The 144179-nt window shown below is 40.8% G+C and overlaps 2 protein-coding genes, 1 non-coding gene and 4 pseudogenes across 8 annotated transcripts in view; 5 read left to right on the top strand and 2 right to left on the bottom strand.

Annotated features, from left to right (window-relative positions):
* LOC148878121 (phosphoenolpyruvate carboxykinase (ATP) 1-like) overlaps window positions 1–8405 on the bottom strand; it is a 23161-nt gene extending 14756 nt beyond the window's left edge. For 2 of the 6 annotated variants that reach the window (XR_016100603.1, XR_016100600.1), the window contains exons 1-3: window positions 8105–8399; window positions 7902–7969; window positions 5333–6567 (exon numbers count right to left, since the gene is read on the bottom strand). The gene's annotated coding sequence lies outside the window, so the exon portion shown is untranslated. Of the gene's footprint in view, window positions 1–5294; window positions 6568–7901; window positions 7970–8104 lie in introns of those variants that run through there. The other 4 variants (XR_016100604.1, XR_016100601.1, XR_016100599.1 and 1 more) reach the window with 4 other exon arrangements.
* A 16824-nt stretch (window positions 8406–25229) lies between these two features.
* Window positions 25230–28109, top strand: LOC148878122 (cysteine-rich receptor-like protein kinase 25). The gene is made up of 5 exons (XM_088971757.1): window positions 25230–25734; window positions 25889–26023; window positions 26368–26489; window positions 27502–27651; window positions 27828–28109. The coding sequence occupies exons 1-5, from the start codon at window positions 25230–25232 to the stop codon at window positions 28107–28109; spliced, it is 1194 nt and encodes a 397-aa protein (XP_088827883.1).
* Window positions 28110–42140: 14031 nt separating this feature from the next.
* LOC148878123 (pentatricopeptide repeat-containing protein At2g03880, mitochondrial-like) lies at window positions 42141–43393 on the top strand (annotated as a pseudogene).
* LOC148878124 (pentatricopeptide repeat-containing protein At5g39350-like) lies at window positions 43256–44365 on the top strand (annotated as a pseudogene).
* Window positions 44366–50501: 6136 nt separating this feature from the next.
* TRNAN-GUU (transfer RNA asparagine (anticodon GUU)) lies at window positions 50502–50575 on the bottom strand. Its single transcript has one exon. It is a non-coding gene; the product is annotated as a tRNA-Asn (tRNA).
* Window positions 50576–54198: 3623 nt separating this feature from the next.
* Window positions 54199–87179, top strand: LOC148878126 (cysteine-rich receptor-like protein kinase 25; annotated as a pseudogene).
* Window positions 87180–91760: 4581 nt separating this feature from the next.
* Window positions 91761–104329, top strand: LOC148878127 (xyloglucan endotransglucosylase protein 1-like; annotated as a pseudogene).
* The last annotated feature ends 39850 nt before the right edge of the window (window positions 104330–144179 follow it).

Genomic DNA, 144179 nt, shown 5'->3' on the forward strand with positions numbered 1-144179 from the left:
AACTTAACAGTGTTTCAGAGAGGAGGAATAGGACCTTATTGGATATGGTCCGGTCACTTCTCATACACTCAGAGTTACCCACATCCTTTTGGGGTTATGCATTAGAGACTGTGATCTACGTGCTGAATCGAGTTCCAACCAAATCGGTTCCGAACACTCCATATGAACTTTGGACCAGAAAGAAACCAAGTTTCAGACACTTGAAGATTTGGGGTTGTCCAGCACACGTTAAAAGAACGAGTGCAGACAAGTTGGAATCCAAGACTAGTCGTTGCCTGTTTGTAGGCTACCCAAAAGACTCTGTAGGTTACCTTTTCTATGACCCAAGTGAGCAGAAAGTGTTGTGCAGTCGAAATGCCCAGTTCTTGGAGACCAATTATATCATGGACACCCATCGTCAGAAAATTGTTCTTGATGAGGAGAGCTCAGGAGCAGTGGGAGATGTCCCACAAGTTCCAGGTAGTGACCAACCTAGAAGATCCACTCGGGTATCCAGACCACCAGTTCGTTATTGTTATGACCAGGATAGTTACCTGGTGGAAACCTTGACTAGTGAGGAGGATCCTGTGACTTATGCGGAAGCTATGTTGGACATAGATTCTCAAAAGTGGGTGGAGGCCATGAGAGCAGAGATGGACTCAATGGAGACCAATGGAGTCTGGACTCTAGTAGATCCGCCCTCTGGGGTAAAAGCAATCGGTTGCAAATGGATTTACAAGAGGAAGAAGGGCCCCGATGGTAAGGTTGAGACCTTCAAAGCTCGTCTGGTGGCGAAAGGGTACACTCAGAAAGAGGGCATCGATTATGAGGAAACCTTTTCGCCTGTGGCCATGCTTAAATCCATTAGGATCCTGCTAGCTGTAGCAGCATACCATGATTATGAGATTTGGCAAATGGATGCCAAAACTGCATTCCTGAATGGAGATCTTACTGAAGATATCTATATGCAGCAGCCGCAAGGCTTCATAACTGCGGGTCAGGAAAACATGGTATGTAAACTTAATAGATCCATTTATGGACTTAAGCGAGCTTCTAGAAGTTGGAACATCCATTTTGACTCTGCTGTCAAATCGTTTGACTTCGAGCAGAATCCGGATGAACCCTGTGTTTACAGGAAGTACAGTGGAGATAAGGTTACCTTCTTGGTTCTGTATGTAAATGACATTCTACTCATTGGGAATGATGTAGGAATGTTGACTACAGTAAAAGTATGGCTTTCACAACAATTCTCCATGAAAGATCTTGGAGAGGCCTCCTATATACTGGGTCTTTGAATCTATAGAGATAGATCGAAGCGGATAATAGGATTATCCCAATCTGCCTACATTGACAAAATAGTCAAAAGATACAACATGGAAAACTCCAAGAAAGGAAATGTTCCTTTTAGGCACGGAGTCACTCTCTCCCAGAAGATGTCTTCCAAGACTTCTGAGGAGATTGATGGCATGAAGGACGTTCCCTATGCCTCTGCCGTAAGGAGCATCATGTATGCAATGTTGTGCACTTGCCCTTACATTGCTCAAGCAGTGAGTGTAGTAAGCAGATTTCAGGCCAACCCAGGGCAGGAGCATTGGACTGCTGTGAAAAACATACTTAAGTACCTTCGAAGGACAAAAGAGTTTTGTCTAGTATTCGATGGTAGCTCACTATAGATCCAAGGGTATACAGATGCCGATTTCCAATCGGATCCAGATGATAGAAAGTCTACATCTAGGCATGTTTTCACGATAGGATCGTGTGCTGTTTGCTGGAAAAGTAGCAAACAGGGGTCCACTACAGACTCCACGACCGAGGCCGAGTACATTACCGCAAGTGAGGCTGCCAAAGAAGCCGTGTGGATGAAGAAGTTCGTTCACGAGTTGGGAGTAGTTCCATCCAGCACATCACCCATCCCATTGTTGTGTGACAACAATGGAGCTATTGCTCAGGCAAAGGAGCCACGAGCCCACTCGAAGTCGAAGCACATCGAGAGGAAGTACCATGTACTAAGGGAGATTGTTGGTAGAGGGGACGTCTTGATTCAGAAGGTAGCATCAGCAGAAAATGTAGCAGACCCATTGACAAAGCCACTATCACAGAAAGTGCTTGAGAAACACGTGGAAAGCATGTGACTCCGGCTAGTACCTGATTGGACCTAAGTGCAAGTGGGAGCTGTTAGACAGTTTTGTATGCCCTTAGCTTCAATCAAATTGATGTACTTTATAAGTTTATTGTAAATGAATAAAAGTGCATATTTGATTCATGTTCCCTTGGTATGTTTCTGTGTAATACCCTTAAACTGGACACTTAATGAGACTCATGTTAGTTTAGAATGTTCACAGCCAGTGGGTCGATCTGGGGAGACCTATCCTGACAATGCTGATACTGTGGTGCCACCAAGTCGGTTGGGGTGGCTTGTCTCAACTACCGGGGTGAGACCCTAGGCACATACAATGTGGGATTAATTGAATCTTTGAACTGGACCAGATTTCTAGTATTGCCCTGGACCTTGGAGATTGATGGGCAAAACTGGAAAATTACACCTGACCCCTAAACTCGATTATGATACTGCGCTAGGTGTCGGATTGGGCTGTCTTTGATGTACCAATCAGTGAGATCCTTAGCGGGGGTCAAAACCTGGGTATGTTGGGACAGTCTGAGAATTCATCTGAGTGGGTGATCATAGTGACAGGATCAGCCCCTTTGTCGGACAAAGGTAATGATCGGGGATGCACTTTCACTGATGGAAACCAAGACTGCCGGCAGCCGATTTCAATCGTTGAGATTTGTTTTTGCAAAATATATTTTATATGAGATATAAGAGTATATATATTATGCTTTCGAAATGTTTGCAAAATGTTTTAATTCCCAGGATCCATACTTGAGAGAGTGCAACACTGTTCCTTGCAGCCGAGGGAGAGGTCCTCTCTTGTCGAGCAGTGTATGATCATTATGGGTTGAGAGGTTAAGTGTAAGGCCATTGAGGATAATACCTGATGGGCTAATCTTGCATCTGCCCACAGTCCTTGGGTGTTACAAGGTGGCTTGGCTCAGGGACCACTTAGGGTAAGTGTTGGGCCCATAGAGCCCATCTGATGGGTTTCAGGGGGTGCACTGTTCATAACAGTGTATTCGGCCAGGCCTTGTAACAAAGGCTGGGCTGAACCCATGTGGCTGATGTGTAGATCAATGTTTGGGTCCTACGCCATACAAGGAAGCCCAATTGGGCAGCAGTTTGGAAGGCTTAATGAATACATAACCCTAAATGGGCCTTAAGCCCATTTCGAACTAGGCTAATTTGGTTGGTCTTTAAGGGGCGAATTCTGAGATAAGATCAGCTGATAGGATTGGGCCCACACCCTATCCACTCAGAGAGTCTAAGATCTAAATGAGATTTAGATTTGGAAACTTCCTAATTAGATTAGGAACTGGCTGATCTAATCTGTAGATAAGATAAGGATTATCCCTTATCTTAAAGGGACTTCTAATCCAGATATGATTTGGGTTAGCAACTCCTAATGGGATTAGGAGCTGATCCCTTTAAGTCTATAAAAGGAAGAGGGGTCGGCAGCTTTTAGACACACAACAACCAACAGACTCAAGTCTTGTCTTCAGAGCTAAGATCACAGAGGAGAGAATTCTGCACCCTGCAAATTCTCTCTAGCCGCCTCCTTCTGTAGCCGCCTATAGCAGTTCGATCTCCATTGCTTGGGAGAAATCAAGATCGGATCTTGATTCCTATCTTTTGGAGAAAAGATTGGCATTAGTTGTATTCACTAGCCGCCCAGGTGATTCTTTGGAAGAATCAAGTTCTTAGGAAGGACACTGTTGATTCTGCTCCACCCTACACTGTACCATCTTCAGTGGGAGCAGTTTTTGGTTTCTACCTTGGACGTGAACACCTCCATTGAGAGATATTATTTCTCTATATCAGGTATTATTTCTCTCTCATTCTTTTGGTTCAGATCTGATTCAGTTTATGGTTCAAGAATGATCATTGAAAATATGATTTTCTAAATAGAGAATTTGATTCCTAGTTGAAGAGAAAGAAAACTTTTTTGAAATTCGCTCCCATTTATTCCGCAATCTTGGGCGTCCATATGATGGATTTCCTATCCCTTCACTATCTAGCTAGACTTTTATATGATTCCCTTGATCCCTTTTATTTGTCCACGTATACTTAGTCCAAAACTAGGTATTTCTTCCAAGCCCCACCCTCATAGGAAACCCATATTTTTCCTTATATGACCCATATTTACCTCCCTGCCTCCCACTTTATCATCCACATTAAAAATCATATTAAATTCTCCAATATAGCATGAAACTCCTAGAGAAATGTTGGCTACTTAATTCTTCTTACTAACAAAGGAATTTCTTCTATTTTTCTCCGGTTTCCCATAGACAAAGGAACACCACCACGGATTATCATTATTATCATCCAAAATTTTGGTGTGAACTATATTCTTATCAGTCACGGTCACTTTGAGGTTTACTTCTTTCCCATAGAAAAGAGATAAGCCTCCTGATAAGCCTGTAGAGTCAACACCCCAAAAGTTCCTGTCCCAAAGGCACCGGAATTTCCTTCTACACCTTAAAACACTCTCTTTGTTTCACTAAAGAAAATCACCTCAACTTTTGTTCTCCTAAGGGCCTCTTTTATGCACAAACTATCAAGGGGGAGCCTAACCCTTGGCAGTTCCAATAGAGAACTCTTATTGCCACACTGGGAGTTGTGTAGGGACAACTCCCGCAAGCCCTTTTATTTGACTTTGAGGTTTTCTATTGTTAAAGTTTCTGTCTAACATCCCCCCTTATGGATTCCACTACCATTGTAATTAACCGAACTAGGTCTTAAGCCCCACCTTAGACACAATGACTTTCTGCTAAATTTCCTTTCCCTCTTGAAATCCTTTGTTTTCACACCCCAAGTCCTAGATTTATTCTATTTTTTAACATTAGACTGCCCCTTTTCATTAAGGTTGGTCTCCAACCTGGATGCTTATCTTTTGGGAGATACATAGAGTTATGCTTCAAATATCTTTCCTGTTTATTTTTATTTTTAGTTTTCTCCTTTTCTTTTTATTACACTCACCCTAGATTAATTTCCAAAAGTATATCTTCATATTTTTAACACCACGAATATCCATAGACATTTTTACTGTCACTTTTAACATCTCAATGAGGCATTCATTATTTGAGTCTTTAAATTCCTCACCATTTGGTATTCTAATATTTCTTTTAACATATAAGCAGCTATTTGTATTTCTTAAGTAGTAACGCATGCTTAAAACACAACAATTAGGGTTAAGGCTTACCTGGTTTGAAATTGGTGATCTCAACTGAAGTATCTTACCTGGTTTGAAATTGGTGATCTCAATTGAAGAACTTGAGAACTTCCCTTTCTATTCCGTCATTTTCTTCTTCAGCCTCAATCCTAAGTCTTTTTCCTTTCTGGGATTCAAAGATTTATTGCATCTCTCCTACTAATTCTCTTGCCCTTTTCATCATCACAACAGAACTGATCTCTAATTTTTGTAGAGGCTAGTTATGAATTATCCAATTTGGCTCAGCATTAAATTCAGCGTTCAATATTGCTTGACCCGGATCCAAACCCATAATAATACCCTCTTCTTCCCCTTGATCTGCACCTTGCAAAATTTCTGTTGAAGCTTCTGATTCATCATCAGAGTAGTTTCCCGATTTCAAGGACTGACCTACCTCTGGAACCCTGGGGCTATCGAAGCTGTTTCTCGAATCTAGTAATGCTTGCCTTGCAAGTTTAGAGTTTCCACATCCATGATTTATTGAAAGGAGCTTTGATATCATACCCCTGGCACTATTGTCTAGAAAGGTAAAACCATGTTGACTGTTGTCGTTTTCATTTTCATTCCATCTATTTCCGATTGGAACAATGAATCTTCACTGGAAAAGTTTCTCCGGTGACAAGATGACTTTGAAGCTTTGATTGAAACCTCCCGGACATGCTGGGTTTGTGATTCCTTGATTTTCTTCTTCGAAGAGCCTATGCTTGACTAGAGTTTTGGATATGACAAGTTCCAAACCACCCTGTTGCTCTTGTTCATCGTCCTTGTTTCGAATAATCTCTTCCAGTGATTGGGGTTCGTGTCTATCCTTCCTTTTTGAGGTTGTTTTTTTGGGTATTGACTTCGGCCTTACATTGTGAATTTTCCCAAACCCTTCAATCTTTTGAGATATTGCCTGAATCTACATTAAGGAATCTGTCGTTTTGATTTCCAACTTCAGCCTTTAACCAAGGTCCGTGTCGTTTTGTCTTCACTACAAGTATTTTCAATGTGTCCCAGTACTCCACATTTAAAGAAAAACAGAGGGAGGTTCTCATTTTGAAAGGAGAACCACTCTTCACGTCCATCTTCCAGAACACCCTTGGAACCAATTGCCAAGGGTCTGGTAATGTCTATTCTCATTCTGACCCTCAGACCTTTATTTTATTCTCCCTTTTTCTTCCTTAACTTATCCTCTTCTAGGTTCACATCCAGAACCTCCCCCGCCTCTTTTGCTAGTAGTTCTCCTATTTCCTTAGTGCTACAAGCCATTGGAACATTCAAACTACACATCCATGAGTGGTTATTCATTAAAATTTTTACACTGTTGTTACATCACGGAAAATATATTATGTAATTCTTAAGAACAATGATTGAAATTTTGATTTAAAAAAAGCAAAGAAAATGTAAACCAAAAATGGCCAAATGGCAGATATAAAATGTTCTTACTAAAGTTCCACTTCTAAATTAAAAGGGTCATCAACAAAACCATTGGGCCCAATCCAAATGGGAGGTTGGTCTAACATCCAAAAATTGATAAGAATATATTTTTACCAAGTTTCCATGGACAGGAGTTATTTTGAAAAATATAACTAGCAGTATGAATTATTAAATATGAATCACTCTTCTAAAAGTTGTTTCTAGGAATGCATCAATGCTTTTGTGTGTTGGGATTTTCTTCTTTTTATTAATTCTGAAACTTAGGGTTTGAAAAATAAACTCGAGCTATTGTTTTTAGCATTTGATAAGAGTTCTTTTTATAGAATAAAAGAGTTAAATATATCCTAAAATGTTCAAATAGACTTAAATATGCCTTATATATATTAAATTTGATGGAATGAATTAAAAGACTCTTTCACCCTTCATTATTCTTTAAATTTTTAACCAAAATCCAAAATAACTGAAATAAGAAAGAGGAAGAAATAAAAAATCTTGCATATTCATTTTCATATTTTGTACAAATGTTACTATAGGCCTATTTTTATCTTACACAAGGATGGAATGACTTAAACGTCCACCACTCCTATTTCTTGATCATCAGCATGAATTTCGTGAATTGATTGGTAGTTTTGACCATATTTGGCAATGCTCCCACATGTTTCTATTCTTGAGGAATGTTTCTTTCTCTTCAAGAATAATAGAGGTGTTTGGCAATTTGTTCCTTAGGAACAAATTGTTGTTCTATAGAAACAGAAACAACATTTGGATAGTACAAGTATTTCTTAATATTAATTATGCAAATCTATCAACATATTTTGCATTGTTTAGAGTCACATGAATCATAAGGGTTCATTTTTCAATTATATTTGACTTGAGCTATAAAACAATGAACAATTATGGATATTCAATAGGAACATTGAACTACAAGATCAATTCTAGGGGGAACCCAGGTTGGGAGTTAGGAAAAAGAGTAGATGGAAGCTCAGATTGTTAGGAATTTCAAGGTAGATAGAATTTCATATCATTAAGAAGTAGTTAGAGTTACGAAAACCAACTTGGTTTCATTTCACACAACCCAGGTTGGAGTTAAGAAAAGGAGCAGATGGAAGCTCATATCATTAGGAATTTCATGGTAGATGGAAGCTCAAATCGTTAGGAAGTTGGGAAAATAAACCATACCTATGTAAATAATAGTTGTCGGTAAGCAGATATTGAAGAGTTATTGCAACGTTCACCTTGAAATAATACTGGTAGAGAGGAAAATTGAATGAGAGGCAAAATAGGGTATCTAATAACAAAGAAAAAATGATGATAAGGAAGACAAGAAAAGCAGCATTTACTGTTGACAATAAGCAAAAACGGTGCAAAACAAGAGTGTTCACCTTCTTTGTTCACTATCGACAATGAGCAAAACCAAGTGCTCACCGAAGTCCCTGATCGTTTGCCAAAAATCCAACGCCCACTACTCTTTTGTTGTGCGACAATAGAGAGAGGTCAAAGGAAGAGGAAAGCCATTAGGGTGGAGTTTATTAGGTTAGAAAAATGTCTAAAATGCCCTTCCTCTCATGTGGGAAGCAAGGCATACATGTTTGTAAATTTGAAGGACAATGTGAGAACGGCGTATTCTCTAAGAACATGTTTTTTGAGAGTGTCGATTTGTCTTTGGGTGTTGTTCTCATGCATGAGCGTGAATGGTTCATTTCTCTCATTTTTATTTTGCCAAATGCGTTTCTGTTCCACGAGAATGTCGGGAATAGGAAAAACACTCTCGCGGAACGTTGCCAAAAGGGGCCTTTCATTACTTACAATTTACTCTGGAGTCATTCAATCCTCGAGCTCCATTTGTTCTTGCTGGAGTGAACACGTTTAACCCAAGATGTGTTTCAAGGTATTGTTTACCCTTACTTATAAAAAATCTAAAACACTTTTAATCCCTAAACTAAAGTCTGAATTGAAACTTTGTACTTTTGGGCTTTGATAGTAAAAAATTTGAAGCTTACCAAACATAAACAAATCCTGGCTTTGTGATTCTAGTGCCTTGAAAGTGGAAATACACATTCTTGTCCAAATACAACCAACTCTTGTGTCCTAAGCTACGAGCTTGAATCCAATGAACCCATCGATTCACAGGGAGCATGCACCCTCCAATGGGAGGCATACACGTAATAGAGATATTGTACATATTTAGATAGATTTTGTGTGTATTTTTAGGAGAGTTTTAGGAAGTTAGATTATTTGCTACATATTTTCCTCCATTGATTAGGATGTTGCTATTTTTAGCCTTGATGTAATCGTGTATATATTCGCTGTCTCCGTTGATGAAGGGTCAATTTTTTGGGCATCGATCTTTGCAATTGTTCATTATGGTATCAGAGCCTCGACAGTGCAGTTTATGGCACTATTAGATCAAATATTCTGAGTACAAATCCTTTACCTTCATTGAACCGAATACATGCAATGATTGTGTAAGAAGAACGACACAAAACAGTGGCTCGAGCATGTGAAGAACAAGCGGAGGCTGTGGGATTTGCTGTGTAAACTGGAAATAGAGCCAAAGCACCGAACAAGGGTGAGAAGATGTGCTCTCATTGTGGAAAAACTAGACATGAGGTGGTCGAATGCTTTCAACTTGTGGGCTACCCAGATTGGTGGTTTGCAGGCAAAGGAGGTCGCTCTGGTGATCGTAGGAGATGAGGAGGTCGAGGCGTAGGAACAGGAAGGGGTCGAGGAGGGTCTGGTACAGCGGCTACCAATGCTGTCCAGACACTTGGAAGTTGCGGCACCTGCGTCACTGTTGCTGCTGTCTGGACTAGCGATAAAGCTGGTTTAATGACGAACAGTGGGCAATGCTAATGGTGGTGATCAATTTCCACAAGGAATCCACTTTAGAGAAATTAACGAGTAAGAAAATGTGGTTGATATATTCGGGATGTTCTCACAACATGACCGGAAACTTGGAGTTATTAAAGAATGTGCGTGAAATCCCTCATTGTGCCATTGGACTCCCTGACGGAAAGACTATGATGGTGTTGCAAGAAGGAGAAGTGTAACTTGGAAAATGATTGATCTTAAAACATGTTTTATATGTTCCCAACTTGAATTGCAATTTGATATCTGTGTCTCAATTTATAGATGAATTAAAATGTATAGTCACATTTTCTGACGAAATGTGTGTAATGTAGGACCCCATTTCGAGGACAGTGATTGGTGTGGGTGAGAAGCGTGAAGGAGTCTATCTTTGGTGCTGTATGGAAAGGGCTATTGCATGTAGATTGGCAAAGGTGGACTCATATGAGCTATAGCACAGGCGAATGGGACACCCCTCAAAACGAGTTGTTAGTTTTCTTCCTAATGTTAAAAATAAAATTGATAGTCAAGAAACACACAGTGAGTTATGTGATGTTTGTTTAAGAGCTAAACAAACCCGTGATGTGTTTCCTTTAAGCAATAATAAAGTTTCTACACCTTTTGCCTTGATTCATTGTGATGTTTGGGAACCATATCGTACTCCTGCTTCATGTGGTGCTGTATATTTTTTTACCATTGTTGATGATTACTCACGGGCAGTGTGGATTTATTTTATGGCAGAAAGGAGTGAAGTTAGTGATAACATTGTGAAATTTTGTGCAATGGTGATTACTCAATTTGACAGTAAGGTACGTGTGATATGGAGTGATAATGGGTTAGAATTTGTAGCCTTGAGAATGGTGCTTTTTGTGCATACCTCTCATTTTAATTTTAGGGTAAAATACAAAATCTTCTCTTGAAGTTTCTGACAATTATAAAAACCTCCTTTAGAGTTTTATTTTAATAAATACCTCCCTTAAATTTTTAAAAAATTTGACAAAATCCTCCCTTCTATTACTGTCCAAAAGGAAAAAGTATAAATTTACAAAGTTACCCCTAATTAATGATTAGAGGGTGTCATTTTATATTTGTTAAAGTGAAGCAAAATTTCGTCCGAATGAAGAACATTAACGAGAGGTCCTGCACTAGTTCCACATTGAGATCACCTCCTCCCAAGCTTATCAAGTACATCTCTTTATTAAGTTTTCGTAGTACTCTAACAACTGAAGATGAAGCGAGAGCTTCTGCTATGGATCCCTTACGCTCTTTGTGTTCTTTCCCCTCTCTGTCATTTCCTCCTACCACCATTCACGTTCAAAGAATAAAATGGTGTGTTGTGGTATCTGCAAATCTCGAGTTCAGTAAAGGATGGCAGTTAATAACAAGAGAGAGGAGGCAGTTGAGGAACAAGAAGAGACAAAGCAAGTCCACCAACTGGAGAGAAGAGGTTGAGGAGAGGCTGTTGAAGAAGCCCAATAAGAGGTACCTGATGAAGGGTGTTTTGGTAGCTCTGTTGTTTTGATTATTTCTTGGTGTTTGATGACTCAAAGGTCGAGCTAGAATATTTCTGTTGAATAAAGGCTTGGATGCTGACTAGATTGAATTAAGCGGCTGCTCGAGTGCCAAGCTAGGTAGCTCTTCGAAGAGACCTGCAAGGACATAATGTCAGAGGACCAGGGGTGGCTAATCCTGCGAGGTCGTTCCGATGTTTAAGTTGGTACTCTTGTAGTAAATCGCGAGTTAAAAAATTAGAAAGTATGAGAGGTAGAATGTGCTTACTCGCCTCCTCCTTGTGTCATTGGGGTTGGTGCCTTTATATAGGCATTATTTGGTGTGGGCCTCACGCACCGCATTCAAGATTTTTGGAAGGTCGTGCCTAATCGGTCCAAAATCCTTGGAGGTAACCGCCATGCACGTTGACCATCCTCTAGAATATTCGGTACGTGGGCCAACTTCCAAGAAACCTGGGAGCATCGTGATATGCATGCCGAATTTGTCAGCGAGCACATCTCGTGGGTCACCGCCTGGTCTTCAGTCAGGTCGGCAAGCCCTCGAGGGAGATTGCTCCTTGCGTCGAGGTCACTTCGGACGGTGACGAGGTGCTACAGGTTGACCCTAGACGAAGTGCTGCAAGATGACCTAAGTCATGGTCGAGGTTGCCAGGTCGGCATAAAGGCAGGTCGCCAAGTCGGTCGCCAAGTCGGCGATGAAGATAGGTCACCAGGTTGGGGTAAAGATGAGCTGTGATCTAGGACTCCAAATCATAACTTAGGTGGTGTAGGTGTCATCTCGCTGTTATGAGATGCCATGTGTCACAACCTCGCTCTCTTGGGTCCTCAATGGTGGGTTGTTTGGGTTTCCAGGGTTACTAGGCCAAGAGGTTGTGGAAAGACTAGCTTGCTCCCTTGCAAGAAATTTTATGGACATTGATTTCAAGGTATATGTTCTTTTAGTCAATGTCAATGTTTTTGAACCGTTGTTGACCCAGACGGTTGAACCGTTCAGCCTGGGAACCATCCAGAAACCGGTTCCATTTCACCCCTAACCCGTTATTGGGTCAAAACCCTTTGACTTCGTTAGAAACCGCTGACCTGGGTGGTCAAACCATCGACTCGTTCAACCCGGTCAGCGGTTCACAATATAAAGTTAGAGAGAGAACTCGATGATTCAGATCTGAGATCAGACACAAACTCAGATCTGGGATCTAGCACAAAAAAGAAGAAGAAGAAGACATAAACTCAGATCTTCCCAGATCTTAGATTTGAGATCCAAGAAGAAGACACGAGCTCATATCTTCCCAGATCTCAGATTTGAGATCCAAGAAGAAGAAGAAGGCACCAACTCAGATCTCAAATCTGAGATCTAAGATCCAGAACTCAGATCTCAGATTTGTATTTGTTGTTGCCGCTTCGCGGTCGTCGGTGAGCATCCAATCATCCTCATCCTCTTCCTTCTTCTTCCCTCCTCTCCTTCCTTTTTCTTCTTTCTTTTTTTCTATCTCAGACAACAGTTCTCTTTCTGCTCTTAGCTGACATCTCTTATGATTTTTGCATATTAGGGCAAATCTCAAATAAACATTTGCCCTAATATTCAAACCATCCGAACCGTTCGATCTGGACGGTTGAACCGCTGACCCAAAAATCGGTAGCTAGAATGGTTCAGTTTCTGGGTCAGTTTTTAAAACCTTCGTCAAGGTGAAAAGGAATTTAAAGAATGGCTCTTACTCGATCAAGCCAAAGCCCCTCTTTCCTGATTGTTTCTTAAGATGAGTACTAAACAAGGAGATACACTATTTCATAAAAAAATATGATGGAGTTGGTGGCTTTGTTGGATAAATAAATCCTAACTATAATCAACAAACAACGCCATTTTACCAGAAAAGCTATTGAAATTCATTGCAGAAATTAAAAAACAATCACTTCACCTATCTTCGAACATTCAATCGAGAAATTAGACTTAGAAATTGTTGCACTTTTGAAGGTACCTCTGCACACCATTAAACCAACTGTTGACATAAAACCACTACTCAACCAATCAATCAGATCTAAGCTAAAAGGTTGCTTTACGGTATGAAAATCTATCCCATCTATATATACAAGATCGAGCAACAATATTTTACACCAAAGAATCACGGACTCTTGGTTGTGAAGTTCCCCCGATCAAGAGTAACAACAACCGGGATCCAGACCAATAAATCTGCTCCTGTGGTTATAAAATTGCTTATCTGTTTGCGTTTTTCTTGCCCAAAGAAATACCGTTGTATGAAACCACCTTCGCTCTAAAGAATTAGAAAACAGCTTTTTGCTGCTTCAACGGACCTCTTTAAGCGAGCTTCTATACTATCTCTCATTACTTTTCGTCCCCTTCTGCCAATGCATGTTCCTCCAAACACTCCTGCGAGATCACCAGAGAAGTTCTCGGGTCGTCTCTTTCGTTGTCCACTTTGTAGCAGGTAGACCTGTTGGTTCGAGTAAACCTGGTAGAAATTTTTGCTTCCTTTTTTGTTTTCCTCTCCCTTGTGTGACGCATATAGGTGAAGGTGGAGCCGGGAATTTAATCAAAACATGGTTATTTCAATTGTTTTGAATGTAAAATAATTTAAGAAGGGTAGAATGGGTATTTAAAAAAAAACTGATGCATCAATCTAATCTTTTCTGTCTGAGTCAGTGACGGAAGTAATGCTTTTGTTAGACTTTTTAAAAGTTGAGGAGAGGTATTCCTTAAAATGAAATTATAGAGGAAGATTTTATGATTGTCTGGAGATTTTTGTATTTTACCCCTAATTTTAAAATAAATAATAAGAAATATCCAAATGAATTAAAATTTGATAAAGAAAAGGTCTGCGATTTGGCAAATAAATTGGTAGAGAACCGACTATATAATTGATTTGGGTGAATCGGATTGGCGTTGACTTGCTTTCTCGTAAATATCAGAATTCTCGCCTATATTTGGGCTTAAGGCCAAGTATAGATTGCCACGTCAATACAACATGTCGCCTATTCGATGGATAACCAAGAAAAATGAGGAATTGGAAATTCACTTTTCCACCCTTCTTATGGATTTCTGGAATCACAAATGACTATTGACTGACTGGAAGATATAGAGGGTGATGAAGGAAGATTTGGCCCGACCTCTCTATTACGTGATACATGGCAGAAACAACAGCTCGGCAAAAGGGGCCAAGCCTAGGTGGGAACAAGGGGACACGAGCGGACTGAACTCCCTACCGGGGGCTCGAACTCACCCCTTGTAACAGCTCGGGATACACTTCGCCGAACTGACCTTGTAACAGCTCGGGATACAGTTCGCCGAACTGACCTTGTAACAGCTCGGGATACACTTCGCCGAACTGACCCACCTTGTAACAGCTCGGGATACACTTCGCCGAACTGACCTACCCTATAGATACCTCCGAGCTCAAGACCGCCTCGCTCAGCACTTTGCATCACTTGGCACCAAAACCAAACAAGTCGTACCACGCCTGACACTAAGGAAGTTCGTGCCCAAGGGCGCCGCGCCTGACTGACTTGGGATCTGACGTTTGGCGGCAGCACCCTAAACGGCCACCTGCCACCGCCACTGACACCGCCATCTCTAGTTAGATGACGGTTAGGCAGTGACGGTTCTGTATCAGCAGAAAGGACGACGGCCGAATTGACAAGCACAAGGGTAATCATACTTGACCTGACAAGGGCCCCAGGACGAGTGCACGAAGTGACTATAAGAGCCCCCTGGCCCCCGACAACAGAGGTATGCAAAAACTTTGCGCTATCTGGTATTACCTTGCTTTTGAAGGATTCTAACTTGAGCTTCGGAGCCTCTACACCGGGTTCCCCCCGGAGCTTCTCCATCTCCGTTTCAGGTTCCCTGCTACCCCGTTCGGAAGCAAGGCAGCGGACAGCTAAGACCGGCCGGATCGCGCTCCATCAATTGGCGTCGTCTGTGGGAAAACGCTTCAAAAAGCCCCCCTCCAAACTTCTATAACCCCTTTTCTTCAAAAAAAAAAAAAAACCCAACACTCATGGCCTCCTCTAGCAACACCGGACGTGGCACGGAGACAAACGCCACCGGGGAACAACTTCAAGTCCCCGTGGTGTGCATTGGACAGTTCACCATCCCCCTTTCGGCGGATGGGATCCCCAGCTTGAACGCGCCACAAGCAGTGGCACCTGTAAACCCTCCTACCACAAACATCCCCTTTCCTCCCCCCATTGAGACAACCTTCACTGAACCGACTGCCGTCCCCCTGGCAGCCAGCCAAAACCGGTTGGAGGACTTGATGCAGTGCATGCGGGCAATGCAAGCCCAAATGCAACAGTTCCAGCAGCACCAGCTTCACCAGCACCAAGTGCTGCACAACATCTCCCAGTATCACTATCAACATCAGTTCCCCCAACTGCCACTGAACCAACCACTACTTCCACTTCGCCACCCCGTAGGATGGACGCCCCCACCAGGCGAAGGTCTCTCGGCCCCAGAACCACCCTAACAGCCAGGCCTCGTCCCCAGGCCGAAGAGAGAAAAGTGTCATCCCCGCCTCGCAACCCGCAGGCGGGTCGGGAACCTCACCCGCGAGGTCGGCACCCCGGCGGTCCAAGCCCGAGCTCCCGCTCACCGAAAACCGATTCAGCGCCCTGGAGGTGAACTACCAGCATTCCGGGCCCATCGAGCTCGGTAACACGGAGGCCAGCAGCGCCAGTACAAGGCCCGCTCAACGGCGAAGGCGCCGGCGAAGTCGCCGAACCGCCACCCGTGCCTTGTCGGAATCCAGAGGCAAAGACACGAGCTCGGACGAGGTAGGGGCTGCCCCGATTCTCTCGGTTCCTTCCCCCCTCGCATCGGAACTCCTGGCAGTCCCCTTACCCAGAGACTTCAAACTCCCACCTCTGAACAAGTACGACGGGTCCTTCGACCCCAACGACCACGTTGACGCCTTTTCAGTCCCAAATGCACCTCTCTAGGGCCAGCGAATCGTGCATGTGCGTGGCCTTTACCACCACCCTTAGGGGGGATAGCCCGCACTTGGTACAGGAACCTGGCCCCTGGGTCGATAAAGTGCTGGGCCCAGTTCGTGCAGGTCTTCACCGCACACTTCGTCACCAGCCAACGGTGCCCCAGAACAGAAGAGAGCATCTTCGGAGTAGTCCAAAGAGAAGGAGAATCCATTCGGGGCTACATCAAACGATTCAACGAAGCATGCTTGCAGATACCGCGGTTGGACCCCGCAGTGCAGCTCGCGGCGGCCAAAAGAGGGGTGACGCACAAAGAATTCAAATGGCACATGGTGGCCAACCAGCCCGCAACCGTGGCCGAATTCCTCAAACTCACGGATAAGTTCATGAGGACAAAGGAAGAAATCAGCCAACGAACCGAAGGCGGGAACGAGAAAAGAAAGAGAGAAGGCGAGCTCTCCAACCTGGTGAATAGAAAAAACCTGACCCGGGAGCCGAAGCCGAACCAGTCATTCCGGGCCTCCCTAGCAGTTCGGATGGACTACACGCCGTTAAACACGAGGCAGACAGAGATCTTAATGACGATCAGAGACGCCCCATACGTTAAGTGGCCACCTCGCCTAAAGGGAAATCCGAACGAGAGAAATAAGAATTTGTATTGTAGTTTCCATAGAGGCCATGGTCATAGCACTGAACAGTGTAATAACCTCCGGGACGAGATAGAGGGGCTCATCCATCGCGGATACTTGAGAAACTTTGTACAGCACAACAATAATAACAATAAGGCAGGTCGGCAAGGGGAGCACGAAAAGGATGCCCCCGATTCTAGCAACAAACCTGCTGAACCGTTGCAGAAGCAGCCTCCGGAAGAGAGGCCAGTTCGGGGAACCATCCATGTAATAGTGGGAGGTTCGGTGGTAGCGGGGTGTACCTCGGCAGCAGCCCAGACTTCAGTTCACGAAACGGCCCTCGAAGAACGGAACCCCCCAAAGAGACCAAAGACCGAAGAACCAATCTTCTTCACGGAGGACGACGCGCGAGGAGTCCACTACCCCCATGATGACGCGCTTGTCATTAAACTAAGGATCAGCGACTTCGAGGTCAGACGTGTACTCGTAGATTCGGGCAGCTCAACGGACATCCTCTTCAAATCAGCATTTGACCAACTGCAGTTACAGAGGAGCGAGCTGAAGCCCGCAAACACTCCCCTGGTGGGTTTCAGCGGAGAGGAAGTCAGGCCCCTCGGAAAAGTAACTGTCCCTGTGGAAGTCGGCACATGGCCTTGTGCAGTCAGACTCAACCATGATTTCCTGGTAGTCGCGACCCCCTCCCCATACAATGCCATAATAGGGCGGCCGATCACGCATATCCTACGGGCGGTGGTCTCCACCTACTATTTGGCCATGAAGTTCCCTACGGACTTCGGTGTAGGGGTAGCGCGGGGCGACCAGCTCGAGTCCCGCAAGTGCTATGTTGCCGCCCTGAAGGGAAAAACCAAGGCGGCCGATGACCTCGAGCTGGAGCGGCCTACGGGGCAAAGTGAGGAACGAGCTTCGCCCATGGAGGAAACTGTCGCAATCCCGACTTTGGCTACGGACCCAGCTCGCACACTTCAGATCGGAGCTTCCATCGAGGATCCCCTACGAACCGAACTGGTGAGTTTTTTAAATCAAAATTTAGATATTTTTGCCTAGTCCGCGGCCAACATGCCCGGCATTAGCCCCGGACTGATAACTCACAAACTTAATACTGACCCTGTAGTCAAACCCGTTAGACAGAAGAAACTCAACTTAGCCCCAGAACGCTGGAGAGCGGTCGACGAGGAGGTCGAGAAGCTCATCGCAGCAAACTTCATGAGGGAAGTCCATTACCCGAGCTGGGTGGCCAACCCGGTGTTGGTAAAAAAGGCAAGCGGCAAGTGGCGCATGTGCGTCGACTATACCGACCTGAACTGAGCTTGCCCGAAAGATTGCTTCCCCCTCTCCAGAATTGACCGCCTAGTGGACGCGACCTCGGGAAACGAGTTGCTAAGCTTCCTGGACGCCTACTCGGGCTACAACCAAGTTAGGATGGACCCATTCGATGAGGAAAAAACCAGCTTCATAACTGAGTTCGGCCTGTATTGCTACAAAGTCATGCCCTTCGGACTAAAAAATACCGGAGCGACTTTCCAAAGACTTGTAAATAAGCTATTTCGGCCCCTGATTGGTACGAAGATAGAGTGCTATGTAGACGACATGGTCGTCAAGACTCAGTTTTCACAAGAATTAATACAAGACTTAGATTCTGTTTTCCAAATCCTGCGTCAGTTTAGCATGAAGTTGAACCCCAACAAATGTGTCTTTGGCGTCACCTCGGGCAAGTTCCTAAGCTACATTGTCAATCGACGCGGTATTGAGGCCAACCCGGACAAAATAAAAGCCATTCTAGATATGAGACCACCTCGGAAAGTAAAAGAGGTTCAGAGGCTAAACAGCTGCATAGCCGCTCTAAGCCGCTTCTTGTCCAAATCAGCAGACCGCTGCCTACCCTTCTTCAAGGCGATCAAAGGCAACGGGTTCGAGTGGACCCAGGACTGCCAGTTCACGTTTGACGAACTAAAAAGTTACCTCGCTAGTGTGCCAACCTTAGCCCGGCCCGAAGTGGGCGAGGTCTTAGAACTGTACCTCTCGGCAAGCGACGAGGCGGTCAGTTCAGTACTAATAAAAGAAACAGACCGGGTCCAGCGACCCATCTATTATGTTAGTAAAATTTTGCAAGGAGCAGAGACAAAGTAACCGGAGATAGAAAAACTAGCATACGCCCTAGTAATAGCAGCTCGGAAACTCCGCCCATACTTCCAGGCTCACACCGTCATCGTCCTGACTGACAAACCTCTTAGACAAGTTTTACTCAAACCCGAGGTTTCCGGTCGATTGACGAAATGGGCCATCGAACTCAGCGAGTATGACCTCCAGTACAAACCGAGAACCACTATCAAGGCCCAAGCTTTGGCAGATTTTATCGCCGAGTGCACTTTCAGCCACGAAGCCCCACAGGTCAAGCCCGAGGTCCCCAGTTCGAGCGAACCCGGAGCTCATGAGCCCATAGAGTCCGAACCCCGTGAAGTAGCAGCCAGTGTGGCATCTCTCCTGGTCAAGCGAAGCGCGAACTAGGATGAGGAGCCCTGGATCCTTCACGTGGATGGTTCCTCGAACCGGCAAGGCAGCGGAGCTGGAATAGTCTTGTGCGGCCCGAGCGGCACAAAATTAGAATACGCACTACGCTTTGAGTTCACGGAATCCAACAATGAGGCAGAGTACGAAGCACTGATCGCCGGTTGGACCTAGCGCGAAAGGTAAAGGCAAAACACTTGGTCATCTGCAGCGATTCTCAGCTCGTGGTGAACCAAGTTACCGGCGAGTACGAAGCACACGATCTCTCCATGATCGCATATTTGGCCAAAGTAAAAGAAGCCCTGCTCAACTTCCAGTCACACATCATCAGGCAAATCCCAAGGTCAGAAAACACTGAGGCCGACGCCCTGTCTCGGTTAGCCAGTACAAGTCACAACAATATGAGAACTGTGTACATAGAGGACTTAACTCAGCCTAGTATTCTCGGGGGGACAGAGGAGGTCGCTCCCATCTTGGAGGCAGAGCCGAGCTGGATCGATCCACTCGCGAGCTTCTTGATAGACGAAACCCTCCCTACAGAACGCAATGCGGCCAAGAGGGTGCAGCGCCAGACAGCCAAATACGTCATAATAGACGAACGGTTGTACCGACGGTCGTACACGCTCCCCTATTTGCGTTGCTTGCGACCTGTCGAAGCCGAGTACTCGCCTATGCGGTGGACACTTGGGGGGCAGAGCACTCGCCCAAAAGGCACTTCGACAAGGATACTACTGGCCAATGATGAAGGCAAAAGCTGTCGAGCTCGTCAGAAAATGCGACAAGTGTCAGAAGCACGCTAATATCCACCATCAACCTGCCTCCGACCTCAAATACCTCGCCAGCCCGTGGCCCTTTGCACAATGGGGCATCGACCTCCTAGGGCCATTCCCACCAGCAACAGGTGGAAGAAAATTCTTAGTTGTTGCAGTAGATTACTTTACGAAGTGGATAGAAGCCGAACCTCTAGCAACTGTTACGGCTCGAAACATAAAGAACTTCTTTTGGAAGAACATAGTATGTCGGTTCGGGTTACCTCGGGTATTAATCTCCGACAATGGCAAACAGTTCGAGGATATCAAGTTCCAAGAATGGTGCCAGAACATGGGGATTCGGCAAAAATTCACGTCAGTCGCGCACCCGCAGGCAAACGGTCAGACGGAAGTAATGAACAGAGCCATCTTGCACGGACTGAAAGCACGTCTGGATCGAGCTAAGGGATTGTGGGCCGAAGAGCTACCAAGTGTCTTATGGGCTCACCGAACTACCGAAAAAGCAGCCACGGGAGAAACCCCCTTCAACCTCACCTACGACACTGAAGCAGTGATCCCAACGGAAATCGAAATACCAACATTGCGATTAGAAACATACGACGATCGGACGAACGGAGATGAGTTACGTACCAACCTTGACCTACTGGACGAGGTAAGGGACCTCGCGCACATCCGAACAGCGGCATACCAGCAGCAGGTAGCTCGCTACTACAATAGCAAAGTAAAGCAACGAAGCTTTCGAGTCGGCGACCTGGTCCTTCGTAAGATTATGGTGCCCGAACCCGGTATGGGCAAGCTTGGACCTAATTGGGAAGGGCCCTATAAAGTAAAAAGAACGCTCAGGGGCGCATACGAACTCGAAACCTTGGAAGGCAAACGAGTACCTCGAGCGTGGAACGTTGTGAACTTAAGGCGATACTACCTATAAACCACCAAGCGAAGTGGACAAAATCAGGTCCTAGGTGCCATGAGGCAAGCCAAGAGGAACTTCGGCGTAGACAAACAAAGAGCATATTATCAGCTCGGCAAAAAACCAGTTCGCGGCATAAAAGACCGCGGAAATTTAATAACCCGGACAGTGGCAGACAAAGAAACAGTTCGGGGAAGATGAGCAAGGGGAAAAAGACATTCCATTGCAAGAAACAGTACATTGACAAAAAAAAAAATTTACATGCCCGGAGCCACTTCGCCATCGGAAGGCACTTCAACAACACCCGAAGGCCCTGCCTCTCCTTCAGAGTCCGGCTCGCTATCGGCAGCATTGGCCATCTCCTGAGTTATACGCGAAGTGGTTATGGCACTTACATCGAGGTCGGGGTACGTATTCCGGATCATCCACCGGCTCAACTTGAACCCCCTCCTGTAAGAGTCCACCATCAGATCGTCAAAACGCAGAGAGGCAATGTAGTCTTCAACTGCCTTCTTCTTGGCGTCTTCAATGCCTTGGGAAAAAACCTGTGTTCTCTCCTTGATGTCCTCTTGAAGATATTCGACTTGATGCTGCAAATCCAACTTCAAGTCCGCCATATGCTTGACAACTACCCCCATGGCCTCGGCGTCACGCTGAGACCTCGCCTGCCTGGCCATCGCGACGCGAGCAACCTCTTTAGCAGCATAAGTAGCCGCCTCAGCAGCCCGGGTATTTGCCTCTGCAGCACGGAAGGCTTCTTCAGCAGCATGAGCAGTAGCCTCAGCAGCTCACGCCTGCCGCGAGTTCCTCTCCACTTGGGCCGCCAAGGCATGAATTGAAGAATTCACCTACCAAAAGAAACAAGTGAGCAAATGACAGCAGAAGCAACAAAATAAAAAAGGAAGACAGAATCTAACTTACCACCATGGCATGTGTTACGGCGCGGCAAGCGACCTGATTCAAGGGAAGATCGGTCCACGCCGCGACCTCCTCAGGGAAAGTAGCATCCCTACTCTTTTGAAGAGCATAGTTCGGCGTCAACACGCTCCTAAACTCCCCTTGACCTCCCGAGCCTGAGGGCCCAGCCCGCGTATGAGCAGACCCGGAGTGAGCAGGAGCACTTGAGTACGTAGGAGCGCCCGTATGGCACCCCGGCAGTTTCGTGCACCGGTGGAGTCACTTCGGGCTCCCTGGGCAGATCCTCCGGCGTATGGTCTGGAACTTGGGGCTCCTCATCCAGGGGCAGCTCGGTACGAGTTCGCTTGGCGACCCGCTTCCTCCTCTTCATAACTTGAAACAAACGCCCCCCACGAGTTCTCTCCGCGTCCATGACACCTGTAGAAATGATTTCGACATCAAAAAAAAAAACGAAAAGAACAGAGCAAGCAAGAACCGCATAGCTAGAAACCTACCGGAACTCAGGCCGACTGCAATAAGCTTGGCCTCCGTTAAGTAATGGTGGCACTTTAAGCCTTGCCGTGCCCATTGCCAGAGGCCCTTCACCGTCTCTTTATCGAGAGTTACGCCTAAATCGGGAGCGGCCTCACCCCACCCGGTCTGAAAGGGCCATCCTTGTGCACGTCGCACGCCGAAGTAGTCCCGCTTCCAAGCCGAGACCTTATTAGGAAGATCGTGCAGAAGCTTAAAACCTTGGCGAGGAGAAAGGTAATACGCCCGTCTCCCCCCAGGAAGAAAACCCGCCTGTCTCTTGAGCATCAAGATAGAGGAGAATATCTCTAAGTCCAAGGGGAAGTTCTGCTCACAAAAAAGGGAAACTGTCCCCACCAGGTTCCGAATAGAGTTCGGATGAAGCTGACCAATGGTGACACTGAAGTGGTTTATGACTTCGACGAGAAGGGGATGGAAAGGAAGTCGCAACCCCGCAGCGAGCTGCTCTCGAAAAATCATGATCTCGTCAGGACCGTGTTCCCAAGGAAAGCTACCCGAAGGAATAAAATATGTGTACCCCCCAGGAAGATTGTAAGACAGAAGTATGGATTGAAGCCCCTCAGGCGTCATGGTCGAAGGACCAAACCTGTCTAGCATCCAACCTCGGCGGGAGGTAGATGCCAAACTGCCCGAAGCGACTCGGCCTACTGGTTCATAGTCCTCAAGCTCCACCTCAGGATCACTGAGGCAGTCTGGGGACACGGCTCGGTTGGTGGAACCTACGTCGACCCTACTCGAAGAATCGTCTGAGCTATCAAAGCTAGACATTGGGGAAAAGATGGATTGAAAAAGTACTCACCGAAAAGTTTGAAGAACAAGCCAAAGAACCGTGAAGACTGTATAACCAGCCTTGACGCGAGCTGGAAAAGACTTGGACGCGAGCTGAAAGGTTGGACGCGAACTCAGTAGACAAACCGCAGAAGTGACAAACCAACTGGGGTCCCCCACTATTTATAGCTACAGTAACCAAGAATCGACCGCACAGACCAAAGACGATCCGACGGCCCACGTTCTTACCGACCGCACAACCCTTAAGGTCGAGACGTGACTAGTGCATGTCTTTCCGAAAAAAGCAAAACGTTAGCGCATGTCTTTTTGAAACCAACGTCGCTTCGACACGCGGCTTTTCCGAAACTGACGCGCCACACGTCTCCCTGACAGTCGCCCGTGCACGTACAGCAGTGGCGCGCCTTTTTGAAATGACCCGCTGTCACGTCCCAGCGGCGCGAATTGGTTTGAAATTTAAAACGCGCGCTGTCACAACCACCAGCATTCTTGAGTAAGCACGTTTCCAGCCTTCTCGGAAATCGAAAGAACCCTAGCAAAAGCATTTCGCGCAGTGAAGGTTCGAAGGACGGGACAAATCCACTTGCTACCTCGCGAAACTCCCCGCACCATGGCAAAACCCCCGGCGCAAGGAGTGGGAGGCAATTGATGAAGGAAGATTTGGCCCGACCTCTCTATTACGTGACACGTGGCAGAAACAACAGCTCGGCAAAAGGGGCCAAGCCTAGGCGGGAACAAGGGGACACGAAAGGACTGAACTCCCTACCGGGGGCCCGAACTCATCCCTTGTAACAGCTCGGGATACACTTCGCCGAACTGACCTTGTAACAGCTCGGGATACACTTTGCCGAACTGACCCACCTTGTAACAGCTCGGGATACACTTTGCCGAACTGACCCACCTTGTAACAGCTCGGGATACACTTCGCCGAACTGACCCACCTTGTAACAGCTCGGGATACACTTCGCCGAACTGACCTGCCCTATAGATACCTCCGAGCTCAAGACCGCCTCGCTCAGCACTTCGCATCACTTGGCACCAAAACCAAACAAGTCGTACCACGCCTGACACTAAGGAAGTTCGTGCCCAAGGGCGCCGCGCCTGACTGACTTGGGATCTGACGTTTGGCGGCAGCACCCTAAACGGCCACCTGCCACTGCCACTGACACCGCCATCTCCAGTTAGATGACGGTTAGGCAGTGACGGTTCTGTCTCAGCAGAAAGGACGACGACCGAATTGACAAGCACAAGGGTAATCATACTTGACCTGACAAGGGCCCCAGGACGAGTGCACGAAGTGACTATAAGAGCCCCCTGCCCCCCGACAACAGAGGTATGCAAAAACTTTGCGCTATCTGGTATTACCTTGCTTTTGAAGGATTCTAACTTGAGCTTCGGAGCCTCTACACCGGGTTCCCCCCGGAGCTTCTCCATCTCCGTTTTAGGTTCCCTGCTACCCCGTTTGGAAGCAAGGCAGCGGACAGCTAAGACCGGCCGGATCGCGCTCCATCAGAGGGTAAGGACAAAATTTTCCCTCTCCGGCCCGTATTTCATATACATGTAGGGGAAGGTCGTCATTGCGTGTCAAATATGGTTAGGCCAATTTATCACTAGCTTTGCTGCAGGATTTAGTGTTTAGGCCCCGCCCACAGGACTATATTATATTAAAATAAAAGGCAACCAATAATTCTCGTCTTCAAAGTTTTCCATACCTATTTAACCCCCTAAGGCCTAAGCCATGATCCATCTTGGCACTGAAAATCGTTCAAGCTCTTCCCATGATTTTCATCAATGAGGCTGGATAATGTGTCTCTTCATCTTCATGCCGCAAGCTACTACCCCTTCACCTTGCTATCTCTCTTGCTCTTTCTGCTGGTTTATCCAAGTTTTGAGCAGACTTTCCTCAATTTCGTTTGTACAAACAACGGCAACTACACTCAGAACAGTGTGTTCCAAATGAACCTCAACTTCCTCCTCTACAATATTTCCTCCAAAGCTTCCCCCACCGGCTTTTATAACGGCACCGCTGGCCTTGGAGTACTGGACAAAGTCTACGCTATCGTTCAGTGTAGAGGCGACGTCACCTCTGACATCTGTCGGGATTGCATCGAGGCTGCAAGTCAAGAAGTAGTAAAACGATGCCCGTGTATAAGGAGGCAATTACGTGGTACGCAGAGTGCATGGTAAGATACGCAAATCGGTATATCTTCTCTACCAGCGAGGATTCTCCATGGGGTTGGGGGTTTAGCGAAGTGAACGTCTCTGATCCAGTTTTATTTAACAAAGTACTATCCGACTTGATAGATGGCCTTGTTATTCAGGCAGCCTACGGTTCTTCTAATCGAAAGTTTGCAACTGGAGATGCCAAATTCACTCCGTTTCAGAATCTATATTGTCTTGTTCAGTGTACTCCAGATTTAACCGGAGGTGACTGCGACAAATGCTTAAGAACTGCCGTCGCTGATTTGCCAAGATGCTGTAAATTGAGTACATGGGCGCGGAATTACAGGCCTAGCTGTTTAGTGTGGTATGATACGATACCTTTCTATTATCTCACACCCCCCGCATCACCGCCCCTGTCTCCAACATCACCACCACCTCCGGTACTTGTAATACCTCACTCTCCTCCATCTTCTCCTCCAGGTATCAATAAGAGATGATAGCAGAGGGTAACGCTAATTAATATGAAGTTTTCTTGATATTCTCGTTTGGTTCCTGATATATTTATGGCTTCCTAATGGGTCTTAATGATATGCATGTTGTTCATCACAAGAAAATAATATTGTTGTTTATGCAGGAAAGGATCATACCTCATCAAAAATCATTATTGTTATTATTATTGCCATCGCTGCAGTAGTAGCAGCAGTTGTATCCGCCTCCATCATTCTGTTCGTCTGTTTGAAAAGAAGGAAGAAAAAGGAAGTGAATGGTGGTAAATAATAATATACTGGTTTATGACATCATAGCCTTTCGCTTGTACTCAATCAAGTTCCCTGTGGAAAATAATTCAAATTCTCTCTCTCTCTCTCTCTCTCTCTACATCACATTAATTAATTATTTCTCTACTATATATATTTGCTCAGCACCTGACCTGTATATGCGCATGCAGTTCAATGCTACGACTCTCAAACTAGCATGAAGAACCGTCATTATCATCCCATGCATATCTGAAACACACGTTTCACCCAGAATTTCTTATATTTGAATTTGTTTTGTTCTTTCACTTATTAATATATAGTTTCTTTTTGCTTGGTCATGTATTTTTTGTGTATGAAGAGATGGTTGAAATTAGAAGTGTAGAATCCTTACAATTTGACTTGGCGACAATCAAAACTGCAACACAGAATTTCTCCACTGCTAATGAGCTTGGTGAAGGTGGATTTGGTGTTGTTTACAAGGTAATTCCTACTAGAGTACAGTGGTAGAATTCTCAACAGAAGATGCTTTAATTTACATGTCAACGTACATATATTTGGTGTTTCTCATACTTATATTAGTTTGTACCAAATATATAATATATATTCAGGGTAGGCTTTCAAGTGGACAAGAAATAGCTGTTAAGAGGCTATCCAAAAGCTCGGGACAAGGTGGGCGGGAGTTTGAGAATGAAGCCACGTTAGTAGCCAGGCTTCAACACAGGAATCTCGTTAAACTTCTAGGATTCTGCTTGGAAGATGAAGAAAAGTTGCTAATTTATGAGTTCGTGCAAAACACAAGCCTTGATCGTTTCTTATTTGGTTAGGCTACTCTCTCTATCTCTGTTGTTCCTTTCATCTTTTGTTTCTTAATTTACTGTCTCGTTTACTTTACCTTTTCTTGGTGAAGTAGCTTTTGAAACTGTACGTAGTTCATTCTGCTTTTGTATCCATGGTTACGTACGTACCCAACATCAAGTAAATTGCATGGCATAATCTAATACTTGAACTTTTGCCGGAATACTTATTCTAGATCCAAAGAAACCGTCGCAGATTTTGGACTAGCAAGGCTGGTTGAAGTGGACCAAACTCAAGCAAGTACAACTAAAATCTTTGGAACGCAGTGAGTTTCTAGACCCTAATTCCATCCAGCCTTTCAACAACACCTTACATGCATTGCATGCGCACATCAGGAACATCTAGATGTCATCAGCAGATCCAAATTCAATTCAAAATTCTCCATTTTTTGTTAGAACTTAAAATAAGAATAAGTATATATATATTCTAAAAATGAACCCCACTAGAATATTGAAAAAAAAAAAAACTTATAACCAATCATATATAATTAATCACTAGCTAGGTATTTATCAAAATTCAACCTCACCTTGGGGGTTGATTGGTCAAAGCTCTACTACAGTGGTGTCTTTCCAGAAAATACAAAATTAAGTTTAGAGTGCATCCTCTATTAGCTGATTTATCTTCTAATACAATGCAGTGGATATATGGATCGGAGTATGTAAAGAGTGGAGTGTTCTCCATAAAGTCAGATGTCTTTAGTTTTGGTGTCATTCTTCTCGAGATTGTGAGTGGTCAAAAGAATGGCTCTTTCTATCGGCTAGAACGAATTGAAGACCTTCTCCACTACGTAAGTGTATATTATCTAGCTAGTAGGTATCCCATGATTGCAAGAAATTAACCCTTAATTAACAGCAATGTTATATATCTATGAGAAGAAAAAAAATACAAATTAAATGCTTTTTCTACTTTCATGAAATGTGATTGATGAATGAAACACATTCAATTCACATTGGGGTGGTGCAGGCATGGAAACTTTGGAACGAAGCAAGTCCTTTGGAGTTGATTGATCCAACTTTGAGTAATAGCTATTCCATAGATGAAGTGACAAGGTGCATCCACATTGGGTTGTTATGTGTACAAGAAAATCCTGCTGATTTCTCCAATGGGGCAAGTAGATTCCCAAACAACACCAAAGAGAGCACGAGAGGCAGGCAAGTGATTGGGATACTTCTTCAAGGTCGTCCAGTCCCTGGTCTTCAGATAAACTACAATATAGCGACTTGTACCCTCGCAAGTAGTACGTAGTACCACATGATGAACACTGAATGTGAAGGGAGATATAGTACTTGAGCAGTACTGATGGTGTGAACAGCCAATAATAGAATAGAATAATAATAGAAAGTTTCACATTTTCACTAAGCCTTTCTCGTATCCTATGATATATTATGCATCTAATTTATATACATTGGATCCGAAGGCGACCTGATTACAGTATTTAGATGTAGACCTGACGCCTACCATTGGTTAAAGCCAAACCATCTCTAATTGGTCTCATTATAACCGCCCTATACCCCAGAAGTTGGGCCCGTAAACCCTATTTGCCAAGCTGGGCCAAGTTCTCAGTCGTTATATTTGCTATGTTGCCATAGACATGTATTTCCCGTTGAAGCAGCAATTTAAATAGTAATGAACTAATGATCAACCATGTTATAGTGGTCACATGTATACCTAGCAATTGGGTTGGCTTAAAACATTTCGGGTTGATTTCGGGTTGGGTTGAGTTTTAGGTTGGATTATCAAATGCTAGACCCTAACTTTAAATGTTTAAGTTAGGCTTGACCCATGGGTTAATTCGAGTCATCCCAAAAAATAACTGAAATTAAAAAAAATAAATAAAGAAAAACTACATGAAAAATGTTAAAATTAAAGGATCTAACCTTAAAATTCTAAATATAAAATAAAATAAAAAATTGAGCATTTAACAATTTAAAGAATAAACAATAAAGAGTAAAGACTAAATAGAAAAAAAAAAGAGTGGAAACTTCTAACAATGCATAAATAGTCCCAATTAGACTTGACAATCGGGTCAATAGGTTGACCCATGACCTAACCCAGTTTTTTCCAGGTGGGTCGGATTGGGTCATTCTCACATTCGAGTAGTTAAATGTGAGACCCTGGGTTGGGTTGGGTTGAGTCGGATTCACGGGTTTGGTCAACTTTTTTGCCAGGAATAGTCAAATGCAAAAATCGGAGGCATGTGATCCATTCCTTGGAACCACATATTCTTCGTGATATGGCCAGTGGGTGTATAATTACAAGGAGCTTCTACTTTAATTAGTAAGTGCAGATTTGTTTTATCTACATATGTGATTGGCAAATCATTTAGGCACTGTTTGCTTTTTGTTAAGTTATTTATCCGAGTAAATGCAGTTATCCGGGTAAGTGGTTCCCAGGAAACACGTGTTCGGGTAACAACATTTACCCATGTTCTTTTATTTCCTAAGTAAATAAGCCAATGACCATTTTAACCATAAAAGTCTATTATTGAAAGGGGCAATTTTGTCTCATTCAAGTGTTGGCAACTTTCACCTCAGGTGGGAAAGTTACTTATTCACATGAGAGATATGCGTAAGTGATACCTAGGAAAATTAATTTTCTCAGGTCCGCACATAAATCTGAAAAAAGAACATGGTTTTCTTGGTCAATGGGTACCAAAATCTCATTGACCAACTTTCCCCCCTCTCAAACTCTATTAAACATATGCCCCCTTAGAGTTCTACTCATATCATTTGTTGACAAGCTTTTTGATATATCCTAATCAGAGTTTTCGACATGGTTGCTATGCTTAAGGGCCTATTCTTCTTTTCTTTTGGATTTTGCATGGGGGTATATTGGTCAATAGGATTTTGGTCCCATTGAGCAAGATACCCATATTCTTTTTTCAGATTTATACAAGTTTTATGAAAAATTTATTTTCCCTGAGTAACTTTCCCACTTGAGGGGAAGTTGTCAACACTTGAATGGGACAAAATTGTCCTTTTTAATAATGAATTTTTATGGTTAAAATGATCATTCTCTTATTTACATGAGAAATAAAAGAACATGGGTAAATGCACTTACCTGGGTAAGTATTTCCCGCTTACTCGGGTAAGTGCATTTACCCATATAAATAACTTCCTGAATAGCAAATGGGGCCTAAGATCAAAGCTCAGTGTTTTTTTTTTTTTTTGGTCATTTGGTACATTGGTGGGAATTAGGTCTATTTGATAATGGTTTCTGGTGGTATCATCCACCCCTTTGGCATTCCATATAGACTTTTTTCCTCTTTTTTTTCTTTTTCTTGTTCTTCCTGAGTTTATACAACAGAGTAACCTCCCAACTCTGGTGACAATGGAATTTGACCCCAATGTTCCTTGCAAACAGACAGAGAACGTACCAACTGATGCACCATGAGTTAGTCATTGCAATTTGTCTGGCACTGGTGTATGGGAGTGCAAATAGGCAATGTAAATTATGGTTTATGTTTTTTTTGCTTCAGATTTGACTTTATCTTATTTGCTTTTAAGTAAAATAACAAGCAAATGAAGTGGTGGTTACTTATTTGAAAGAGAATGGAAGTAGGAGGGGCTTATTGTTTGAGAGTGTGAAAGGAAGAAGATGATGTGATCTTCACTTTATATGAGAGATAATTGATGTAAGAGAAAGATGTGCAAATTTTGAATCAGTTTGTAGGATGCAAAATTTGCATTCTCAGTAAATGCAAATGAGACAAAAAAAATATATACAAATTTTATACCAAGGAGGGATGTAAATCATAGCTAGAAATATGTGCAAGACAGAACCGGGTGCAAAATTACTTGAAGTTGCAATCAACAATCTTTTGACATGACAGCCATTCGATTCAAGAAAAAATTCCTTTGAGTCAAAACAGAAACAATTCGAAGTTAATGAAAAAATGGAAAATTCCGGTTTGACTTCTGACCCTTACTATAGGGCCTTATTATTTCTGATTACATCTCCATCAAATATGATTTGAAACAGATCATATATTAAATTTGACTTAGTGCATGTAGGTATAATACCCAGCTTGCTTTTGTTGTCACACCCCTGTTGAATCTCCTAGAGAAAATAGAAAGAGTGCAAGCTAAGGTTGCTTCTTGCTATTATTTTCAAGTTTCTTACGCAGAGAGTGATCAAATATATATATATATATATATATCAACATACGTGCATGTTAAAATTATAATATTAAAACCACGAGCAGGTAGATCTGCTGCTGAATCTTTGCAACTACAACATGGTGCAGATGATTGATGAAAGCTAAGACTGAATAGGAGAGCATATCAGTACGTACGGGGGCATTATAGTCAATACACTTAATTATATGATAATCAAATGCTATATATCGAGAGATTCCATGCTCCTCCTCAAGCCAATCAAAGCATGCACGGATGCACCTATTTAAATCATCAGTAAGCTGTTCCCATGCATCAATCCTTGAAACTCTTCCTATACTGTTTCAATGGCTCAATATATTATTAATGTTCTTCTTCGGTTGATCTTGCTCTTTCTTCTGCTCTCCATGCTCAAAGATAGAACAGCAAGAAAGATAAAAATAATAGCAGTAAAAGAGACAATAGAGAATAAAAAATAATGATTCGGCTAACCTTAATTTTTTTAATTTTTTTTTTTATTTTGGTATGTAAAGAGATAAGATTAAATACAGTTTTACACTTACACAAATTTATCTAGGTTAGATGAGAGTTATCTAGGATAGAAAGTAGGAGAGAGTTATCCTAGATGAGAGAGTTATCTAGGAGAGTCCATAAGATTAGGTCTCTCAAATGGAGTGAGTCTAGAGCCTACATGATTTGGACTCGTGCATGGGCCATGCACAGGTCCATGATTATGTATGCTATCATCCTCCCGCAAGCTGAATGGTGCGATGTGAAGCTTGAATCTGAGATGAAAAAATCTTGAAGATGAGAGTGGCTTAGTGAATACATCAGCTACTTGATCTACTATAGGTATGTACCGAATGTAAAGTTTTTCTGAGTGGTGAGATCATGAAAAAATGGAAGCTAACTTCAACATGTTTGGTGCATGCATGAAAAATAAGATTGGCAACTAGGTGTGTAGCCCCCATGTTGTCACACCAGATGATAGGTGGAGGAGTTGAATAGCTGAGATCCTCGAGTAATTATTGAATCCATAAGAGCTCGGTGATGACATTTGCAAGGGCTCAAAACTCAAAATCGGTACTGGAATGGGCCGACTATCTTTGGTTGCTTCTTAAAGCTCCAAGCAATGAGATTTTAACCAAGATAGACGGTGTAGCTTCTAGTGGACTGCCGGTCATCTGGACAGCTTGCCCAGTCAATATTAGTATAAGTGATTAGTTGGTGTGGTGAAGAAGGCCAGAAAAGAAGACCATGAGAAAGAGTAGCTTTGATATATCTGAGGATCCTTTTTACTGCCTCCCAATGTTCATCAGTTGGAGACTAAAGGAATTGGCAAATTTTATTGACCACAAAAGAAATGTCCGACCGAGTAATGGTTACATACTGGAGAGCTCCTACTATACTCCAATACTTGGTCGGATTAGGTAATGGTGTGCCAGAATCTTTAGACAATCGACTAGAGGTAGCCATGGGTGAAGAGATTGGTTTAGCTCCTTCTAAATTTGTGCGATGCAACAACTCCAGTATATATCACTATGAGAGAGAGAGAGAGAGATAGATCGCTAGGGGAGCGGTTTACTTCGATGCCCAAAAAATTGTGTACTAGACCCAGATCTTTTAGAGGGAACACAACAAATAAGGACTTGAGGAAACTGGCTACAATAGTGGAAGAGTTCCCAGTTAAGATGATATCATCGACATACACAAGTAGAATCATCATTGTGTTACCAGTATTGAAAATGACTAGTGATGGATCGCTGTGGAGTTCCAAAAACCCATTTGTCAAAGAATAGAACTCAAACGAGAGTACCATGCTCAGGGTGCCTATTTGAGACCATAGAGAGCCTTGTGCAGTTTACAGACATGAGTAGGATGTGCTAGATCAACAAACCCTTTGGGTTGATGAACATAAATGTCCTCATCGAGTACTCCATGTAGAAAGGCATTGTTAATGTCCAATAAATGCACCTACCAGTTATGAGAGACTGCAAGAGATAGAATTGTATGGACGATAACTAGTCTGACAATAGGGTTGAAAGTCAAAGTAGTCAACACCTGGAACTTGATGAAAACCTTGGGCAATGAGCTGGGCTTTGTAGCAATCAATAGAGCCATCAACCTTCTTTTTGATTTTGTAGACCCATTTAGCTCCAACAATGTTCATTGATGGATCATACAAAACCAACTACCAAGTGTTGTTATTGGTTAACACCCTATATTCTTTTTGCATTGCCACACACCATTGTTTAGACTTTGTTGCTTGGGAAAAAGATTTTGGTTCCTGTTCTTCATTGGAGAGAAGAGTTAGAAGAGCAGATGGTATGAGGTACCTCGTGGCAGTGTGAGAGTGCAGAAGAGTACCATCCATAGATCTGGTACACATAGAGTGAGATCGAGTAGGTGGTTGTACAACTTTAGTGTGATCTAACAACTCCTAAATACTTTGATATTGTGGTGGTCGGTCAAAAGGGGGTGAGGTACTGGTAATGGAATTAATCGGTGATGGCGAAGAAGACTGTTGAGGAAGTCCAGGAGAGATCGAGACAAAACTGAAACTTTCTGCAGGAGGAGCAGTAGATGAGGGCTGCTGTGAGATTGGTGCAGAGATGTATACATCGGTAGGAGTAGTGGTAGTGATAGATGAGGGGTTGTCAATTCTTGGAAAAATAGTTTCATCGAACACAATACAACGAGCAATGAATGTACGCCTTGTAGGAACATGAAGGCACTTATAGCCTTTGTGAGAAGCACTATAGCCAATGAAAATACATTAGAGAGATCGAAACATAAATTTGTTCCTGTTGTATGTCTGCAAGAAAGGATAACAAGTACACCCAAAACAGCGGAGCATAGAATAATCTAGACTAGTGTGAAAAAGCTTCTCGTAAGGAAATATAATATTGAGAACCATAGTGAGCAGCAGTTTGATCAAGAAGATAGCAGTTTCTATTGTATCAGCCTAGAAGGAGAAGGAGATCTTGGAGGTGGCTAGTAGAGATAAGGCTAATTAGTGTGAGGGCAGACAAGTCGATGAGTGATTCCTTGAGAGTCGAGGCAGCGAGATAAGTGACAATACTTGCCACTCCAATTAGATTGAAACGTTTTGATCTTAGCATCAAAGAGGACTTCAACATGTCTCGTAAACTTAAGAAATATCTCAAATATATCTATCTTTTGAGCCATATGATATATCCAAGAAAATTTTGAAAAATCATCCACAAAAATAACATAATTAGAATATCCACTATTTGACTTAATGGGAGTTGGGCCCCATACATAAAAAAAATAAATAAATCTAAAGGACGCATGGACTGAGAAGTGGAAGAATGTAAAGACTACCTATGACTCTTACCCATTTGACATGATTCACAAATTGATTGACTAGTTCTAGATCTATCAAAAGGAAGACCAAATTTTGAACTGACTTGTCGTACGTGCGTAGAGCTGCATGATCGAGATGAAGATGCCATTCGTGAATAGAAGTCCATTTACCAACAAAAGCCCGTGGTGTTATGGTGGCCAAAGAAGGGGAGTTGTATAAGCCATCTCTACTAACCCCTCGTAGTAGGATTCTCCCCAAATAGTCATTCACATAACAACAATCACGATGAAATTCAAAAAATAAATCATTATCCTCTATAAATTGACTAACAAATAATAAGTTTTGCAGATAGATGGAACATGACAAATATCTTTCAAAGAAAATGCATGTTGATCAAATATCATAGATGAAGATCTAATATGTTGAATGTGCAAACCTTGACCATTCCCAACCTTCACTTGATCGGCCCCAGTATATTCAGTTCGAATTTACAGATTGTCCAAAATTGGGGTCATATGATGTATAGCTCCTAAATCTGGATACCAGTTAGGGTTGAAGCTATTTTCATTATGGGAATTCTGATACTAAAGTATACTTATTCCTCCATGAAACGCAGATAGTTCATTGTATGTGTTATCATTAGCAAAACCAAAAGTACACTTTACTCGTTGACATTGAAGAGCACTATGTCGACCTTTATTACACGTTTGGTAAATTATATTGCTATTACCTCTATGCCCTCAAAAATATTGTTGAGATTGATTTGAAAAACATTGATGATTATATTGGGGAAACCCACGACCTCGTCCTCTTCCTCTTATAGTATTGAATGATGAAGAAAATTGCTGCGAGTTGTTACGTTTATATTTGGAAGTAACCGGCAAGGTTGGAATTATGAGAATCGGAGATGTGGGACTGTTCTCTATAAAAAAATAATAATTTATAGCAGTAGTTTATGAGGGGGCCGAATAGGAGCCGCTGCTAAAAATATTGGTCTTTAGCGGCAGTCATTTAAAACTGCCACTAAAGAAGATACATCAATTGCCGCTGTACAGGATCTGTGCGACTTGCATAGGGTTTCCTCCCATTCCCAGCGCCTCTTCCTCTTCTCATTTCATTCTCCCTCTAAAACATTTCATTCTCTTCCTGCCTCTCTGTATATATCTCCTCTCTCAATCGAATTTCAGACCACCGTCGTCTCCTTCTAAACCGAGCTTAACACCATTGGACGGGATCCGACCATAGGTAAATCTCTCTCTCTCTCCTCTCTATCTCTTTCTATTCGGTCGATCTCACCGTTTGGTTTGGTTCTGTACCAACAAATATGTTCTCTATACAAATCTTTCTCTTGCATCCTTTGGGCTCTCGATCTCAGAGGGTTGCACTATTCACACATTACCCGGTGATCTCTCTGTGTGTGTGTGTGTGTGTGTGTGTTTTGGTGGTTGTTTTTAGTTTATTTAAATCGGTAGATAAAGAATTGTAGGGTGATGTTATGCTTTCAGTTTATTTAAATTGGTAGAAAATGCCAACATCTTTTATTACGGCAGCTGCTAAATTCTTTATGTTTCATCGAATAAGTCCATTATATGCTTCTTCTTTTGCTCCAGTTGAATTTATGCTAGTGAATCCATCTGCCATTTAGATTCTGCATTTGGTTTCTATCAAGAGTTGTAGAAAAACAAACATTCAAGAATCACTTTTAAATAACTTAAGAAAAATTGAGAAAACAGGACTATTTATAGTGTGACAAAGCAGTCAGTCATTCAGTTTTGCCATTTCAACTATTCTCATATGGATTCAATTCACAATATGCATCCTCCTTGTATCCTGCCATCATTCATTTGTATATTTTAGCATTTTGAAGCTAAAATTGGGTGGAGGTAATAAGAAACAATTTAAGAATCCTTATTAATGATGGATATGGTACTAAACAGAACAAAATGGCAAAACTAGACTGCAGGGTTGTTTGGCAAACCATCCTTCTTGGTCAATGAAAGATAGACTTGTCAAAGCTTGCAACTCTAATCTACTGAGTTTCTTTTCCCATGCCACCCCATTAGAAGTGATTGACCCTGATCCTCTGCAATTAGCTTCTGCGTATGTAAACTTGTATCTGAAATTATAGCACGAGAGGATGTTATTGAAGTAGCTAGCTAGTGTTCTGATACAATAGCAGAATATAAAGAAGTGAGATCTGAGATGATATCTTACTCTTGGCTCTTCTAATTCCAGGCATCCCATCCTGTTGGAAGCATAATTACTGAGATATCTACATTGTGAAATATGACTCTGGAATAAGGTCCATGGGCCCCTCCAAGATAGACTTGAGCAGTCCCACTCAAAGCACACATGTTGAACACAAAACCAGTAATACTGACAGCATAACTCGAACCTGACTTGAAATTGGTCAAAACCCAATCGTCAAGTTGGGTTGTCTGATTGACTTCACCTATAGTGTGAGCTTCAGCTTAGCCTGAAACCTTGTCGGTCAGTAAGGAACTAAGGAACCTGTTACTCAGGTGATTATTTAGTTGGAATAAAAGCTTTCAGAACCAATCGGATTTTTGAATCTTTGCCCTGTACATAGGATACCTCCAGGGGGCTTAAAAGCGATTGCTCTGTACATCATATAACTTTCTTAATTTCCTGTTAGTTTGACCAACACTGTGTCATAATGCCTAAGCTGCAATACTTTCTATCTTAATTTCACAGTGAAATTATTTACATATAACTTTCTATAAGTACACCTTTGAGAGTTAATACTTAATTTGGGTTGGACTCAAGTCAGGTTCAAGTTGGCCTAGTTAATTTCTTCACTTCTTACACTGAGAGTTAATACTTAGCAGTTAGCTTAACACTATGTAAATATATAGACAAAGCTATGGTGATTCAAAAGTATTATATTTGTCTCACACCAAAAAACCTAGCCTTTGATTAACTTACAATTGTTGGGTTAAATTGATCAAGGACTCAAGCCTAACCCAACCTGAAGTTAAATTGAACCCATGTTTTCAATCCTGAGCTAACCCTGATAAGACCTCCAATCCAACTCAAATCAACCCTTGTTCTCATTTTTTTTTTGTTTTATATTTAATGAGTTTTTATTGTTTGATTATTTTTGAATAGGTCTGTTATCATATCTAGGCAGCTGCATGTGTTACTTAATTTAAGTGTTCTTATTGTGTCTAGTGTATTTTCGTGATTTATTTGTCTATTTATCAATTTCATGATTTCTAATATTTGAATATATTGGCAAGCGATATATATTATTCATCATTGTTTATCAATTTCATATCTTTAATTAGGATATGTATTTGTTTACCTCAGCTTCATTCATTCACCAGTTGAGATGACAAGCCATACTCCCCAAGGGAATGATGAGTGTTCAAAGAGGATCCGGGCATCACCTAAAAAGAGAAATGTTGCTGTTACATTAAGCTCCCCCAGCATACCCTAGTAAAAATGATTTCTACCAACCCCTTTTTTTCCAGTATGTCAGCCAATCCATTTGTTGATCTGTAAATACATTACCCCAGTAAAAATAATTTCCTACCTTGTGTTTCTATATGGCCATGGAGTCAAATTTTGGTTATTTATTCATTGCACCACTACTTTAGAATCTCCTCCTAGAACTTTCAATGGATTGGGCCTGGTTTGGGACAGGGTGTACCAGTCCCAAACTGGTTGTTAATCAGTTCCATAACTTGGACTCAGAACCAGAACCAATTGTTAATCGGGGATAGTTGGACCAGACCCAATTAAGCTTGACATCTATAATTAATTACGACAATAACAACTTAAGACTTTATTTTGATTATCTAACATTATAAAAATGACAATAAAATAGTACTGCTTAAGTGTTTATATGCTGGTAAAACAATTGTTTTTAACTAAAATGTCTTATGTACTCTCTATGAAATTTACCTTTTCGTACATAAAATATAACAAAAATTACAAGAAACCAGGAGACCTTTATATACTATTAATTATATACTTGGTTCAGGTCTAAATTAGTTTGGAACAACAAGAACTAGACCCAACCCAATTATTAATTGAGACAAAATTACAGAACCAACATAATTGGTTTGGTTGGTTTGCTTCTGTCAGGCAGACCCAAACCATTGACAGCCCTATCCCATTCCAATACTAGATTTTGAAGGTTTCATGTTTTAACCACCCTAAGTCCTAGCACAATTGCTGTAATGTCTACTTGTACGAAGTTTTCATGACCAATAGGCCCTGAAAATAATGCCAAACTATTTCCACTGGAACCTCTAAAAGACATTTGTTTTTTATTTTTTAATTTATTTTGAATGGTTTTAAGTTTTAACAACTATAGAGTAAGTTAAGTTTTACTAAGCAGTTTTCTTCTCCTTGTTTTCAAACCTTGATTCTATTTTCTTTTTTGATGGAGGACAAAAAGGTCACATTAATGCTTCCTACATCTAAGGGACCCAATTTGGTAGCCATCACACATCCAAATTTTGTCAGTTTTGATTTATGTGGATGGTCAAATAATGTTCCTATAAGATGGCATAGGGATCGGGTTAGAAACTGTTTTTTATAGGAAATGGTAACTTTCGTTGATGAATTTAAATAAAGTTAGAAACTTATTGTGATTGTTTCCATTTCATTTGTGGAATTTTGCCTACTACTATACTTTCTTAATATTCATTACAAACTGGTTAGGTATGTAAGTTTATCATTTTCTTATATGTGCTTATTTCTGTTAACTAGAGGCTCGTTCATTTCACTCTTCAGCACCCACTGTGTCCATTCAATTACTTTTTTCCATCATATAATGAGGTCTGCTCCTCTTTACTGATCAATAATCCTTTTCTGCGTTATTATTTTTTAGTTTATTAAGCACATTCTTTTTATGTAAATTCTATTTCTGTATTTTATTTACTTAAACTATTTCTTGTCATTATAAATACTTAAATGGGAAGCCTAGTGCATGAAGCTATAGCCAATGCTGTGTCTCAGGGTCTAGGGAGGGACAGATGTACACAGCCTTACCTCTGCAGATACATAAAGCGGCTGTTTCCAAGATTTGAACCTTGGTCACCTAAGTCATATCTTAAAATAGGATATGTTATCATTTCAGCATCTCTGGATATTACACCTAAATTGGTATATTAGATATCTTTGATTCGTCTCTCTCTCTCTGACTCCATGTCTAGGTAGCAGTCCACTAACAGAGAAGTATGGAGGAAAAAATAAATTGAAATATTTTGGTTAAAACTTAGGCTATGTTTAGTTAAAATTCTACTCTAAAGGAAAAATGAAAATAAAATGATTCTATTTCTATGATTAGGCCAAGTCCCTTTTTTAAAGTGATTCTTACAACTACAAAATTAGAATGGATGGCCCATAAGAGCAGCCCAATATCTTTGCCGTTCTCCAAACATGGGTAACAGAGAAAAGGAAAACAGGGGTAAAATCTGGATTTTGAAATCACTGTTAAAAAATAGGGGATTTCCAAATCATCTGGCCAGCGGGCCAAGCAAAGTAAAATTAAAAAGCTAAACCAGAAATCATCAGTGCGTAGTCTGCTCTTCTTTCCTCATTTGTTTCCATTTGTTTCCTCATTTGTTTCCATGGGTGAAGTGCTAGAAAATTACATTTTCCGATAGCACAGTTGTCGATCTGACATCATACAGGCCTGACCTTTTCCCTTTTTCTTTGTATTTTGAATACTTTCTAGACCAATATGATGTTTCCATACTTTCAGGTCAGCTTTAGGCTAAATCATATCCAGATTCACTTGATCCAACTCATTGTCACCCCGCTCAATTCGCAAGTATTGTTTCTCACTTATCTAAAGAGAAATTTGGCAATGTAAACAATAAGAATGAATTTAATATACTCAGCATTCGGCAGAGTATTGTTTTGCTGAACAAAAGCAGTAGTCATGAGAGTTAGGCTTGTCTCCACAATAATACGATGTCTGCATTCGGCAATACCATTCTGTTGGTGCGTATGAGGACAGGAATGCCGATGAAAGATCCCCATAGAATAAAAAGCATCAGTAAGAGGCTTATACTCTATTCCTTCATCAGTCTGAACAACCTTGATTTTACAATCCAATAAATTTTTAATATGATTTTTGAATGAAATAAATAAGGATGGTGCCTGAGATTTAGCAGTCATAGGAAATATCCAAATAGATTTACTAAAAGCATCCACAAAAGGTAAATAGTATTTAAATCCTTCAACCAAAGTGGTGGGCACAGGACCCCAAACATCAGAAAAAATTAACTCTAATGGTTTCGTAATAACTGAATTATGAGAAGAGAAAGGAAGAGAATAAGCTTTCCCTCTAGGATAGGCCATACAGAAGGAAAAAATTTTATTGGAAACAAGTAAATCGTATTTGGAAATAAAGTGAGAAGTAATCCTATGACTATGATTCCCCAAACGCAAATGCCAAACATCTTGGAGGTGCGTTCTCCAATCAAAATTGCAGGGCTGCTAGAAAAAATGGATTGCACCTTGTATAAGCCATCTTTAATTGGTCCTTTCAAGAGAGTCTTCCCTCTCATCCGATCCTTTACAAGAAAACCACAAGCATCAAATATAAACATTGCATCTTTATCCTTATAGAATTGGTTCACTAGCAATAGATTCTTAGTGATTTGAGGTACATGCAAGATATTTTGTAAATCAAAGGATCTAGAGGAAGTGTGAATAGTGGAAGAACCAATGTGAGAGATAGGTAAATGCATACCATTACCAACAATGGTTTCCTTAGAACCATTGTATGGATTATGTAAGGACAAATTATTGAGATCTACAGTAAGGTAATTAGTGGCACTAGAATCCGGATACCAGACTGAGTCACGAGAAGACCTTGCAGAAGAGGTAGTGCGAGAAGCCACATTGGCGCTCTTGATGGAAAATTTCTTCATCCCTAGAAGCTCCAGATATTTCCTACAAGTGGCAACAGTGTGTCCAACATATCCACAAATCTAACAAACAACAGGAGTATCCTTACCATTGGGTCGTTTAGAACCATTGTTGAGATGTTTCTTGTTGTCCGAAAAAGAGAACAGTCAAGTTTTGTTTGAATAATACTGTTGTGAGTGTCCAGAGGTATTCCCCCCTTACTTGCAACATTAGCATGGCGAGCTAAGCGCTTCTCAAAAATAAGAAGTAAACTCTGCACATCTGGCATGGTCAAATCATCCAAACGAGCAATAATTATGATAACAAAGGTGTCATACTTTGGTGGCAAACCACCGAAAAGATAGTGAATAAGAGCTGAATCTGATATAAAGTAATTAGAAGCAGCAAGAGCATTAGAAATCCCTTTGATTTTCTGAATATAATCTACAATTGACAGATTGCCTTTTTTAATATGTGCTAACTCTAGCTTCAAATCATGGATCATGGATTTGTTAGTGGAGGAAAATAAACGGCTGAGCCTGTCCCATACTTAGAAGTTTTGCATCCTATGACTTGAGCAAGAACATGCTCTGTGAGAGAAGAAAGAAGGCAGCTCAATATGTGCTAATCCTGTTCATATCATGAGGTGAATTCGGGGTTGATCTGTTGATCATTGGTTCCAGGAAGAAATTTTGATGGACATGGTAGTGATCCATCGATATATCCAATGAGTCGGTCGATACCCATTGAATGCAGGGAGAATTTGCATAGACCATAAGAGATAGTTGTATCTATCTATGTGAATTGTGATGACAATTCATGAAACTGGATAGAGTACCCAATCCGTTATTTCTAGAAGAGGACTCACCTTGAGAGTTGATCAAAGAACTTTGAGCAAACATGACGTTAGTCTTCTAGGGCTTTGATACCAAACGAGAGTCAATGAAAGTGGTGAATTCTCATTGAATAAATTGCAAAGATTACATGGGTTTATATAGGTGAAGATATAGAGTTCAAAATTTAAATGTACAGATAAAATGATAAGTACAATAGGATAATGGTTATCATAAGTTGATAACAAGATAATTGTTATATGGGATTGATAAGTCCACAGATAACAAATTATTGTTGTTATCTAACTAATGACGTGGCCAGTGTGGATTTATCTCTAACAGAAGTATAGCTCAAATATTTCACTGAAAAAAAATTAATAATACTTGAGAAGGGTCCAAGTCCAACAAAAGGTTAGGGTGGGGAAGAAAACTGTAGAATCTGAAACAAAACACTGTTAATAGTGTCTTAGACTCTTCAAAGGTGGGGATAGTACAGTAGGGAAAAAGCTAAGAGTAGTTGTCATATGGGACATTTGGGTGTATAGTAATTAATAAAGGATTTACTACCTAAGAGGAATGTTATTGCCTGGAATACCATGATATCTGCATATACACAGAATAAGTGATCCAGTGAAGCCTTTGAACTTTTTTGGTTGATGCTCCAAGGAAATATGCTACCTAATTCAATCACATATATATCTATATTTACCTCCTTAGACTACCTAGGTAGCTTTTGGTATGGAGAATTATTTCATGCCTCTAGAATTAAACATGGTTTGGAGCATCAAATTTCTGTGATCATAGCCCTTATATCATTGTATGCCAAACTTGGAGATATAAATTCTGCTGAACTTCTCTTTGATGATATTCCTAAGAAAAACCTCTTGTCGTGGAATTCAATGATTTCAGGATATGTATGAAATGGGTTTTTGGATTTATGTTTGGCTGCATTTCGCAACGTGCAGATCACAAGCTTGATTCTAGATGCAGTCTCCATAGTTACTATTCTTTCAGCCTACAACAAATTAGATGACATTCATCTGGGAAAATCTGCCCATGCTTTTATCCTTCGAAATGGATTTGAATCAAATATTAATTTATTAAATTCACTATTAGCTTGCTACTCTGATTGTGAACAACTTTCTTCTTCCCTTGAGTTATTCCATAAGATGGCAATGAGGAATGTAGTTTCATGGAATACTTTAATAGCTGGGTGAGTTATTCCATAAGAGCAACATTTCTATGTGGAATACTATGATGGCTTTGCATGTCTAGAGCAAAAATTCCCAAAATGCAGTTGCCACATTCTATGAATTGCTTCAAACAGAAGTTGAACCTGACCATATAACAATCTTGACCTTGATCTCAGCTTGTCTTTAATTAAGAAGTCAGAACCTCTTACAATGCATAATTGCTTACATCATTTGCAAGGATTTTGAGACATACTCATTTACAACACCCTTGTAGATTTATATTCCATATGTGGAAACATTTTTATTGCAAGAAAGTTGTTTTATTTTTTGGCTTTGAAGGATGCCATATCTTGGAGTGTAATGATCAATTCATATGGGATGCATGGTAATGATGAAGCTACACTCTCTTTTCTCATAGATGGAACTCTGGAATTGGAAATGATGACATTACTTTTGTTAGTATTTTGTCAGCTTGCAGCCATGCAGGCTTACTTGACAAAGGCCGGATGCTTTTCAATTATATTGTAGAACATGGCATGCAGCTAGGGGTGGAGCACTACTCTTGCTTGGATGACCTTCTTGGCCGAACAGGTCATTTGCATGAGGCATTTGACCTTGTTAAGAGTCTTCCATTTAAGCCTTTTGCAAGCTTGCTTGAATCTTTATTGGGTGCTTTTACTGCATCCATGGCAACATCAAGCTTGGCCAAGAAATTGGGTAAAGGATTTTTGAAATAGATCCAGAAAATTCCAATTCATATGTGATGCTTTCTAACATCTATGCAGCAACTGGAAGGTGGACAGACGCCTATAGGTTGAGATCTGAAATGGAAGGGAAACAACTGAGAAAACTACCGGGTTTTAGTGTACCCAAGAAATGGGAACTTAATGGTGAGAGATCCTCTATGCTGCTGTTTCCAAAAAGAATACGATTTTCTGTTGAAACCATTGAGTGTTGCTAAAGAAGAATTTGATTTTGGGAGTTCTTGTAAATCAGTGTTCTGAGTTTTGAGAATGGATGATGAAATTTACATTAAAGGATGTATCAATTTGAAATTAAGATGTATTAATTTGTGATTCAAATGTATTGAATTTTCTTTTTGGTAGAAAAGTATTTTGAATGGAGAATAGACTTTTAAATTGCATTTTTATTGACTTTTGTATTTCATTCTAATTTAGATGAATGTAGACAAAATAGGTTATTTGAAGCAAAGCAGGAATAACCTAAAAAGAAATTATAAATCATATGACAAAAATAGATTTAGCAGTAGTTGCATCTGTAATTTGTTTTTTGTATTTTTCTGCTGGTAATGAATCTTTTGTTTTTTGGGCTTGCCCAACCCAAGCTGCATCTTAGTTTTAAGCCTATGAATTTCCAATTAAATAAATGGACCCAATAGGCACATCTCCAACCCATTGGCTGAAATATGCAGCTCAAAAACAAATCTTGTTAAAATAACAAAGTGATGATGAAGATTTTTCATATTCTAACTATAAGAAGAAATGATGATGAAGGAAACCATTGAAGTCCTATCATAGTTATTTAAATATTTAAATAATGAAGTATTTACCATAACTAAATTTTAAATTGTTAAAATAACAAAATTATGTAATAAATTTAAAAACAAATCTTAAAGTAAAAAAATAATGATATTAGATTTCATAATATTTGAATTAATAATAATTTAATATTTGTACTATTAATTACGAAATTATGTCATAATAGTATCAATTATAACTTTACGGATTATTAAATTCAATTTAAAAATTTAAATAATGATATTATTTAAATAACTAAATAATATTCTAAATAAGTAATTTCACTTATATCAATTAATATTCTAGAAAATAAGATTCAAAAAAGTTAAAACTTATTAGTAATAATTTTACAATCTTAATCTATATCTATTATATATTTATATATACTAAAATTAATATTTATTGTATTTTTAATAATTATTTATTATGTTGTTTTGATAAATATATTTTCAATAATTATGTATAAATCTATTTTTGTTATATATTTATATATACTACTATTGTTTAACTTTTTAATTTTAATTTATTGCAGTTATTGTATTTATCAGGGTTTTGAAAACCGGATTGGACCAAATGGTCGTCGATTCGTTGACCTGGACAATGGTTTTTGGCCTTTTATTTTAATTATGTTTCTAACTTTTTAATTTTTTATTTTTTTAATCATAAAGGTTATCTATTTGAGATGAATGATTAGACCATTTGACCCATGAACCAATGGCCACGCACGAACTGGCGGCCTGGCACAGGTGCCGACCCGACGACCTATGAGACGTGCTCGCCGACAAATTCGGCATGCATATCCTAACACTCATATGATCCTTGAAAGTTGGCCCACATGCCGAACAATCCGAAGGGTGGTCAACGTGCATGCGGTTGCCTCTGGGAATCTCAGACCATTTAGGTGACTTCTTGAAAATTTCGGATATGGTGCGTGAAACCCACGCCAAACAATGCCTATATAAAGGCACAACCCCAATGACATGAGGGGGGCAAGTAAGCATATTCTAGCTCTCATACTTTGTGATTTTTAGCTCGCAATCTATTATGAGAGTACTGACTTAAGCATCGGAGCAACCTCGTTGGGTTAGCCACCCCGGGTCCTCTGATAGTGATTCCTTGCAGGTCTCTACAGAACTACGATTCTCAACAATCAATCCAGTTTGCCACCAGGCATCTCGGCCCTCTAGTCAGCTCAGCAACTAATAGGCAGCTCGGCCCTCTGGTCAGCTCAGCAATTAATAGGCAGCTTGGCCCTCTGGTCAACTTGGAACCTAAAAGGCAGCTTGACATTGTGATCAGCTCGTCACCTAACCTGCCTAGCTCGGCCAGTTAGATCGTCACCTAACCTGCCTAGCTCGGTCCAGTCAGTTTGGCACCGGTCTAGTCAGATCATCACCTAACCTACCTAGCTCGGCCCAATCAGTTTGGCACCTAACCTGTCCAGCTCGGCCCAGTTAACTTAGCACCTAATCTGCCCCCAACTCGGCCTGGTCAGCTCGGCATCCAAGTCCTCATCCAGCAAAAGTTCACTTCGGCCTCTAAGTCATCGACCACTTGGAAGCAGACCATATGACGAGGTACTTAGCACAAAAAGTTGATACATGACCACAAATTGGTTCGTCAGGTTCTGTGTCCAATCTGATTTTTTTTAAAACCTTTGTACTCATTGTATTTTTGTTATAAATTTATTTTCAGTAATTGGTATCCTTTTTACAATTCATTGATTAATATTTATTAGAGAGTAAACTATTATTTGAGATTACAATATTTATTGACTAATTTAATATATTTTTAGTGTTTATTGTATATTTGTAATTGTTATATTTATTATTTTTTTTATTAGTCATTTATTGTATTTTCATTATAAATTTATTTTCAATAAGTGTATTTTTGCCATAAATTTTCAATAATTATTGGAGATTAAACTATTGTTATTTATTAGAGATTAGACTATTAGTTTCGCTAAAATTAAAAGTGTTTATAGGTCGGTTTGGTTTGGTTGTAGGTTGTTTGGCCAACCAAATCGACCTAATCAGGTTGGGGAGTTGGTCACCCGAAACCGATTGACCATTAGTGAAAACTAAGCAACTCGGATTGTATCATTTTGGATTGATTAAAAAGATTTAAACTTAAAAAATGAAATTTAAATTTAAGAAATTATAGTGGTATTATTAAAAATAAAATAAAAATTAAATTTATAATATAAAATATTTTAGTGTAGACTAAGAAATATGGGAATTTCACCACTTTCCTATATTTAGAAAGCTGTTTTTAAAATAGAAAATATTAATATATATCTATGGTCAGGTCGATTCGGTTTTGGTTGATTTACAAATGGCCAAACTGAATTTGACCCAACCTGGTCAAGTTGGGAAATTGCTAAACCAAAGATAATTGAAGGTGCTAGAAAACCAACCTACTTGGATTGAATTGTGTTAGATTGGTCGGTTTTATTGATTTGATGAACAACCCAAAGTGAACTAATTATTGTTATTTTTGTATTGTAAAAATATTATGAAAGTAATATATAAAATATAAATAGTTATTAATTATTTCAAAAATTAAAATATAAAATAATTGTATACTCTTATATATTTCTATTATTTTACTTTCACTTAATAAGACCCGTACAAGCCCCGCCAGTATATATATGACATTGAGAAATCAATATGCAACTAAAACATTTGCTCCATAAGTTTGAAGTTTTTCTAATTAATTTGCGTCTCCAACACTCCCCTCCTAGGGAAAAACTTCGGTTGTTTTGGAAAACAGCAAAATTTGCTGTGTCATGCTCAGTTATTTGCTTGTCATATTATTTGCAAATACTAGTAAAAAATATTGGATGCGAATACTACTTTTTCAACGGCCAAAAGTTTTCCGCTCCTAGTTAGGGTGGTTATAAGCCACTTTCAGTGTCAATTATGTATTTATATTCCATTTGATTTCATATATGAAGTTGAGCATTTATTCATTAAAGTTTTTACATGTTATATCATCGGAAACGTACTCTTTGATTTCTAAGTAATGAATGACATTTTGACTTAAAAAAAAAAGAAACAAAGAAAATATAAACCAAGTATGGCCAAGGGCAGATAAAAATGCTCATACTAAAGCTCCTTATCTATATTAAAACGATCACCTATGAAACTTGATAGGGTGCAATTTGGGCGGACCCAACCTGAGTCCAGACCAATTGAACCTATGATTTTGTACAGCTAAGCTTCGATTTTTAGGGCTTCAAGTTAGGTCTGCGTCCAAAAGTTAAAACTTTTAAAATTTTCAGGCCAGGCCTGGGCTTAGTACTTATATAATCCAAACCCACTCTGGGCCTGCGTCATATATATATATGACATATTTTTATAATGTATTATATATATGTATGACTGATTGATCAATTTGAGACTGCACCAAATTTCAGTTTGGATCGTGGCTCAGTTGGTAATTTCTCTGATTCGTGGAGTAGAGACCTGGGATCAAACGCCGCTGCCACCAAGGGTTGGGGGGTTAAGGGAAAGGGGATGGGCTACCCCTCTTGTGTAGCCCCATGAAATTACATTGGAGACAATCATGAAATGCGTAGTCTACTTCCTTTGCATCTATTCTCTTTCCTGGCCGGATGGCTCACAAGAGCTGGTTGATAGGCACTTGATTTTATGTCATCATAGGTTCCGGTTTATCAAGGACTATTGAACAGCCGGTGCGCAAGTCTCCTACCAATGTGGGTCTGACAAGGGACACAGGTTGTTTCTAATATAAATGCAGTTAAAAGTTGAGTTAAAACTCCCATAAATTTTTCTTCAACACCATTCTTTGTTTCTCTAGCCAAGTTTATCATATCAGATGAGATGGACCAATCAATATTAGACTTGTCTATTTCGGGACAGGTAATACGGATTATCACAGTCGACCTATACACTCTAATTTCCTTTTTTTTCATTACTGACTTCATCTTCCGTAGTTGGATGTGAGCTCCGTTTTACATTTTCCTTTATTTCTAACATCACTTTTTAGTTTTTTTTTGGATATTTTAAATTTTAATTGTACTATACCGGTTACTAAAATAAATCCAGTAATTTTTAGGGATTTTCGATATGATATGGTTTTTCATATCATAGTCGAACCCTGAAATTTTATATATCCAGCTACTTACCTTAGATCTGGCATTACATTGCAGAGGACTTTATTGTTTCTAGCATCTCATGCTAGTCTAAATTAAATGGAATTTGAATGAAGCCCAGCTAACACTTGTTTGGCAATTCTTACAGATGGAGTTTGGAGTTACCCAGAAATTGTTCTCAGTGCCTTGATTTAACCTTGGATTGAGGTGTGAACCCAAACTAGATTTCCCTTAGACAAGGTCACTCAAGAAAATGGTAGTCTGTTGTTTCTATCTAGAATATAACTTCTTGATCTCCTTTAAGTATCCTTAATCCCATTTTTGTAGGGACTGCCTTGCGTAGGTCTTTCCACCAAGTACTTCACTCTACCCCAGGTCTTGGGTGAATGGTGTTATCTCCCAAACGAGAGAACCAAATATCAGATAGGGCATATATGGATTTTCTTTTTTTTTCGTTTTATTTATTTCTTGAGAAAACCATGTCTTGCCATCTCAGAAACCCCAGACCACCCTTGACTTCAAGGGGATTGTCTTGCAACTTTTATCCCCCTATACGAATAAAATTCCAGTGGAGATGGATGGATTTACACTGCGTTAATCCCTTGGTTTAGAAATGCCAAATTGCCAATAGAATCTCCAAGCAAACGTAACAGAAGGTATGGTAATGGCAATACAGTAATGAATCGATAGCGTCGGTCGTTTGAGATTCTTTCTAAGGATTTCAACCCAGAAGTTCTAGTTCGAGAATCTCAATGGACACCTACCTGGTTACTAATATTTGTTTTGGGTATCATAGTCTTTATGATGTACTAATATCCTGACACCAAAAGGAAATCACTGCGAATGTGAATAGATAATAAATTGAGTAGACCTGGCAATTGGGTTGGGTTGGTCAGGTTCAGGTTGGGCCAAGACATTTCGGGTTGATTTTGGGTCGGGTTGGGTTATCAAATGCTAGACCCTAATCTTAAATGTTCGGGTTAGTGTTGACCTATGGGTTAATTCGGGTTATTCCAAAAAATAACTGAAATTAAAAAAAAATAAAGAAAGACTACATGAAAAATATCAAAATTAAAGAAATTAATCTTAAAATTCCAAATATAAAACTTTAAAAAGTAAACAATAAAGAGTAAAGATTAAATAAAAAAATTAAAGAGTGTAAACTTATAACAATGCATAAATAATCCAAATTAAATTTGACAATCAGATCAGTGGATTGATCCATTGAGTCAGGCTGGGTCATTCTCACATTCAGATAACTAAATATAAGACCCTAACCCTATTTTTTCGGATTGAGTATGGTCGGATTCGCCGGTTGGAACAACTTTTTTCCAGGTCTAAAATTGAGCATAAACCAGTACATTCAAATTTTATATGAACCAGTACTAATTACCTGTTGATAAGTAGATAACCTACCTAACCCGTCCCGATATTGATCATGCAAAATAAGATCAAGGAAGTCAAGTGCCTGCACTCAGCACTCCTCTGCCCATCATCCAAATTCAAGCATTTTTGCGAAATGGTCTCTGGGCCCATAATCACACCCACTCCAGTTTTTTTTTTTTTAATGAGAAAAAAAGTGAAAAAAAAATCATAGTCAGGGCAATAAGAATACTTGATATCGCTAGAAGAAGGGCTTGAACCTTCGACCTTGTGGTTAACAGCCACACGCTCTAACCAACTGAGCTACTCCAGCACAACAAATATTGGTGTGCAAAACGTATAAAATTGAATTGATGCTGGGGTAAGTTGAGATCAAGCATGAATTAGTTTGAGCTCTTGGTAAATGATGGCCAAGCTACCTATTATCTCTTTTTAAGTTGAGATATAATAGAACAATATTACCATTTTTCTTTTGTTATTTTGTGATGAATATATAGTTTTTGCTTTACATAACAATTTTCTCATAAATACATGCATGCATGTGAACTCATATGGCTCAATGGGCTGGGCCCTTATGTAGCCATCCCACTCTAAATCACTTTTGGTGCTTTAAGTTAAGCAAAGGTCCAAATTTGGGCTTATGAACCTTCTAAGTTCTAACCCAATTTGTCCTGGGCTGGGTGGGCCTGGTTAGGTTTGGGTTGAAGGATCCAAGTTGCTGTCTGCAATTTGGACATTTAGGGCTTTCCATTGCTTTTATTCCTACAGTGCCGAGTTGAAATCTAAGATAAATTATTAGTAAGAAAAATATAAAATGAAATTTGTAAATAGCTAAATTCCTAGTAATTGTGCACAAGCATACAAATAACTTGCTTCGAACATGAACAAAGTATGAACTTCTTTTTCATTTTATTTTTTTTTCCTAGTCAGTCACAATGGAGAAAGACCAGACAAAGAAAGTACATCAATATAGAAGAATAATCTTAACCAAGAATGGGTGATTGGATAAAAAAAGAATAAAATGTCTACGGACGAACTTGAGATAGTGGCTGATAAGTGATAATTAATTTAAAGCAGCGTGGGGATCATCGAGACCAAACAAAGGTTTTCATCCTCATCATTCTTCCTGAGAATCCTTTGTAACCCCAGATATAAATTTGAATCTCTTACTTTGTATAGTTCTATGTCAAAGGGTCAAGTTTAATCTCCTCCACCCCCAAGGGTATTTTCATGATTATTAATAAAGCTTTTTTTTCAAAAGAAAACAAAATAAAGATTTGTTTTGCATTTTTCAGTGACAATATTGTAGTCAAACCATTTTATATTCTCATTTTTATGGGTCCTGCCTGTGAGAAGAAAATCAAGAGTTGCATAAATTCGATATTTAGTAGCAATCCACTAATCTTTATAAGCAAGGTACCAACCATTTGGTTGGTAAGGTCTCTTGTTGGTCAAAGTAGATACTTGAAATCGAATCCCTCCCGCACCTGGGTTTCTCAGCACCATTTTTCCAATTTTCTTTTTTTTTTAATTCTATATGTCAATTAAGGCCCGCTTGAGTCTTGAGAAGGCTTCTGCGTTGATTGAACAGCTTCTGAGAAGCTACCAAAAATAGATTCACAGGAAAGTGTTGAGATTTTTCGGTTTTCCAGGATTTTCATTAAATACGGCTTCCTGACTGCAGAAAAACCCTTCAAAAGGGCACTCTGCAAACAGGTTGGGTCTGGCGTGGTGCAATTCCAACTTGAACATGAACTGAAACTCAAATAAGACTAACCCGAGATCAAGGTGGGTTAAACACTTATCCCCACCAACTTACCCCACATAGCAAACCAGCGAGAGCACTCATGTTGAATGTTGAACAGAAAGAGGTATTTTTCCCACAAGACTAATTTTAATTCTTCATTCTTTGTTCAAATGTTTTCTTACACAGCCAGGATGATCAAATAATACTGATTCACGTCCACATTGATGGTAATATATATATATATATATATATATATATATATAATAATAATAATAATATGTTGAATGGTGTTAGTGGGGAAAGAACCATTCAACCTAAAAGCTTAAACTGTTAAGTGAGGATTCTTGAATAGACTTTATTCTCTAATATGTCCTTTTACACAAAAGCCCATCGGGCTTGAAGTGTAGACAGTACAGGCCTAATCATATTTTGCGCTGAAACTTAATTAATTATAATGGGGTGAAAAAACCATTCAATATAATCTAAAAGCTTAAACTGTTAAGTGAGGTCCTTGAATAGATTTTATTCTATAACAAAGCTATTATTTTTTTTCACAGGATGATTAAATATAGACTCACACCTATCATTTTTTACATTTATTCACATCAATATTAATACTAAAAATATAGAAAAATCTATACTGCCTATAAGATATGATACCAGCAAAAGGGATTTGACCAATTATGATCCTCCCATAATTTTAATAAATACCACCTAATTGGTTATTAATATCTTGTTTTTAGGGCTATAATCGGATTGGATGCAACAAAGTTCACATCCGATCTGATTATTGAGAAATTACATCCGAATCTGATCGGATTTAAAGACTCAGATTTGAATTCGAATCTTAATGGACTTGGATCGAATTTAGATTTTAATCCGACTTTGCTATAAATTTTCTAAAATACCAGAAAAAATAAAAAATTATTTATTTTTCAACTTATATATAATAAATTAAGATAAATATAACAATATATATATATATATATATATATAAATTCATATATAATATAATATATAGAATAGATTTTTATAATTTTAAATATAATTATGTAAAATTTATATATTAAAATTAATAAATAATATATAATCAGATTTAGATTTTAATCTAATCAGATGGGATCAAATACAAATTTGATTTAATTAGTAATTAGGTATAGATTGTAACATCCAAGTCCGACCCAATTATATAAATACATCATCCAAATTCAAAATAATCAAATCAGATGTCGGATCAAGCCTCAGATTTTTTTATACCATTGACAGAGGCCTATTTGTCTTCTTTTATCATAGTCAAACCCTAATTTTTCCTTTTTATTTTTCAAGTTATTTTATTAGACAACCAGGATGATCAAATACTGAATCACATCAATTTCTATGTTAAAAAATATAAATGATACTAATAGTATTTGAATGAAAATAGAAATAATTGCTTGGACGCTTTGTAGGCTTCGAAAAATAGTATTTGAACCTAAGTATATTTCGTGTGACATTAATATATAAGATAAAAATCTACCATATGATTAAATTACTAGAGCACCTGACTATTGTATTTGCCTATCGATGAATTGTTAAGAATACGGTTGACCCAGCAATTAGCGGACCAAGTCTAATGTAGGTCGATTCCTAATCAAAGTATTTCGAATGGTATTGGACCATTGATATCCCTATCTTACTCAATCAAGGCTATATTTACACGATACGATCCGCAGCTCGAATAAGAATGACCCGAGGTCAAGGTGGGTTTACCACCTAACCCGATCCACTGACTTTCTTCCACAGCAACAAGTTGGAGCGCATCCATGTTGAATGTTCTCCGGTCGGTAAGACCGTAAGAGGTAATTTCCCACACGACTAATTCTTTCTGTTTTTTATTTTTTTTTGTTTTGTTTTTTTTTTTGCTGGTAAACAAGACTAATTCTTTTCTTTTTCAAATTATTTTCTTACACAGCCATGATAATCAAATGCTGGTTCACATCAATATCGATGTTAAAACATATACAACTGAACCTACTACGTGAGTGGTTCCATTGAAATTTGAAGGTTTCTACACGCTTGGACATGGCAGGCACCTAATAAATTACATAAGCTGTTTCTGTCTCCAGCATTCAAATCATTTGTAAGGTTGCGACTCTTGATATAGTTTTTCAATGGCGCAATATGTTGTGCTGCTTCTTCTTCTTCTTCTCCATGTTTCAAAATCCTTTCGGTTGATCTTGCTTTTGCTTCTTTTCTCCATTGTGATTGGTCCAAGTACAGAGCAAAGCTACATATACCATTTTTGTATTGAAACAGCAGGTAATTTTACTGACCACAGTACCTATCAAAACAATCTAAATCTTCTCCTCCCTACTCTTTCCTCCAAGGCTTCTTCTCTGGGCTTCTACAACGACACCACCGGCGTTGGTGCGGATCTTCATGTGCAACGGTTATGCCAGTCTTGACACATGCCGGGCTTGCGTCAGTGCTTCAAGCCGAGATATCTTACAGCGATGCCCCAACCAAAAAGAGGCAATAATATGGTATGATGATTGTCTATTTAGATATTCAAACCGATCTATCTTCTCTACCGACGAAGAATATCCATGGGCTTGGTTTCGTGGCGGTTACAATGTCTCTGATTCGTTATTGTTTAACAAAGTATTGTCAGATTTGATGGATGGCCTAGTTATCCGCGCAGCCTACTATTCTCCTCCTCAAAAGTTTGCTACTGGAGATGCCAATTACACTCTGTTTCAGCATTTATACTGTCATGTGCAGTGTACTCCAGATCTATCTGGAATCCAGTGTGAGAAATGCTTAAGAACTGTAATTGCTGATCTTCCAAACTGTTGTGCCCTGAGACAATCAGCCTATGTTCTCCGTCCTAGCTGTTTAGTGCACTATGACATGACCCCTTTCTATCCTCCACCACCATCACCACAACCCCCCGCACCTTCAGGTACCCACAGCTACCAGGGATAGTTTTTACTAGACCCCAAAATTTTCTTGAGGTCTTGGCTCTGTTATTAGGTGAATGTTTTCTGCAAATTCAGCATTCAATAATATTGGCTAAATTTGTTTATGATCCGTAGGAAATCGGAGTACCTCATCATCATCAAAAACTATTGTTATTGTTATCATACCCGTAGCGGCAGTACTGCTGATTCCGTCCATCATTTTCTTCTTCTGTTCACTACGAAGGAAGAAAATGAGAATGGCAAGTATCCTGGCTTATTATTTTATTGTCATCGATTGTAATAAGATTCTATATATACTGTTTAGTTATTAAATGCTCTTCTTATTTCTGTTTCGTTTTTGTTTGTGGGTGTAGAGATAGTTGAGATTACAAGTGTGGAATCCTTGCAGTTTGACTTCGAGACTATAAAAGCAGCAACAGACAACTTCTCTGCTTGGAGAAGGTGGATTTGGTGCTGTTTACAAGGTAATTATTAATAATTATCAACAAATTAAAACACAAATAACAATGATGACTTGATTAAAGATCTCTAATATATAGATGCTTTACTGTATCATGATCAAGGTAGACTTTCAAGTGGGCAAGAAATAGCCGTGAAGAGATCCAGAAATTCTGGATAAGGTGGCCAAGAGTTCAAGAACGAGGTTGTTTCGGTTGCTTGGCTTCAACACAGGAACCTTGTTAAACTCCTAGGGTTTTGCTTGGAAGAAGAAGAGAAGTTGTTGGTCTATGAGTTTGTGCTTAATACGAGCCTAGATCGCTTCCTGTTTGGTACTTAGACTTTTTTCCTTTTTATTTTCTTTCTTTTTGATAAAAAAAAAATGTACTATACACAAAGGGTACCATGTTCTCCAAACCAATGTTAATTTTAGAGGTCAACCTAAAGGACGAACCGCTGCGTTGTGGGTCACTGGTTTGACGTTTCGAGGTGAGATGTTTTAAACCAAATGACAGGTTTCATGCAAACCAGACCCAGAATTTTGACTGGGTAACAGTTCAAACAATTCAACCCGCCGGGTCAACAAATAACTGAAAACACCTCTCCAAACCCCTAGGATTGCAAATAGATCAGATTAAATTGAGATAGGGTACCTCCGAACCCGACCTGATAGTGATAAGAAACAATTAATGGATATGTCAAACATGGTTTCAAATTCAAAACCAGCATGAATCTACAACTTTAACAATATAAGGATAAACTATAGGCAAAAATAGGTTTAATCTAAATCCCAAATACCACTTAATTCTATATTAGAACTTTAAATTAAAATTTTTAAAAAGGGTATATCATATCAGCCAATACAATATATACATACTATATGTATATATAATATACAGTACAAATTTGTATTTATATATTTTTTGAAATAAAATTGGCTTTACTTCATCTCAGCACAAACTTTAGGACAAGACGACCAAGTTTGAACTATATTATAATTTTGGCCATTCATCAAAAACTTAAAATCTCTAATTTTGGCCAAAGGGACAACTAAATGGATGGGTTTAAAGATCTCATGTAAGAGACATGCAGACAGAAAGGTTTGATTTGCGGTGGAGCAAGCAAAAGGAATCTCTGATGAATAGCAAGTAAGTTCCACCCCGCTTCTAGAAAAAGGGTGAGCTAGGAGATATCGCTTCAGTAGTATTGGTTGGAAGAGGAGGCAAGAAACACGCTACAAAATTATACTGGCAGGATGTGGCTTATTTATTAATTTTAATTCAATAAATAAGCGTATTACATTTTCAAATCTGATTTCATCCCATTTGGCCTTCTTTATCTTTTAATTTTCTTCTTCTATTAATTTTTGGAGGAATGTTATCTCCACATCCCACCAAACGTAGACATTTGGACTGGGAAACACGCTACAAAATTATACCGGGAATAGCGCGATCTACATGAAGATTCTCGACTGAAGATTGTTCATCGAGATCGTAAATCCAGTAATATTTTATTAGATGGAGACATGAATCCCAAAATTGCAGATTTCGGCGTGGCAAAACCTGTTGGAGTGGATCAAACTCAACGGAAATACAAGTAGAATTGTTGGAACATTGCAAGTTTATATCCAAATCTTCATCTTATTATTATTTACTAATTAGTCATATAAAAATTAATGAATCTAAATGTTTTAGGAGTAACAGTAATACCTAATTAATACGCTTATTCATACGAACCAAGAAGGATGAATGGAGAAGATATTTCTAGGCTACAACTCTATTTATAATAGAGCTAATTATAATAAGGATACAATAGGGAGACAAGGTCGGTGACCTAAAGAGGATACAATAAGGAAAGAAGAGAAGATAAGATATGTACAGCTATCTCCTAGAAGGAAGGAGATAATGAAACCAATTTTGATAGAATACGCTAACATCCCCTTTCAAACTCAAGATGATAATGTATCAGTCATCTGGAGTTTGTCAATGAGAGCACGAAAGCGAAGAGAAGAGTGAGCTTTGGTAAATATATCTGCAGACTGATCCTGGGAAGGGACAGGAATAAGGCGAACAGTAACCTCGAGCACATGATGATGAATAAAGTGACAATCAATCTCAATATGCTTATTGCGCTCATGAAAGACGTCATTGTGGGCAATCTGTATGGCGCTACGATTGTCACAGTGAAGAGGGGTTGCAGATGAATGAGTAATTCCCATGTCATGGAGTAACCATCGTAACCATAGTAGCTCGGAAGTAGTGTCAGCAAGAGCTTGATATTCAGCTTTAGTACTAGAACGAGAGACAACCGTTTGCTTCTTACTACGCCAAGATATAAGGGAATCTCCAAGAAAGAAGCAATAACCAATAGTGGAGCATCTATCAGTAGGATCACCGACCCAATCAGCATCAGAATATGCGATCAAATGAAGAGAGGAAGAACTGGAGTAGTGAAGTCCATGAAACAAAGTGCCCTTGACATAACGGATGATCCGAAGCACAGCAGCAGAATGAGTAGTGCGAGGGGCTGACATGAACTGGCTCACAATATAGACAACATATGCAATATCAGGACGAGTAAAAGTAAGGTATACAAGATTGCCAACTAGTTGCCGATATAAGGTGCAATCACTAAGAGGAGTACCATCAGTGGCTGCCAAATGGGCATTAGGCTCAATTGAAGTGGTAATAGTCTTAGTATCAGTGAGTCCTGCAGGAGAAACAAGATCAGTGGCATACTTGGCCTGAGACAGATAATATCTCAATTGGTCGGAGGAGACCTCAATGCCTAAGAAATAAGTTAGTCGACCAAGATCTTTCATTTCAAACTATTTGCTAATAATGCCCTGCAAATCATTGCTAGTAATGATCATGTCATCCACATAAAGGAGGAGAAGTACACAACCCTATGAGGTCTTTCGGATGAACAAGGCATGATCATAAGTGCTAGATTGAAAGCCAAACTGACAAACAATAGAGCTGAATTTGGAGAACCATGCTTGAGGCGCCTGCTTAAGTCCATATAGAGACTTACGGAGATGACAAACCTGATTAGGGAGATGATCATAACCAGGAAGGGGCTGCATATAAATCTCTTTAGAAAGATCGCCATTGAGAAAACCATTCTTAACATCCATCTGAAATAACTGCCAGTGCTTAGCTGTAGCAATCGCAATAAGACTGCGAACAGAAGTGAGATGGGCTACTGGAGCAAAAGTCTCATCATAATCAATGCCATACTCCTGTGTGAACCCTTTAGCTACTAATCTAGCTTTATACCTTCAACTAAACCATCTGCTCGAGTCTTGATTTTGTAGACCCATTTGCAACCAATCACGGATTTATCTGGAGGCATGTCAACTAAATCCCAAGTATGAGTGCTTGTAAGAGCTTGAATTTCTTCTTCCATTGCTTTCTGCCATAGAGAGTCAGTACTAGCCTCGCGATAGGTACAAGGCTCATATAAAAATACAATGGTAGAATAACAATGAAAATCATGAAAAAGAATGGAAGGTTTAGTGACCCTACCAGAGCGACGGAGTCAAGCATTAGAATGAGCAGGGTCGAATTCATCAGGAGGAATCAAGGGCTCAGAAAAAGGCAGAGCTGGATGATCCATAGGCAAGGTAGATGCATCAGGAGAGGTTGCAGGTTGTGCAGTACTGTTAGAGCTATCAGATGAAGTAGTCGGACCTGCAGGTAAATCATCAGGAAAAAATGAGATAGTAGGATTAGTAAAGAAATGTGAAGATGTCGTGATAACTCGAAATGGGGAGAGACTGGAAAACATTTTGTGTTCCCAAAAGGTAACATGACGAGATATGCAAATTCGTTGGGAAAGAGGATCCCAACACCAATATTCTTTATGTTCAATACCATACCCGAGAAAACAACATAGACGTGCTTTTGGTTCCAATTTGGTATGTTCATGAGGTTGTAATAGAACAAAACAAGCACAACCAAATACACAAAGAGACTGGTAATCAGGGCAATGGCCATACAATCGTTCATAAGGAGAAATATTACCAATAACAGGAGAAGGAATGCGATTGATGGTATAAACAATAGTGAGGGCTACTTCCCCCCAAAAACATTCAGGACAAGAGTAAGAGATTAAAAAAAGCTCAAACAATATCAAGAATATGCCTATGTTTTCGTTTTGTATGCCCATTTTGTTGAGAGGTACCGGGACAGGATCTATGAATGATAGTTCCATTTTGTGAAAGAAATTGGGTGAGGATAGAATCTCTATATTCCATGGCATTATCAATGCGAAAAATTTTGATGTAGAGGAAAACTGAGTTTTGATCATGGTGGAAAATTGAATATAAATTGCAGATAATTTAGATTTATTACGCATGAGATAAATCCATGTATGTCGAGAGAAATCATCAATGAAGATTACAAAATAACACAAACCACCCATGGTATTATGAGGCGAAGGGCCCCAAATATCAGAATGGATAAGATCAAAAGGTGCAGAAGAAACATAATCACTTATAGTAAAAGGCAAAGCATGATTCTTTGAAAGAGAACATGAAACACAGTCAAAGTCTGTTGTTTTAACAGGACCCAAACATCCATTAGAAATTAAAGATCCTAATTTAAAGGTAGAAATGTGACCAAGATGAGAATGATAGATACTAAAGGTAACAACAACAACAAGAGATGGTAATTGAATAGATGATAGCTCAAATAGTCTCCCAACCTTACGACCTGTCCCAATGATCTTCCCTGTCTATGGATCCTGCACAGTACAACCACGACTTGAGAAATGTAGTTCAAAACTAAGTTCACATAATTGTCCAACAGATATAAGATTTAGAGATAATTTATGTACCAAAAAAGTGTTAGGAAGTGACAAATGAGATGTTAAAACAGTGCCCACACTTTTGACAGTTAAGGTGAAACTATCGGCTGTATGAACAATTGGTGCAATAGAAGAATGTGACTTGAAAATAAATAGTGATGAATTGGATGTCATATGATTGCAGCAGGCAGAATCAAAATACCATGATGAGGTAGTACCTGGAGTGATGGACAAGACTGAATTAGAAGGCATACCAGAATCAGGTTGGAGCTGGTGAAGAAGAGCTTGGAGTTCTCTAAGAGAATTTTGGAGAGGTGTTTTCAGAAGAATTCTCTGTGGCAGCAGCTGCAGTAGAACTCAAAGCCTGAGAACCCATGGATGATGATTTCTATCCAGACGCCTTTTTGGCTTGCAAGCAGCGGCACTTAGAAATAGTGTGAAGAACAACATCAGTAGATAAGAAGGATCGCTCATCTTGGAGTGTTTTTAGACAAGTTTCTTTAGAGAGCAAATCTTTGATCACAACTTCAAGAAAATGCAATGGGCTACGATGAAGTAGAGTACCGCTAATAGATTCATACTCATCCCTGAGAGTCATTAGAACATGCCAAACATGTTAGCGATCATGAAGCTTGGAATAAGTAGTAGCTGCAGAGGTACTATCCCATTCAGGTTCACATTGTGCTAACTGATCCCAAAGAACTTGTAATTCAAAGGCATAGCTGTGAATGGTCTGTTCAGGTTGCTGCTTCATACGGTGAAGACGCCTATAGAGCTGAAATCGATGCACATCATCAGAAATAGAATAACGAACTTGTAAGAAATCCCATACCTCTTTAGGAGAGTCATATCTGCGAAATTCCAACTTGATGCTTGCAATACAAGTATTGCAAAACCATGTCAATATTTGATGATTTTTCCCGTCCCATTTTTCTACTCGTTCAGCAAATTTATTCTTTGTTTCATCAGCAATTTTAGTAGGTTTGGGAATCTCACCTGTCACATATCGCCATAGAAGATGTCCCTTGAGAAAACTGCACATCTCATGGGACCATAAATCATAATTTGAGCCATCGAAGGTAACAATGATGGGATGAGAGATATGTTGAGCAGCTTCAGACGAATCCATGAGGAGAAACACAAAACTCTGGAGCAATGCAAATCACGGGAAAAGAATCAAGGCAGACTCGGGGCTCTTGCTCAGGCTTAGGCTCAGACCCATGTTCCTTTTCTTGCTTTCTTCAGTATATTTTGTTTCTGTCTTCCCCCAACTAAGCCTTAGTGACTAGCTCAAACAACAGCAATGGCGAGTCAAGCGATTGAGAATTGCAGAGAGAAGGCGGAGATGCTCTCTGCAAGAAGAAATTGCTGGAGCTTCTAGAGGAGATGTCGCTGCCTGGGGTCTTACGCTTAATGCCCGGGTCGGTTCAGATCCGACTGTTTTCTGAAACAGAGGCTTACTACGAGACCCACTGATGAGTGACCTCTTGTTCGGGTCGGACTTGTGTTGCAGCCAGCCTGGGGTTGTTACTGCCCCAAAGTCTATTGCCGTTGGATGGCACGGAGAAGGTGGGCTACAACAGGGAAGCCGGGTTCATCTGGCTTAAGGAGAAAGAACGCAACACATTATCACATTCGTGGAGAACCACTAGATGAAGAGGCGTCAAGAGTAAGGAGCTCCTGATTCGGGTTGAGTCACCCTCTGGGATATCTACCTTGATGACCCTGCTTCCGGTAAGATCTCGTTCGCTGGTCGTTGGTCTGGTCGTATAGGATCCATGCTTGCAGCCAACCGGAGCAGAGCAGGGGAATCATTGGTTTGGTCGCAGACTTGGAAGATGGAGGACAGAGGATCCAAGCTTGTTCCGTAGCCAACCGGAGTAGAGGAGTCGTCGGTTCCAAATAGAGCAGAGCAGAGGAATCGTTGGTGTGGTCGCAGACTCGAAAGACGGAGGATCCAAGCTTCACTCGTCGGTTCTGTCGAGTTCTCTGTTTACCTTTGTACCGGGCGGCGGAGCAGGAAGACACAGATGAGAATAACAACAGTGCACTTTTTGTGATTATCCTCGAAGATGGATCGACAAGCTTCCGTGCACCAGATGGTAACCTCCAGATTACCCTGCTTCTGCTTTTGGGCTTGAAGAAGAAGAAGCAAATAAGAATCTCAGTCTTCTGCGTGCACCAGAAGTCGTGTACAGAACGATGATTACAACGGGCGGTTATGCGAGGGAGCTAGCCTTTAACCCGAGGTGCTACGATAACTGGTGCAACGACTGATGGGATAGGATATCCATCACATGGACGCCCAAAGAATGCGGAATGAGGGGGCGAATTTCAAAAATTTTTCTCTCCCTTCAATTGGGAATCGAATTCCCTATTTAGAAAATCATATTTTCATTGATCATTCTTGAACCATAAATTGAACCAGATCTGAACCAAAAGGAGTAGGGAGGGATTATATCGGACATAGAGAAGCAATATCTTCCAATGGAGGTGTTCATGCCCAAGGAAGGATCCAAAATCTGCTCCCACTGAAGATGGCGTAGTGCAGGGTGGAGTAGAATCAGCAGTGTCCTTCCAAAAGAACTTGACCCTTTGCAAGACTCAACTTGTGAACAAAACTCCCACCAATCTTTTCTCCAAAAGATTGGTATCAAGATCAAATCTTGATTTCTCCCAAGAACTGGAGATTGAACTGCTGGAAGCGACGACTGCAGGAAGGAGGCGGCAAGAGAGTATTTGTAGGGTGCAGAGTTCTCTCTTCTAGTAATCTTAGCTCTGAAGACAATGATCTGTGTATTGCATGTCTAAAGGCTGCTGCCCCCTCCTCCTTTTATAATCTCAAAGGGATCAACTCCTAATCCCATTAGGAGTTGCTAACCCAAATCATATTTGGATTAGAAGTCCCCTTAAGTGATAACGGATAACCCTTATCTTATCTGCAAATTAGATCAGCCATCTCCTAATCTAATTAGGAGGCTTTCAGATCTAAATCTTATTCAGATCTTGGACTCTCTAAGTGGATAGGGTCTAGGCCCAATCCTATCAACTGATCCATCTCAGAATTCACCCCTTAAGTGATTAATCAAATTAGCCCAGTTCGAAATGGGCTTAAGGCCCATTTAAGGTTATGTATTCATTTAGCCTTCCAAACTGCTACCTCGTTGGGCTTCCTTGTATGGCGTGGGACCTTAACATTGATCTACACATCAGCCACATGGGTTCGGCCCAGCCTTTGTTACAAGGCCTGGCCGAATACACTGTTAAGTACAGTGCACCCCCTGAAACCCATCTCATGGGTTCTTTGGGCTCAGCACTTACCCTAAGTGGTCCCTGGGCCAAGCCACCTTGTAACACCCAGGGACTATGGACAGATGCAAGATTAGCCCATCAGGTATTATCCTCAATGGTCTTACACTTAACCTCTCAGCCTATAATGATCATACACTGTCTGACAAGAGAGGACCTCTCCCTCGGTTGGAAAGAATGGTGTTGCACTCTCTCTGGTATGGATCCCGGGAATTAAAACCTATTTGCAAACATTTTGAAAACATAATATATATACTTTTATATCTCATGTAAAATATATTTTGCAAAACAAATCTCAACGATTGAAATCTGCTTTCGGCAGTCTTTGTTTCCATTAGTGAGAGTGCATCCCCGATCATTACCTTTGTCTGACAAAGGGGCTGATCTTGTCACTATGATCACCCACTCAGATGAATTCTCAGACTGTCCCAACATACCCAAGTCTTATTCCTCCTCTCTAAAACACCGTTAAGTTGTGGTCTAGCAGGAGGAGCTAATTGTAATACTATCCCATTGTCCTTTAAGTAGTCCCTGAATTCGTTAGAGAGATACTCGCCACCTCAATCTGATCGAAGGGCCTTAATTTCTCTCCCTAACTGTTTCTCGACCTCTTGTCTAAACTCTTTGAACTTTTCAAAGGATTCAGACTTGTGTCTCATTAGGTCACGTAACCATATCGTGATAAATCATCTGTGAAGGTGATGAAATACACGTGTTGATTCCATGTCCTAACACTCAGGGGACCACATACATCAGTATGTATTAGGTCAAGTGTGCCTGTACATCTTTCAGGCTTATCGTTAAATGGCCGTTTCATCATCTTGCCTTGTAGGCAAGGCTCAGAGGTGGAAAGATCTTCTATAGTTAGAAAATCCAAATGACCATCCTTTACCAACCTTGTGATTCGATCAACACTGATGTGGCCAAGTCGGTAATGCCACAGACACGTGGGATTAACTGTATCACAGGCTCTCTTCTTGGGGATTTCAATCAACGTAGTTTTGGTTATATTAGTTTCTAGAGAAGGATGTAGAACATAAAGACCATTCTCTAGTTCCCCGTATGCAATGAATCTGTTATTTCTTTTAATGGTAACCGTATTACTATTTTTCCTTCTCTAAAAATTAACTTCACGGTTCCTATTGCCGCGCCTGCAATGGTTACAGTAGTCCCCAAGTAGAGAGTGGCTTCTCCTTCACTCAACCTTCTGCTTACCTTGAACCCCTGCAGTGAGTTACACGCATGAGTTGAAGCCCTAGAGTCAATACACCAGGACACAAAAGCTACCAATAAATTGGTTTCTATAACACACGATTCAAAATTACCTTTCTTGGATTCCAGGTAGGCAGGACAGTTCCTTTTCCAGTGGCTGGTCTTCTTGCAGAAGTGACAGGCATCCGATGCTTTGTCTTTTTTCTGCTTCTTACCCTTAGTGGCTTTCTTCTGAGGCTTCTTTGCCTTCCTCTTTCTCTTGCCTGTCTTGCTAGCTTCAACAAGCATAGCTACCGGCTCATCCTTTCTAATCAGTTCTTCGGCTCTTTGCAACATGTTGCTGAGCTCTTGCAAGCTGACATTTAGCTTGTTCATGTTATAGTTCATGATGAATGGATTAAAGGAAGGGGGCAAAGAATTAAGGGTAACATCTATCTGGGTCACAAGGTCCAGCCCGAATCCAAGAGCTTCTAGTTCGTTGATGTATCCCATCATCCGAAAACAGTAGTCGTGAACTTGTTGGCCCTTGGTCATTTGTGCGGTTATGAACTGTTTCAAGACCTTTTGTTGAGTAGAATGATTCTGCTCTTCATACATCATCCTGAGACTGTCCAATATGTCCTTGGTAAGTTTGATCTGATCGAACTGCCTCTGTATTGGATTGTCCAAGGAGGCGATGATGTAACACCGGGCAAGGGAGTTTTTCTCCTCCCATTCCTGATAGTCTCTTCTTCAGGCCTCAGAAGCCCTGTTGCCCGAACACTCCGGGGCAGGATTCTTTGCTACTTTGTCTAGCTTTTCAGAAGCTAGTACCAACATAAGGTTCCTGTACCAGTCGGCATAGTTTGGGCCCTTAAGCTTGTTGTCGTCAAGAAGCTTTGCAAAAGATCCATTTTCCATTTTCTGATAAAAGAGCAAACATCAGTCCACAACCTAATTTGATTCATGTTCATTACATAGATATGGATTTTAATCTATGCTCCATTTCCATTTATTCATCTCTGAGAGTTCCCTCATTTCTTAGTGACGGAAATTACGGATTGTCTCTGGAAATGTGGGAAATCACATAGGGTGCATGGAGCCAACTATTTCAGCTGCATAACCCCACCACCTTTCTGTGAAGGATCATATCCACTCATCATATGAGTTTTCCCTTTGGCCTCTGTTAGACAAGGTTCAGAGCCATTTTCAAGTAAACCTTTCTGTCCAGTGAATGCTTACCCATCATATTCGTGAACGCCAAGGTACCGTGAGAGAGTTTCCATTTTCTGATGAAGCCCCTTCCACATCGGTCTATGACACCCCTATCATCTTATGAAACACTTAGACAAGCCCAACAGCAAATGGATAGCCCATTTTTTGGTGTGTTTCCTCATTACTGAAGGACCCATCCTCATGCTAATGATGGAAGGCCTTTAGAGAGTTCATCATATGAATCTCCCTATCACTTGCACTCATATTAGCTGGAGGGAACAAATAATTACGCCCTAGTTCGATTTAGGTCAAACCAAAGTGGCTCCCACTGACTTTTATAAAGCAAGATTTCGGTGGGCCTTAAATCGGCTAGGGTTCCACATCTAACCTCTTGATAAGGTGTGGGGCCCACCACTGAGGGAGGTCATCCAATGACCAAAAGGGACACCATGGTAATGATGTGCATTCAGCCATGGTGTGCGCAAGAGCCACTGTCGAGTAAGCATGGGCCAAGCACTTATGGCCCATGTATGCAGCACATCACACATCCAAACATCTCATGCAGGGATAAATTGATCCAATCAATTAAATATCTATAAGGCCCATTGGAAGCCCATTTTAAATCCATTATATTAACCATTAATATTATCTAGGTATATGGACTGAAATAGGGTTACCCAGTTCGGCCCATATAGCTTTATCCTTTGAAGTGGGCTTTTAGCAGTTTTAACTATTTAAAACTGGGCCTTTACAGGTTTGGCCGAATTAACCATTTAATTAAATATCAATCCTTAGGCCCATTAGTGGGAAAAATTAGGGCTGACTTTAAGCCTTGATTAAACCCTAGGTTTGGTCCAAATAGTTTGAACCAATCTTGGTTTGAATGGGTTTAGGGTTTGATCTTTAATTAAATCTTTAATTCAAGAAAATAATCTGAAATTAAATAACTGATAAAAGAAAATCAAGAATCAGTTAATCAAGGCTATTCACACAATCCATCCTGCAAAACAGAGGTTAGATCAAAGATTGCAGTTTCACAAACTGCAAATCGCAGATTCTATGTCTCCCATCTGCAAAATCTCTACGAAATTTCCCTTTCTACGCCACCATCTTTGATCCAAAAATAAAAATAAATAGAAATCCTATTTCTATTAATAATTACATTAGATTGAATGCCTATACATTGAGTCTAAAAAATAAAAAAAAAATTATTTACAGACCAAATGTAATAAATAAATCAAGAAACTGCAAATCTTGCAGTTCTCCCTGCGCAAACCAAGAATTCAATCTCCTCTTGTACGAACAACCCATAAATCAAGAAAATCATAAAAAACTATTCTAAACAATAATCAAAATTATGTAAAATTAATTTCAAATTATTTTCCCATCAATTTTGGGAACAAATTTCCCAAAACCCATATCTGTGCAAATTGGGTAGAACGCCTTCTACCTATTTGCGCAAGTTCAAATCTGAAACAGAATGGTTCAAGATTTGAACCATGGCTCTGATACCACTGAAGGGATAGGATATCCATCACATGGACGCCCAAAGAATGTGGAATGAGGGGGAAAATTTCAAAAATGTTTCTCTCCCTTCAACTGGGAATCGAATTCCCTATTTAGAAAGTCATATTTTTAAGGATCATTCTTGAACCATAAACTGAACCAGATCTGAACCAAAAGGAGTAGGGAGGGATTATACCTGATACAGAAAAGCAATATCTCCCAATGGAGGTGTTCAGGACCAAGGAAGGATCCAAAATCTACTCCCACTGAAGATGGCGCAGTGCAGGGTGGAGCAGAATCAACAGTGTTCTTTCAAAAGAATTTGACCCTTCGCAAGAATCAACTGGACGGCTTGTGAATACAACTCCCACCAATCTTTTCTCCAAAAGATTGGTATCAAGATCAAATCTTGATTTCTCCCAGGAACTGGAGATCGAACTGCTGGAGGCGGCGGCTGTAGGAAGGAGGTGGCAAGAGAGTATTTGCAGGGTGCTGAGTTCTCTCTTCTAGTAATTTCTACTCTAAAGACAAGGATCTATGTATTGCATGTCTAAAGGCTGCCTCTCCCTCCTCCTTTTATAATCTCAAAGGGATCAGCTCCTAATCCCATTAGGAGTTGCTAACCCAAATCATATTTGGATTAGAAGTCCCCTTAAGTGATAAGGGATAACCCTTATCTTATCTGCAAATTAGATCAACCATCTCCTAATCTAATTAGGAGGCTTTCAGATCTAAATTTTATTCAGATCTTGGACTCTCTAAGTGGATAGGGTCTGGGCCCAATCCTATCAGCTGATCCATCTCAGAATTCGACCCTTAAGTGACTAATCAAATTAGCTCAGTTCGAAATGGGCTTAAGGCCCATTTAAGGTTATGTATTCATTTAGCCTTCCAAACTGCTGCCCGGTTGGGCTTCCTTGTATGGCGTGGAACCCTAACATTGATCTACACATCAACCACATGGGTTCGGCCCAGCCTTTGTTACAAGGCCTGGCCGAATACACTGTTAAGAACAATGCACCCCCTGAAATCCATCTCATGGGTTCTTTGGGCCCAGCACTTACCCTAAGTGGTCTCTGGGCCAAGACACCTTGTAACACCCAGGAACTGTGGGCAGATGCAAGATTAGAACATCAGGTATTATCCTCAATGGTCTTACACTTAACCTCTCAGCCCATAATGATCATACACTGCCTGACAAGAGAGGACCTCTCCCTCGGCTGCAAGGAACAGTGTTGCACTCTTTCTGGTATGGATCCCGGGAATTAAAACCTATTTGCAAACATTTCAAAAACATAATATATATACTTTTATATCTCATATAAAATATATTTTGCAAAACAAATCTCAATGATTGAAATCGGCTGCTGGCAGTCTTGGTTTCCATTAGTGAGAGTGCATCCCCGATCATTACCTTTGTTTGACGAAGGGGATGATTCTGTCACTATGATCACCCACTAAGATGAATTCTTAGACTGTCCCAATGTACCCAAGTTTTGACCCCCGCTAAGTATCTCACCGATTGGTATAACAAAGACAGCCCAATCCGACACCTAGTGCAGTATCATAATCGAGTGTAGGGGTCGGGTGTAACTTTCTAGTTTTGCCCATCAATATCCAAGGTTCAAGGCAATACTGGAAATCTGTCCAGTTCAAAGATTCAATTAATCCTACATTATATGTGCCTAGGGTCTCACCCTGGCAGCTGAGACAGGCCACCCCAACCGACTTGGTGGCACCATAGTGTCAGCCTTGTCAGGATAGGTCTCCCCAGACCAACCCACTGGTTGTGAACAATCTAAACTAACATGAGTCTCATTATGTGTCCAGTTTAAGGGTATTACACAGAAACATATCAAGGGAACATGAATCAAATATGCACTTTTCTTCATTTACAATAAACTCATAAAGTACATCATCTTGATTGAAGCTAAGGGCATACAAAACTGTCTAACAACGACAGTGTGCACTTATGAGAGGGCACCGGCGAAGCTCAAGTGGAGGGACGGATCCAATAAAGTATCACAGACTTTGATACCATGATATAAACCAAGAAGGATGAATGGAGAAGATATTTATCTTTTTATGTCTTTATTCAATAGGCTATAGCTCTATTTATATTAGAGCTAATTATAATAAGGATACAATAGGGAGACAAGGTTGGTGACCTAAAGAGGATACAATAAGGAAAGAAGAGAAGATAAGATATGTACAGCAGGAGATAATAAAACCAATTTTAATAGAATACGCTAACACTTATAGAATAGCAGAAGCTCCTCCTAAGACTGACTGTTGGGACATTAGTATGAATGTGTTATCCTTTAAAATTGTAGATGATCGATCATTCATCTGTTATAACAACGCAGTTGATATATGGCCCCAGAATATGCTATGAATGGATTATTCTCTGCAAAGTCAGACGTGTTTAGTTTTGGTGTCATACTTCTAGAGATTGTGAGTGGTCAGCAGAATAATTGTTTCTATCAATACGAACGCATCGAGGACCTTCTTCGCTATGTAAGTATTACTCTTATCTCTATAGCAGGTTTCTGCTAACACATTAATTAAATGTTTTACACTATCTATATATACATAGGTAACGTAACATTGGATTTAATTATACAGGAATTAAACAATTGCAGTAATGGAAACATTGGAATGAAAGGACACTTAGAGAGTTGATTGATTCATCTCTGAATAATTGTTATCCGGTGAATGAAGTGACAAGATGCATCCACATAGGGTTGTTATGCGTTCAAGATGATCCAGCTAATAGACCTAACATGGCCATCTGTAGTTGTCATGCTTAATAGAAATTCTGTCTCCCTCCCGCTTCCACTACCACCTGGATTTCAAAAATGGTCAGGCAGAGAGAATGCAATTCAAATGCAGGTAGTTTGAATAATTCTACCATGTAACCAATTCTTTGGTCTACGGACAAAGCTCCAGTTTCTGACTTATACCCTCGGTAGAACGTTCAATAAGTAAGAAGAGTAAACGGCTACAATTAACTAGAACTTACATTTCTCAGAGCAGTGAACAATAAAATGAGTTGTGTATTAGATTTAAGTATAATATTGTTTCCATATAATTAAAAGCTTCTATGGATTTTTTTTGATGTTTCATTTGGCTGTCGTTTGGGAAGTGAGTGTATAATCTGGTTGGTTTAGAATTAAAATTCTCATGTATAAACATGAAATTCGACGACCATAGTGTGTGTGTGTGAGATTTAAACTGAATGTGTTATAATTAGGTACCCATGTACTTCAGATACTATGTGAACTGACATAAACTGTGAGTATACTTTTAGTAATCAAAGCCATTCAATTTGTGAGATCCATCATGAATGTTCAACCGTTATCTCATTAAAAAAAATTAATCAAATTACATTTCTCAAGCCAAGTATAGTGTATAGAATTGAATCTACTTCTACGAAACGGTCTATTCATTTGATGATTAGGTGGACCCGATCAAGTATACAGGTCCACTAATTCTGGCTCTAACTCCAACATATTTTCTAGTACTTGCCCCAACTCTGAAAGAATGTAGTTAGTAACATACCAAACACAACAGCAGAAGGAATATTGCTGAATGATTCTCTTAATTTACGTTGTTACTTAAATTGTATATACTTGTGTAAAATTCCACCATCTGAAATCCGAATGAGGTCCCAAAATATTAACTATATCATGATGCCAGATCATAGAAATTTAATCTAAATTCTCAACATATAATCGGAACCAAATGCCTGAAATTCTCAACATATATATATAAAACCAAATTCTAGACAGAACCCCCAACCTGAAAATCCCTGATAAATTGGAAATAGAACTCGTCCCTTGTGAAGCTGAGAGCATCGCTGATGCAAGCCGATCTGATGCTGGAATATCCACACCAACTCAAAAGACACTGCAGCTGTACCTCCGGACATGACCTCTACTTGTATAAATTCGTTGAGAGATGTTATCAAATAGACGACAGTAGTGTCTTGTGGGTAGCAGAGAAAGAGTCTTTTAGATGCTAAAGTTGTACAAAGCACAATTCGAGTTATTTTTTATTTTCTGTGCATCATTTTCTTTTTGTTTTGATTTTGCTCTTTAGATAGCAATTTTTCCTTTTAAAGTTTGTACTTTTGTCTCATTTGCACTCACTGAGAGTGTAAATTTTGCATCCTAAAAACAGTTTCAGTATTTGCATCATCTTCCTTTTACATCAATTCTCTCTCATATATAAAGTATCACATCATCTTGCTTCCTTTCACACTCGCAAACAAATAACTGGCTCCTATCTCCATTCCCTTCATAAAGTGGGTACTATTTAATTTATTTCCAATTTTACTTCTCAAAAATAAATAAGATAAAGTCAAATCTAAAGAAAAAATATGCCATGCATAATTAATTTACATAGCCTAGTTAAATTGCCATGCATTTACACTAGTGTAAAAAAAAAAAAAAAAGCACTAATAGGTTTAGTTGGTGAGGCACTGAGGCTAGGCATAAAATACATAATGGATAAAAAATCAAAATAGTTATATATTTCAACCCAAAATTTGTAGAAAAACACAAAAAATCTTTAATATTTTAGATATACAGAAAATTATAAAACTTTCAAAAAAAAAAAAAAAAAACAGCTGATCTGAGTTTTGGCTTCTCTCAAAATCTACTTAAATTTTCCATGATAAGCAACCACTCTTGTTTGAAATTGTCAACAATAATTCAATCCTCTTTATGCAAACTTCCCTTACGTTTTAGGTGTGTAAATTTTCCTCCATGAATTCTTCACTTTTCATATTCTCTCAGTTGAATTAATTCATGGACCAGTATAATTTAATGTGTCTAGACTATCAAATCTGTTCAAATTGATTTTAATTTAGATTGGTTCCAATCCAGACCTGTTCCATTGATGCCTTTGTGTTCTTATATTCTATCAATGGACCAGATATTGGTTCAATCTGACCCAATCCAATATAAATCTTTTTTGAATTGACTAAGTCCAACCCAATCCAAAAAATACTTTAGACCATTATGTTTGGACTGGTCCAATTCAATATCTTATGGATTCATCCAATCCGTCCAAATTAACTTTGATTTGGATAGGGTCCAACCCAAAACCAGTCCATTGACACCTCTAGTGAGCAATAGCCACCAGTTCACCAACCATTTTCGAATAGCAAAGCTAATCTGGTTAATGGAACAGAAAGTGGGTAATCTCTTGGGTGAACCAACAAATTAAAGAGTATCAAAACTTGTCGATTGTTGATGTTGGGCATTTTCAATACTAGCAGGGACTCGTGTGATGCACAGGTTTTGTTAAACAAAAGTTAAACAATAGAAACACATAGGAGTATACAATGTTTTAGATTTTAACTTTTAAATAATTAATAATTACTTATATTTTATATACTACTTTTAATATTTTTTTACAATACAATAATTTATTTCAGCTAGAGTTGTTCATTAAACCGATGAAACCAACCAAATTAACCAACCCATCCCAACTTAACCCAAGTTGGTCGATTTTCTAATATTTTTGATAGGCTTCAGTTCAATAATTTCCCAATATAACCAGGTTGGGTTAGTTTCGGTTTGGCCATTTGTAAATAGACCAAAATTGAATTGACTTGACCATAGATATATATTAATATTTTCAATATAGGAAAGTGGAAAATTTTTCATATTTCTTAGTCTTAAATATTTTACGTTATAAATTTCATTTTTTAATTTAATTTTTTAATAATACCACTATAATTTTTTAAACCTTTTGAATCACCATCTAAATTGAAAACCGGCTCAAACTGATACAACTCAAGTTGGCTGGTTTTCACTAATGGTTGGTTAGTTTCGGGTGACCAACTCCCAAACTCGACCAGGTCAATTCGATTGGCCAAATAATTTGCAATGGAGTTGAACCAACCTATTAATGCTCCTAATTTCAGCTAAGTTAATAGTCTAATCTCCAAAAAATAATAATAATTTAATCTCCAATAATTATTGATAATTTATAGCAAAAATAAACAATTGTTGAAAATAAATTTATGGCAAAAATACAATAAATAACTAAAAAACATTAAATATAATAATTAAAAAATAAATATAATAAAATGTTTAAAATATTTTATTATTTAAACTTTATTTATTTTAAAGTTATTACATAATATTTAATATTTTAATATATAATTATTTATCTATTTTTAATAGTTTTTATTTAAAATATTTAGTTCTTGAAATATTTATATACTATTTTTTTATTTTTTTATTTTTATTAGTTCAATAAAATTTAAATAAATTTTTATTGAATTTTTTTTTATTTATAAAATGTAATTTACATTGTCATTACATAATTTCATTATGAATTTCATAAAAATATAAAGTTATTAATAATATGAACAATATCAAATCTATTTCAAATTTTTGTATTTTTTATGAGTTTTTTAAATTTATTACATAGTTTTTTTATAATATTTAAATAATTATTAAAAATTTTACTTTAAACTTTTATTAGATAGATATAAATTAAAATTATTAGAGAGGATACATAGGAATTAGTGATAACTTAGGAGAGAAAGCATTTCTTAAATTATAGATAATTTAGGAAATAAATAGGAATTAGAGATAATCAAAGATAATTTAAAAGAAAATAGGGGACAGTGGTGCAAAGTTGTTGGATTGGGCGTGTAAAATAGATTAAGAGGTGTTTAGGAGGAATTTTGAGTGAGAGAAATAGTTTAAGAGAAATTTTAGCAGGGGGTTGGATAAGTGATTAGGAACATGAGAGAGAGAGGGAGTTGGAGTCAGACTCTAGTGAAAAGGAGAGAGCTGCCACGTGACTACATTGAATGGCTGGGAAGAGGTAAGGGAAGAAGGAGATTAAGTCCATGGTTTCTCCTTAGTGCTTTTTTGTATAGATACAAAAAAGTATACTTCATTATATAAAAGTATAGATACAAAAAAGCACTAATAGGTCTGTTGTAGAATGATCGTCACAAAATATCAAACCGTTGCTAAAAGTGTATTTCTCATTTGAGCTTTTGATGAAAGCCATTAGAAAAAATAAATAATTTCACCTATTACTATATGATTAAACCTATACAAACTTATACAAAATATTCATAGTAGTCTTGGTTCAATACACACTTTTAATAAATTTTTTTTCACCACCAAAAAAAACGGAAAAGAGAATTAACACAATTATCCTCATTGCGTCTAGATAGTTGATTATATGCACGTGCATCATACTCACAACCTTCGCTTTGGATCATAATCTTCAGCCTGTCATGCTCAACAAAAATGAATACATAAGGATTGATGCCAATAGTTAGATATATAAATTAAATAATGTAAGAGTTTTATATATATGCATTATACATTACCATTGATTTTACCCATGCAATGTGAGATCTAAGTGCATCTCCAAGAATTACCATATTACAACATTTCCTCAACAAAAATAAGTCATTAATCATTATTGATTTTAAGGATATTTTGTACCATCCATGACCAAGTGCTTCATCACCCATCACCTTTTGAGGATCTTCATTAACAAGTATACCTCTTGCCACCTCTTTCTTCAACTTCCCTATTTAATTGAGAATTTGGGACTTGCTGCACTCGATTTGTTTGAGATTGTTTTCTTTTTGATGCCCTAGAAAAAAAAAATTCAAGGGAATCAAAATCAGATGGTGCAACAAAGAAAGCCCATCTATGGTGTGGCCCTCAATATTCGGTCTTTCTTGAGGTGTGTCCCTCAATGCTAGATTGATAAGAACAAGTAAGTTGAGCACATAGTTCATAGATTATCTAAACCATTCACTCAAATATGAATCATTAAATGAAATGTAATTAAACTATGATTAGACGAATCAAATTCATAACTGAAGCAAATCTTAGCCCAAATCAATGTAATTAAACTATGACAAAGAGAAAATGTATTAAGTGTATATATATATATATATATATATAAGAGAGAGAGAGAGAGAGTGAACAACCCTCAAGCATGCAGAAAAAGTGTGTCTATATACACATGATCATTCAGCTCCTCTACATAAGATCAAAATAAGATGGCTGGCTGATGAACTGAAAAATGATATGAGGTCGGTCAACTCAACTCAACTCAACTAATAACAAAAGGTAAACACTTTTAATGGACCTTCTGCTCTCAGCCATGACTGGTTCAAAGCCATGGCCTAAAGGGTACTACTACCCAACTCAATTCAACAAAGCTTGTTGCAATTATATGAGGTCGGCCAACTGTATCCTGTTCTGTCATTTCATTTCACTCTTTTAAGTTCATCAATAGATAGTAACTGAAAAAGATCAGATCACTAAGTTACTCTTTCATAAAAACCAGAGGTTAATAAAGAAAAAGAACAAGAGCCCAAATATCAGTTACTGAACAAGCTGCTTAACTAAATGCATTCAGAGTTTTGGAATGCCCTAGTCAGGAGAAATTGTTAAGGGTCTTAAATACCAGAATTTTGGCATTTTGTGCAAACAACTTCACCACTGCTTGCAGTACCAGAACCACATCCTCCAACCATAACCATATATACACCTGACCTGAGCCATTCCCAAAAGAAAAACCTACCCTGTGCAAGTGGACACCATGACCCCAAAAGTTGAGGCTACTTGGGCTTCATTGAATAGCGATGGCTGTAGCCTAGTTAGTGTACCAGTCCTGGGCCTATAAGATAAGCTCACTTTAAGTTTCAACAACCAATAGTATGAAGATAGAGAGAGAGAGAGAGAGAGAGAGAGAGGAAGAGGGTTTGAAAAGACCAAAGTAATCACATGCACATCCTACCATGCATTGGGAACATCTCCCGTACTTATAAGTTATTATTCACGGGAGGTGTTCCCAATGCACAGTGGATGTGCCTGTGATGCACACATGTGTGAGGAGCAGATCCCGTTCCACAGTGCACATGCACCAGACTTATTAGAAAAAGAATCCCGATCTACTAGAGATTGAAGTCTTTAGCCCGTTGTACACGTCTTGTTTCTAGTTTCTAAGTAGATGTGGACTTCCAGAGTCTCACCCATATCAGTGGGTCTAGCTTGGGCTTTAGAGTTTAGACTAGTGGGTGATCCTCAAATGGGCCTCCCTGCTTTGTTCTTTTCAGAATGTATGAATTTTGATGTACAAGCCTAGGGGGTCAAGCCCATTTATCTAGAATGGGCCTGTGAGAATGTGGGAGTCCAGATCCAATGGCATTTCGGGCACAATTTGACATTGTTTTAGTAAATCTGAGGGGCTTACTGCCTTTGTTTTAGTTATGATGCTTATGCTTTCAGCACATTTTTACTACATCCGGCAGTACTTTGAGGCCACATTGTTAGACAGTTTTGTATGCCCTTAGCTTCAATCAAAATGATGTACTTTATGAGTTTATTGTAAATGAATAAAAGTGCAAATTTGATTCATGTTCCCTTGGTATGTTTCTGTGTAATACCCTTAAACTGGACACTTAATGAGACTCATGTTAGTTTAGAATGTTCACAGCTAGTGGGTCGGTCTGGGGAGACCTATCTTGACAAGGCTGACATTGTGGTGCCACCAAGTCGGTTGGGGTGGCTTGTCTCAGCTACCGGGGTGAGACCCTAGGCACACACAGTGTAGGATTAATTGAATCTTTGAACTGGACCAGATTTCCAGTATTGCCCTGGACCTTGGAGATTGATGGGCAAAACTGGAAAGTTACACCCGACCCCTAGACTCGATTATGATATTGCACTAGGTGTCGGATTGGGCTGTCTTTGATGTACCAATCAGTGAGATCCTTAGCGGTGGTCAAAACTTGGGTATGTTGGGACAGTCTGAGAATTCATCTGAGTGGGTGATCATAGTGACAGGATCAGCCCCTTTGTCGGACAAAGGTAATGTTCGGGGATGCACTCTCACTGATGGAAACCAAAACTACCGGTATCCAATTTCAATCGTTGAGATTTGTTTCGCAAAACATATTTTATATGAGATATAAAAGTATATATATTATGGTTTCGAAATGTTTGCAAAAAGGTTTTAATTCCCGAGATCCATATTTGAGAGAGTGCAACATTGTTCCTTGCAGCCGAGGGAGAGGTCCTCTCTTGTCAGGCAGTGTATGATCATTATGGGTTGAGAGGTTAAGTGTAAGGCCATTGAGGATAATACCTGATGGGCTAATCTTGCATCTGCCCACAGTCCCTGGGTGTTACAAGGTGGCTTGGCCCAGGGACCACTTAGGGTAAGTGTTGGGCCCATAGAGCCCATCTGATGGGTTTCAGGGGGTGCACTGTCCATAACAATGTATTCGGCCAGGCCTTGTAACAAAGGCTGGGCTGAACCCATGTGCCTGATGTGTAGATCAATGTTTGGGTCCCACGTCATACAAGGAAGCCCAACTATGCAGCAGTTTGGAAGGCTTGATGAATACATAACCTTAAATGGGCCTTAAGCCCATTTCGAACTGCGCTAATTTGATTAGTCTTTAAGGGGCAAATTCTAAGATAAGATCAGCTAATAGGATTGGGCCCACACCCTACCCACTCAGAGAGTTCAAGATCTAAATGATATTTAGATTTGGAAACTTCCTAATTAGATTAGGAGCTGACTGATCTAATCTACAGATAAGATAAGGATTATCCCTTATCTTAAAGGGACTTCTAATTCACATATGATTTGGGTTAGCAACTCCTAATGGGAATAGGAGTTGATCCCTTTGAGTCTATAAAAGGAAGAGGGGGCGGCAGCCTTTAAAAACAACATCCAACATACACAAGTCTAGTCTTTAGAGCTGAGATCATAGAGGAGAGAATTCTGCACCCTGCAAATTTTCTTTAACCGCCTCCTTCCTACAGTCGTCGCCTATAGCAGTTTGATCTCCATTGCTTGGGAGAAATCAAGAGTGGATCTTGATTCCAATCTTTTGGAGAAAAAGATTGGTAGGAGTTGTATTCACTAGCCGTCCAGGTGATTCTTGAGAAGAATCAAGTTCTTAGGAAGGACACTACTGATTCTGCTCCACCTTGCACTGTGCCATCTTCAGTGGGAGCAGATTTTGGTTTCTACCTTGGGCGTGAACACCTCCATTGAGAGATATTATTTCTCTGTATCAGGTATTATCTCTCTCTCTCCTCCTTTTGGTTCAGATCTGGTTCAGTTTGTGGTTCAAGAATGATCATTGAAAATAAGATTTTCTAAATGGGAATTCGATTCCGAGTTGAAGGGAAAGAAAAATTTTTGAAATTTGCCCCCTTTATTCCGCAATCTTTGGTTTTAATTAAATGGTTAATTCGGCCCAGCCTGTAAAGGCCCAGTTTTAAATAGTTAAAACTGCTAAAAGCCCACTTTAAAGGATAAAGCTATATGGGCCGAACTGGGTAACCCTAATTCAGCCTAATTCAGCCCATATACCTAGATAATATTAATGGTTAATATTATGGAATTTTAATGGGCTTCCAATGGGCCTTACAGATAATTAATTGATTGGATCAATTTATCCCTGCATGAGATGTATGAATGTGTGATGTGTTGCGTACATGGGCCATAAGTACTTGGCCCATGCTCATTCGATAGTGGCTCTTGCACACACCATGGCTGAATGCACACCATTGCCATGGTGTCCCTTTTGGTCATTGGATGACCTCCCTTAGTGGTAGGCCCCACACCTCATTGAGAGGTTACGTGCGGAACCCTAGCCAATTTATGGCCCACCGAAATCTGGCATTATGAAAGTCAGTGGGAGCCACTTTGGTTTGACCTAAATCAAACTAAGGGCATAATTATTTGTTCCCTCCAGCTAATATGAGTGCATGTGATAGGGAGATTCATATGATAAACTCTCTAAAGGCCTTTCATCATTAGCATGAGGATGGGTCCTTCAGTAATGAGGAGACGCACCAAATAATGGGCTATCCATTTGCTGTTGGGCTTGTCTGAGTGTTTCATAAGATGATGGGGGCGTCATAGACCGATGTGGGAGGGGCTTCACCAGAAAATGGGAACTCTCTCACGGTACCTTGGCGTTCACGAATATGATGAGAAAGCACTCACTGGACAGAAAGATTTACCTAAAAACGGCTCTGAACCTTGTTTGACTGAGGCCAAAGAGAAAACTCATATGATGAGTGGATATGATCCTTCATAGAAAGGTGGTGGGGTTATGTAGCTGAAACAGTTGGCTCCATGTACCCTATGTGATTTCCCACATTTCCAGAGACAACCCATAGTCTTCATCACTGAGAAAGGAGGGAAATCTCAGAGATGACTAAATGGAAATTGATCGTAGATTAAAAGCCATATCTATGAAATGAACATGAATCAAATTAGGTTGTGGACTGATGTTTGCTCTTTTATCAGAAAATGGAAAACGGATCTTTTGCAAAGCTTCTTGATGACAACAAGCTTAAGGGCCCAAACTACGCCGAATGGTACAGGAACCTTATGCTGGTCCTAGCTTCAGAAAAGCTGGACAAAGTGGCAAAGAATCCTGCCCCGGAGCGTCTGGGAGACAGGGCTTCAGAGGCCCAAAGGAGAGACTATCAAAAATGGGAGGGGAAAAACTCCTTAGCCCGGTGTTACATCATTGCCTCCTTGGACAACCCAATACAGAGGCAGTTCGATCAGATCGAACTTGCCAAGGACATATTGGACAGCCTGAGGACGATGTATGAAGAGCAGAATCGTTCTATTCGGAAAAAGCTCTTGAAGCAGTTCATGACCACTCAAATGTCCAAGGGCCAACAAGTTCACGACCATTGTCTTCGGATGATGGGTTACATCAATGAACTAGAGGCTCTTGGATCCAGGCTGGACCTCGCAACCCAGATAGATGCTATCCTTAATTCTTTGCCTCCTTCCTTTAATCCGTTCATCATGAACTATAACATGAACAAGCTGAATGTCAGCTTACAAGAGCTCAGCAATATGTTGCAAAGAGCTGAAGAACTGATTAAAAAGGATGAGCCTGTAGTTATGCTTGTTGAAGCTAGCAAAATGGGCAAGAGAAAGAGGAAGGCAAAGAAGTCTCAGAAGAAAGTCACTAAGGGCAAAAGGCAAAAGAATGACAAAACATCGGATGCCTATCACTTCTGCAAGAAGACCAGCCACTGGAAACGGAATTGTCCTGCCTACCTGGAATCCAAGAAAGGTAATTTCGAAACTTGTGTTATAGAAACCAACTTATTGGTAGCTTCTGCGTCCTAGTGTATTGACTTCGGGGCTTCAACTCATGCGTGTAACTCACTACAGGGGTTCAAGGTAAGCAGAAGGCTGAGTGAAGGAGAAGGAGAAGTCACTCTCTACTTGGAGACTACTGCAACTGTTGTAGCCGTGGCAATAGGAACCGTGGAGTTAATTTTTAGAGAAGGAAAAGTTGTACTGAAAGATTGTCCTTATGTACAAAACTTAAGAAGAAATTTGATTTCTGTTTCTAAACTATGTGCAGATGGTTATTCTGTCTTCTTTAGTAATATGATTACTATTAAAAGAAACAACATATTCATTGCATATGGGGAACTGGAGAATGGTCTCTATGTTCTACATCCTTCTCTAGAAACTAACATAACCAAAACTACGTCGGCTGAAATCCCCAAGAAGAGAGCCCGTGATACAGTTAATCCCATGTGTCTGTGGCATTACCGACTTGGCCACATCGGTGTTGACCGAATCACAAGGTTGGTATAGGATGGTCCTTTGGATTTTCTAACTATAGAGCATCTTCCCACCTGTGAGCCTTGCCTGCAAGGCAAGATGACGAAATGACCATTTAACGGTAAGCCTAAAAGATGTACAGGCACGCTTGACCTAATACATACTGATGTATGTGGTCCCCTGAGTGTTAGGACACAAAATCAACATGTGTATTTCATCACCTTCACAGATGATTTTTCACGATATGGTTACGTGTACCTAATGAGACACAAGTCTGAATCCTTTGAAAAGTTCAAAGAGTTTAGACAAGAGGTCGAGAAACAGTTGGGGAGAGAAATTAAAGCCCTTCGATCTGATCGAGGTGATGAGTATCTCTCTGATGAGTTCAGGGACTACTTAAAGGACAATGGGATAGTATCACAATTAGCTCCTCCTGCCACACCACAACTTAACGGTGTTTCAGAGAGGAGGAATAGGACCTTATTGGATATGGTCCGGTCACTTCTCATACACTCAGAGTTACCCACATCCTTTTGGGGTTATGCATTAGACACTACGATTTACGTGCTGAATCGGGTTCCAATCAAATTGGTTCCGAACACTCCATTTGAACTTTGGACCGGAAAGAGACCAAGTGTCAGACACTTGAAGATTTGGGGTTGTCCAGCACACGTTAAAAGAACGAGTGCAGACAAGTTGGAATCCAAGACCAGTCGTTGCCTATTTGTAGGCTACCCAAAAGGCTCTGTAGGTTACCTTTTCTATGACCCAAGTGAGTAGAAAGTGTTCTGCAGTCAAAATGTCCAATTCTTGGAGACCGATTATATCTTGGACACCCATCGTCAGGAAATTGTTCTTGATGAGGAGAGCTCAGGAGCAGTGGGAGATGTCTCACAAGTTCCAGGCAGTGACCAACCTAGAAGATCCACTCTTGTATCCATGCCACCAGTCCATTATGATTATGACCAAGATAGTTACCTGGTGGAAACCTTGACTAGTGAGGAGGATCCCATGACTTACGCAGAAGCTATGTTGGACATAGATTCCCAGAAGTGGGTGGAGGCCATGATAGCAGAGATGGACTCAATGGAGACCAATGGAGTTTGGACTCTAGTAGATCCGCCCTTTGGGGTAAAAGCAATCGGTTGCAAATGGATTTACAAGAGGAAGAAGGGCCCCGATTGTAAGGTTGAGACCTTCAAAGCTCGTCTGGTGGCGAAAGGGGTACACTCAGAAAGGGGGCATCGATTATGAGGAAACCTTTTCACGTGTGGCCATGCTTAAATCCATTAGGATCCTGCTAGCTGTAGCAGCATACCATGATTATGAGATTTGGCAAATGGATGCCAAAAATGCATTCCTGAATGGAGATCTTACTGAAGATATCTATATGCAGTAGCCGCAAGGCTTCATAGCTGCGGGTCAGGAAAACCTGGTATGTAAACTTAATAGATCCATTTATGGACTTAAGCGAGCTTCTAGAAGTTGGAACATCCGTTTTGACTCTACCGTCAAATTGTTTGACTTCAAGCAGAATCTGGATGAACCCTGTGTTTACAGGAAGTACAATGGAGATAAGGTTACCTTCTTGGTTCTGTATGTAGATGACATTCTACTCATTGGGAATGATGTAGGAATGTTGTCTACCATGAAAGTATGGTTTTCACAGCAATTCTCCATGAAAGATCTTGGAGAGGCCTCCTATATACTGGGTGTTCGACTCTATAGAGATAGATTGAAGCGGATAATAGGATTATCCCAATCTGCCTACATTGACAAAATAGTCAAAAGATACAGCATGGAAAACTCTAAGAAAGGAAATGTTCCTTTCAGGCACGGAGTCACTCTCCCCAAGAAGATGTCTCCCAAGACTTCTGAGGAGATTGATGGCATGAGAGACGTTCCCTATGCCTTTGCCGTAGGGAGCATCATGTATGCCATGCTGTGCACTCGTCCTGACATTGCTCAGGCAGTGAGTGTAGTAAGCAGATTTCAGGACAACCCAGGGAAGGAGCACTGGACTGCTGTAAAAAACATTCTTAAGTACCTTCGAAGGACAAAAGAGTTTTGTTTAGTATTCGATGGTAGCTCACTACAGATCCAAGGGTATACAAATGCCGATTTCCAGTTGGATCCAGATGATAGAAAGTCTACATCTGGATATGTTTTCACGATAAGATCGTGTGTTGTTTCCTGAGTATCAGCAAACAGGGGTCCTAAGTTGCAAATTAATAGTCCACAACCCAAGCCGAGCGCATTTCCGTAAGTGAGGCCGCCTTATGAATGAAGGTGTTCATTCCTGAATTTGGAATTCAACACATCACCCATTTCACTGTTGTATGACAACACTGGACCTATGGGAGCATGATGTTAAGAGGTAGCATCAGCAGAGAATGTGGTAGACCCATTGGCTAAGCCACTGACACAGAAAGTGTTTATGAAACACGTGGAAAGCATGGGACTCCGGCTAGTACCTGATTGGACCTAAGTGCAAGTGGGAGCTGTTAGACAGTTTTGTATGCCTTAGTTTCAATCAAAATGATGTACTTTATGAGTTTATTGTAAATGAATAAAAGTGCATATTTGATTCATGTTCCCTTGATATGTTTTTGTGTAATACCCTTAAACTGGATACATAATGAGACTCATGTTTGTTTAGATTTTTCACAACCAGTGGGTTGGTCTGGGGAGACCTATCCTGACAAGGCTGACACTATGGTGCCACCAAGTCGATTGGGGTGGCCTGTCTCAGCTGCCAATATGAGACCCTAGGCACATATAATGTAGGATTAATTGAATCTTTGAACTGGACCAGATTTTCAGTATTGCCCTGGACCTTGGAGATTGATGGGCAAAACTGAAAGTTACACCCGACCCCTAGACTCGATTATGATACTGCACTAGGTGTCGGATTGAGCTGTATTTGATGTACCAATCAGTGAGATCCTTAGCGGGGGTTAAAACCTGGGTATGTTGGGACAGTCTGAGAATTCATCTGAGTGGGTGATCATAGTGACAGGATCAGCCCCTTTGTCGGACAAAGGTAATGATTGGTGATATAAAAGTATATATATTATGGTTTCGAAATATTTGCAAAAAGGTTTTAATTCCCGGGATCCATATTTGAGAGAGTGCAACACTGTTCCTTGCAGCCGAGGGAAAGGTCTTCTCTTGTCGGGCAGTGTATGATCATTATGGGCTGAGAGGTTAAGTGTAAGGCCATTGAGGATAATACCTGATGGGCTAATCTTGCATTTGCCCACAGTCCCTGGGTGTTACAAGGTGGCTTGGCCCAAGGACCACTTAGGTTAAGTGTTGGGCCCATAGAGCCCTTCTGATGGGTTTTAGGGGGTGCACTGTCCATAACAGTGTATTCAGCCATGCCTTGTAATAAAGGCTGGGCTGAACCCATGTGGCTGATGTGTAGATCAATGTTTGGGTCCCACGCCATACAAGGAAGCCCAATTGGGCAGCAGTTTGGAAGGCTTGATGAATACATAACCCTAAATGGGCCTTAAGCCCATTTTGAACTGGTCTAATTTGATTAGTCTTTAAGGGGCGAATTCTGAGATAAGATCAGCTGATAGGATTGGGCCCACACCCAACCCACCCAGAGAGTCTAAGATCTAAATGATATTTAGATTTGGAAACTTCCTAATTAGATTAGGAGCTGGTGACGGGTTTGTCGAAGCCCTCAAAATTAGTACTAGTCCCACAATAAAATATTTGCAGTAAAAGTGGTTCTAGGTCGAATCCCACAAGGAGCAAATCAATAATCTCTTAGCCGAATGGGTAAAGTAATTGTGTGGGGAAATTTAATAACTAAAATTAAAAGAATAACAAACTAAACAAACAAGAGAAAATCAGTCTTACCGAATTCTGGTTAAAGGGTTCAGGTTGAATTGATTGACCATCGATCCTAGGTACACTTCAGCATTCTCGCAATTCAAGCATTTAACCTTAGATTTATTAGGATAGCCATAATAAACCTTGTGTTTTCCTAATTTAGTTGACCAAACCCAACATTCGATCAACACTTATCACCACTCAATTGGGTATGATAGCGTTCCATGTTAAACAATGATAGCATTAAGATTTGTAAAAACAGTTAAACCAAAATGACAATAATTAAGATAGCTGCAATTACTGAAATTTGTTCCATCGATTCTTTTAGGTTGAACCATGTTAAAACATTGGTCAAAGGCTATCACGAACAATTGACCCAAAAAGATATCAACCTAATTGCTACTTGTACCATTATTCGTGACAATTACGGATCACTGAAATCATGGATAGCAGTAGGAAATTCAACATTAATTCAGTTTGTCAGACTAATTAACATTAACATCCAATAAAAATGTGCACAAGAACCAATGAATACTTGAATTAAAAAGAAAGAAAATAAAGTAAGTACAGAACCTCACAATGGCACAATCGAACCTCCCCCCTTGAACCAGAAAAAGAAGCTTAGCTGCTCATGACCTGCGCAATCTCCATGCTTTGCTTCTCCATGGCCGAACTGATCTTCTTGAGTTGCTTGATGCTTGATTGCTAGATGATTGAGTGATTGTAGAGCTGGTTTGCCCCCCTCTTTATATAGCCAAAGGAGAGGGCTGTTTTCCAACTCCTTGTAGGACATCATCTTATCTTTAGGGAGTCTTGATCTTATCTTCTTTGAACTAATCCTATCCTATCTCTTATCTAATGCTCTAATATCAATCTTCTTATCTCTCTACGATTACATTAAAGAATTTAGATCTGATAAGACTCTCTCCTTAGAGATTACATTTGAAATTCGGACTCTTAACTCTTGAGTTCGAGTTGGGCTGCTTTAAAACTTGGGCTGCTTCAAGGTACTTCTGCGAGTTGGGCTTAAATTGTGAAATGGGCCTGACTACGAACTTGCTCCGACTTCGGGCTCATTGTCGTACTTGATGCGAGATGAATCTATCAAAACCCAAAACATAAAAGTTGTGGGCCTTCCTTTCATCTTTCTAATGCTTCTTGAATTGTCTAATTCAGTGTCCGGAATTGAGAGTTAGGCCCAGATTACTGACTGTCACCGAAACTGTGCAAAATCACCCGATTTGCCCTGTTTTCTTCCAATTGCCTTCTTTATTGCCCTGAATCGAAATACAAGAGTAATGAGTCCATTTAAGTGCTAAATAAATGTAAAAGAGTGAATATTAGGGGATAAAATTAGGGTTCATTTTGGTCTCATCAGCTGGCTGATCTAATCTACAGATAAGATAAGGATTATCCCTTATCTTAAAGGGACTTCTAATCCAGATATGATTTGGGTTAGTAACTTCTAATGGGATTATGAACTGATTCCTTTAAGTCTATAAAAGGAGAGGGGGTGGCAGCTTTTAAAAACAACATCCAACAAACACAAGTCTAGTCTTCAGAGCTAAGATCACAGAGGAGAGAATTCTGCACCCTGCAAATTCTCTCTAGCCGCCTCCTTCCTACAGCCGCCGCCTATAGCAGTTCGATCTCCATTGCTTGGGAGAAATCAAGATTGGATCTTGATTCCAATCTTTTGGAGAAAAGATTGGTAGGTGTTGTATTCACTAGCTGTCCAGGTGATTCTTGGGAAGAATCAAATTCTTAGGAAAGACACTGCTGATTCTGCTCCACCTTGCACTGCGCCATCTTCAGTGGGAGCAGATTTTGGTTTCTACCTTGGGCATGAATACCTCCATTGAGAGATACTATTTCTCTGTATTAGGTATTATCTCTCTCTCTCTTCCTTTTGGTTCAGATCTGGTTCAGTTTGTGGTTCAAGAATGATCATTGAAAATAAGATTTTCTAAATAGGGAATTCGATTCCCAGTTGAAGGGAAAGAAAAATTTTTGAAATTTGCCCCTTTTATTCCGCAATCTTAAGCGTCCATATGATGGATTTTCTTTCCCTTCACACATGTCATGATTCTACTAGTCCAAACATGAAGGCCTAGCTTAATTGTTGCACAGAATTCTCACAATTTCCTGTATGTTTCTGGGTTACATGTTGATAGGTAGCTGCTGGTCTTTCTCTTCAACTCGAGCAATGGAAGGAACAAATGCCAGTCACAGGAGACCTTATCAGCCTTTGGAACAAGAGCTTGTAGACTGATAAAACCAATTATGGATGTGAAGGGGGCTACATGGATTATGCTTTTGTGTGGGTCATTAACAATGGAAGGATTGATACAGAATCATATTATCCTTACACAGGAGTTGATGGGACCTGTAACACTACTAAGGTCTGCTCTCCTAACCACTTCTTACTCAAAATTTCTAATACCTGTTTTGGTTCTCACCTCCACTGAAATAAGTTGGTCCTAATGGACATGCATCTGCTTAAGGCAGATTCCTGTGATTCTATAGTAGTTCTTTACCACAACACTGCTTCAATAGAATTTGTTCTCTGTCTAATCTATATTTGTTCTGTTGATTAGGAGGAAAGAAAAATAGTAACTATAGATGGCTATGAAGATGTAGCTGAAGAAGAAAGTGCTCTTCTCTGTGCTGTTGTTAACCAGCCTGTTAGTGTGGGGATTGATGGTTCTGCACTGGACATTCAATTGTATACAGGGGTAAGTTCAAAACATAAAGATTTTATAAGTGAACCATTATATTCATATCACCAAAAAACTGAAATTGTATACAGGGGTAACCAGCTCTTCTGTTTTAATGCTTTTCTACAACTAAATATATTAACTAACGTAAAGACCAAAACAATTCAAATAACAAAGCAATTGGGTAGTTATATTAACTCCTGTGAGTAACACGTCTTGGTGGTTTTATAACTAATATTTCTACCTTATTTTGTTGGTTTCGACTATGAGAAAAATAACTGACCAATAAACTGAAATCATAACATTAAGGTGGATACTTCCCTATTCTTTTATTAATTTGGTGGGGCCAGGTAGGGGGTCAAAGTCAAATACAAAGCATACTAAAATTTAATAAAGTCATAAATCATGTAGTAATTAGTTATAGAACCATGGTGACAAATTGACCTAACATGCATCCATAAGAATTTAAGGTAAGACCCACCCATGTCAGTTACAACCCAAAAGGTAAGACAAAGAAAGAATAACACAAAATAGAATATAACAAGTCATACACAGAATTCTGAAACACACCAGATATCATAGCCTACATGAAGAACAACCTAACTCATAAACCAAGTTCTGATACCAAAAATTCGGTCTGCATTGACTGTAATTCCAAGATTTCGATTTTCCATATTATAAAACCAGGATAATTTGTGTATTCAGCAGAGTAATATAAATTAATTGAGACATACATATCCAAAGCACAAAGCAAAACCAAATTATCAAATTAAGGTAGGTAAAACACAAAACCTATGATATACAAGTCTATTTAATTTTTCTACTGCAAATATGATCCAACCTAAGGGACCACAAAGTACAGAAAGTACAGCCCTGAGAGAGAGAGTCCATAAAGTCAACATAACGATTAAAAATAAGGGAAAGAATTAGCTAGATTGGCCCGAATATTACCTGTAAGACCAACCTTTTAAAGTTTTAATGGAGGGTCATCAGTTGTTCACGGCTGCAAACCCACCATTTTGATTAGCTCAACCATGTTACTGGTCTACTCCAACAGTGAGCTAGCTAGCTTAAGTAGTGCTGAAATAAACATAGAAATCAAACAGTTCTCATCTTCCTCATCATCATGTCTCATGGCACACTAGCAGAGAGCAAAACAAGAAAATTTCTCTCTCCTACTCTTCCTCCTCTTCATTCTTTGTTGTGGACTGACCGTTCAAAGAAAAACAGTACTGGGCTGTTACATGACCACTACCCAATTGACCTAATAAAGTCAAAACTTTGAAACCTCTCCAAAGTTCAAACTATTTCTTGTAGCAATGTCAAACAGATAATGTGGGGAAGGTGGATTGTGGCCAAACCCACTCTCCAGTTTTACTTTCCACATATCATCAATTTGTGAGTTCTGGAACGGATGGATAAAATGAAAGCCTTGTTCCTTACTGAACAGTTTATCAAGATTTTAATAAATTAAATTAAATCTGGTTTTCACTTTTTAGCGGTTCTCTCTGCTTTGGATTAGGCATTTGGACCCACTTCCTATTCAGATCCTACAAATAGCCCAAACTGCTGTAACTTCTCCCATCCCATCAATTCCCATTTCTCTCTGGTACAAGCCTCCTCATCTCCATCTCTTTCTATGATAGCCTTTAATTGATTTTACTAGTTCAGTGAGACAGGACTCTAAGAATATGTTTGATTTGAAGGAAAAGGTAGGGAAAGGAAGGGAAACATAGGGAAACCTATGCAAGGTTTGTAAGGGAGGGTTTCCCTACATTTCCCTTCCTTTCCCTACATTGGATTGGGCATTTGGACCCACTTCCTATTCAGATCCTACAAATAGCCCAAACTGCTGTAACTTCTCCCATCCCATCAATTCCCATTTCTCTCTGGTACAAGCCTCCTCATCTCCATCTCTTTCTATGATAACCTTTAATTGATTTTACTAGTTCAGTGAGACAGGACTCTAAGAATATGTTTGATTTGAAGGAAAAGATAGGGAAAGGAAGGGAAACATAGGGAAACCTATGCAAGGTTTGTAAAGGGAGGGTTTCTCTACATTTCCCTTCCTTTCCCTACTTTTTCCTTCAAACCAAGCAAAGCCTAAATGGTTGGAAATAAGGTTGGAAAACTCATGGCTAATGGGAAAGAACAGGGATAACTTAGTAGAGTTACTTATCAGGTCATTTGAGTTTTCCAACTGTAATTAGAAATTCTAGTTATTGGTGAAATGCAACTAATTGGAAAGTGGAACTAATCAGTTTTCTGAGCTGTCAGATTGATGGTAGCCATACTCACAGATTATGACAAATAACAAAATGCAGTGAGATCTTATGTATTATAGACACCCGAATGGGGGTCCTGAAAAGGGTCCCATCCACACACTCTGGGCCTCTGGAATCTGGGCCCCTGAGCAATAGGGCGTAGAAAACTGATAAAATAAAAACCCTTGATAGTTGATATAATTAATGTTCATGGGTTTCCATTTTTATGAACTGAAAAGCACATGTGGGTACCATACCAACCAATATTAATATTATGCCTTGATTGAATAAACTGATAAAGCATTAAGCTATTTCTCTTGTCAGTTCTCAGGAGTTGTTTATTGGTCAGTGTAGAGCCTTTGGGAACTAACTTATCTTTCAAAACTGAAGGTTTTGCAGAAGAAGAGGCCTCAACAGTTCGACTCCTTTGGAACCAGACAGCCATTCTTGTATTTTAGATTACATTAAGAGAATTGTGCCAGTGCTGTGACTGCTGGGGACCTGATCAGCTGTTTGAAGTAGTTGTTAGAAACCATTGGGACATGTTTGGGTTCAGAAGATTGGAGCTCATTCATGATCCATTTTTTGGGCTCTACAGGAGAAAACTAATGTCTTGTGCATTGTCTCTAGGGAGAAATATAATTGGATCAAACACACAATACAGTAGGGCAACTTGATTAATTGGCAATGGTGTATATCCAATATCATATAAAGCATGTCAATAGCACATTCCGTGGCATTCCAATATTAGAAAATACAGCCAAAAGAATAAACAAATTAAACAATGAAGTTATTACCTACATTCTTTTCCAAAGCAACTTAGATGTCTCAAAGCCCAAACAAAATGCATTATGAATATAATCAATCCTATAAAGTCACAACAATCAATATAAGTAAATAATATTAGGGATAGAATAAAAAAATTGTAGTATCAAAAATGAAATCATTTAAAGGAATCTAGGAGTAGATATCTTAATATTTTTAAATACCAATGCGTTCCTGACATTCTAAGTCTGACCTAAATCTGTTGAACCTAGGAGTAGATATCCTAATATCTTAATTTAAATAAAATGAATTTGAACAGATTCGACGGTTCAAACATTGAATTGGAATCATCCAAATTGGTCCCATAAATTTTCTCCCTTTCCCATAAATTTGCATGCAGGCACACATGAGAGATGAGAAAGAAAATTCAATCAATTAAACTAAAGAAAAAAAAAATGAAAACAAGAGAGCAGATGTTAGGTACGATTGGATCGTGGTTTTGAATTAGGGTAAAATTAGGGTAAAATTGAATTTTTCTCAGCACAAAGGTTTAAAGTCTTTTACCCTATTTAATATTAATTTGTATTTATAAAATAATTAACAATGTTTTGGAGATAAGGGATCATCTCCGTATGAAAGATAAGAAGAGAGATATTTCTAATACGCTTTTACGCACCACTACTCTCGTCTGAATGGGGATGAGGATGGGGCCTGGGAGAAGAGTTTTTCTGGTTGGGATATGGGCTAAAAGAAGGGAGCTGTCTGTTTTTATGGTCTGACCAATCAGATCTATTGTTGTTGTCCATGTCCATAGTAAAACGTGGAAAGTGACAAGACATCCAGGCCATTAGGCCATGCATTTACAGCTGCCTGTTTTTAATGGCGGTGACAGATACGTCTTACTTATGTCTGTGACAACTGCACCAAATCTCAAACCGCGTCAGTGCGGGAGAAGGGACAATTCACAATTGTTCATTTGATCTACAGTCAACTACCTAATAAAAGGCCATTAACCATAAATCAATCACACTTCACACAGAACATACAACCAGTTTCTCATTCTTACAGTCCTACTATTCTAATCTCCGCTCAACAATTACCTATGGATTCTTCTTCCTTTTCTTCTCATGGGTTTCTCTTAAAATCTCTGTTTTGTTTTCTGGTTTTGAGCTCTTTAGCTATTGCTACTGTTTCGGCTAGTAATTTCTACCAAGACTTCGACATCACATGGGGCAATGGTCGAGATAAGATACTCAACAATGGGGAGCTTCTCACTCTGTCCATTGACAAGGCCTCTGGCTCTGGCTTGGCTTCCGATCCAAGCACGAGTACCTCTTTAGTAAGATAGACATGCAGCTCAAGCTTGTCCCCAGCAACTCAGCCGGCACGGTCACGGCCTACTACTTATCATCTCAGGGATCGACCTATGATGAGATGGACTTTGAATTTCTCGACAACCTTGAAGGGATGGGATATCCATCATATGGACGCCTAAGTCTTGCGGAATGGACTGGGCGAATTTCAAAAAATTTCTCCAATCTTTGCAGGAATTCCCTATTTAAAAAAAACATATTTTTCAATGATCAATCTTGAACCATGAACCAAACCAGATTTGAATCAAAAGGATCTCACTGATTGGTACCCAAGTTTTGACCCCCGCTAAGGATCTCACTGATTGGTACATCAAAAACAGATCAATCTGACACCTAGTGTAGTATCATAATCGAGTCTAGGGGCCAGGTGCAACTTTCCAATTGTGCCCATCTATCTCCAAGGTTCAGGGCAATACTGAAAATCTGGTCCAGTTCAAAGGTTCTATTAATCCTACATTGCATATGCTTCGGGTCTCACCTTGGTAGCTAAGACAAGTACCCCAACAGTTGGCAACACACCAGTGTCAGCCTTGGCAGAATAAATCTCCCCAGACTTACCCAATGGCTGTGAACATTCTAAAGTAACACAAGTCTCATTAAGTGTCCAGTTTAAGGGTATTACACAGAAACACACCATAGGAACATGAATCAAATGTGTACTTTATTCATTTACAATAAATTCATAATGTACATATTTCTGATTGAAGCTAAGGGCATACAACTGTCTAACAGTTCCCACTTGCACTTAGGTTCAATCTGTATAAGCCGGAGTCTCATGCTTTCCACGTGTTTCTCGAACACTTTCTGTGCCAGTGGCTTAGTCAGTGAGTCTGCTACACTCTTCATTGATGCTACCTTCTAAATCAAGATGTCCCCTCTACCAACAATCTCCCGGAGTACATGGTACTTCCTCTCGATGTGCTTCAACTTTGAGTGGGCTCGTGGCTGCTTAGCATGAGCAATCACTCCATTATTGTCACACAACAATGGGATGGGTGATGTGCTGGATGGAACTACTCCCAATTCGTGAATGAACTTCTTCATCCACATGGCTTCCTTGGTAGCTTCACTTGCAGCAATGTATTCGGCCTCGGTTGTGGAGTCTATTGTGGACCCCTGTTTGTTGCTTTTCCAGCAAACAGCACACGATCCTATTGTGAAAACATATCCAGATGTAGACTTTCTATCATCCGGATCCGACTGGAAATCCGCATCTGTATTTCCTTGGATCTGTAGTGAACTACCATCGAATACCAGACAACTCTTTTTTCCTTTGAAGGTACTTAAGTATGCATTTCATAGTAGTCCAATGCTCCTGCCCTGGGTTGGCCTAGAATCTGCTTACTACACTCACTGCCTGGGCAATGTCAGGACGAATGCATAGCATGGCATACATGATGCTCCCTACGACTGAGGCATAGGGAATGTCTTTCATGCTCTCGATCTCCTCAGAGGTCTTTGGAAACATCTTCTTGGAGAGATTGACTCCATGCCTGAAAGGAACATTTCCTTTCTTGGAGTTTTCCATGCTGTATTTCTTGACTATTTTATCAATATAAGAGATTGGGATAATTCTATTATCCACTTTGATCTATCTCTATAGAGTCGAAGAACCAGTATATAGGAGGCTTCTCCAAGGTTTTTCATGGAGAATTGCTGTGATAGCCATATTTTTATCGTAGTTAACATTCCTACACCATTCCCAATGAGTAGAATGTCATCTACATACAGAACCAAAAATGTAACCTTGTCACCACTGGTCTTCCTATAAACACAGGGTTCATCCGAATTTTGCTCAAAATCAAACTTTTTGACCGTAGAGTCAAATCGGATGTTCCAACTTCTAGAAGCTTGCTTGAGTCCATATATGGATCTATTCAACTTACAGACCATGCGTTCCTGACCCGCAGCTACAAAACCTTGTGGTTGTTGCATATAGATATCTTAGTAAGATCTCAATTCAGGAACGCAATTTTGACATCCATCTGCCAAATCTCATAGTCATAGTAAGCTACTACAACTAGGAGGATCCTAATGGATTTAAGCATGGCCACGGGTGATAATGTTTCCTCATAATCGATGCCTTCTTTCTGAGTGTATCATTTCGCCACCAGACGAGCTTTGTATGTCTCAACCCTTCGGGGCCCTTCTTCCTCTTGTACATCCATTTGCAACCAATTTCTTTTACCTCAGAGGGTAGATCCACCAGAGTCTAGACTCCATTGGTCTCCATTGAGTCCATCTCAGCTCTCATGGCATCTACCCATTCAAGGGAGTCTATGTCCAACATAGCTTCTGTATAAGTCACGGGATCCTCTTCACTAGTCAAGGATTCGACCAGGTAATTATCCTGATCGTAACCAAGACAGACCAGTGGCCTGGACACCCAGGTAGATCTTCTAGGTTGGTCACTACCTGGAACTTGTGGGACACCTCCCACTGCATCTGAGCTCTCCTCATCAAGAACAATTTCCTGATGAAGATTGTCCAAGATGTAGTCATTTTCCAAAAATTGTGCATTCTAACTACAGAGCACCTTCTGCTCACTTGGATCATAAAATAGGTAGACCACTGAGCCCTTTGGGTAGCCTACGAATAAGCAACGACTGGTCTTGGATTCCACTTTGTCTGGATTCATTCTTTTAACGTAAGCCAGACAACCCCAAATCTTCAAGTGCCCTACACTTGGTTTCTTTCCAATTCAAAGCTCATAGGGAGTCTTAGGAACCAATTTGGTTGGAACCCGATTCAGCACGTATATCGCAATCTCTAAGGCGTATCCCCAAAAAGATGTGGGTAACTCTGAATGGATGAAAAGTGACCGAGCCATATCTAATAGGATCATATTCCTCCTCTCTAAAACACCGTTAAGTTGTGGTGTAGTAGGAGGAGCTAACTGTGATACTATCCCATTTACTTTTAAGTAGTCCCTGAATTCGTCGGAGAGATATTCGCCGCCTCGATTTGATCGAAGGGACTTAATTTCTCTCCCTAACTATTTCTCGATCTCTTGTCTGAACTCTTTGAACTTTTCAAAGGATTCAGACTTATGTCTCATTAGGTACACGTAACCATACCGAGAATAGTCATCGGTGAATGTAATGAAATACACGTGTTGGTTATGGGTCCTAACACTCAAGGGACCACATACATCAGTATGTATAAGGTCAAGCGTGCCTGTACATCTTTCAGGCTTACTGTTAAATGGCCTCTTTGTCATCTTATCCTGAAGGCAAGGCTCACAAGTGGGAAGATCTTCCACAGTTAGAAAATCCAAAGGACCATCCTTTACCAGTCTTGTGATTCGGTCAACACCGATATGGCCAAGTCGGTAATGCCACAGGCACGTGGGGTTAGCTGTATCACATGCTCTTTTCTTGGGGATTTTAGCTGACGTGTTAGTTTCTAGAGAATGATGTAGAACATAGAGATCATTCTCCAGTTCCCCATATGCGATGAATTTATTGTTTCTTTTAGTATTCATATTCTAGAAAAAGACAGAATATCCATCCGCACACAGTTTTGAGATAGAAATCAAATTTCTTAGATTTTGCACAAAAAGACAATCTTTAAGTACAATATTTCCTTCTCTAAATTTTAATTCTACGGTGCCTATTTCCGTAGCTACAACACTTGCAGAAGTCCCCAAGTAGAGCATCACTTCTCCATCATTCAGCCTTCTGCTTACCTTGAACCCCTACAGTGAGTTACACGCATGAGTTGAAGCCCCGGAGTCAATACACCAGGATGTAGAAGCCACCAATAAGTTGGTTTCTATGACACAATATTCGAAATTACCTTTCTTGGATTCTAGGTACTGAGGACAGTTCCTCTTCCAGTGGCCGGTTTGTTCTGCTTCTTAGGCTTGGTAGTCTTCTTCTGAGGCTTCTTTGATTTCCTCTTTTTCTTACCCATTTTGTTAGCTTCAACAAGCATCACCATAGGCTCATCCTTCTTAAGTAAGTCCTCGGACCTTTGCAACATATTGCTGAGCTCTTGGGCTTCAGAATGGCATCCACTTAAGTGTCAAGATCTAGCCTGGATCCAAGGGCTTCTAGCTTGTTAATGTATCCCATCAACCGAAGACAATGGTCATGAACTTTCTGCCCCTTGGACATCTGAGCGGTCATGAACATTTTCAAGACCTTCTGCCGAGTAGAACAACTCTGCTCTTCGTACATTGTTTTCAGACTATCCAATATGTCCTTAGCGAGTTCGATCTGATCGAACTGCCTCTGTATTGAGTTGTCCAAAGAAGCAACGACATAGCAGTGGGCTAGGGAGTTTTTATCCTCCCAATCTTGGAATTCTCTCCTACGGGCTTCGGAAGCTCTATCACCCGGACGCTCCGGGGTAGGAGACTTGACTATCTTGTCAAAATTTTCAAATGTTAAAACTAGTATTAGGTTACGGTACTAGTCGGCATAGTTTGGGCCCTTAAGCTTGTTGTCGTCAAGAAGCTTTGCAAATTGTCCGTTTGCCATTTTTTGATAAAATAACAAATATCAGTCCACAACCTTATTTGATTCATGTTCATATCACAAACATGGATTTTAGTCTATGTTCCATCCCATTTGTTCATCTCTGAGTTTTCCCTCCTTCTTAGGGACGGAGATAACGACTTGTCTATGGAAATGTGGAAAACCACATAGGGTGCATGGAGCCAACTGTTTCAGCTGCAAAACCCCACACCTTTTTGTGAAGGATCATATCCACTCATCATATGAGTTTTCCCTTCGGCCTCTGTCAGACAAGGTTCAGAGCCGTTTTTAGGTAAACCTTTCTATCCAATGAGTGCTCACCCATCATATTCGTGAATGCCAAGGTACCGAGAGAGATTTCCCATTTTCTAGTGAAGCCCCTCCCACATCGATCTATGACGCCCCTATCATCTTATGAAAGACTTAGGCAAGCCCAACAGCAAATGGATAGCCCATTTTCTGGTGCGTTTCCTCATTACTGAAGGACCCATCCTCATGCTAAAGATGGAAGGCCTTTAGAGAGTTCATCACATGAATATCCCTATCACATGCACTCATATTTACTAGAGGGAACAAGAATTACGCCCTAATTTATTTTAGGTCAAACCAAAGTGGCTCCCACTGACTTTCATAAAGCCAGATTTCGGTGAGCCTAAATCGGCTAGGGTTCCGCAAGTAACCTCTTCAACAGGTGTGGGGCCCACCATTGAGGGAGGTCATCCAATGACCAGGAGGGACACCATGTCAATGATGTGCATTCAGCCATGGTGTGCGCAAGAGCCACTATCAAATCTGCATGGGTCAAGTTCTTATGGCCCATGAATGTAACACATCTCACATCCACACATCACATGCAGGGAGGAATTGATCCAATCAATTAAATATCTGTAAAAACCCATTTGAAGCCCATTTTAATCCATAATATTAACAATTAATATCATCTAAGTATATGGGCTGAATTAGGGTTACCCAGTTCGGCCCATATAGCTTTATCCTTTGTAGTGGGCTTTTGGCAGTTTTAACAATTTAAAATTGGGCTTTACAGGTTGGGCTGAATTAAAAATCCAATTAATTATCAATCCTTATGCCCATTAAACAAAAAATGGGGCTGATATTCAGCCTTGATCAAACCCTAGATTCGACCTAAACAATTTTGAACCAATCTTGGTTCAAATGGGTCTAGGGTTTGATCTTTAATTAAATCTTTAATTGAAGAAAATAATCTAAAATTAAAGAACTGATAAAACAAAACAAGAATTAGTCAATCCAGGGCTATTCGTACAATCCATCCTATAAAACTAAGGTTAGATCACAAAATGCAGTTTCACAAACTGCAAATCGTAGGTAGCGAATGTCCCATCTGCGAAATCTCCTTCCTTGCGCCTCCATCTTCGATCCCCCAAAAAAAAATAGAAAACCTAATTTTTACTTTAATTACATCAGATCAAATACCTAATACATTGAGTCTAAAAAATAAAAAAAATATTTACAGACCAAATACAATGAATAAATCAAGAAACTGCAAATCTTGTAGGTTCCCTGCGCAAACCAAGAATTCGATCTCCTCTTGTACAATAGCCCATAAATCAAGAAAATCATAAAAAATTATTCTAAACAATAAGCAGATTTATATAAAATTTCATTTCAGATTATTCACCCATACTTTTGGGAGCAAATTCCCAAAACACTTATCTACGCAAATTGGGTAAAACACCTTCTGCCCATTTGCGTAGGTTCAGATCTGGATTAAAAAGATTTCAAGATTTGAATCATGGCTCTGATACCACTAAAGGGATGGGATATCCATCACATGGACGCCCAAGTCTTGCGGAATGGACTGGGCGAATTTCAAAAAATTTCTCCCATCTTTGCAGGGAATTGAATTCCCTATTTTAGAAAAACATATTTTTCAAGGATCAATCTTGAACCATGAACCAAACTAGATCTGAACCAAAAGGAGTAGGAGGGAGGATGTACCTGATACGGAGAAACAATATCTCCCAATGGAGGTGTTCACGCCCAAGGAAGGATCCAAAATCTACTCCCACTGAAGATGGCGCAGTGTAGGATGGAGCAGAATCAGCAATGTTCTTCCAAAAGAACTTGACCCTTCGCAAGAATCAATAGGATGGCTTGTGAATACAGCTCCAATCAATCTTTTCTCCAAAAGATTGGTATCAAGATCAAATCTTGATTAATCCTGTATAGAGTAGGAGATCGAACTACTGGAGGTGGCGGTTGTAGGAATGAGGCGGCAAGAGAGTATTCGCAGGGTGCAAAATTCTCTCTTCTTGTAATTTTTTGCTCTAAAGAGAATTGAACATTAATCAATAAAAGTTGCTGCCCCTTTCTCCTTTCATAATCTTAAAGGGATCAGCTCTTAATCCCATTAGGAGTTGCTGGTCCAAATCATATTTGGATTAGAAGTCCCTTTAGTGATAAGGGATAACCCTTATCTTATCTGTAGATCAGATCAGCCATTTCCTAGTCCAATTAGGAGGCTTTCAGATCTAAATCTCATTTAGATCTTGGACTCTCTAAGTGGATAGGGTTCAGGCCCAATCCTATCAGCTGAACCATCTCAGAATTTACCCCCCTTTTTTTAATTGACTGATCAAATCAGCCTAGTTCGAAATGGGCTTAAGGCCCATTTAAGCTTATGTACTCACTTAGCGTTCCAAATTGCTGTCCAGTTGGGCTTCCTTGTATGGCGTGGGAAAAATAGGGCTGACTTTCAGCCTCGATTAAACCCTAGATTTGGTCCAAACAGTTTTGAACCAATCTTGGTTCGAATGGGTCTAGGGTTTGATCTTTAATTAAATCCTTAATTCAAGAAAATAATCTGAAATTAAATAACTGATAAAAGAAAATCAAGAATCAGTTAATCAGGGCTGTTCGCACAATCCATCCTGCAAAATAGAGGTTAGATCACAATCTGTAGTTTCATAAACTGCAAATCGCAGATAGCGAATGTCTCATCTGCGAAATCTCCTTCTCTGCGAAATCTCCCTTTCTGCGTCGCCATCTTCGATCCAAAACAAAAATAAATAGAAATCCTATTTCTATTAATAATTACATCAGATCGGATGCCTATACATTGAGTCTAAAAAACAAAAAAAAAATATTTACAGACCAAATGTAATAAATAAATCAAGAAACTACAAATCTTGTAGTTCTCCCTGCGCAAAACAAGAATTCGATCTCCTCTTGTATGAACAGCCCATAAATCAAGAAAACAATAAAGAACTATTCTAAACAATAATCAGATTTATATAAAATTAATTTTAGATTATTTGCCCATCAATTTTGGGAACAAATTTCCCAAAACTCATATCTACGCAAATTGGGTAGAACGCCTTTTCCCTATTTGCGCAGGTTCATATCTGAAACAGAATGGTTCAAGATTTGAACCTGGGCTTTGATACCACTGAAGGGATTGGATATCCATCACATGGATGCCCAAAGATTGCGGAATAAGGGGGCAAATTTCAAAAATTTTTCTCTCCCTTCAATTGGGAATCGAATTCCCTATTTAGAAAATCATATTTTCAATGATCATTCTTGAACCATAAACTGAACCAGATCTGAATCAAAAGGAGTAGGGAGGGATAATACCTGATATAGAGAAATAGTATCTCCCAATGGAGGTGTTCACGCCCAAGGAAGGATCCAAAATCTGCTCCTACTGAACATGGCGCAGTGCAGGGTGGAGCAGAATCAGCAATGTTCTTCCAAAAGAACTTGACCCTTCGCAAGAATCAACTGGATGGCTTGTGAATACAACTCCAAAAAGATTGGTATCAAGATCAAATCTTGATTTCTCCCAAGAATTGGAGATCGAACTGCTGTAGGCGGCGGCTATAGGAAGGAGGCAGCAAGAGAGTATTTGTATGGTGTAGAATTCTCTCTTCTAGTAATCTCAACTCTGACAAGGATCTCTGGATTGCATTGCATGTCTAAAGGCTGCTGCCCCTCCTCCTTTTATAGACTTAAAGGGATCAACTCCTAATCCCATTAGGAGTTGCCAACCCAAATCATATTTGGATTACAAGTCCCTTTAATTGATGAGGGATAACCCTTATCTTATCTGTAGATTAGATCAGTCATCTCCTAATCTAATTAGGAGGCTTCCAGATCTAAATCTTATTTAGATCTTGGACTCTCTAAGTGGATAGGGTCTGGACCCAATCCTATCAGCTGATCCATCTCAAAATTCGCCCCTTAAGTGAATAATCAAAATAGCCTAGTTCGAAATGGGCTTAAGGCCCATTTAAGGTTATGTATTCATTTAGCCTTCCAAACTGCTGCCTAGTTGGGCTTCCTTGTATGGCGTGGGACCCAAACATTGATCTACACATCAGCCACATGGGCTCAGCCCGGCCTTTGTTACATGGCCTGGCCGAATACACTATTATGGACAGTGCACCCCCTAAAAACCCATCACATGGGCTCTATGGGCCCAACACTTACCCTAAGTTGTCCCTGGGCCAAGCCACCTTGTAACACCCAAGAACTGTGTGCAGAAGCAAGATTAGCCCATCAGGTATTATTCTCAATGGTCTTACACTTAACCTCTCAACCCATAATGATCATACATTGCCCAACAAGAGAGGACCTCTCCCTTAGTTGCAAGGAATAGTGTTGCACTCTCTCTTGTATGGATCCCAGGAACTAAAACCTTTTACAAACCTTTTAGAAACCATAATATATATATATATATATATATATATATATATACTTTTATATCTCATATAAAATATATTTTTGCATAAACAAATCTCAACGATTGAAATCGACTACAGGCAGTCTTGGTTTCCATCAGTGAGAGTGCATCCCCAATCATTACCTTTGTCTGACAAAGGGGCTGATCCTGTCACTATGATCACCCACTGAGATGAATTCTCAGACTGTCCCAACATACCCAGGTTTTGACCCCCACTAAGGATCTCACTGATTGGTACATCAAAGACAACCAAATCCAACACCTAGTGCAATATCATAATCGAGTCTAGGGGTCGGGTGTAACTTTCCAATTTTTCCCATCAATCTCCAAGGTCCAGGGCAATACTGGAAATCTGGTCCAGTTCAAAGATTCAATTAATCATACACTGTATGTGCCTAGGGTCTCACCCTGACAACTGAGACAAGCCACCCCAACCGACTTGGTGGCACCACAGTGTCAGCCTTGTCAGGATAGGTCTCCCCAAACCGACCCACTAGCTGTGAACATTCTAAACTAACACGAGTCTCATTAAGTGTCCAGTTTACGGGTATTACATAGAAACATACCAAGGGAACATGAATCAAATATTAACTTTTATTCATTTACAATAAACTAATAAAGTACATCATTTTGATTGAAGCTAAGGGCATACAAAACTGTCCAACACTACGGGCAGATGCAAGATTAGCCCATTAGGTATTATCCTCAATGGTCTTACACTTAACCTCTCAGCCCATAATGATGAAACACTGCCCGACAAGGGAGGACCTCTCCCTCGATTGCAAGGAACAGCGTTGCACTCTCTGCTTACATGAATCCTAGGAATTAAAACCTTTTGCAAATCATTTCGAAACCATAACAGATATATATATATATATCTTTATATAAATATATTTTGCAAAACAAAATCTCAACAATTGAAATCGACTGTTGGCAGTCTTGGTTTCCATCAGAGAAAGTGCATCCCCGATCATTACCTTTGTCCGACAAAGGGGCTGATCCTGTCACTATGATCACCCACTCAGATGAATTCTCAGAGTGTCCCAATGTACCCAGGTTTTGACCCCCACTAAGGATCTCACTGATTTGTACATCAAAGACAGCCCAATCCCACACCTAGTGTAGTATCATTATCGAGTCTAGGGGTCAGGTGCAACTTTCCAATTGTGCCCATCTATCTCCAAGGTCCAGGGCAATATTGAAAATCTGTTCTGGTTCAAAGGTTCTATTAATCCTACACTGCATGTGCTTCGGGTCTCACCCTGGTAGCTGAGACAAGCCACCCCAACAGTTGGCAGCACACCAGTGTCAGCCTTGGCAGGATAAATCTCCCCAGACTTACCCAATGGCTGTGAACATTCTAAAGTAACACAAGTCTCATTAATTGTCCAGTTTAAGGGTATTGCACAGAAACACACCATAGGAACATGAATCAAATGTGTACTTTATTCATTTACAATAAATTCATAATGTACATATTTCTGATTGAAGCTAAGGGCATACAACTGTCTAACAAACCTCAGCGGCGATCCCTATATTCACCACACTAATGTCTTCAGCCAGGGGAAGGGAAACAGGGAGCAACAACTCTATCTTTGGTTCGATCCTACAACAGACTTCCACACTTATTCCATTCTTTGGAACCCCCAATGCATTATCTTCTTTGTATGGAATAACCCATCAGAGAATTCAAGAATTTAGTATCCAATGGAAATTCTTTATAAATAAAAAGCACACAAACCAATCCCAAATTAGGGTGTATCGATCAGAAAAAAAAATCCCAAATCATAAATCGTATAAACTCATCGTCGATATACAAATGGGTGAAAAAGAAGTGAAAAAGAAGTGAAAAAATAATCTTTGTGGAGAATCTTGTGTCATTATGCAAGGCACAACCATATATATACACATACAATCGACGCCTGAAATTTAGGAGCAGGAGACTCACTTGCATTAGTAACCTACCTAGATACATGCTTATCCATGTTTGCATGCCGCAGCTCATCGCGAATAAAATGACAGTCGACTTCAATATATTTTGTCCTCTCATGAAACATTGGATTTGCGGCTATATGCAGGGCTGCCTAGTTATCACAATATAAGCGCATAGGTTCATCATGCGCCACTCCCAAGGACAATAGGAGTTTCTTCATCCACTTCATTTCATAGCATGTCATAGCCATCGAACGATATTCTGCTTCTGCTGAGGAGCGCGACATAGTGTGCTATTTTTTCATTTTCCAGGAAACTTGTGACTGCCCCAACAGAATGAAATAGCTGGTCAACGATTGTTGTGACAACGGGCAACTTGCCCAATCAAAGTCACAATAAGCATACAAGCACAAATTGCTATCGGAACGCAATACTATACATTGTCTAGGATATCCTTTCATATATCGCACTACACGCAGAGCTGCCTCCCAATGTTCTTGCCACAGGCTTTGTATGAATTGGGCCAGAATATGAACACAATAGCACAGCTCAGGTCGTGTAATGGTTAAGTATATCAACCTCCCTACTAGCCTTCGATACTAATTTGGACTGTGCAATAGAGAACCCTTGGCCAGCGCAAGATGATGATTCTGTTCAATGGGTACTGATGCTGGTTTGTCTTCCAATAGTCCACATTCTGAGATAATGTCCAAGCCATACTTCCGTTGAGATAAATATATTCCATCAGGACCACGAGCTACTTCAATACCTAGGAAATATTTGAGTGGACCCAGATCTTTCATATGGAAGCATCGACTGAGATACTCTTTGAATTTCATAATGGCTACAGTATCATTTTCCCCAAAAATCAAAACATCAACATATATCAGCACGTGCAGACAAACATTGTGTTTGAAATAAGTGAACAAAGAGTAGTCAAGATACGATTGAACAAACCCGAACTGTATCAAGGCCGCTGTTAATTTTGAGAACCAACATCTGAGAGCTTGACATAATCCATAGAGAGATTTCTTCAGTTTGCACAATTTTGTTTGATCCTTAGATGCGAAACCTGGTGGCAACTGCATGTATACCTCCTCATCCAAATCCCCATGTAAGAATGCATTATGTACATCCATTTGATGCAACTCCCAGTTCTTAGTCTATCGTCATTTTGGCCACAGGAGCGAAAGTCTCATTATAATCTAACCCCTCAACCTGTCTATTCCCGAGAATAACTAGCCGAGCCTTATGTCATTCAACCGTCCCATCTTAATTATATTTGATCTTATAAACCCATTTACACCATTATCCTCAAGAGCCTAGATTTTCTTCCTCATAGCTTCCCTCCATTTCTCACTTTTCATTGCCTCTGAAAAGCTGGTAGGCTTGACTCCTGCAGTGACTGCAGCTAAGAAAGCTTGATGTCTAGCGGAGAAGTTAGTACATGTCACATAATTCACTATGGGATAGGGAGTCGTACCTTGAGGACTCTGATTCAGAGTTGGCTTGAGTGTGAATGGGGTTTTTAAACATCGAGAAGTTTAGGTCACGTAGGGCTTCAACAAAATAGACGGCATGCGATGTCGATGTCCCCTACCAAGTTGCTCTTCTGGTGCCATTTGTGGTGCTGGATCCACATTAATTCTGTCCTCACTGCCATTCATTCCCACTTCCTGCACCCTGACAGGTTTGTCGAAGCCCTCAAAATTAGTACTAGTCCCACAATAAAATATTTGTAGTAAAAGTGGTACTTGGTTGAATCCCACAGGGAGCAAATTAGTAATCTCTTAGCCGAATGGATAAAGTAATTGTGTGGGGAAATTTAATAACTAAAATTAAATGAATAACAAACTAAACAAACAAGAGAAAAATCAATCTTACCGAATTCTGGTTCAAGGGTTTGGGTTGAATCGATTGGCCATCGATCCTAGGTATAATTCAGCATTCTTGCAATTCAAGCATTTAACCTTAGATTTACTAGGATAGCCATAATAAACGTTGTGTTTTCCTAATTCAGTTGACCAAACCCAACATTCGATCAACACTTATCACCACTCAACTGGGTACGATAGTGTTCCATGTTAAACAATGATAGCATTAAGATTTGTGAAAACAGTTAAACCAAAATAACAATAATTGAGATAGCTGCAATTATTGAATTTTGTTCCATCGATTCCTTTAGGTTGAACCATGATAAAACGTTGGTCAAAGGCTATCACGAACAATTGACCCAAAAAGATATCAACCTAATTGCTACTTGTACCATTATTCGTGACAATTACGGATCACCAAAATCATAGATAGCAAGAGGAAAATCAACATTAATTCAGTATGTCAAACTAATTAACATCAACATCCAATAAAAATATGCACAAGAATCAATGAATACTTGAATTAGAAAGCAAGAAAATAAAGTAACTACAGAACCTCACAATGACATGATCGAACCTCCCCCCTTGAACCAGAAAAAGAAGCTTAGCTACTCATGATCTGCACAATCTCCATGCTTTTCTTCTCCATAGCTGAACTACCTTCTTGAGCTTCTTGGCCTCTTGATGATCTCTTGGATCTTGGAATGAGTGATGCTAGAGCTGGTTCGCCCCCCTCTTTATATAGCCAAAGGAGAGGGCTGTTTTCCAACTCCTTCTAGAAGATCATCTTATCTTTAGGGAGTCTTGATCTTCTTTGAACTAATCCTATCCTATCTCTTATCTAATCCCCAACCTTCTTATCCTTATAGGATTACATTCAAAGTTTAGATCTAATAAGACTCTCTCCCTCTTGGGAGATTACATTCAAATTAGGACTCTAGACTCTTGTATCCGAGTTGGGCTTCTCTGCTACTTGGGCTGCTTCCAGGTTCTTCTGCTAGTTGGGCTTCAGTTGTTAAATGGGCCTGGCTACGAATTTGCTCCGACTTTGGGCCCGGTTTCATACTCGATGCGGATCGAACTAGTCAATGCCCAAAACATAAAAGTTGTGGGCATTTCGTTCTTCTTTCTAATTCTTCTTGAATTTTCCAATTCGGAGTCCGGAATTGTGAGTTAGGCTCAGATCACTGACTATCGCCGGAACTGTGCAAAATCACCCGAATTGGCATGTTTCCTTCCAATTGCCTTCTTTATTGCCCTGAATCGAAATACAAGAGTAATGAGTGCATTTAAGTGTTAAAATAATGAAAAAAATGAAAATTAGAGGACAAAAATAGGGTTCTTTTCCATCTCATCAAATCCCCCCACACTTAAACTTTGCTCGTCCTCGGGCAAGGCAAAAACTCAAGTAACACAAAAGAAACCAACTACTGATTTTCAATATTTCTTTTTCTCTACATGAGGCCTGGTTCATCGCATGCTTTAGTTTAGACTTGGTAACCTTTCCCTTTTCATCTCTTTCTCCCCTTTTTCTTGTCCAAGAGTGATCGCAAATCACCATTCCTCATGGTCCCAAGTTAAATCGATAGTCAAGGAGACAAGCCTTCCAAGGCTGAAACTCCTTGGACTGCACGGGTGCTCGTTGCTTTTAACAAACCAATTCAGCCAAATGCAATTACTTTCCTTTGAATTAAAACAAGGTGTGCTTATTGCCATAAGCTTGCTATGTATCACATCTCCACCACTTAGTGTGAATTCCTAGTATCTGAAGGTGAGAATGGGGTTGGGGTTCTAGGGTGAGTGCATTTTATGCTCCATCTCACCCTCGCCTTCTTTTCAAGATGTGAGTGCATTTTATGCTCCATCTCATACTTGCTTTCATTTCCAGATGTGAGTGCATTTTATGCTCCATCTCACATTAGTCAGGATTTTTTTTTTTTTTTTTTTTGCACAAGAATCACAGGGTTTCACTGCCTGATCCATCTCATACTTGCTTTCATTTCTAGATGTGAGTGCATTTTATGCTCCATCTCATACTTGCTTTCATTTCTAGATGTGAGTGCAATTTATGCTCCATCTCACATTAGTCAGGATTTTTTTTTTTTTTTGCACAAGAGTCATAGGGTTTCACTGCCTAATCCATGAATTCATTGATTGTGGTCTCTATATGCCTAACACAGCAAGTTCTAGAATAATCAACCCATGTTTGATAGATAATTATGTGAAAATCAATCAAACCCTTATGCATCTTGCCTATTGATCGATTAAAATCATGAGGTACCATATGCAGCAAAGAAAGATTCAGTTAGTCATGCTTGCATCCTATCTTATCTATTCAGCCTAAGCACATGATTATTGATAAGTTGAAATCATTCAAGGATATGCTTCTAGGGAGCAGAACTTTCAAGAAGGTAAGGTATCTCAAATTTCCATCAGATTTCCCTAATCCCCCCACACTTAAGTTATACATTGTCCCCAATGTACGTGATTATGCAAAAAGTAGAAGGATTTGGGGGTACTTCCCTGTTTGTCTTGTTGGGTTCCTGCTAAACACAAAAATCAAAACCAAACAAAATAACAAATTGTTGTTTAACGTTGTTATGCTCGACATCCTCCTTTGCTACTTTAACTCTCGTGGTTGCAGCTTTCGGTGTGCTCTCCTTCCATCCATCATGGGTGGGTTCAAATTTGGAATAGGGGCCTTGGTATCCAATTGTTTACTCGATTCTAACTCCTCATTCATATCTTTTTCAAAAATTTCCTGCACAGTTGGATCAGAAATGTCAACCGAATAGATTGAATGGTCTTCAATTGGGTACTTCATAGCTTCAAAAATATTAAATTTAACAGTCTCTCCATCACATTTGACGGAGAGGGTACCCTCATCCACATCTATTTTGGTCTTGGCCATTTTCATGAATGGCCTGCCTAATAGAAGTGGGGCTGAACCTTCGATCATGTCCTCCTCCATCTTCAAAATGTAAAAATCAGCTGGGAAAATTAAATCATTAACCTGCACCATTACATTCTCAACAATCCCTTCTGGGTAGGTGTTAGAACGATCAGCTAATTGGATAACAGCTTTAATTTCCCTTAAAGGACCTAATCTCAAAGCATAGTAAATCGAGTATGGCATGACATTGATAGATGCACCTAAGTCTAGCATGGCATGCTCGATTCGCTTATTTCCAATCACACAAGGTAGGGTGAACATACTTGGATCAGCATGTTTTTTTGGTAAGGTTCTCTTGATCATGGCTGAAACGTTCTCTCCAACTCCTACCTTAATGGGGCTTTTGTTTGAGTCTTGTACCTCCTCTTCTTCTTGTCTTTTTTCCGCCTTCCTTGGTGAGGTGGGTTCTAGCCGCAGTTCCTTCCCGCTTCTCAGCACCACTGCACTTACATTTTCCTTGGGGTTGACTACCGTTTCTGATGGTAGTTTCCCGGAGCTCTGTGCCTCCAACTTACTAATGGAAGTGGCAAGTTGGCTGATTTGGTTCCCCAAATTCTGAATGCTTGCTCTTGTTTCATGTTGAAATTGCTGAGTATTAGTAGCTAGAGCCTTAACTATATCTTCTAATGACGTACCTGAATTCGGGGGTTGGCCTTGCGCTGTGATGGGTGTTGAAAACTGGGGCTGTCGACTGAAAAAATGGGGCTGATATTGCTGCTGTCCTCCTGGGTTTTCGTAGCTTATATTTGGATGATCTCTCCACTCTGGATTATAGTAATTGGAGTAGGGATCATACTTTCGTTGGGGCTGCCCTGGGAATCCTCCTATGACACTTACTTGCTGCATTGATCCATCTTGTAATGATGGACACATGTCCGTAGGATGACCATGGATCGAACGGATACCACACACCCTAGCAGTTTGTAATTGTCCTACAGCTAGTTGCCTAACCAAAGCAGTTAAGTCAGAAATCTGGTTTTCTAAATTTGCATGGCTTACCTCGTTAACACTTCTAATGGTACCTTCTGTCCTTGTACCGAATTGCTGAGAATTTTCAGCCATATTGGAGATTAATTCCTTGGCCACTTCAGGTGTCTTGTTCACTAGAGCTCCTCCACTGGCTGCATCGACCATACTTCTATCCATGGGCTGAAGCCCTTCATAGAAGTATTGGATTAACAATTGTTCAAGAATTTGGTGGAGGGGACAACTAGCAACAAGTTGCTTAAACGTTTCCCAATATTCATATAATGTCTCATCACCAAATTGCCAAACTCCACATATTTCTTTTCTTATATTTGTAGCCCGGGATGCAGGAAAATATTTGTCCAAGAATATTTTATTCATCTCATCCCATGTGCATATTGAACCAGGAGGAAGAATATACAACCAATCCTTTGCTTTATCTCTTAAAGTAAATGGAAAGGCTATGAGTTTTACCTGGTCCTCGGTCATACCGTGGGGTTTCATGCTTGAACAGACGACATGAAATTCGTTTAGATGTTTGTGAGGGTCCTCACCTGGGAAACCATGAAACAGAGGTAATAATTGAATCAAACCAGATTTGAGTTCAAAGGCTACCTCAAGAGTGGGGTATGTGATGCATAAAGGTTGTTGGTTCATAATTGGTGCAGCCAACTCCCTTAATGTCCTCTCTCTGTCAGCCATTCTTTCTACTTCTTCAAAGATGGAAAAATCACAAGTGGGTAGATCGATATCTGAGTTCACCCTTTTAGGTGAGCGATCCTTCCTTTGCTTCACCTCCTTCCTTAAACGACGGGTGGTCCTCTCAATTTCGGGGTTGTACTGAAGTTCACCTCGTTGAGAAGCACGAGTCATAAACAAGAAGATTAACAAAAGAAGGTAATAGCTAAGAAATTAACATTGCTCCCCGGCAATGGCACCAAAATTTTGATGGGTTTGTCGAAGCCCTCAAAATTAGTACTAGTCCCACAATAAAATATTTGTAGTAAAAGAGGTACTAGGTTGAATCCCACGGGGAGCAAATCAGTAATCTCTTAGCCGAATGGATAAAGTAATTGTGTGGGAAAATTTAATAACTAATATTAAATGAATAACAAACTAAACAAACAAGAGAAAAATCAGTCTTACTGAATTCTGGTTCAAGGATTCGGGTTGAATCGATTGGCCATAGATCCTAGGTATAATTCAACATTCTTGCAATTCAAGCATTTAACCTTAGATTTACTAGGATAGCCATAATAAACGTTGTGTTTTCCTAATTCAGTTGACCAAACCCAGCATTTGATCAACACTTATCACCACTCAACTGGGTACGATAGCATTCCATGTTAAACAATGATAGCATTAAGATTTGTAAAAACAATTAAACCAAAATAACAATAATTGAGATAGCTGCAATTATTGAATTTTGTTCCATCGATTCCTTTAGGTTGAACCATGATAAAATGTTGGTCAAAGGCTGTCACGAACAATTGACCCAAAAAGATATCAACCTAATTGCTATTTGTACCATTATTCGTGACAATTACGGATCACCGAAATCGTGGATAGCAATAGGAAAATCAACATTAATTCAGTATGTCAAACTAATTAACATCAACATCCAATAAAAATATGCACAAGAATCAATGAATACTTGAATTAGAAAGCAAGAAAATAAAATAACTACAGAACCTCACAATGACACGATCGAACCTCCCCCCTTGAACCAGAAAAAGAAGCTTAGCTATTCATGATCTGCGCAATCTCCATGCTTTTCTTCTCCATAGCCGAACTACCTTCTTGAGCTTCTTGGCCTCTTGATGATCTCTTGGATCTTGGAATGAGTGATGCTAGAGCTGGTTTGCCCCCCTCTTTATAGCCATAGGAGAGGGCTGTTTTCCAACTCCTTTTAGGAGATCATCTTATCTTTAGGGAGTCTTGATCTTCTTTGAACTAATTCTATCCTATCTCTTATCTAATCCCCAACCTTCTTATCCTTATAGGATTACATTCAAAGTTTAGATCTAATAAGACTTTCTCCCTCTTGGGAGATTACATTCGAATTAGGACTCTAGACTCTTGTATCCGAGTTGGGCTTCTCTGCTACTTGGGCTGCTTCCAGGTTCTTCTACGAGTTCGGCTTCAGTTGTTAAATGGGCCTGGCTGCGAATTTGCTCCGACTTCAGGCCCGGTTTCGTACTCGATGCGGACCGAACCAGTCAATGCCCAAAACATAAAAGTTGTGGGCCTTTCGCTCTTCTTTCTAATGCTTCTTGAATTGCCCAATTTGGAGTCCGGAATTGTGAGTTAGGCCCAGATCACTGACTATCGCCGAAACTGTGCAAAATCACTCGAATTGGCATGTTTCCTTCCAATTGCCTTCTTTATTGCCCTGAATCGAAATACAAGAGTAATGAATGCATTTAAGTGTTAAAATAATGAAAAAAAATGAAAATTAGAGGACAAAAATAGGGTTATTTTCCGTCTCATCACACCCTCTCTTCTTCTCCAAGCTCCTCTCTTCCATCATCATTATTTTCAAGGCTCCCCTATCATAGATGTTGGCTGCATCACGCCCCCTGTCTTTGTTCCCTCTGTGGCTGTGTACAACATCATCATTGACTGTGGCATCAACTGGTGCAATGGCTGGGCCACGTTTGTCTCCCAGAGTGGCTTCTGAACCAGTGACATATGGAAATATATTTTCATGGAAGACTACATCATGGGAGACAAAATATTCACCTCTTTCAACATCATATACACACTTTCTTTCTGTAGGGATAACCCACAAAAACACATTTCCTACTCCTTTCTCCAAACTTATCCTTGTCTCGAGGACTCCAATAAGCATAGCAGAGACAACCAAATACTCTCATGTGCTTGTATTGAGGTGGCGTCCCGAACAGTACCTCATACGTAGTCTTCCCGCCAAGTATAGAAGAAGGTGTCCTATTTATCAAGTATCCGGCAGTTAAGGCACACTCCCTCCAAAAACCATTGGGTAAGCCTACTTGAAATCTCAATGCTCTCGCAACATTCAAGATATGCCTATTTGGTTGTCTCTGCTATGAGTCTCAAAATATGATTTCAAGCTTTTAAATTCTGTTCCATTATCACTTCGAATAGTCCTGACTTGCTTGCCAAATTGGTGTTCTGCCATGGCACAAAATTTCTCAATAATATGTGCTACTTCACTTTTATCCAGTAACAAGTAAATCCACACAGCACAAGAATAATCATCAACAATGGTTAGAAAGTAAACTGCACCACAAGAGGCAAGTACTTTATAGGTGCCCCATGTATCACAATGAATTAGAGAGAAACAATCATCAGCTTTATGTTTACTTTCAGGAAAAATTTCCCGTGTTTGTTTTGCTCTGTAACAAACATCACATGGCTTATCTCCTTCAGTTCTACTATTTAATTTATCTACTTTAGGAAGAAAAGATAATATCTATTTAGATGGATGCCCTAATCTGCGATGCCATAACTCCCATTCATCCATACCTCTTTTTCTATTCGCCCGAACCAGTGCTGCTCCTCTAAAATGATAGACTCCACCACACTGCTCACCCACTCCGATCAGACTCCTCGAGGTTTGGTCCTGTATCACACATAGCTTGTCAGTAAAAGTGACAGTACAGTTTATCTCTCGCAACAATTTTGCTACGGAAATAAGGGTACAGTTCATTCTTGGTACAAAAAGCACATGATGTAGATAAATATTTCCACCCAAATGTAAAGTCCCTTCCTTCACTGCAGTGGTTTGCTTCCCATTGGGAAGTCCCACCGGACATAGCATAATATTCCGTGCATCCATCAATAAATCAATTTCTCCAGTCATATGGTGTGACGCCCTAGAATCAATTATCCAATCAGTAGAATTTTTCTTACCAGAGAGTTTTTCATTAGTCCTGGTTTTGTAAGCATCAAGCACCGTTTAGTCCAGTCCTGTCTCCGTCAGTTACGGCTGCATTAGCAGCCACCTCACACCCTGCCGATGACTAAGCGGCATGAGTTTTTGCTGAACTTCGGTCACGTCCACCAAAAGGTCCAACATACTTACTCGAACTCTCACCGTCCCTACTACAAATGGTCGTTGCCATTTCCCTCCTTGATGTCATGAAAGCATCAATCCGTTTAGACATTGTCAACTTCATTCACGTCAACATATCAAAATAAAAAAAAAGGAAAGACAGCCATCAGCAAGCGTGCCGCCCATCAGACCTCTGCTGAGTCATGGGTTACTGGTTGTGCCGTCCAGCGGCAACCAACAGAGGTGTTAGAGGTTTTTCTTCCTTCTAATTTTGACTTTACGGTGGGAAGAGGAGTTGCAGCGATAATCTTTCTCTCCTGTTCTCATCGAATTCGATGAAGCATTGGTCCTTCGTATTAATTTCTGATTCCCGAGTTTCGATACCATTCGGGGACAAGGGGTCCTAGTTCTCTTGTCCCATCAATCGATTTCAAACATCAACAGAGGCAATAGCAACAGTAGCCAATCCACTATTCATTAGCGTCTTCTTTCAAACCTGAAACCGGAGGCAATGGCAACAGAAAAAGGAACGCATGATGGAGCAGCTTCTCTCATCCTCTTTGTGTTCTTCCCAGAAATCATGACACTGTTCATCATCTTGAAAACCAGAGCGGCAGTGGATCTAAAACTGATGTCCCGCAAGCGTTGAGAAGACATCTTCCGCGATCAAGATCCTCAAGCAGGACGGTGCTTATCCCGATGTGGATAGCCATGCGATCCGACCAAGAAAGGGTAAGATGAGGTACCATCGAAACATTTCTCGCAAGGGTCCTCTCATTGTTTATGGCATTGAGGGTTCCAAGATTGTAAAGGCTTTCTGCAACATCCCCATTGTCGTAGTTGCCAATGGGAGAGAAGAGGAGGAACAATTCTCACCGCTGTTGGTTCCGCTCGAACAGGGAGAGAAGAGGAATAGTAGCTTCGCCGCCGCTCTTCTGGGTTAGGTTCGAATGGAGGGGACGAGCTATAGTGCTGATCTGGAAAAACTGGAGTGTAAGGTCTGGACTGAAGGGATAGGATATCCATCACATGGACGCCCAAATCTTGTGGAATGGACTGGGCGAATTTCAAAAATTTCTCCCATCTTTGCAGGGAGTCGAATTCCCTATTTTAGAAAAACATATTTTTCAAGGATCAATTTTGAACCATTAACCAAACCAGATCTGAACTAAAAGGAGGAGGGGGCGGCAGCCTTTAGATATGCAACCCAAAAACACTTGTCTTCAGAGCTGAAATCACAAGAAGAGAGAATTCTGCACTCTGCGAAATCTCTCTTGCTACCTCCTTCCTGCTGCCGCCATTATCTCCAGTTCGATCTCCAATTCTTGGGAGAAATCAAGATCTGATCTTGATATCAATCTTTTGGGATAAGATTGATTGGAGTTGTACTCACAAGCCATCCAGTTGATTCTTGTGAAGGGTCAAGTTCTTTTGAAGAATATTGCTAATTCTGTTCCATCCTACATTGCTCCATCTTCAGTGGGAGCAGTCTTTGGATCCTTCCTTGGGCGTGAACACCTCCATTGGGAGATATTATTTCTCCGTATTAGGTACATCATCCCTCCTACTCCTTTTGGTTCAGATCTAGTTTGGTTAATGGTTCAAGATTGATCATTGAAAAATATGTTTTTCTAAAATAGGGAATTTGATTCCCTGCAAAGATGGGAGAAAATTTTCAAATTTTCCCCGTCCATTCCGCAAGATTTGGGCATCCATGTGATGGATATACTATCCCTTTAGTGGTATCAGCGCCAGGTTCAAATCTTGAACCAATTTGCTTTAGATCTGAACCTGCGCAAATGGGCAAAAGGCGTTCTACCCGATTTGCACATCTGAGACAGGTCCTGTATTGCCCTGGACCTTGGAGATTGATGGGAAAAACTGGAAATCTGGTACAGTTCAAAGATTCAATTAATCCTACACTGTATGTGCCTAGGGTCTCACCTTGGCAGCTGAGACAGGCCACCCCAACCGACTTGGTGGGACCACAGTGTCAGCCTTGTCAGGATAGGTCTCCCCAGACTGACCCATTAGTTGTGAACATTCTAAACTAACACGAGTCTCATTAAGTGTCCAGTTTAAGGGTATTACACAGAAACATACCAAGGGAACATGAATCAAATATGCACTTTTATTCATTTACAATAAGGGCATACAAAACTGTCTAACATGGACTCTGCCAGCGCCAAGTGAGTGCAGTGTTGCTCTCAGCAACTTTGTTACGACTCTGATACCATGAAAAAATAATCTGTGGAGAATCTTGCGCCATTATGCAAGGCACAACCATATATATACACATACAATCGATGCCTGAAATTTAGGAGCAGGAGACTCACTTGTAGTAGTAACCTACCTACTAACCATAACTAGTTAAAGACACCTAGGGAACTACCAGAATTTGTGCCTTGATACATGCTTATCCATGCTTATCCAGAATTTCCTAGTCCATGACGAATTCCAATAAGAAGAGTGAAGAAGTTGATAGCTGCTACCTTGGTCTTGGTCTCAACGAACAAACCCTAGTGGATAGACTGCCAGCAAGCCATTCACCGGCAAAAGGGTTGAAGAAGTGGAAGCTGAGAGGCGCCAATCTCTCGAAATGACCCTGGGAGTTTCTACGTTGTTGATGATGAATGCTTTTTCCAGAGAAAGTGAGAACAACTTTGACTAAAGAGAGGATGTGTTATAGAGAGAGAGAGAGAACATGAGAGCTGAAGACTTGAAGAGGTGGGAGCAAGAATATTGCACGCAATTTTTTGAACGAACCCGCGCAAATTAAGTTGCCACGGTTTAATAGTTTCTTAATAAAAAATTAACATGCATTGCAACAGTTAAGTTAAAAACCGTTATTTAAGCCACGGTCAGGAAACCGTGGCCAGGTTGGAGCCAGGCTGAATACAAAAAACAGGAATATTGCCACGGATGATATATTCCATTGTTATATATAGTCTTTTAGCCATGGTTTTTGGTCCATTGTTATATATTCGTTCACCCTAATTGAACATTTGGAAAATTATCAAACCAAACATATTTTTTTTTTCCATTTTTGGTCTATTTTATTGGCCAGACATTTTGACAAGGATACTGATGCAGCACAATCGAGGCACTCCCAGCTGGCTGAGAGTTGGCTCCTAGCTGTGACGGATGGCACCTGAGAGGAAGGGGAAGGTGAAGGGTTCCCGGGGAGCTCTCCGGGAGGAACATTCTGATGGCTAAGTTAGAACTCTGAGGAAAATTTAAAGAAGACACAGAGAGTTAAGAGTGCTGAAAGTGCTAGCTTCAATACCTTTGTTTTGTGAGGGTCGGGGTCCTTTTATATTGGAGCTCAGTCACATCAGGCGTAACCACCACTACCCTAGCCATTACTGCCAAGGCAAGGGTGGTAGGTGCAGGCTGCTACTACAGGCTGCTACTGCAAGGTACGAACTCATCAGGTGTGCCATGCCTTTCAGAGGCGGTAAGCAGAACGCTGCTTGCAGTCTGTCGAGCTACTGTGCACTAAACCACCTGGGGCAGGTTTGCCTTGCATCAAGGTGCCCGCACTAGAGGCGAGCCTTAAGCAAGTACCAACAGGAGTCTTGATGGTGTTGTCCCGAGGTGTTTCTCCCTCAGGACACTTAGCCAAAAGTTGGGGTGCTTCCTTCTTAGGAAGGGAGAGCTTTGAGTCCCTTAGGAGGAGCTCAGGTCTCAAGGGAGAGCTCGGGTCCCTCTGTATGGGGGAGCTCGAGGTACTCCACCCTCGGGTTCAGGGTGAGCTGGGCCTTGCTTCCCGATGATCTGTCACAACCGCCGAGTCGTTTGGCTGGGCCTTGGTGAGCTTGCCACACCGAGTGGTGGCCAGGTTGTCACGCTGAATTGTCACTTATGCCAGGTCATGTCCATGTGTCCCCGTGCTACAAGGTCAGGCCAAATCACCATACATCAATTGCCCCCAACTCCCAGTGCTACGGGTATTGACCTAGCATGGGGAGTCCGCAATCTACCGGGTGGATTTGGCTCGGAGTCCAAACTTTCTTGTCTGCCAGCTCATAGGTTGGACGGGTCTTCTGCTCAGTTCTGCCGGGCATAGCTCGGGTCGCATGTGGTCTATGCATGGACGTCACACGAGTTATAGACTCCACGGACGTTAAAAAATGCACTAAACTGATTTTCCTTCACCACAAATCTTCAGCTGTAGTTTTGAGCTCACGTCCAAAGCCTCCAGCTCGGGTTAGTTCTTCCCAGTCCGGTCCATCTCTTTTCGGTGAGTCACCCTAGCTCTTCTTCGGTTTTGTTATGTCTTCCTTTGATAGCCAGTTAGATGAGCCTGAGGTGCCCGAGGTGGGTACCTCGACTCAGGGTAACCCTACCGGAGTCCAGTCCCCCGAGGTGCGGGTGGCCTCGGGTAACTTGGTGTCCACCTCTCACTGAGGTCGGATGCCAAATAAGTTTGGTCCTTACACAATGACCTTGGAGAGGCTCCGTCAACTCATTCAACAGTACAACCTGCCTAGGGAGTACACCTACAGTATTCCCGCGGGTAACTTCCCATGGGAGCATGGCCTTGACGAGGTCGTAATCTTTCGTGAGCATTTCTTAGCCGGGTTGCGTCTTCCCTTCCATCCACTCATAGTGGAGGTCTTGAACAACTTCAATGTTACGATAGACCAACTTCTCCTGAACTCGGTCCGTAATGTTGTCGAGACCATCTCCCTTTGCTACGAGTATGTCCTCCCCTTAGACATACTCTGTTTTATCCTCACCATCAAGAAGAGCACTTCATGCGTTCTCCTCGAGCATAGGAGGGCTTACTACCTATCCCCTTGCCCGGGGTTCAAGTTGATGCATAAGCTTCCTAACAAGATCCCGGCCTGGAAGCAAGACTACTTTGTAGTCCAGAACCCTGCGGGGTGGCCCTTCCCTACTCACTGGAGGGTGGCTATCCAAGACCCTGGCATCATCCTCGACATGAAGACCAAGGAGGCATTCCAATCGTGGGCTAAGGTCAGTTGTTGTTTCAAGGACTTCATCACCAAGAGTATGCTCATCCAGGCCGGCTTGAGTCCAAGTAGGTAATTATTTCCTTAGTTGTCTGGTCTGCTCCTTTCTTTTACTCGAGTACTAATGCCGAGCTCTGTTGTAGGTCCCATGGAGGCAAACAAACTTAAGAGAGATCGGCTTTTCAAGCACATGAAGGGAAGGAAGAAGCGGGCTGCTAAGAGAACCCGTATCGAGTCACCTCCAGCCCCCACTCCCAAGCCCAAGCTATCGCCAGCTCCAACCTCTAAGCCCGAGCTCCCTGGGGCTCCTCTGATTATTGACTTGGAGGAGGAAATACCACTTAGGGAGCCCGAGACTTCGGCCAAGCCCGCTATGAGGGCGGCAGCTGAGCTAGAAGTCACCACCAGGGTTGCTAACTGATGAGAATAAAATTTATCATATTTTTATCCCCAAATATTTAGTCTTTTATACTGAATTAGTACTTAATTGGACTCATATTTCTTGTATTTCGGTGCAGGGAAAGGAAAGAAGTCGCAAGAAGGAAAACAAGGCTAATCAGATGATTTTTCACAGTTTTGGCAACGTTCAGTAAACTGAGCCTAACTTTCATATCCGGGCTCTGATTGGCTGATTCAAAATTCATTGGAAAGATAAGAGAGAAAGCTACAACTTTCATGTTTTGGGATTTTGCAGATTCGGCATAAATCGAAGATAAATCCGGACCCAAAGTCGGAACAATTTCGCGATAAGGCCCTGTTCATAGCTGAAGCCCATTTCGCAGAGAAGCCTTGTGGCGGTCCGAGTTATTAAAGCAGGCCACTCGAATTCAAGAATCCAAAGAATCCTCTTAGATTCAAATTTTAAATGTAATTCTAGAGAGTTAAGGAAGATTGAGATCATGAGATAAGAGATAAAGATAAGATAGGATAGGATGAGTTTGAATAAAAGCTGAATTATCCATTCTTGAGATAACTCCAACTAGTTGTAAACTATATCAAAGGTTGGGCATACCAGTCTGAGGGGGATCACGAATTGAATTGAGGATCTATGAAGAAAAGATCAAGAAATCAAGAAACTTGAAGAAGAAGGTGGTGGCAAGGAGAAGAGGAGATCTCAGCACCATGGGCGAATTCATGAGTTCTTTCTTTCCTCTTGTTTGCTTTAATTCTTTTATCATAAAATAATTTGTTTTTAGCTAGGGCTGTGGAAAGCCTAACCATGATAATGAATATATTTTTATCTTTCTGATCTATTCAAGATTGTGATTTACATATAGTCTATGAATTATCTTGCTTAATGCTATTAGGAGTGACCATCTTTTAGTTGATCAGGCGTATATGAATGAATCGAGAAAGGAATTCATATAGCTGACCACATAATTCATGGTGTGAATTGAATGGTATATGGGGGTATATACACATGATTCATATGAATATAATAGTTTTTCCTTGGACCTAATGCACTTCTATCTTGAGAACTCTAGTCGAGAGATTGAAGGGTTACCTGATAGAAGTAGTTTTAGTATATCTCGAGAGAGAATATTAAATAAAATTGAAAAGACTTCAGCTTATGGGAATGACTAATTGTCTTGGATAATCTCATCCATTAATATTCATTGGAATGGTTAGTTGGACCAAAAGCCCTAGCGATTTCACCTATTGCATATTCGGTTAGTGATTGCCATTGCTTTTATTTTCTTATTCTATTTTTAGTAGTCCTTTACTCTTAAATCTAAAATTCGATTGTCCAAATAATTAGGGGTGGCTGTAGTTCTAATACTTGTTTTGTTAAATCCTCGTGGGAACGATATTTTGTTAAATCCTCATAGCAGTCGAAGTCTCAACCGAGCCCATTCGTATAGCCAAGACGGCGGTCTCTAACTCGGGGAGCCCGGATGGGGGCCGAAGTATCTTGGTCCCCCAGTGCGGCATTTGAAAAAGCAAAAGGGCTGTTTACAATGAGGAAATCTTGGTCTAGGCTGATATGCTTAACCCTACTCAGCTCGGGGCCCGGGCTGCCACCCACACTATGGTAGTAAGTTCCTTTTCTTTCATATATATGTACCTTTCTCTGGTACTAACTAACTTCCTTTATTAGGTGAACTCTTTTGTGCATGCCCTTGCTCTTCAGTCCAAGAGGAACCTGAAGCGGGCTCTGACTGCCAAGGAGTCTTCCCGCGCTGCCCATACCGATCTATGGACAACTTGCGAGCAAATCCACCGGTTGGAGAGCGGCGCCAGGGGCCAAAGGGACATTATTACGGTGCTAATGACGGAGAGAGACAAGCTAGCATGGGAAAAGGACACGCTGAGGGGCAAGGTGGAGGCACTCAAAGCAGAGCTGACACACGAGAAGGGTGTGTTGAGGGGCGAGCTAGACGTGGTCAGGCTAGAGGTGGAAGGCCTTAAGGTGAATAAGAAGGCCCTCCTACATGAGTTGGAGTTCCTCAAGGCGGACCTCAAAGAGAAGACCAAGATCTTCACTCAAGCGATAGAGGAGAAGAAGGTCAAGGCTGTCGCGGAGTACATCCAGTCTGATAAGTTTGATGCCATTCTAGGGGAGGCTTACCGCAAGGGGTTCAACCTCAGCCGGTGGTTGATAAGGCACACGTACCCCAAGCTTGACACAAGTGCCATCACCACCTCGCGAATCACAGATGAGATAGCTCGTTAAGCCATAGAGGATCCAAATTCAGAGGTGAAGGATGACGTCGAAGAAGTGGATGCCCCTAACCAGCCCAAAGATCCTGAGGAGGTTTCACGCGGAGATGAAGAGCCCCTGAAGTGATTGTCCTTGTATTCTGAGCTTGCGAGCTCAGTCTTTGTAGTAGTTATTATTGTTTTTTTGCAAGCTCACTGTGCAAAACTTACTTGTTAATGAAGTTGATCTTTCTTTCCCATGTGTTGTTTTATCCGAGCTATCATGGTTGAGTATGCGAGGTGATTGACATAGTAGGGCGTAGTGAGGCACATGCCCGAACTGTCTCGTGGCGTGCACCGAGGTGATTGGCAGTAAGGCATAGTAAGGCATGTGCCCAAACTATCTTCTGGTCATATGCCGAGGTGAGCTAAGCGTTGCAGAATCTGCTGGTCTGCTTGTGTCCTTGATGTATCATGTACTGTGGTGCCGAGCTCCTTGGTCAGCTCGGTGCCTTAGCTCCTTAGAATTTGTTTGCGTCATAGGGGTGGCTAGGTTATTATGCCAGAGTCTGTTAGTTCGACATTTTGGCCCTTGAGCCTTGAGAGGCCCGTGGCCTACTCTCGGTGTCCGCCCATGGCATAGGAACAATTGGATTTTATTGTGCCGAGGTCTCTGTCAGCTCGACATTCTAGCCCTTAAGCCCTGAGAGTGACTCGTGGTTCACTCAATTATTTATAGGTAATACTCCCTTAAGTTGACAATATTCCATGCTGGAGGCACTTGTTCCCCTTCCAGGGTTTTGAGCTCGTACGTTCCTTCCCCGAGTACTAGCTTTACTCGGTAGGGTCCTTCCCAGTTTGGACCGAGCTTGCCAACATCGGGCTCAGACACCATAACCTTACGGAGAACCAGGTCGCCAATGCAGAGAGTTCGCTTTTCAACCTTAGTATTATAGTACCAAGCTACCTTTTGCTGGTAGGTTGCGGTCCTGATGTATGCAAGGTTCCATACTTCTTCAAGCAAGTCGAGATTGGTGCGTAGATCATCTTCATTTGCCCTATCATCATGTGCTTCTACTCTCAGTGAGGGGACTTCAATCTCGGCTGGAATGACTGCTTTGGTGTCGTAGGTGAGGTTAAAGGGGGTTTCTCCTGTGGCAGTCTTTTTTGTGGTACGATAGGCTCATAATACACTAGGCAGCTCATCTGCCCATAGTCCCTTAGCTTGGTCTAGTCGTGCCTTTAGTTCGCGGAGAATAGCTCTGTTCGTGACTTCCGTCTAACCATTTGGCCTGAGGGTGCGCCACCGAAGTGAAGTTCTACTGAATTCCCATGTCTCGGCACCAGTTTTGGAATTTGATGTCTTCAAACTGTTTACCATTGTCGTAGATCAGTGCCCGAGGTAATCTAAATCGACATGCAATGTTCTTCCAAAGAAGTTCTGCACATTCCGGGCTGTGATTGCTGCGAAAGGTTCAGCTTTGACCCATTTCGTGAAATCATTGACTGCCACCACCAGGAACCTCCTTTGTCTTGTAGCTAGTGGGAATGGCCCGAGTAAGTCAATTCCCCATTGTGCAAATGGCCATAGGCTAGTGAGGTACTTTAGGTCGGCGGCAGGTTGGTGGTGGATGTTGGCGTGCTTCTGAAACTTGTCACATTTTTTGACGAGCTCGGTCACGTCTGCCTTCATCATTGGCCACTAATACCCCTGTCGTAGTGCTTTTTGAGTGAGGGTTCTGCCCCCAAAGTATCCATGCACAAGCCCTCATGAGTATCGCGGAGGACGAGCTCGGCTTCAGAGGGTCGCAGGCAGCGCAGGTAAGGGTGTGTAGGATCTTCGGTACAGCCGCCCGTCTATCATGACATATTTGGCTGCCTGATGCTCTACCCTCCTGGCGGCATTACGATCTGCGGGAGGGTCCCATGTAGCAGGAAACTCGTGAGCAGATCAATCCAGCTTGGCTCTGCTCGAACAACGAGAGCGACCTCAACGACCTTCTCTGCCCCCTGAGAATTCTAGGCCAAGGCAAGTTCTCTATATACACAGTCCTCATGGTGTTACCACTAGTGCTAGCTAACTAGGATAGGGCATCAGCCTCAGCATTCTCTGACCTCGGGATTTGTTGGATGAAGTGTGGCCGAAAGTTGAGCAGACCTCCTCTTACTCTGGCTAAGTATGCTACCATGGTTGGCTCGCGAGTTGGGAATTGTTGCAGATGACAATGTGTTTGGCTTTCACTTCCTTTGCCAGATCCAGCCTGACTAGTAGCGCCTCATACTTTGCTTTGTTGTTGGATGCCGTGAACTCAAAGTGTAATGTGTACTCCAGTTTCACACCACTTGGCCCATATAGAACGATCCCAGCCTCGCTGCCCTACTGGTTTGACGAGCCATCTACATGAAGGATCCAGGGTTCCTCGTCCCAGTTTGCACTTGGCCTAACTAGGAGAGAGGCCACGCTGGTTTCTACTTCACGGTGTTCGAGCTCAACCAGCCTGGGAACCCCGGGCTCACCCACACTGGGGGCCTTGTGTTCCACTAGCCTAGGGACTTTGGAGCTAAAGGTACATTCTACGACGAAATCTGCTAAGACTTGGGCCTTGATAGTAGTTCACGGCTTATACTCAAGTTCGTATTCCTTGAGCTCGATGGCCCACTTTGTTAGCCTTCCCGAGACCTCGGGCTTGAGCAACACTTGCCTTAGAGGTTTGTTGGTAAGGACAACGATGGTGTGAGTTTGGAAGTACGGGCAAAGCTTCCGAGCTGCTATGACCAAGGCATAGGCTAACTTTTCTATATCTGGGTACCTTGTTTCTGCTCCCTGCAACACTTTACTAACATAATAGACGAGTCGTTGGACCCAATCTACTTCTCTTATTAGTACCGAGCTGACCACCTCATCACTTGCCGAGAGGTATAGTTCTAAAACATCACCCACCTCGGGTCGGGTTAAGACTGGGATGCTGGCGAGGTGCTTTTTTGAGCTCGTCGAACGCAAGTTGGCACTCTTCAGTCCATTCAAAGCCTTTGCTTTTTATGGCCTTAAAGAAGGGCAGGCAGTGATCCGCTAACTTGGACATAAAGCGGCTTAGAGCGGCTAACCAGCCGTTCAGCTTCTGGCCTCCTTTAATTTCTAGGGTGGTCTCATTTCTAAGATGGCTTTGATTTTGTCCGAGTTGGCCTCAATGCCTCACCGGTTAATGGTGTACCCTAGGAATTTACCCGAGGTGACAACGAAAACACACTTGTTGGGGTTTAGCTTCATATTAAATCTACACAAAATTTCAAAAACTGAATGTAGATCTTGTACTAATTCATGTGAAAATTGGGTTTTGACGACCATATCGTCTACATAACACTCTACTTTTTTGCCAATTAGTGGCTCAAACAGTTTGTTTACAAGTCTTTGTGGCCCCAGCACTTTTCAACCCAAAGGGCATGACCTTGTAACAGTACAGGCCAAACTCGGTTATGAAAGCAGTTTTCTCTTCATCAGCTGAGTCCATCCTGATCTAATTGTAGCCCGAATAGGCATCCAAGAAGCTTAGCAACTCGTGCCCCGAGGTCATGTCCACCAGACGGTCGATCCTAGGAAGTGGGAAGTAGTTCTTTGGGCAAGCTCGGTTTAGGTCGGTGTAGTCTACGCACATGCACCATTTACCGTTGGCCTTTTTCACCATAATGGGGTTGGGCACCCAGCTCGGGTAATGAACCTCCCTGATAAAATCGGTTGTAAGGAGCTCCCCGACCTCCTCATCGACTGCCCTCCACCGCTCTGAGGCTAAGTTGTGTTTCTTCTATCTAACGGGCCTAACTATAGGATAAGTGTTGAGCCTATGAGTTATAATGATGAGGTCTAAAGGCCTGACCTCCTCACCGCTGAATCTCACGAGTGGAGTGTTTGCGGGCTTCATGTCACTTTCTTAGAGTTGTAGCTGATTGAAGGCTGCCTTGAAGAGAATATCTATCGAGTTGCCCGAGTTGACTAGGATGCGCCTGACCTCGAAGTCATTGATCTTAATCTTTATGACGAGCACGTCATCATGGGGGTAATGGACCCCTCGCACATCATCTTTAGTGAAGAAGATCGGTTCCTCCATCCTTGGCCACTTTGGGGGGTTAAGATCTTCCCTGGCGGCCTCACGGGCTGATGACCGAGCTACTATCGAAGTGTAGCCCATGATAATTGTAAAAGAATGGTGGGATCCATCTAATCGACGCCAAAAAGATTGCAGAATGGGTGGGCGAATTTCAAAACTTTTCCTACCTTCTTCCAACTAGGAATTGTATTCCCTAAATTTAGAATACAATATTCAAGGATCCTACTTGAACCATAATCGAACCAGATCTTGAACCAAAAGGGAAGGGAAGAATTATACCTGATCCAGAGAAGTAGTATCTCCCAAAGTTGGTGTTCACGCCCAAAGAGGACACCAAGATCTACTCCTGCTGAAGATGACACAACTGTATGTGGAACGGAATCAGTAGAGTGAATCCTACTGGTGGGTGCCAAACCTAACCAAAGATAAATATTCTTGCTTTGGGTTAATAATTTGCAGATAGTGATGAGCAAGGTCATTCTCCACAGGGATTGGGTGGATTTATTTCCAAGTAGATGGATTAAGGGGGGTTGTAAAGTTAACGAAAATAAGAAAAAAGCAGAAAATAACAGAAAACAAAGATTAAATCGATGGGAGATGGCTTCCGGTTGAACGGACAAGTTCAGCTTTGATTCGTAGCATTGATCGTTGATGCAAAGATAGATTCATATGTTTATGAATAAATTGGTTATAACTATTAACAAGCTCTAACAGCTAGCCTCTACTCTTATTATTAGACAACCAAAACAAGCTCTTTGATTGCTTCCTTTATTAATAGGCAGTCCTAAACAAGCTCTTAGGATTTAACCTATTAATAGCATTAAGAGGGGAGAGACCCAATTCTGGTTAGCGATCTCACAAACTCGGATCGTTTAAACCAGATCATATATTTTCCTAACATAGATCGAAAACTTTTTTTGCAATCAATTTATGTTAGTTGCCACCATGATCAAACCTACCAATCATATACGAAACTGAAGGTTCAATCGGCCATAGATTATTTCCATTGAATGAGCAAGGGGCCCTTCTTGCTTAATCAACAAAAATAATCATCACAGTTAATTAGCAGAAAACATATGAATACCCATAAAAAATGAACTAATATTAAAATCAATTAGATCTCACAATATTATAGAATCAAGGCTTCCCCAACCCTTCAACCAGAAATAAAAACTTACAGACACTTCATGATGAAAACGCAGCTTCTAGATGAGAAAGGGGGGCGAACTCTTGCTTCTTCCTCCTTGGTTGCTGATTTCCCTCTCTGAAGACTAAAGCTCTCCTGGAGGAATTGATGCCTTGGGTGCTGGTCTGCCCCCCCTTTATATAGATTTGGGGAGAGGGCTGCTCCCCAACTCCCTTAAGGAGATTATCCTCAAATTGGAAAGTCCTAGTCTAATTTGAACTTATCCTATCTAACTCTTATCTCTTATCTTTATAGGATTACAATTTGAGAATTTAAATCTGGTAAAACTCTTTTATTGATATTACATTAAACTTCTATTCTAATGGGACTCTTGGATCTTGAATTCGAACTGGACCTCTTTAACAATTCGGGCTTGCTTCAAGACTCTCTGCGAAATGGGCTTCAGCTTGTGAAATGGGCCTTGCTACAAAATTGCTCTGATTTTGGGCCCGAATTCATCTTTGATGCACACCGATTCTATCAAAACCCAAAACATAAAAGTTGTGGTTCTTTTCCTTACCTTTCCAGTGCTTCTTGAAATATCCAAATCGGAGTCCGGAAATGAGGGTTAGGCCCATATCACTGATTGGTGCCGAAACTGTACAAAAACATCCGATTAGCCTTGTTTTCTTCCAATCGCCATCTTTCATGCCCTGAATCGAAATACAAGAGTAATGAGTCCAATTAGGTACCAATTAAGTGTAAAATACTGAATATTGAGGGATAAACATATGACAAATTTTATTCTTATCAAATTCCCCCACACTTAAACCTTGTCCCTCCTCGAGCAAGTCAAAATTCAAGTAAAAATAGAACAAACTAGCTATCCTACCAATTTTTAAACTCAACTCTCCTTCATCTTTCTCTACAAATATTCTAGGTTAATTATTGTGAATCGTTAAATCAACACAACCGAGTCATACACGACTCATTCAACAGTCAATCCAATTTTTGCTACTGCAAACCAGGTAGTAAATCAGGGAAAACCTTTTTATCTTCTCTCTCTTTTATTTTCTTTTTCTCTCTTCTAAAGAAGCGAGTGCATTTTATGCTCCATCTCACTTTTGGATTACTTGGTCAGTAGGTGCATTTTATGCTCCATCCTACTGTTTGAATTACTAGGTCAGTAGGTGCATTTTATGCTCCATCCTACTGTTTGAATTACTAGCTAGTAGGTGCATTTTATGCTCCATCCTACTATCAGATGACTTGGCTGGTAGGTGCATTTTATGCTCCATCCTACCAATTGTAGCAATGGTAAACTATTTGCCCTGTTTACTTAAACCTGAATTTAGGACTAGCTTAAAATGGAATGGCTTTAGAAAGGTCATGTACTCCTTAATTGTACCTCATTACTAGGTCCACAAGAATTCCCAAAATATTGTTTCAATTGTTTCAAAAGAGTTTTGTGTTTTTTTTTTTTTGGACGGAAATAAATACTACTTATCAGATCCTATACTCCCCCCCCACACTTAATCTATGCATTGTTGAAATGTAAAGAAAAGGGGAAATAACTAAACTATAGATGCAAAAACAAGAAGAAAAAAAACAAACTTCCCGATCATAAACCGGATCCTCTAACTTTTGTAGTTGCAACTTCCAGTGTTTTCCCCTTTTATCCATCATGGGTGGGTTCAAATCTGGAATAGGAGCCTACAAAATAGAGGGTAAAAGTTTCCTATCAGAAATCGGTAATATAATATAAGGAGCATTACCTGACTATTGTAGATCTGGAGAACCACTCAATGCTGCAACGGTTTCCTGCAATTTAGCACTCAAGGTTGACTCCTCTTTCTCAGGATGCTTAGTAATGGAAATTCTGAATCCCTCCTTCCCACCAAGTTCAAAAACTTCCTCATTCTCTTGCTCCACCTTGGATTTTGCATAGCGGCTAGGAAAGGGTGGAGTTGTCACTATGGCTTGGGGTTGTTCACTGCTTGCATCTTGAGTTTGGGGTGGAGGTGCTTCCTTTTCTATTTCTTCTTCAATTGTATTCTTAGGTACTTCCTTGCTAGGCCTATTTAGCTCCCTTCCGCTTCTTAAAGTTATTGCACTAGCATTTTGCTTAGGGTCGACCATGGTCTGGGAGGGTAGCCTTCCTGATACTTGAGATTCCATTCGACTCATAGCAGTTGCCAATTGGCTGACTTGATTCTCCAAGTTCCAGATGCTTGTCCTTGTCTCCTCATTATCATGGTTTGCTGGAGCGTTAAGCCTATAGCTGAACTTTTGAGAGTTGGCCACCATGTTTTCAATCTCGGGATCGTATTGGAGCTCACCTATATGAGAAGAACGAGGCATAAACCAAGAAAAAGGAAATAAATCTACTTAGGACACCAATCCCCGGCAACGGTGCCAAATTTTTTGTGGGTGCCGAACCCAACCAAAGATAAATATTCTTGCTCTGGGTTAATAATTTGCAGATATTGATGAACAAGGTCATTCTCCACAGGGATTGGGTGGATTTATTTTCGAGTAGATGGATTAGGGGGGGTTGTAAAGTTAACGAAAATAAGAAAATAGCAGAAAATAACAGAAAACAAAGATTAAATCGATGGGAGATGGCTTCCAGTTGAAAGGACAAGTTCAGCTTTGATTCGTAGCATTGATCCTTGATGCAAAGATAGATTCATATGTTCATGATAAATTGGTTATAGCTATTAACAAGCTCTAACAACCAGCCTGTACTCTTATAAATAGACAACCAAAACAAACTCTTTGATTGCTTCCCTTATTAATAGGCAGTCCTAAACAAGCTCTTAGGATTTAACCTATTAATAGCATTAAGAGGGGAGAGACCCAATTCTGGTCAGCGATCTCACAAGCTCGGATCGTTTAAACCAGATCATATATTTTCCTAACATAGATCGAAAACTTTTTTTGCAATCAATTTATGTTAGTTGCCACCATGATCGAACCTACCAATCATATACGAAATTGGAGGTTCAATCGGCCATAGATTATTTCCATTGAATGAGCAAGGGGCCCTTCTTGCTTAATCAACAAAAATAATCCTCACAGTTAATTAGCAGAAAACATATGAATACCCATAAACAATGAACTAAAATAAAAATCAATTAGATCTCGCAATATTACAGAATCAAGGCTTCCCTAATCCTTTGAACAGAAATAAAAACTTACAGACACTTCATGATGAAAACGTAGCTTCTAAATGAGAAAGGGGGGCGAACTCTTGCTTCTTCCTCCTTGGTTGCTGATTTCCCTCTCTGAAGACTAAAGCTCTCCTGGAGGAATTGAGGCCTTGGGTGCTGGTCCGCCCCCCTTTATATAGATTTGGGGAGAGGGCTGCTCCCCAACTCCCTTAAGGAGATTATCCTCAAATTGGAAAGTCCTAGTCTAATTTGAACTTATCCTATCTAACTCTTATCTCTTATCTTTATAGGATTACAATTTGAGAATTTAAATCTGGTAAAACTCTTTTATTGAGATTACATTAAACTTCTATTCTAATGGGACTCTTGGATCTTGAATTCGAACTGGGCTTCTTTAACAATTCGGGTTTGCTTCAAGACTCTCTGCGAAATGGGCTTCAGCTTGTGAAATGGGCGTTGCTGCGAAATTGCTCTGAATTTGGGCCCGAATTCGTCTTCGATGCGGACCGATTCTGCCAAAACCCAAAACATAAAAGTTGTGGACATTTTCCTTATATTTCCAGTGCTTCTTGAAATATCCAAATCGGAGTCCGGAATTGAGAGTTAGGCCCATATCACTGATGGGTGCCGAAACTATAAAAAAAACATCCGATTAGCCTTGTTTTTTTCCAATCACCTTCTTGCTTGCCCTAAATCGAAATACAAGAGTAATGAGTCCAATTAGGTACCAATTAAGTGTAAAATACTGAATATTGAGGGATAACATATGACAAATTTTATTCTTATCACCTACACATTGGATCCTTCATAAGAATCCTCCAGAAACTCTAAGCACCAAATTTTTTTCAGCCTTTTCTGCAAAACTGATGTCAAGAACTGATTTCTTGATTTATTTCTTCTTCAAAGATTGAATCTTGTCAGAAAGAATGGCGGCAGCTGGAGGAGAACTCCTGGGATGAAGATGGCTGAATTGCTTATCTTCTCTCTGGAGTGTGTATGAGATCCAATCTCAGTTCGTAGGATGCTTTCTTGCACACAACTCTAGGTTCGAAATCTGATTATGATCTCTCTTGGTTTTTCATCTTTTCTTCTTGATTAAGAAACCTCCTAATTAGGAGTTATCCCAATCCAAATCAGTATTTGGATAGGGGATGATCTTAATCCTCTCTACAGATTAAGTTAGTTTATTCCTGATCTTATCAGGAGGTTACCAGATTCAAATCTGATTTAAATTTGATCTCCCATAGTGGATTAGGTTAAAGGCCCAATCCTTTTGCTAACATTAATCTCAGATCCGCCCCATAAATGGGTGATCATATTAGCCCAGTTCAAAATGGGCTTTTGGCCCATTAAGTGTTCAGTGCTTAACTAGTTTCCAATCTGCTGCCCAGTTGGGCTTCTTTGTATGGCGTGGGACCCAGGCATTGATCTACACACCAGCCACATGGGTTCAGCCCAACCTTTATTACAAGGCCCAACTGAATTCACTGAAAAACTCAATAAACCCTTGATCCCATCACATGGACCTTATGGACCCAACACTTACATTAAGTGGTTCCTGGGCCAAGCCATCTTATAAAAACCTAGGGACTATGGGTAGGTGCAAGATTAGCCCATCATGTACTATCCTAAATGGTCTTACACTTAACCTCTCAGCCCTCAATGATCAAGCACTACCTGACAAGAGAAGACCTCTCCCTCGGTTGCAAGAAACAGTGCCGCATTCTCTACTCACACGGATCCTGGGAATTAAAACCATTTGCAAACATTTTGAAACCGTATGTATATATATATATATATCATATATAAATTTTGTAAAACAAAATTCCAACGATTGAAATCAACTACCGGCAGTTTGGTTTCCATTAGAGAGAGTGCATTCCCGATCATTACCTTTGTCTGACAAAGGGGCTGATCCTGTCACTATGATCACCCACTCAGATGAATTCTCAGACTGCCCCAACATGCCCAGGTTTTGACCCCCACTAAGGATCTCACTGATTGGCATATCAAAGATAGCCCGACCCGACACCTAGTGAAGCATCATAATCGAGTCTAGGGGTCAAGTGTAACTTTCCAGTTTTGCCCATCTATTTCTAAGGTCCAGGGCAATACTGAAAATCTGATCCGGTTCAAGGATTCGAGTAATCCCATACTGCATGTGCCTTGGGTCTTACCCTGGTGGCCGAGACATGCCATCCCAACACTTGGTGGCACACCAATATCAGCCTTGGCAGGATAGATCTCCCCAGACTTATCCAATGGTTGTGAACATTTAAAACTAACACGAGTCTCAATAAGTGTCCAGTTTTAGGGTCTTACACAGAATTATACCAAACAACATGAATCAAACATGCACTTTATTTATTTACACCAAATATCGAAAATACATCAAATTGGATTGAAGCTAAGGGCATACAAAACTGTCTAACAAATTGATCCCCCGACAATCACATGGATGGTCCCCTGAATTGGTCTCTCGTCGGGAGGCTGCTTCTGCAGCTGTTCTACTTGTCTGGTGGACTCAGGAGCTTTTTTATTCTGCTCCCTGTGCCGACCTGCTTTATTATTATTATTATTATGTTGTACAAAATTTCTTAGATATCTGCGACAAATAAGTTATTCTATCTTGTCGCGGAGGTTCTTACAGTTTTTGGTACTATGACCGTGATCTCTATGGAAACTACAATACAAGTTTTTTTTTCCTAACATTGGGATCGGCCTTAAGCTAAGGTGGCCACTTCACATATAGGGTGTCCTTGATCACCATGAGGATCTCGGCCCGCTTTGTGTTGAGGGGCGTATAATCCCTTTCTGCTGCTGGAGCTCGGAAAGGTTGAGTTGGCGTTGCCCCCCAAGCTTGGTCCTTCTTCTTCTTGTTGTCACTTGGAGCTAGGGGCTCCAATTCCCTTTTTCTTCTTTCAAGGGCCTGCTCACCCTTTTGGTTGATCTCCTCCTTTGTCCCTATGAACCGGTCTACCAATTCAAGGAACTTGGTCACGATCTTGTGGATAATACCCCGCTTGGCCGCAGTGAGCCGAACTGTAGGGTCTAGGTCGGTTATCTGCAGGCAAGCATAATTAAACTACTTGATGTAGTTCTGGATGGACTCTCCTTCCCTTTGGACTATGCTAAGGAGGCTTTCTTGGGTCCTCGGGCACCTTTTACTGGTGACAAAGTGGGAGGTAAAGACCTGCACGAACTGCGCCTAGCTCCTTATTGAACCTGGTGTGAGGTTTTGGTACCAAGTGCAGGCTACTCCTTTGAAAGTAGTTGAGAAGGCCACACACATGCAAGACTCGCTTGCTTTGGCTAGATGCATCTGGGACTGAAAGGCATCCATGTGGTCGTTGGGATCGAAGGACCCATCGTACTTGTCCAACTAGGGGTGCTCTAGTGACAGGGGGGAGGGAATTGAAAGAAGTGGTGTGGTTTTTACCTCGCCCGAACTTACCTCTACCTTGACTCTGAGCTCGGGCAGGTTGCGTGTGGTAATTCAGCTAGCTCAATGACGCCTTCGCTGCTTCTTAGTCGGCTCAGCATTAGTGCTGCTAGCCTCGGTATTACTGAGCTCGATTGGACCAGGGAAAAGCTCAGACGACTGTCGATAGATGCGAATAAAGGGACCTTGTTCCAGGTCGTTTAGCCAGCACTTCGAACCGGTTTTCGACAAGCGGAGGTTCAAACTACGAGCGCTGAGGTGACACCAGCCTAACTGGCTGGGAGGCCCCTGACCTAACTGCAACCCACGAGGTGGGTGTAGGGGGTCTTTCCTTCCTTCCATGGGATGATATCGAGGTCTCTCTTCGGCGAGAAGGAAGTTTACTCCAGCGGTGAGGCTTGGTCGGCTGTGTAGCTGGATGCTGAGGAGGGAGTGAAGGAAACTGTTGCTAATACTGATGTTGGAAAACTTGGTGCAACACTTGCCACTGGTAGAACTGGAGTTGCTGGAACTATTGCATCTGAGCCTGCATGGCTCGCATGCACTGCATCAGATCCTCAAGCTGACTTTGGCTGACCATCGGAGGGAGGATGGTGGGTTCAGTGAAGGTTGTTCTGACTAGAGAAGGTAGTGGAACAGTCACGGGTGCTACCATCTGAGGCACGTTCAAACTTGGAACCCCGTCCATAGAGAGGGGACGGTGAACTGCCCGATGCAGACGGTGGGTAACTGGAGTTGTTCCTTAGGGGTGTTCCGGCGTCCGGCATTGCTGGAGGAAGCCATAGGTGTTGCTGATGAGTTCTTGGTAGAAGGTTTCACAGAAATTAGAGGAAGGCCTTTTGAAGCATTCTCACAAACGATGCCAAATGATGCAGCACAATCGGGGCACCCTAGATGGCTGAGAGTTGGCTCCTAGCCATGACAGATGACACCTAAGAGGAAGGGGAAGGTGGAGGGTTCCCGGGGAGCTCTCTCGGAGAGAACACTCTGATGACTAAGTTAGAACTCTGAGGAAAACTCAAAGAAGAGGCAAAGAGTTAAGAGTGCTAAAAGTGCTAGATTCAATACCTTTGCTTCGTATGGGTTGGGGTCCTTTTATACCAGAGCTCGGTCACATCAGGCGTAACCGCCACTGCCCTAGCCGTTACTGCTAGGGCAGGGGTGGCAGATGCAGGCTGCTATTGCAGGGTACGGATTCGTCAGGTGTACCATGCCTTTCAGAGGCAGCAAGCAGAACGCCGCTTGGCAAGGGATTTGAGCACTACCACCGGATCCGGAAGGTACAGATGTCAGGCAGATCTCCCTGTAGTCTGTTGAGCTACTATTCACCGAACCACCTAGGGCAGGTTTGTTAGACAGTCTTGTATGCCCTTAGCTTCAATCAGATTTGATGTACTTTTATTATTTAGTGGAAATAAATTAAAGTGCATGTTTGATTCATGTTGTTTGGTGTAATTCTGTGTAAGACCCTAAAACTAGAAATTTATAGAAACTTGTGTTAGTTTTAAATGTTCACAGCCATTGGATAAGTCTAGGAAGATTTATCCTGCCAAGGCTGATACTGATGTGCCACCAAGTGTTGGGATGGCTTGTTTCGGCCATCAGGGTAAGACCCAAGGCACATGCAGTATGGAATTGCTTGAACCCTTGAACCAGACCAGATTTTCAGTATTGCCCTAGACCTTGGAGACAGATGGGAAAAACTGAAAAGTTACACCTGACCCCTAGACTCAATTATGACACATCACTAGGTGTCGGATCTGGTTGTCTTTGATGTGTCAATCAGTGAGATCCTTAGTGGGGGTCAAAACCTGGACATGTTGGGGCAGTCTAAGAATTCATCTGAGTGAGTGGTCATAGTGACAGGATCAGCCCCTTTGTTGGACAATGGTAATGATCGGGAATGCACTCTCTCTGATGGAAACCAAACTGTCGGCAATTGATTTCAATTGTTGGAATTTTGTTTTGCAAAATTAATATATATATATATACATGTATATGTATGGTTTCAAAAGATTTGCAAAAGGTTTTAATTCCCGGGATCCATGTGAGTGGAGAGTGCGACAGTGTTCCTTGCAGCCGAGGGAGAGGTCTTCTCTTGTCGGGCAGTGCTTGATCATTAAGGGCTGAGAGGTTAAGTGTAAGACCATTTAGGATAATACCTGATGGGCTAATCTTGCACCTGCCCACAGTCCCTGGGTTTTTATAAGATGGCTTGGCCCAGGGACCACTTAATGTAAGTGTTGGGCCCATAGGGTCCATGTGATGGGCTCAAGGGGGTCACTGAGTCTTTCAGTGAATTCGGCTAGGCCTTGTAATAAAGGCTGGGCTGAACCCATGTTGCTAATGTGTAGATCAATGCTTGGGTCCCACGCCATACAAAGAAGCCCTACTGGGCAGCAGGTTGGAAACTGGTTAAACACTGAACACTTAATAGGCCAAAATCCCATTTCAAACTGGGCTGATATGATCACCAGTTCATGGGGCGAATCTGAGATTAGTGTTAGTAAAAGGATTGGGTCTTTGACCTTATCCACTCTAAGAGACCAAATTCAAATTAGATTTGAATCTGGTAACCTCCTAATAAGATCAGGATTTAACTAACTTAATCTGAAGATAGGATTAAGATTAACCCCTATCCAAATACTGATTTGGATTGGGATAACTCCCAAAAAATATGGGGAGGTTTCTTAATCAAGAAGAAAGAGGAGAAAACCCTAGCAGAAATATCAGATTTTGAACTAGGGGGTTTGAGGAAGCAAGAAACACATCCTGCAATCTGAGATTTGATCTCTCACAGACTCCAGAGAGAAGAGACAGTTCTACCCTCTTCGTCCCTAGACTTCTCCTCCTTCAGCCACCGCCACTCCCTGTTGGAAGATTGGATCTTTGCAGCAACAGGAAGTCAACAAATCAGTTCTTGACAATAGTCTTGCAAGAAAGACAAAAGGATTCGGTGTTCAAGGTTTCCAGAGGGTTCTTGTGAAGAATCCAGTGTGTAGGACGCACCCTGCTGGTTCCGTTCCATCCACAGCTGTGTCATCTTCAGCAGGAGCGGATCTTGGTTACATCTTTGGGCGTGAACACCAACTTTGAGAGATATTATTCCTCCAGATCAGGTATAATCCTTCTTGTTTCCTTTTGGTTCAGATATGGTTTGTTTATGGTTCATGTAGGATCCTTGAATAATGTATTCTAAATTTAGGGAATATGATTCCCAGTTGGAAGAAGGTAGGAAATTTTTTTGAAATTTGGCCCCCATTCCGCACCCTTCTTGGCATCCATTAGATGGATCCTACCATTCTTTCAGTGGTATCAGAGCCACAGGTTCAAATCTTGAACCAAAAAGAAAATCAGATCTGACCCTGCCCAGATGAATAGAAAATGTTCTGCCAAGATCTGCACAGATTGCTTTTTTTTTCAAGAAATGGTTTCTTGTTAAGGGCGTTTGATCTGAAATTAATTTTGTTAAATTCAAAAATTTATTTAGAATTATTCTTTATTTATTTTTTATTTAATGGACTGTTCGAACCTAGAGATCGCAGTGCAGATTTGGCACAAATAGTCTACGCACCCTTTTTTTTCTTCCTTTTATTATTATTCAGTCTGTAAATAATTTTTTTTCTAGACTGAATGTGTAGGATTTGATCAAGAATGTAATTAATTAATAGAAATAGGATTTCTATTTTTTATTTATTTTCTTGATTAAAGAAGAAGGAAGAAGAAGGCGGTGCTGGAGATTTGCAGATGGAGAAATCACATACTGCGATTTACAGTTTATGAAACTGTAACTTTTGTGATTAACCTCTGTTTTGTAGGTGGTAAGAACAGTCCATATTTTGATTTGTGATTGTCTAAAATAAAAAATTATTAATTTCAGATCTCTCATGAATTAATTCTTGAATTGAAAATCAGTTTTGGACTATTTCGGACTAGATTGGACCAAAACTGTTTGGACCGAATCTGAGATTCGAAAGCGGCAGTTTTTCAGTCCATATTTCTCACACTGGTTATTCCAAATCTGATGTTCAATTACAAGGATTAATTTGGCCCACCTGTAAAGCCCAGTTTTAAAGGGTTAAAACTGCAAAAGCCCATTATTGTGTGAAAAGTTGTATGGGCCGAACTGCTAACTGCTATTCAGCCCATACACCTAGTAAACATTAACTATTAATGCTTTAGGTTTTTAAATGGGCTATTCGATGGGCTTTACAGCAGTTAATTGATTGGATCAATTCTTCCTTTACATGTGATGTTTGGATGTATGATGTGCTGCGACCATAGGCCATAAGCACTTGGCCCATGTTAATTCGTTAGTGGCTCTTGCACACACCATGGTTGAATGCACATCATTGCCATGGTGTCCCTTAAGGTCATTGGATGACCCATCTCTACTTGGTGGGCCCCACAACCCTGAAAAGGGATGCGTATGGAACCCCTAGCCGATTGAGGCCCACCAGAAATCTGGCTTTATGAAAGATAGTGGGAGCCACTTTTGGTTTGACCTAAATTAGAACTAGGGTGTAATTTTGTTCCCTCCAAGAAAATATGAGTGCGTGTGATAGGGAGATCCATTTGATGGACTCTCTAAAGGCCTTCCGTCATTAGCACAATGATGGGTCCATCAGTAATGAGGAAATGCACCATAAAATTGGGCTATCCATTTGCTGTTGGATCTGTTAGAGTGTTTCATCAGATGATAGGGGCGTCATAGACCGATGTGGGAGGAGCTTCACCAGAAAATGGGAACTCTCTCACGGTACCTTGGCGTAACCTGAATATGATGGGTGTGCACTCACTAGATAGAAAGGTTTACTTGAAAACGGCTCTGAACCTTGTCTGACAGAGGCCAAAGGGAAACTCATCTGATGAGTGGATATGATCTGTCACAGAAAGGTGGTGGGGTTATGCAGCTGAAACAGTTGGCTTCACGCACCCTATGTGATTTCCCACATTTCTAGAGACATTCTGTCGTCTCCGTCACTAAGAAGGGAGGGAAAATCTCAGAGATGAATAAATGGGAATGGAACATAGATTAAAAACCATATCTATGTAGGTAACATGAATCAAACTAAGGTTGTGGACTAATGTTTTTGTTGTTTTATCAGAAAATGGCAAACGATCAATTTGCAAAGCTTCTAGATGATAACAAGCTTAAGGCCCCAAACTATGCCGACTGGTACAGAAATCTTATGCTGGTCCTAACTTCTGAAAAGTTAGATAAGTTGGTAAAAAATCCTACCCCGGAACGTCTGGGTGATAGGGCTTCTGAGGTCTGTAGGAGGGACTACCAAGATTGGGAGGATAAGAACTCCCTAACCCGTTGCTTTGTCATTGCCTCATTAGACAACTCAATACAAAGGCAATTCAATCAGATCGAACTTGCCAAGGACATATTTCTACTCGACAGAAGGTCCTGAAATTGTTCATGACCACGCAGATGTCCAAGGGGCAGAAAGTTCATGACCATTGTCTTCGGATGATGTGATACATTAACGAACTTGAAGCTCTTGGATCCGGGCTAGATCTTGGTGTACTTTGGCTAAGTAAGCAATCATGGTCAATTCGCGAGCTTCATATTCCCCTGTGACCTGATTGACTATGAGCTAGGAGTCGTTGCAGATGATAATGTGTTTGGCTTTCATTTCTTTGGCTAGAGCTAGCCCAGCTATCAACACTTCATACTCTGCTTCATTTTTGGATGCCACGAACTCGAAGCATAGTGTATACTCCAACTTTGTGCCACTTAGGACATGCAGGGCTATTCTGGCCCCGCTGCCCTGATGGTTCAAGGAGTCATCTACGTGAAGAATCCAAGGCTCCTCATCCCAGTTCGTGCTCGGCCTAACTAGGAGAGATGCCACACTCAGACTCGACTGACCTGGGAGCTTCGGGCTCATCCAAGCTGGGGCCTCGGGCTCAACCGGCCTAGGGACTTCAGAGCCGAAAGTGCATACTGCAACAAAATCCGCTAAAGCTTGGGCTTTGATAGCAGTTCATGGCTTATGTTGGAGATCATACTCGCTGAGTGATAGCTATAAATATATAACCCTAGCAAGTGCACTAGTTATCAAGTAGTATAATAATATCATTCCCATGGGGATTTAACAAAATAAGTATTAGAATCATAGTTTTCCCTAATTATTTGGATAATCGAAATTCATGATTGAGCAAGAACTACTAAAAATAAAACTGGAACAAAGAAAACAAAAACAAGGGTGATCACTAATCGAATATGCAAATGATGAAATCGCTAGGACTTTTAGTCCATCTAACCAATGTAATGAATATTGATGGGTCCGATTATCCAAGACTAATTGTCATTCCCATAAGCTGAGATTTTCCCAAATTTATTTAATATTCTCTCTTGAGATATGCTAAACCTACGCCCATTAGGTAACCCTTCGATCTCTCGAGTAGAGCTCTCAAGATGGAAGTGCATTAAGTCTAAGAAAATCATTAAATTCAGATGAATCATGTATATATATCTCTATATACCATTCAATTTACACTATGAACTATTCTATCAATTATGTGAATTCCTTTCTCAATTCATTCACATAACCCAAATCAATTAAGAGGTGGCCAAGCTCTTAATTACAATAAGCACAATAATTCATAGACTATATGGAAATCACAATCTTGGATAAATCAAGAAGATAAAAATATACTCATTAACATGGTTAGGCTTTCTATAGCCCTAGTAAGAAAATAAATCAGTTCATGATGGAAGAATTAAAGCAAACGAAGGGGAAGAAAGAACTCTTGATTTCACCCATGGTGCTGAGATCTCCTCTTCTTGTCGCCACATTCTTCTTAAAATTTCTTGAATTCATGAACCTTTCTTGAACCCTTCTTGACTAATTGCTCCTTGCTTCTTGATTCAAATCAGGAAGTGAGTGATTGAGTGATGCCCTTAGCTGGTCCGCCCCCTCCGTTATATAGATTGAAGGGGAGGGGGGTGGTCTCCTACTTCCTCTTGAAGTTACTCTTACAAGAACGAAAAGTCCTATTCTAATTCTAATCTTATCTCTTTATCTACTGAACTCAATCCCTTTATCTCTCTAAGATTACATCAAGAATTTAGATCTGGAAGGATTCTTCTTAGTTTCTTGTTCTTGGATTCGTAATAGACCTCCTCTGTGAATTGGGCTTCAGCCAGGCTTTTTTGCAAGTTGGGCTTCAATTGCGGATTGGGCCTTCCTACAAAATTTCTCCGAATTCAAGCCCGGATTTAACTTTGATGTAGGCTGAATCAGCAGAAGCCCAAAATATAAAAGTTGTGGATTTTTCTCTTACTTTTCCAGTGGGTCTTGAATCAGCCCATTCGGAGTTCGGAGACGTGAGTTAGGCCCAGATCATTGAATGATGTCGAAACTGTGAAAAATCATCCGATTTGTCTTTCTTTGCTTTTGATGCCTTCTTTCATGCCCTGAACAGAAATATGAGTCCAATTAGGTGCTAATTCAGTATAAAAGACATAGTAAGTGGGAATAAAAATATGATAAATTCTCCTCTCATCATTGAGCTCAATGGACCACTTCGTCAGTAGATCGGAGACCTCAGGCTTGAGTAAGACTTGCCTCAGAGGTTTGTTGGTGAGGACGACAACAGTATGACCTTAGAAGTACGAGCGAAACTTTCGGGCTGTGATAACCAGTGCGTAGGCCAATTTTTCTATCTCTGGATATCTTGTCTCTGCCCCCTGTAACACTTTACTAATGTAGTAGATAGGCCATTGGACCCGATCTACTTCCTTTATTAGTACCGAGCTGACCATTTCATCATTGGTCGAGAGGTACAGCTCTAAAATGTCACCCTCTTTGGGCCGGGTTAAAATCGGAATACTGGTGAGGTAACTTTTGAGCTCGTCGAACGCGAGCTGACAATCTTGGGTCCATTCGAAACCTTTGCTTTTTATTGCCTTAAAGAAAGGCAGGCAATGGTCTGCCGATTTGGACATGAAGCATCTCAAAGCGGCTATCCTGCCATTCAACCTCTGAACCTCCTTCACTTTCTGAGGTGGTCTCATATCTAAGATGGCCTTTATCTTGTCTGGGTTGGCCTCGATGCTGCACCGGTTCACAATATACCCTAAGAATTTACCTGAGGTGACTCCAAAGACACACTTGTTCAGGTTCAACTTCATATTGAATTTACGCAGAATTTCAAAAACTATGTTCAAGTCTTGTATTAAATCACAAGAAAGTTGGGTTTTGACAACCATGTTGTATACATAACATTCCACTTTTTGGCCAATTAATGGCTCGAACAGTTTATTTACAAGTCTTTGGAAAGTCACCCCGGTATTTTTTAACCCGAAGGGCATGACCTTGTAACAGTACAAGTCGAGCTCGGTTATGAAAGTAGTTTTCTCCTCGTCTACTGGGTTTATCCTGATTTGATTATAGCCCGAGTAGGCATCTAGAAAGCTCCACAACTCATGCCCCAAGGTCACGTCCACTTGGCGATCAATCCTGAGGAGTGGGAAGTAGTCCTTTGGGCAAGCTCGATTCAGGTTGGTGTAGTCGACGCACATGCGCCATTTACCGTTAGCCCTTTTCACTAGAACTGGATTGGCCACCCAGCTCAGGTAATGGACTTCCTTGATAAAATCGGTTGCAAGGAGCTTCCCGACCTCCTCATCGACTGCCCTCCACCGCTCTGGGGCTAGGTTGCGTTTCTTTTGCTTAACGGGCTTAACTACAAGATCAGTATTGAGCTTATGAGTTATAATGCCAGGGTCTATACCGGGCATTTCTGCCACGGACCAAGCAAAAGCATCTAAATTCTTAAGTAAAAAATGTACCAGTTCAGACCGTAGGGGCTCCTCGATGGCAGCGCCGATCTTAAGCATTTGGGTAGGGTCCTTTGCCAAGGTCAGAATGGAGACAGTCTCCTCCATGGGCGCAGTTCATTCCTCGCTCTACTCCACAGGTCACTCCATCTTGAGGCCGTCGGCCACCTTAGCTTTTCCCTTGAGGGTGGCAACAAAGCACTTACAGGATTCAAACTGGTCACCCCTCGCTACCTCGACACTAAAGTCCATAGGGAACTTCATGGCCAACTAGTAGGTGGACACCACAACCCGTAAGGCATGGGTAATCGGCCGACCTACTATGGCGATATATGGGGAGGGGGTCGCGACCACCAAGAAGTCATGGTTGAGCCTTACAATGCTAGGCTAGGTGCCGACTTCCACAGGTACTGTCACTCTTTTTAGGGGCCGAACTTCCTCTCCACTGAAGCCAACCAGGGGAGTGTTTGTGGGCTTTAGGTCGCTCTCCTGAAATTGGAGTCTATTGAAGGCCGCTTTGAAGAGGATATCCGCCGAACTACCTGAATCAACGAGGACTCGCTTGACTTCGAAATCATTGACCCTCATCTTTATGACGAGCGCGTCATCATGAGGGTAGTGGACCTCGCGCACATCGTCCTCTGTGAAGAAGAAGGGGTCTTCTGTCCTTGGCTATTTTGGAGGGTTTTGCTCTTCCCTGCTGGATTCACGAGCTGACGCGCGAGCTGCTACAGAAGTGCAACCCGTGACAATCGATCCTCTGACTATGACGTGGATGATCCCTCGAACTGGTCTCTCTTCGGGGGGCTGCTTCTGTGGTTGCTCCACGTCTTGGCTGGATTCGGGGGTGTCTCTGCCTTGCTCTCCCTTATTATTATTATTACTATTATTATTTTGTACAAAATTTCGTAAATATCCGCGATGGATGAGCTCTTCTATCTCATCGCAGAGGTTTTGACAACTCTCAGTACTATGACCGTGATCTTTATGAAAACTACAATACAAATTTTTATTCCGGGTGCTAGGGTCAGCCTTCAGCTGAGGTGGCCACTTCACACACAGGGCGTCCTTGATCACCATGAGGATCTCAGCCCGTTTTGTATTGAGAGGCGTGTACTCCCTTTTTGCTACTGGGGCTCGGGAGGGCTGGACTAGCCTCGCCCCCCGAGCTATGTCCTTCCTCTTCCTGTTATCGCCCTGAGATGGGGGTTCTGGTTCCCTCTTTCTTTTTTCTAGGGCCTGTTCACCATTCTGGTTGATCTCCTCCTCAGTCCCAACTACGTGCCACTTGAACTCCTTATGGGTGATACCTCGCTTGGCTGCCATGAGGCGAACCGCATGGTCCAGGTCAGGTATCTACAAACAAATGTCATTGAACCGCTTGATGTAGCTCTGGATGGACTCCCCTTCCTTCTACACTATGCTAAGGAGGCTCTCTTGGGTTCGCGGGCACCTCTTGCTAGTGACGAAGTGAGAAGTGAAAATTTGCATGAACCGCGCCCAACTTCTTACTAAGTCGGGCGCGAGGTTTTAGTACCAGGTGCGGATGACTCCCTTGAAGGTGGTGGAGAAGGCCACGCACAAGCAGGGCTTACTGGCTCTGGCCAGATGCATCTGGGACTGGAAGGCATCCACATGGTCGTTTGGACCGAAGGGCCCATTGTACTTGTCTAGAGGAGGGAGTTTGAAATCCTTTGGCATGGGGACAACAAGGAGTTTTGGAGATAATGGGGAATTAACCGAGAGGAGGGGTAGTTTTCACTTCAGCCAAGCACACCTTCTCCTTTCCTTTGAGCTTGGGAGAGGCTCTGGAAGTAGTTCGGCGAGCTCGTCGGCGCCTTCGCTGCTGCTTTGTTGGTTTGGCGTTGGAGCTCGATGTCTCGGTGTTGTCGAGCTCAATGGGCTCGGACTGCTGGCGATGGCTCTGGACAGAAGGTACCTGTCTATAGCCCGCTGCTAGGACCTCAAATGCTAAAAATTGCGGAATAAGGGGGGCGAATTTCAAAAATTTTTCTCTCCCTTCAACTGGGAATGAATTCCCTATTTAGAAAATCATATTTTCAATGATCATTCTTGAACCATAAACTGAACCAGATCTGAACCAAAAGGAGTAGGGAGAGATAATACCTGATACAGAGAAACAATATCTCTCAATGGAGGTGTTCACGCCCAAGGTAGGATCCAAAATCTGCTCCCACTGAAGATGGCGCAGTGTAGGGTGGAGCAGAATCAGCAGTGTTCTTCCTAAGAACTTGATCCTTCCCAAAAATCACCTAGATGGCTTGTGAGTACAACTCCTACCAATATTTTCTCCAAAAGATTGGAATCAAGATCCAATCTTGATTTCTCCCAAGCAATGGAGATCGAACTGCTATAGGCGGCGGCTGTAGGAAGGAGGCGGCTAGAGAGTATTTGCAGGGTATAGAATTCTCTCTTCTGTGATCTCAGCTCTGAAGACAAGACTGTTGCTGGTGATTGTGTGTCTAAAGGCTGCCGCCCCCACTTTCTTTTATAGACTTAAAGGGACCAACTCCTAATCCCATTAGGAGTTGCTAACCCAAATCATATCTGAATTAGAAGTCCCTTTAAGATAAGGGATAATCCTTATCTTATCTGCAGATTAGATCAGCCAACTCCTAATCTAATTAGGAAATTTCCAAATCTAAATCTCATTTAGATCTTGGACTCTCTGAGTGGATAGGGTGTGGGCCCAATCCTATCAGCTGGTCTTATCTCAGAATTCGCCCCTTAATGACTAATCAAATTAGCCCAGTTCGAAATGGGCTTAAGGCCCAATTAGGGTTATGTATTCATTTAGCCTTCCAAACTGCTGCCCAGTTGGGCTTCCTTATATGGCATGGGACCCAAACATTGATCTACACATCAGCCACATGGGTTGAGCCCAACTTTTGTTACAAGGCCT

This window comes from Nelumbo lutea, chromosome 1 (genome assembly GCF_056320005.1).
Source record: "Nelumbo lutea isolate HS-2025 chromosome 1, American lotus-T2T, whole genome shotgun sequence".
NCBI classification, from domain to species: Eukaryota; Viridiplantae; Streptophyta; class Magnoliopsida; order Proteales; family Nelumbonaceae; genus Nelumbo; species Nelumbo lutea.

What these genes read in the sequence shown, in the direction of transcription:
- LOC148878122 (XM_088971757.1), top strand. Translation starts at nt 25,230, where the DNA reads ATGCCCGTGTATAAGGAGGCAATTACGTGGTACGCAGAGTGCATGGTA. An exon ending in TCCTCCATCTTCTCCTCCAG is followed by an intron (nt 25,735 to 25,888) that starts GTATCAATAAGA and finishes TTGTTTATGCAG; the next exon opens with GAAAGGATCATACCTCATCA. An exon ending in GATTTGGTGTTGTTTACAAG is followed by an intron (nt 26,490 to 27,501) that starts GTAATTCCTACT and finishes AATACAATGCAG; the next exon opens with TGGATATATGGATCGGAGTA.